This window comes from Rhinichthys klamathensis, unplaced genomic scaffold, assembly GCF_029890125.1.
Source record: "Rhinichthys klamathensis goyatoka isolate OS25496 unplaced genomic scaffold, OSU_Roscu_1.1 h1tg000011l_1, whole genome shotgun sequence".
Taxonomy (NCBI): domain Eukaryota; kingdom Metazoa; phylum Chordata; class Actinopteri; order Cypriniformes; family Leuciscidae; genus Rhinichthys; species Rhinichthys klamathensis.
This window is the reverse complement of record NW_026606564.1, coordinates 5937043-6052363: the sequence shown is the minus strand read 5'-3', so window position 1 is coordinate 6052363 and position 115321 is coordinate 5937043. Positions and strand designations below refer to the sequence as shown.

Here is a 115321-nt window from a genome sequence, read left to right as displayed (position 1 = left end):
GCCCTTAAATGATATAGAGCTAAAAGTTTTGTCTAAAAAAACTGCTCTTCTATTGGCTCTAGCTTCCTTCAAGAGGGTCGGGGATCTGCAGGCTTTTTCGGTCGACGAATTGTGCCTAGAGTTCGGACCGGGCCTTTCTCACATGGTTCTGAAACCCCGGTTTGGATATGTGCCCAAGGTTCCTACCACTCCATTTGTAGATCAGGTAGTGAACCTGCAAGCGCTGCCCGTGGAGGAGGCAGTCCCAGCCCTGGCTTTTCTCTGTCTTGTACGAGCACTACGTTGTTATGTGGACAGAACGCAAAGCTTCAGGACCTCAGAGCAGCTCTTCGTCTGTTACGGAGGCCAGCAGAAGGGGAAGGCTGTCTCCGTCACTTCCTCTTGGGCTTTGGCACAAGGTGCCCCACTGACAGATATCTGCAGAGCTGCGGGCTGGGTGACACCTAACACGTTTGCCAGGTTTTATAGCTTACGTGTTGAACCGGTTTCCTCCCGTTTACTCGCTACGGTCAGTGGCGCGAGGGAATAGGTTCTGTCGGCTTGCTGCGCCATTCCGCCTTATGAGCTGCATCCGTGCGCCCTTTTGCTCCTTGGTTCCCCAACAAACGGCTAACCTTCTGAGCTCCTCCATCACCCTCGGCATCAGGCGTGGCGGACCGCCTGACGCTAGGTCTATTACCCCTCTTAAGAAGTTGCTAGTAGTCTGGGTGACCTTCACGATGACTTCCTCGTGATCATTTTTCCACGTTCCTGCTACCCTACGGGCTAGCCTTCCCCTCAACAGACTCTCTCTCTCGTCCTTGCTGAGTATGCTCCCCACCCTACGGGCTGGGACTACCTCGAGGACTCCCATATGTTTTACTACCCTACGGGCTAGTTCATATGTGTATTCAGTGCCTCCCTTCGGGCTGGCCGGGGCTCCGCAACGTTCCCACATGGGCACGTTTCCCCAGTGTCATCCAAATCCACTGAGCGGGTCTTGCGGAACAGCAGTGTGATTTCCTCCTAGCTAGCTCCCGCCCGAAAGAAACTGAGAAACTGCTTGGCGGGCAGCTTAGCTGGGCGCTGGAAGGGGCCAGCATCATGGCGTTTTATTTGGGATCCCAATTCGTTGGAAACTCCTCCGACGAGACGTAGGAGTTCCCAGACGAAAGGGAGCGTCTCGGTTACGTATGGTAACCCTCGTTCCCTGAGTAGGGAACGGAGACGTCTCGTCCCCTCGCCATGCTTGCTGAACCTTCGCGAGGACTGGACACCGTCCGGCTCCTCAGCGTAAAGCAAAGGTGTGTGCGTTTGCTTCCGCTTTATACCCGCATTGGTAGGCGGGACGCGGATTGCAAATCCCGCATGCCAATATTTATTGGCTCGTTTTTATTCACTCGAAGGCAATTGGTCTCCCTAGCGTGATCCCAATTCGTTGGAAACTCCTCCGACGAGACGTCTCCGTTCCCTACTCAGGGAACGAGGGTTACCATATGTAACCGAGACGTTTTGTTTTCTTCCAGCTACGCTCCATTTTTCTGGTTGCTCTCTTAAGGGCCTGAGTGTGCTCGTTGTACCACGGCGTTGGACTATTTTCTTTAATCTTCTTTAAGGGCAATGGAGCAATTGTGTCTAAAGTGCTGGACAAGAGAGAGTTAAAAGTTTCTGTTGCAACATCAAGTTCTTCTAAGCTATCTGGGATGCTGACGACATGAAACTGATCAGGAAGATTATTTATAAAGCAATCTTTAGTGGCAGAAGTAATAGTTCTACCATATTTATAACACAGAGTTGGCTTTGCCGCTTTGGCTAAATTAAGTATACATGAGACTAGATGATGATCTGAAATGTCATCGCTCTGCTGCAGAATTTCAATGGCATCAAAATGTATTCCATGTGACAATATTAGATCTAGAGTATGATTACGACAATGAGTAGGTCCTGACACGTGTTGTCTAACTCCAATAGAGTTCAGAATGTCTTTAAATGCCAATCCCAATGCATCTTTTTCATTATCTACATGGATATTAAAATACCCAACAAGTAGGACTTTATCTACAGCCAGTACTAACTCTGATAAAAAATCAGCAAATTATAAAATCTGATAAAATCTGATAAAATCTGAATTGTGCCCTGGTGGCCTGTATACACTAGCCAGCACAAAAGTCGAACGGGATTTATCACTTACGCTACATAACGTTACAGAAAGCAAAGCACCATCACTTCAAATGAATTAACAGTTATATTTGAAACTAGATTTCTGAGTAATACTGAAGATATTGCTATAAATGACAGCAATACCTCCCCCTTTTCCTTTTAAACGAGCCTCATGTTTATAGTAGTAAGCTTGCGGGGTGGACTCATTTAAAGTAATGTAATCATCTGGTTTTACCCAAGTTTCTGTCAAACACAGCACATCTAGTGTCATGATTCTGCTTTAGTATCCTTGATTTTCCTAGTCGTGAGGCAGGATCATGACAGAATCATGTTTTGTGTACAAGCGCATGGCCAATTGTTTGGACCATGTGCTTGTGTTGTCTCATTACGTTACCCCGCCCCCTTGTTATCCTCGTCTCGTCATTATTGTCTAGTCAGTTTCACCTGTCCTTGTCATTAGTGTTCCCTTTATAATCCCCTTGTGTTTGCTGTCCTGTGTCGGTTCATTGTTTGATGTAAGTGACATACGTTGTGTGCATCTACCTGTGAGTAACTTGTTGGAAGTCTTGTTTAAGAGAAATCTTTGTTCCTGTCTTAGTTGTTAGTTTATTGTCTTAGTCTAGTGTATCCTGTCTTGTTTTCCCCCATCGAGGGTTTTGTTTTCTGTTTTTGTCATCAATAAACCCCTGTTTGTAGTATTTGCTGTCTGCAATTGGGTTCATCTGCTATCCTCATAACAGAATGAACCGACCAGAAAAGAACCCAGCAGACGTTCAGTCCTTCTCCGCTGATCTTCAGCCTTCTGACCCAGAACTGTGGTGGCGTGTGGCTATCTCTGACAGTTCCAATGGTAAGCTTCCTTTCCCTCCCCAGGGTGAGTTGACCCTGAAGAGGTATGCCCAGGTCGTTGAGGAGGTTCTTCCTGCCGGAGACCCTGGTCAACCACTACCTCGTCGCGGGTCTCAAAGTCCTCCCTCCCCTTGCTGAACGAGAGAGTTTGGTCCGCCGTCCGTTTCGCAACATGGTGGACTACTTGTCTCGGAAGGAGCAGCCAGGTCGACCTGGATCTTCACCTCCTGCCACACTTCCAGTCATCCCTGAGGGTCACATGTTAGCCGTTGTGACACTGGAGGACCAAGCGTCTTCCACCCTGACTCCCGATCCACCACCCGTGTCCGTCAGCTTCGTCTCCCTCTTCGCCCCCCTTACCGGTCTCAAGCCTGGCTACGGACTCAGCTCCGCGACCCAGAAGGAAGAAAAGGAGGAAGGGAGCCTCTTGTCCTCCGTCTCTGTCTCCCCCTGAGTCCGCGATCGCCGTCCCAGTGCCCGCTCCAGCAAGCGCCGTCCCAGTGCCCGCTCCAGCAAGCGCCGTCCCAGTGCCCGCTCCAGCAAGCGCCGTCCCAGTGCCCGCTCCAGCAAGCGCCGTCCCAGTGCCCGCTCCAGCAAGCGCCGTCCCAGTGCCCGCTCCAGCAAGCGCCGTCCAGCAAGCGCCGTCCCAGTGCCCGCTCCAGCAAGCGCCGTCCCAGTGCCCGCTCCAGCAAGCGCCGTCCCAGTGCCCGCTCCAGCAAGCGCCGTCCCAGTGCCTGCTCCAGCAAGCGCCGTCCCAGTGCCCGCTCCAGCAAGCGCCGTCCATGAGCCCGCTCCAGCAAGCGCCGTCCATGAGCCCGCTCCAGCAAGCGCCGTCCATGAGCCCGCTCCAGCAAGCGCCGTCCATGAGCCCGCTCCAGCAAGCGCCGTCCATGAGCCCGCTCCAGCAAGCGCCGTCCATGAGCCCGCTCCAGCAAGCGCCGTCCATGAGCCCGCTCCAGCAAGCGCCGTCCATGAGCCCGCTCCAGCAAGCGCCGTCCATGAGCCCGCTCCAGCAAGCGCCGTCCATGAGCCCGCTCCAGCAAGAGCCGTCCATGAGCCCGCTCCAGCAAGCGCCGTCCATGAGCCCGCTCCAGCAAGCGCCGTCCATGAGCCCGCTCCAGCAAGCGCCGTCCATGAGCCCGCTCCAGCAAGCGCCGTCCATGAGCCCGCTCCAGCAAGCGCCGTCCATGAGCCCGCTCCAGCAAGCGCCGTCCATGAGCCCGCTCCAGCAAGCGCCGTCCATGAGCCCGCTCCAGCAAGCGCCGTCCATGAGCCCGCTCCAGCAAGCGCCGTCCATGAGCCCGCTCCAGCAAGCGCCGTCCATGAGCCCGCTCCAGCAAGCGCCGTCCATGAGCCCGCTCCAGCAAGCGCCGTCCCAGAATCTGAGAGACTCGCGGCCGATCTAGCCGCAAAAGAGGTCCTGAAATCAGTTTCAGCTCGTCAGGAGATGCCCGTCATCATTGCGGACAAGACCCTTTCCGATTACCTGTCTTGTCACGATTCTTGAACCCCCTGTCTGTCCTGCCCTGTCCTCAGCTCCCGATCCTGTCCCTGTGAGCACTGCACCCGATCCGGTCCCTGAGAGCGCTGCACCTAGTCCTGCCCCTTCGCCTGCTATGTCCCCTGTCAGGAGTCCCGTTTCCTCACCCTCTGTGTCCTCTATGTCCGAATCTGTTGCTGCTACCACTGAAGCAGTATCCCAGTCTGTCACCACTAGTCCCCGGACTGTTTCCCCGTTTGTCCCTGTCACCACTAGTTCCCGGACTGTTTTCCCTGTCTCCACTAAGCCCCGGACTGTTTCCCCTAAGACCTCTCCTCGTGTGTCTCCGTCTAAACCTGCCCAGAGTCCTTGTCCTCAGCCCTCATCCCGTGGACCCAGTCCTCCCATCCACCCTGGACCTCCCCCCATGAACTCTGTGTTTCCTCCACCTCCTTTGCCTTGTATGTTGTATTTGATGTTTCACCCCAGCCCTGTTATTGTTTTTTCTTGTTTGCCATTATTAATGTTTTCCATGTTTTGTTGGTTCGTGTCTTTGTCACAGTCTGTCATGTCCCGTGTTTAATGTCCCCTTGAGGAGCGTCTGGTAGCCGCTCCTTAAGGTGGGGGTTCTGTCATGATTCTGCCTTAGTATCCTTGATTTTCCTAGTCGTGAGGCAGGATCATGACAGAATCATGTTTTGTGTACAAGCGCATGGCCAATTGTTTGGACCATGTGCTTGTGTTGTCTCGTTACGTTACCCCGCCCCCTTGTTATCCTCGTCTCGTCATTATTGTCTAGTCAGTTTCACCTGTCCTTGTCATTAGTGTTCCCTTTATAATCCCCTTGTGTTTGCTGTCCTGTGTCGGTTCATTGTTTGATGTAAGTGACATACGTTGTGTGCATCTACCTGTGAGTAACTTGTTGGAAATCTTGTTTAAGAGAAATCTTTGTTCCTGTCTTAGTTGTTAGTTTATTGTCTGAGTCTTAGTCTAGTGTATCCTGTCTTGTTTTCCCCCATCGAGGGTTTTGTTTTCTGTTTTTGTCATCAATAAACCCCTGTTTGTAGTATTTGCTTTCTGCAATTGGGTTCATCTGCTATCCTCATAACATCTAGGTTACTGTCTGTAATATCATTAACAAAAAGTACTTTTGAAGAAAGGGATCGAATATTCAGCAACCCGAGCTTTATCATTTGTTCATCTGCATTATATTTGTTTTTTATTTGTTGAACATAATTTTTACCCTTAAATGGGGTTGGGAGTTTTTTGTATTTCCTAATTCGGGGAACAGACAGTCTCTATATGATGATATCTAGGTGAAAGATGTGATGGGATTTATCTGACCTCAGTGACGTGAGACCGCTAGCAGACGTCCGGTTTAGCCATTCTGTCTGCTTCCTGACCTGAGCCCCATGTTTAAATGCTTTTGTAGGCTGTGTATATACAAATACCTATCAACAATCTATAGATCAATGTTAAAATGGGATTGTATTTCTTGTTGAATGCAATAAGGACATTATAAAATTAATTTATCATCAAGCTAAGGCTCATAAGTAATTGAAAACACATCATTACAGATCATATCAGTGACAAAGAGAGAAATGCCAGGTGAAATTTAGATCTTTAACCAATCATAAGTAATTAAATCACTAATGTTATTGTCAGGCGATTAAACTGTAAGCTGTACACGAGTAGATAGCTGTATGTGGACACAGACAGCAGATGAGAATGCAGCAGCATTCAGACTGTGGACTCTCAGTAAACATAAAGTTAGTCATTAACACACTTTAAACACCACATTCTCCATTCCTGTTCCATTCTTATTGTTCAAAATGTAAGTAAGCATTTATATATATATATAATTATTGAGGGTTAGTTAAATCTTGCAGTCATGACGTTTCAGTAGTGGATGATATTAATGAACTCGCAAATATAATTCCTATTAGGATTTATCTCAGCCACCATTATTTGTTCAGCGAAAGGTTTGTTGGAGTTCAGTTAACTAAAGGCTGTTTGTGCTGTGCTGTCCTGTTGGATTAGAGACAAAGCAGAATGACAGAATTGAGCAGAGACTAATTCAAGCTAAAACATTTCAAAGTTTTTGTTTAATGTGTTTTCCAATGTAGTTCTCATCTGAGGACAAATCTGGCCTCTAACTACCCTGCTCATATTTTGGAATACGGTAAGAATGATTTTTCTCTGTTATTGACAGTCACTCTTTTGAATGTGAGTAATCATCCACATATCTCTAGCCAAACTATCAGTTTAAATCTAGTTTAAAAATATTCAGGTATAGTTTGAGATTTCTGTCTTGCTTTATTTACAGGGTCTGTTGCCATGATGAGGAGCCTCTTCCTCTGTATCTCAGTGCTGGTTGTAATGTGGTCTGATAGGGCTCTCTGCAAGTCAGGTATGAGGTCAATATCCCTTATTGCAAAGCGTATGTATTATTCTTATGAATTTGTTAAAAGCTAGTGACCTTTTGAAAATTTAAACATTTAGGGGAATTTTCTAAATATTTGTGCCACATTAGAACATTAGAAATTGCCACATAGTAATTGCATACTCATCATGTTTGTGCCATTACCTGATTACGCATAACTTGTGCAAATAAATGGCGCTATCAGTGGGCACAATAAATTCTTAGTGAATTACCCCGTTAATAAAAATAAATAAATAAAACAATTCAATAAAATGATTTGTAGCACGCATTGGGCTTAAAAGCAATTTGGAAACCCACTCCGAGTGCTCTGTCTATTAACCCTGTGTCTATCTTGGTCAGTATTTTCTAACAGCCCAAAAGCACACATGCTCCTGCGGTCGAGAAGAGCCAACACTTGGATGGAGGAAGTAAAGGCCCCTTCATTGGAGCGGGAGTGTAGGGAGGAACTGTGCGATTTTGAAGAAGCGAGGGAAATCTTTAAGACGAGAGAGGCCACGGTTGGTAATGTCATCTTTTACCTGTATACATTTTCCCCCCTAAATTATGATCCACTGACTAATATTTTGTCTTGCAATTTTTTACCTCCTCGGAATGGTACGAATTGTCTTGCAGTTGGAATTCTGGACAGCGTATAAAGGTTGGTTATAGGTCTGTGTTGTGGAATAGCTTTCTAGGGCATCATAACTGGTGGCACTCATTAGGTGTTCTGTACCCTTAGATGGAAACCAGTGTGACTCGAATCCATGTGTTCATGGGCAGTGTGTGGATCTGTTACAGGATTACTCCTGCACCTGCAACTCTGGATTTGAAGGGAGACGGTGTGACCTACGTGAGGCTCTTGCTTTCTTAACCCTCTTGTGCTCTTCAGACCATTTTTTTGTTTTGAATGTTGTACCCTCGGAATGGTAAAATGCTCAAAAAGTGGTTATCAGGTAATAAATGGATTATAACTACAGCATAAATATAATTTAATACCATAAAATCCCCTGAAAATACAAAATATTAAATAAAATAGATTAAACTAAAATATAGTACATTCATTTCACTGGGAAAAAAAGTCAGTCATTTTTGACGACCACATGATACATTAAATAGTACATTTTACATGTTCAAAAGTCTGTCCATTTGTCAAAATGTTACAATTTAAATTTACATAATTTGATCAGTGACATATCTGTCACAGTTTGGTCCATGAAGAAGATAAGGAAGAAGTTTAGCATGCAAATATAAAAATAACAAAGAAAACAAAGGCAGTATTTCAAACTGAGTAGCAGCGTAACAGTGTGCAAACACCAGACAATGAACAGAAAGCACTGAAGAGCTTAAATACACAAGATGACAAACTGAATGCAATCAGGTGTAATCTAGTCAAGTCAAGTCAAGTCATCTTCATTTACATAGTGCTTTTAACCATGTAGATTGTTCCAAAGCTGATAATAGGAAATTAAAGTAACAGATTGTTTTGGCTTTATGACAGCTCTAGAATAAAGTTATTTACCAGCTAAAGTTAGTTTTAATTGATTCACTTCCGTCGCAACGATCATTAGTTATTAACTTAGGGGCTGCTAACACGACACCGTTTTAACAGAAAACTCTTAAGTTCTCTCTACGCAAACTTTAAAAACACGAACCTGTGAGAATGCTGATGGCGTGCACATGCGTATTAAGAGTTCATTCTATAGGTATGCGCGTTTGAATACAGTATATGTGCGCATACGCATGTCCTTCCCTAAAAAAACAACCCTCAACAAACTACTTGTCTGGCCTTAAAATTTATACTACAGAATTTTATCGCTTCGGCGTAGCCACGTGAACCGGAATTATCCCGACAACAATTATCCGTACAGAGGTAAAGGGAAGGAGGCCTTCACAGGGGAGGGACTAGTACACTTCAGGACTGTGTTGTCGTCACGTCCAGACGTAGGTCCTTAATCAGATCTGGATACGGCCTGGATTCGGAGGACTGCAGTAAACCTCGGGATAAACTAATATTAGCGTAGATGCCATTCTTCTTATGATGTAACGAGTACATCAGGATTTAAGGGAAGTGTTCCCGGTTCCGGCTGACCCAATTTATGCAGCCTAACATTGAATTATAGATGTCTATAATGTATTATGTGTATGCTAGGTCAAAGAGATCTGTTTTTAGTCTAGCTTTGAACTGACAGAGTGTGTCTGCTTCCCGGACAATGTTAGGGAGACTGTTCCAAAGTTTTGGTGCTAAATAGGAAAAGGATACCGCCTGCAGTCGATTTTGATATTCTATCTAATCTAATTAATCATATAATGAATAACCATGGGAACTAACTAGTGGTGGGAAAATGAGAACAAAGGAAAACTAACCAGAGAACTAAGGCTGGAAAAACAGGAACAGAACACAGTGAAAATGAGAGCAACTGAGCATAAGTGTTACAATAGCGCAGAATCTTTTTTCTCAATATTTCTCATTAATTTTGTCATCATGTTTCCTTGTTAGAATCTTAAACCTGTTTGAATAGGGTAAAAATTTTAAGTAAAGGATATTGTACATCCAGAAGGTTGTTATTGCAGAATAAACCGTGATAGGGTGATCAGGACCCCGGCGCGAAGCAGAGGTTTATTCTACGATAACAACCATCTGGAATATACACTATCCTGTACAATATCCTTATTACACGTTTACTTGCCACATAAGTAAATAATTAGACACGAAATATTGAATTGAGTTTAATTATTTGACTTCGGATACCCGGATGAGCCTGTGTTATCAGTTTTTACCAGTTAGAATAAAATAAAATGAGAATAAAATACAGGTAGATGGTGCGATTGACCAATCAGAATCAAGTATTCCACAGAGCCATGTAATAAATAATAGATATAACCATACTTCCCCAGTTGATTAATCACAATAAATTAAGACATTTGTTTTGTGTTACAAGTTTTCGGAAACGTTATGTTAAATATGCAAACGAGGCATTGTGTAATTAAATATGAACTTATTTGCACACATTTCCAGAAAAAAAATCTGAACATTGGACAAAGACAGGTTCAAAATGTCTTGGTTATGACTGTAACCTCTGTTATCTGAGAACAGGGAACGAGACACTGCGTCGATGACACTATATGGGGAATGCCCTTCACTTGAACCGGTGTCTGAAAAGCTGTCCAATCACGGCAATCGATATTGACCGGCAAAAGCCTATGACTTCACTACTAGTGCGACCCAGAAGTATAAAAGGGGCGCACAGAGAACATGTCATCCACTTATCGTCTGAAGGGACTGTTCAGCAGGCATCTCCGAGGCATGGCGAACGACGCAGTGTCTGGTTCCCTAATCTTAGGGAACAGAGGTTACAGTCGTAACCTAGACGTTCCCTTTCGAAAGCGAACTCGCACTGCGTTGATGAAGCTATGGGGAACGTATACAATCCCACCATGCTGAGGGGAGTGCATGCCAATAATGGCTTGTGACAGAAACGTCAGGAATGGCAGTTATTTTCACAGAAAATGCCAAGAATCACTCCCCCTTCGGGTCACATATATTATTCCCTATGGTCACTGCCCAAGCTATAAGCCTCAAAGTGGCCTCCGAACTAGGGAAGGCCTACCAATGCTGCTCAAAGGCTTGGAACCAACAGCTTCCATGGAAGGGATTAAACTTCAGGGCCAGGGGGTCCAAAAGGAGTCCCGTACAGTCACTTTCTGAGGGGAACATAAAGTCAACTCCACATGCCACCAGGGAGCCTGACCTGGTCAAATTACTGAGCTAGTCTTACTGAACAACGTGTCTGTTTCCTAAACAGAGTCTCTCACAAAATCCAATAGGGAAAAACTGCAATTAATGGCAGTAGTTCACTCACAAACCAGATCATAGAGACAGGCATCCTGGAGAGTAGAACTCAGCATAGCGCTTTATAACCCTTGCAAACAAGGGGAGTGACTCTATTCGATCCAGGATCTACACAGTGCTTCAAAGCCCTGTGGAGGCTGGGCACTCTAAAGGGACCCTAATAAGGGGGGCGCCTCCAGCTCTTGGGCTGATCTAGGGAGGCCTCGTGAGAGTTCTTCGACCTTCCGACCAGACTTAGGGATTTAAGTATTCAAACAGAGCCATCCACAGATAGATTCTGGAACATATGCTCAAACCTGAGAAGTACTGACCAGTCTCTGGGCTAAAATCAGGGAGGCTCCATGGGGCCTGCAACATGATACTTAATGCCTCTGCAATGCTAAGCATCCAACTCGCCTTCAAGAAGGCCTGTTAAGGCCTAACTACGGATAGCGAGGATGTATGCAGAGCCATCAGAAGCCTAGGGGCTCTCACAGACATTTCTGTGGGCCTGGTTATACCTATTTACCACTGCCAACAAGCAGTGTACTCAGCAGAAGTGCTATTGATCCTTTAAAGAAAGGAGAGTATAATCTTACGCTACCGGAGTATCGAGGAGGCCTACTGTAAGGCCTACAGCTTCAAATCTCACAGGCTTTAGCACGGTCAGTGCTTTGGCTCTAAGGGAGCATACTCAACCACCCCAAGTGGGAGGGAGTAACTAATCTGTCTCTACCTGAGCCTGGGTGGTGAAAGGTGATAACATACAAGCTATGGGTAGCAAAGTAATCTAATTAATGATCCTAACAAGGGGAGCACTATCAGCATGACACTGAAGGATGTATCAGGGTCTAGGCCTATAATCTTGTAATATTACAAGACAGATTTTATATTCTCTACTAAACCCAGGGGAATGGAGGCCTTAGTAAGTGGCCAACGACATTCGACCTTATGACATGAATTCTTATATTCAAGGGGCTCAGAAGAAAAATCCTTTTTAACTTAAGGCCTTGCTGCCAGCTACTACACTCTATGCTGTAAAGGGCGGACGCCTGAGGCTGCCCTTTCTCTTCTTACTCTCTAGAGAGAAAGACCTGACAACGTCCATAGATATCTGCATGGGAGGCTTTTCGAAGGTAGCCTGTAACCTATGCTGCTATCTACCCTGTTACACCACTAGCATTTACACCTTATGCAAAAGGCGGCCTTGGCCAGACGATTCTGGAGCAAGAGGAGGCTAGTACTAGGAAAAACTAGATATACAGGAATAAAATCTCTTATTGGTCTAAGGAACCTACCCTCAGATACTGAGAGGCTCGAGGCGAGAATGCTTAGCAGACCACCACCAAAAATCCTAGATACTAAGCCTAAGCCAGATATCGAGGCGGCCCATGAATATTATATGTATGAAGTTCAGAGCTATAATCTCAAAACGGCTCTCAAAAGTGAGAGGAGAACTACTGCTCTAGTATAAGCTGGCCTGACGTGGCCAACGCTTGATTTTGTAGTTTTATCTGGAGCTTGACAGAGCGGAGGCCTCAGTAGAAAAACTCCCGACAGGGAGGAAGCCATCTCACACAGAAATGTCTGTTTGGTGCTCGGATAAACGGTGGTCTGACTAGAAATTTTTCAAGACCAAACTGTTCACTGCCACAGATTGGCACTACCCACTATACAATCCTTTACCATTTACCATATAAAAACCCTACCTAACAGGTCTACTGTTCAACCTTACTAGAAAACTCTCGTAAAGGGAGGAGACCTACAGAGCTCAACCTGCTGCCCGTAGAGCGATGGCCTAAACGACATTCTCAAAATGGAGGCCTATCACCATAAAGAGCTCGAAAGAGCGCACTTACTACCAAACCCGACGCCAGAGCTACAAAAGGGTTCCAAATTGAAGGAATCACTCATCACAGGTCTAGCCTAAGGGCTAATGCAAGAAGCGCCTGGGGTGAGGAAGTGTGCAGATTCGGACCGCAGTGTTATGCAAGATTTAATGCAACCGAGCGTTGCTTCATCTCTCTGAACTTTTCTCGACGTGCCGAAAAGTTCAGAAGGCGATATTGATGCATCGAGAAGAAAAGCTTTCTCTCTCCCCAATGTCATCCAAGTTCAACCACAGATGCCTATCCCTGGCCACCATCGCCGCGGAGAGCTAATCTGTAGTGCGGCGCAGCTCGTTTTCACTGCGTCAGGGGAAAGACCCCGACCTTGGTCCAAATCTTTCAGCAAATCAGCCTGGTATGCTTGCAGCACAGCCATGTGTGCAAGGCATCACCAGCCAGACCCGCCATCACGTATGCCCTGCCATTTAAGCACGATTGTAATGAGGTTAGATGTTGTGGGAAGAAGGAGGTGGGAACCGGCGAACGTTAACACACATTAATACCAAAAATAAAACAAATACAAAACGAAAGTAAAAGACAGCAGCCCCCCTCACAGACGACTGCTGTCACATATAATAAAACATAAAACACAACATAAGTCCAGGCCTGTTCCTCTCTCGATCTTCACTGTCGTCATTCCTCCTATATGCTTCCGCTCCTCTGTGAGAGATACAAGACCGGTGCATAGTGCAGGTATCGCTCATCAGTAATCACACCACCGGCCTCGCGCTGCTCTCTCACGGCCCTCGACCTCGTTCTGCTCGCCACAAATCCCCATCGCCTCTCGCAGGCCGGGGGGGACACCCGAGACTGTGTCTAGTCCCCCCCCCCCCCCCTCTCTCCGGAGGGGCCGGTCACAGTGGCCGCGGCACCAGGGGGTATGGATAGACGAGGCGAGAGAAAAAGAGACGGAAGCATGAGGAGCGACAGATGTGAGAGAGGGGAGAGAAGAAAAAAAACAAATCTTGGTCCGGTTCCCACAACGCACTGCCATCTGGTCCTACACCAGCTGGGTGATCTTCTCCGCGATGCCTGGCGCTGGATAGCCCTCGGTGGACAGCTCAACACTCCTCAGCTGCTTGGTGGATGGCGACGGCTCCTCCGGATACAGGCAGTCGGCAGGAGTCAAACGTTCTATGCTCCTCCCCATCATGGCGGACGACAGCAGGCTCAGGCAAACCCAGGCGGCCGGCAGCGAGCTCATCCGTCCCCCTGGCAACTCACTCCACCGCACCGCCTCGAGCGTCCATGGCGACGGACTCTGCTCACCAATGCTCGATGGCACCGCGGGTTCCCCACAACGGCAAAGACTCTTTGACAGCACGTTCCTCCTTCTTCCCGGGTTTCGGCACCAGTGTAACGAGGTTAGATGTTGTGGGAAGAAGGAGGCGGGAACCGGCGAACATTCAACAGACTTTAATACAATAAATAAAATAAATTCAAAATGAAAGTAAAAGATAGCAGCCCCCCACGGACGACTGCTGTCACATTTAACGAAATAAAACACAACACAAATCTAGGCCTGGCCTCTCTCATTCCTCACTGTCGCGCTCCTCTTTTTATGCTTCCGCTCCTCCGTGAGGGATACGAGACCGGTGCGCCGCGCAGGTGTCACGCATTATTAGTCACGTCACCGGCCTCGCGCTGCTCTCTCACGGCCCTAAAGATATATAAATAAATAAATCACCATGTTTTTAGGAATAAAATGTTATAAAAATCAGGTGAATGAAAAAAACATTCTGTAAAAACTTTCTGAATATAGATATGAATACAAGTTTTGGTGTATGTAGACAAAGGGCTCTATCTTGCACCCGGCGCAAATGACTTTGTACACTGACGCATGTATCATTCCTATTTTGCACCCGCGCAAAGCGGACTTTTCCCTCCACAGACACACGTCGGTTAACTAAGAAATACACTTGCGCTCCCCGGGGCGGTTCAGCGCAAAGAGGAGGCGTGTTTCCGGCGCAAACTTTCCCTCATGCTATTTTGCTGTTCTATAAAACAATTGCGCCACTGACCAGAAAAAAACCTAGTCTAAAGTCAGTGGCGTGTTGCGCGTTGTTCATAATGCTATTTTAAGCGCGCATGCTTGGCCATAATGTAGCGGGTGCACAACGCGCATACACTTTGATTCTCTCATCAACACAAATGCAGCAGTTTTTATTTTTGCAAATCATACATTATAACAAGGAAAAATATTAACACATGAGGGAAATCGTTGTGGTGTCCATGAAGATGTAAAAATTTTAGTTTTTTTCCTCCCACGCCTGTTTAACCGACGCTGATTTGGGTGGGTTTCTCCCATCCCCATACAACGTCACTTCTCTGTCTTTCACGGTCCTGACAAGAACGTCGGTCTCCTCGGCTGTGAACCGCTCCTGGCGCGCGCCTGGTAAATCCGCCGTTATAAGCCCCGTTCACACTACACGCGACTTTGTCGCTGCAAGTCGCCAGGCGCTGGCGATGAGGTCGCTAGTGGGCGTTCCCACTACTGGTTGACTAGTATGACATCCAAAAGACAGCGAATCAGCTTTCTTGCCATCCATCACTGCAGGCCCAGGGGCTGAGGAGAAGGATCACGTGCGGTCCACTCCTATTGGTTGTCGCTCGCGAAAATCGCTCTTCATTTGCATAAAGTTACAAATTTCTCAACTTTGTCGCGTCGCTAGACACGCCCCATCTAGTCGCCAACGGTCGCTGTCGCGTGTGTCGCCGGAATTCGCCCGCTCACCATTGAAATGAATGGTATCGCGTCGCTTGGTCGCGTGTAGTGTGAACCGCCAGATAATAGCAATCCGCCATGCAACATGCACACCTGCTCTTAAAGGGAATGTGAGATGACGCTCTGATTGGTTTATTTCACGTTACGCCCAAACCACACCTATGAATAATGAAGCTACTTCAGACCAACCCCTTTTAGATTTGCGCCAGGCGCAAGAGGCATTTATCCCGCCGGGAAAATAGCAACAGCGCCGGGATCCGCCCACAAAGTTACTTGCGCTTTGTGCTTTGACACTTGCGTTTCAGATCGTTCAAATAGGGCCCTAAGTGTTATACTGCAGTAGAGATTTCTGACCCTCTGCATGAGGAAAAAAAATAATTTTGAGAAAGATATGCACTGTATCTACAGTACAGGCAGAAATAGATGGATAAATAAATAGATAAATAATGATTAATAAAATGAACTCTTAAATGTGTATTTTCTTTCTGCTAGTCTGAAGACGTTATGGAAGCAAAATAACTCAAAATTCTCAAAATTAATCAGTGCATGAAAAAAAAAAGGTTTTGCATGCAGTGTCTACAATTAAATTTGATTTGTAATTCCAGATTTTCAATCTTTTAAAACGCATTGTATCTTTAAATACAGGTTGCAGCATATAACTAATGATCATTTATTTGATTTGATATTTGAGTTATACTGTAGTCAACCACAATTGACAGCTGCAAATGAATCCCTTTGGCCTTACTGCACTTTTGTCTGCTTGGTCAGTGTTTTTTGATATGCTGTGTCACAGCTGATTTGGGGCATTTAATAGTGGACATCTTGAGTTAAAGAGCAGGTGTGTGTTGAGGTCAGGGTGAAAAATGTCCTGACAGCAGTTGTGTGGTTTTGTCCTCAGAAAGGACAGCCTCTAACTGCTCTGTGAACAATGGGGATTGTGATCATGAATGCCATGAGAGAGAGGATGGTCTTGCTCGCACGTGCAGTTGTATTGAAGGATACCAACTCCAAGACAACTCTAGAAAATGTACTCCCAAAAGTAAGTTACCTCAACAAAATGCACAAATACAAACTATACAGACACTGGTGATTTTGTATCCACAATGCACATTTGCATTTGTACTCAAGATTGTGCTTTATACCCACTAATGTATAATACTGGGAAGTACTCAGACCAAGATAAATCTGAAGAAAAATCTCATCTTGAGAAAAAAGTTTATCTCATCTTGAGAAAAATTATTAGCTTCTAAAGCCATTTGACAAAATGAATTATGATCTATGTGCATTTTTTCATATACAGATGACGCTTCATGTGGCCAGATTCGGATTGTAAAGTCATTCTATAAAAATAAGCCTATAGTAGGTTTACAGCCATGGGTCATAGGAGGTACAGTTGGCAAAAAGGGAGAGAGTCCCTGGCAGGTATTTGTGATTTATGTAATACCTGTGTAATCATATGTAATAGAGCCAAATGTTTTATTAGAGCTGACAGATGTCATATATTATACCAATACTCAGCCAGAACACGTTTTGTGCTTCACTGTATAAACAATAATGTGTGTATTTTGCAGGCTCTTATACTAAATAATCAAGGCAAGTTTCACTGTGGTGGAGTTCTGATTGACGAAAACTGGGTTCTCACAGCTGCTCACTGCCTAGAGACAAGTACAAGGTTCAGTGTCAGATTGGGTATGTGATGCATTTTTAAGTATTTTTTATCCTCCCTTACATTTACATTTTTAGAAGATGCATTACAATAGCAATTTGCCAAAAACGTGCATGCGACATGACAGTTCCTTGGACAGGAGGTGAGTGATGTTGTTTATTAAGCTTAGGCCTCAGGCCCCATCCACACTACTGCGTTTTAGTTTAGAAACGGAGAATTAAAACGAATACGATCTCCGTCCACACCAGCGTTTTAGCTGCGTATTAGAATTGATATCCGTCCACATTAAAAAGGAAACAGGAAACAGATGGACTATTCCTCAGATTTGACGAAGAAGAAAGTAGCTAAGTTACCTCTGCAAAGAGCGACGCTCCATGTACGTTCGATACCGCCGCTGGACACGGGAATTGTCACAGATCGCTCGAATAATAGCTTGCCTCCGGCGCATGTACGCAGTTATAGCATTGAAAAATGCCGAATTTACTTTCACAACAGCTGCTAGCAAAGACATCAAAGTCAGAAACGCTTGCCATGACTGATGACACCCAACCAGAGAGCCGAGCGTGAGCCTCCGCGTCATTGTTTCTAAAGTCCTCCGTTTTGACCCGTCTTCACTGAGGTGCAAACGTAGCAAAAGGTCTCCGTTTCTAATCTAAAACGTAGTAGTGTGGATGGGGCCTCAGAAGTGAAAAGAAATGCCAAAGTACAAGAAATTTGCCATTACATTTTACAGAGGCTATACAATGTTATTGTATAGTTCACCCAAAAATGAAAATTCTGTGATCATTTACTCACCCTCAATTTGTTCCAAACCAGTATGATTTTTTTTCTTCTGCCAATCAACTGTTTGCGTAATTTTAAAATGATGACAGGATTTAAAATTTTTGGGTGAACTATCCCTTTAATTCCACACATAAAATGTCCCAACTACTTGACAGATAGCACTGAAATAAGTGTCCTGAGAAATCCCACTTTGTTTCTGTTACAGTCCTAGTCTCTGTAAAAAAACAAAAGCAACAGCAAGCACCCTGTCCTTTTTAACCAGTCAGAAAAAGTGGCCATCCATAAACACCCTCAACTTTGAATAATAATTGTATACCTTCAGGTTCCCGGATATCTTTGGAGAACGTGTGATTGGAAATATGGGTGAGAGGTGGTCTATTTCAGTGGCTAAGTCGGGAGAAAATGAGCTAATTTTAATCCTTTTAAAAGGAGCCCCTAAAGCAGGGGTGTCCACTGTCCTGCAGAGTTTAGCTCCAACCTCAATTAAACACCTGAATCAGATAAACAAGGGCTGTGTTTGAAATCCCCCCTCATTCACTATTCCCTACATTACTCCATTAATATAGTCCACTTGAAGGAATGAATGAAAACGAGTGAGTGAATTCGGACATTGAGTGCGCTGTTGAACGGCTGCCGCTTTTGCATAGTTTGTGCTTGCCTTTTAAAAATCATTTGACACTTAGCAAACTGACAGCTCCAGTCTTAATGAAAAGATTTATCATGAGCTCTGTCATGGAAACGAGCATGTATAAACATGCCATCTTCTGGCGAGACACAGGAATTCATTTGGTGCGACCGTCACAGTGGGTATTCTATAGCCGTTCAGCATACATCAGTTGAATGCTCGTTATTGCGGTGCATTATGGGATTGAATGAGTGCACTCGATAACATCCACTATGGTTTCGGACACCACTACAAATGGCTGTCCCCTCAAATAGTGCCATATTTAAGGGTATAGGGGGAGAAACTTCCAGACAGGTGTTAAAAAAATTGCAACAAAATTATTTCAAGGCTTTTGCATTCTCTCACAAAAAAAAAAGTTGTCTAAATAATCCTTTAACCAAGTGGGATGGCCGTCTCTGCAGGTGACTATGACCGGTTCAGGATGGAAAAAACTGAGATGACCCTTCCTGTCAAACAACCTATCACCCACCCTGAATACAACCCTTATACAGTGGACAATGACATAGCTCTGTTGCGCTTGGCTACACCAGCCAAATTTTCCACATACATACTCCCAGCATGCCTCCCCAGTCAGGACCTGGCAGAACGAATGCTGCATCGCAACGGTACCATAACGGTCGTCACTGGCTGGGGAAAGGACAACGAGACTGCTCATCGTTTCAGTTCAACTCTCAACTTCATTGAAATTCCAATTATGGACAAAAACGAGTGTTCCAGGCATATGATGAACAACCTCACTCAGAACATGCTATGTGGGGGAGTGCTGGGACAGATCAAAGATGCTTGTGAGGGGGACAGCGGGGGTCCAATGATGACACTCTTTCACGACACATGGTTCCTCGTAGGTCTGGTGTCCTGGGGAGAAGGCTGTGGGCAAAGAGACAAGCTTGGCATCTACACCAAAGTGTCCGGCTATTTGGATTGGATAAACAGTGTTCGTCAGGGGTGGGATAAAGTCTAGACCCCTTATTTTCTACCCTGTTCTGCCTATCATAGAAAATATAAATATGAATCGGAAAAAAATCAATGTACTCACTATGGTTTTTCCGATATAGAGATTGGCAGTTAATAAACACATAAATGCAAGATGCTCTTATTTCCCTGTTATCTGCATGTTTAAGGAAATCAAGCTGTCAGTCAAATGAGGAGTTCAACTAAACAAATGTTACATATTATGTGTTTTAATGAGGATATAAAAGGAGCACACACTTGTAAAGTCTCGTTATTTGATTCCTTTATTGGGTAAAAGATAAATGTATTATACGAGAGGGATTAAAGGGATAGTTCACCCAAAAATGAAAATTCTGTCAGTATTTACTCACCCTCATGTTGTTCCAACCCCGTAAGACCTTCGTTCATCTTCGGAACACGAATTAAAATATTTTTGATGAAATCTGAGAGCTGGATCACTCCTCCATAGGCTTCTTCAGGGATTGAACTTGCCGGCCTCGAAAAGTTATTAAAGACATCGTTAAAATAGTCCAAGTGACTACAGTGGCTCAATCTTAAGTTTATCAAACGACGAGAACACTTTTTGTGCGCAAAACCCCCCAAAAATAACAACTTTATTTCAACTATTCATTTCCTTCTCTGTGGGCCTCGAGTCAGTTCACTAGTGTAACAGCGTACGCTTCTGTTGTTGTACGTCACACACATCACGCACATGACCAGCGTCGGCCAATAGTGAGCCTACGTGTGACGTTGCTCCACGTTGCTCTACGCAATTACACTAGTTTAACTGACTAGAGGCTCAAAGAGAAGGAAATGAATAGTTGAAATAAAGTCGTTATTTATGTTTGTTTTTGCGCACAAAAAGTATTCTCGTCGCATGATATACTTTAGATTGAGCCACTGTCGTCACTTGGACTATTTTAACGATGTCTTTAATAACTTTTCGAGGCCGCCAAGTTTCACTCCCTGAAGAAGCCTATGGACTAGTATGAAGGAGTGATCCAGCTCTCAGATTACATCAAAAATATCTTAATTCGTGTTCCGAAGATGAACGAAGGTCTTAGGGGTTGGAACAACATGAGGGTGATTAAATACTGACAGAATTTTCATTTTTGGGTGAACTATCCCTTTAATATATTATTTGAGACATTCTAAAATACAGTACTACAGTAGATTTGTTTATGATTTAAGAAATTGTAAAGGACGACAATGAATATGAATTTATATTTAGTTTTTAACTTGACATCAGTGAAAGAGCACAGTATACAATCACCCCAGAAAACAACGTGCACTGGAGACATTCCTGAGTATGGACAGTTACAGATATATGGGCCCGTTTACACGACACCGTTTTCAACTAAACCGGAAACTTTTATGCGTTTTGGCCGTTTATTTACATGGCAACTGCGTTTTGGGAGCCTGAAAACGCTAATCTGCTGACGTCATGCGCATACATATTACGTGTTCAGTCTATAGTTGTGTAGTGACATTGCCAACTACTGGCCTGGCATGAATTCAGCGTTTTTAATCCTTTTCGTGGATCCGTTGAAAGGGGATCGTTTTGACAAAGTTGTTGTCTGTACTCGTAACTTTTCAAAAGTGCAAAGGATAAACTTTTCGGTTTTTAGTACATCGTTGTCGTGTAAACAAACCCTAACATAATTCCTATTCAAAACAAAATCATAGCGGGTAAAGGGATATTGCATAGAAAAAGGAAGCTGAGAAAATAAAGACAAACATCCTTTTTAAATGAACAGACCTCTAAGTAACTGTCCCTGAGGGGTGTTTTTTGGTTGTTTTGGTCTGAAAGCACACACAATTACAAAAAACATTATTTAAATATTTCTCTTTAATTGCATCTATGCAAAATAAATAAAATCATACTGAGATAACAGTTAGCAGGAGAAATTTGCAGGTTTTCTATGTTTATTAAAGGGCAGAAAAGTCTAGAAAAAGACCCTCCAAAGAGCCTTAATCCAGCTAAAATAACATTACTTTCTTCAAACAATCATCCTGTTGGACAAAATGTAGGCTATGATGATTATATTTCTTCATATATTATATTATTTCATAAATTACATAATCTATAATTTATAAACAGAGACGATAGCCTACTCATACTGCAAGCAAGGGATATGAAGCTGAGGATTTTTATGTAATTCAAAAGAATAATATTACATTTAAAATTAAAAAATGCAAATAAATTTCAAAACCTGAGCAGAATAATTTAAGGCACATATCCCTTATTTAAAGAGATTCATAATTTTCAGCAAGCTTTAACAGTGAAGTGTCTAAGGCCTTAACTATATTCAAGCATTATATTAACAGGTCTAATATTAACAATGACAAAAAAAAAAAGGTTGAGAACGTAGTGTCAGAAAATGTTGGTATGAAGTTAAAAAGGAGAAGGGTTGGATGACCTCCTGATCTTCAGCTCCTGTTCATATCGCTCCAGCTGAGTCCAAAATCCCGGGTTAGGCTCAACAACAGATCGGGCATTTTTTACTACCTGATAGAACAAATAAGAATTACAGAAGAGTTAAACAACACTATATTCTGGCACAAAAATCTGGAATGTTGTGGTTTTCCATTATCAATTAGGCCACTATTAACAATGATTATGATGATGAGTGATGAATATTTTTGATGTCCTGTGGATGGATGCCTTTATTTTGTTGGAGCAAATTATACTTTTATATTATAAAAAAACAATAAAATATCAATAACAATCATTGCATGGAAAAATCAAGGATGAAATACCTATTTAAAAAAATCCTTAATATAAAAAACATACTGCACATATCCTGACTAGAACTAGACATAAACACTATTCATACCTGGAGGGCATCTGTTAGGCTGAGACCCTGGTGCTTCATTAAAAAGGCCACACAGACAGTAGCTGAACGACTGCGTCCATTCTTACAGTACACAACGGTCCGGCCTCCCCTTTCTGCCTCGCTTGCTATGGCATCAGCACAGCGATCAAAATACTTGTACAGGTCTTCATTAGGGTCATCATAGACGGGTACACGCAAAGTGCTGACCCGGATTGTGGGAAAGGGTTGCTGCTTTGACACATTGATACAGAAAGTGACCGCCTCCTTCTGGATGAGATCATTGTTGCAAGCTGACTGGGCATTACTGATTAGCAAACAGTCTGTAACTAGACTCAATTGCAGCATTTCTTGCTATATGGTGCCTGCATATATGTGATGATGTGACTATATGTTTGTGTATCTTGAAGAAACGTCAAAGTTATAAATGACTATCATCAACTAACATTGTTTTATATACTAAGTTCAGTAAAGACTAGTGTTATTATAACAGAGGTAGATGCATATGTCAGATATTAGAGTATTATATATAGCTAATGCATCAGCAAGGAGAAAGGTCAGATGTTTCACCCTAATGCCATTACACTGACAAGTCTGGTGAGCTGTTGATTCAAACAGAGAGGAGAGAGAACAATATCTGTTTAGAACAAACACATGCAAAGGTAAAATAATAAATGGAACAACAATTTTGTAAAGCAACCTAAATGTACAGTAATCATTTAAAATGTTAACTGGGCATGCTCGAACACCATGTTTAATAGCAGGTATATGCTCAGCCTTCCACCCTCTTTCAAAACATGACATTAACATTTAAATCAGATTAAGAAAGCATTCTGACCTGCAGATTGATCGTAGGGATGATCCTCGAAGCGGATGTGTCGATCAGGAGCTCATCATCCTCCATCACAAAAGTCCCTATGGCAGGGAAAACGACAACGTGCATTGAGCTCACATGCAGCTGACTGACCCCGCCCATTTAACTGTCAATCATCGCTGTCCTCTCGCTCAATGACCACTGTAGGGTTAAAAATAGATCACTTACTTGAAATCTAAGCTTGCCAGACAACCAACTGAACCAGATTATGCCTGGTCTGCTGACGTTTTGTCGCTGAAAACAGTCCAAAAAAAAAAAAATCAATATTCAAATAATTAATTTTTATCCGCAGTTGTAGCCTACCTCAGATTTGTTTGTAGGCTACTGAGATAAAAAAAAAATAATAATAAAGGGGTCTTCTGTTTATTTATAGTAATCTGATCTGATCATAGCGCCACCCAATGGACTGTGTGCATCACGAATTTAAAGGAATAGTTTCCCTTCATTGCCATTATGTAAAACCTTCTCATTGTTCCTCTTTTTTTTTTTTTTTTTACTGAATAAATGCGTTTAGAACGACCTGAGAGCGAGTAGATGATGACAGAATTAAATTTTTTGGGTTAACTAACCCACATAAACAATCAAAGAAATAACTAAATAAATAGGCAAAAATAGGTAGAAGTAGAAATAGAGGTAGCTACTTATTATAAATAATGCGTAGTGTGTGTGTGTGTGTGTGTGTATATGTGTGTGTGTGTGTGTGTGTTTGTATATTATATAAATATATACATAATACACACACACACACATATATATATATATATATATATATATATATATATATATATATATATACATACACACACTCTACGCGTTATTTATAATGCGTTCATAAATAACGCGTTTAGTATTTAGTAAGCGGTTTAATTCGCGTTTAGTAATACTCTGGTGTATTTTATTATGCGTAAACAACGCATTGTTCTCCACCGCGTTTGACTGACGGCTAAATAAACTTCTTTTTATTGTCTATGATAAACATGCTGTGACGCAGTTCTCCCGCCGATACGTCTGACGTCATGACGTCGTTTCAGAGTTCAAAGCGACGAGAATGAGAGGAAGCCTCGAGATGGAGGCAGGGGGGGTAATTTAATGCAAAAAATATCAAATTGACGCGTAATTTGAAGACAGTTGACATTTCATTTTCAGAAAGAGAGACTACAACAGTCTCCACAAGGAAGAGTCGTGTGTTAAATTTAGATATATAGACTCAGTCAGCACTGGATATTTTGGGTGAGTTTCTCAAGTATTGACCGGGCGCCATTTAAACACGCTTTGCGGGAGACAGGGAAGAAATAACCGCTCTCAGCCAGCACACAATTATCTGCTTCAGTGGACACATTCTGCTCTAAAATAAACGCTTATTTTTTAAAAGGATATTCTATTCTCATTTTGGTAGACGGCGGAAATGTGCCGTGTTTGTGAGGGCCCGTGGTAGCGCCAGGTATTGTGTGTTAGCTGGCTAACGGCTAACAGCTAACAGTCCTCGAACTGAAGAGACATTTACGACCTCAAACAAGAGATTACAGGTATAAATTACGCATCAACCGCCAATTTACGTTTTCTTTTAGTGTCTGCATTTAAGAGATACATGTCTTTAATACTTGACTCAAGATTTGTTGGTTTTTAAATTTGTTTGTAATTGAGTTCTGCGTTATTACATCAATGCGGGATGTAACGCCACCTAAAGAAAACACATGAAACTAACTCTACAAATGTTTTACTGGTATTCACAAACACGTCAATGTTACCCACATAACTGAAGATTTCTTAACATTTACGTTGCTCTAAGTCGACTCGGAATATATTTGCGAAAAGGCCATTGGATGGACAAAATGTTTTGTCTCTTAAATTCGTTCCTTCTACTGCTAAAGTGTACTCTTAATAACTATTTGAGTATATATTTATATATATATAATCAATCACACATACATACAGCATCTATATTGTCATATATCAAAATACACGTTTAGTCACAGACAATGTTCTCACTTTTATTCTGTTAAAGTACTTTTTTCATTTAAGTTTTTGGTAATGTTAATGATTACTTTTAAGAACTGGGTTTTGATTGTATGTGTAGTGCCTTTTATGTGTATAATAATCCACTGGATGATGCACAATACGCTGTATGAATTTCTTGGTCTCTGTGAGGGTGAAATAAAATGTATGTTTTTCAAAAATTAATCATTTGCACAGGCTTTAAGTTGGTTATGGTACTCCGGGACAGTGCTTTGCCAATGCTATTGGTTCAGGATGCAGATTTTACATTAGATATCAAGTGGTGACACAACACACTGGGAACTTTTATTTTTATTTTCAAAACTAAAAATGTGCTTTTTGGCAACCTCAACCAGCATAATTTCACTAGTATCTACCAAATGACAGATTAATTTGCCCTGAAAGGATACAGAACTGATTTCAAATTTTAGGGAGATGTGACCCACCAGTTGAGAATCACTGCCATAGACAAAGAAGGGGTCCAGAATGGGATTGGACTTAAGCCATCCTGACCACGGCACAATTTTATTGAAACAAAATTATATTCTTCTGAGTTAAATAATGTTTTATCCTTTAATATTTGTTCAGATTATTTTTTCTCAGAAGCCTGTTTCTTGACATCAGCAGTATTATTCACTCTTTAAACAGAGCAGTTTTAACAGTCCAGTTGACTTGCAGTAGCTACTTGACCTCGGTCAGCTCTGATGGCATCTAAACAGGTTACCAAAGTTGTTTGTATTGATAAAAGTAATCCATTTTGTATCTCTTTATTGTGTAAGTGAGTTACATCAAGAAACTGACCTCATTTACAAATGTGGCATTAGGAACTCAAAACATAAAAGTTTTAGAATGCAATGTTTATCCGCATTTTTGGAGTTAGTTTTAAGAATAATTACTTGCCAAAATTGGTACACAGCTTATTGCAGTCACACTATGTATTTATTACATGCTAATTACAACTGAAGAATTTACAAAAAAAAAAAGAGTATCATATCTGGTGCCATTAGGATAACTAACTATAATAAGTAATTTAGTTTATTTTTTACAATGAAATATCCTATCTGGGAGTCGAGCCTCTTAGCTGCCTTTGATTCCATAAAAACACTGATCTAATGCCATCTTTGTGTGTGCACTCACTGTTGTTTATTATTATTATTATTATTATTATTATTATTGAAAATTCAATGGAATAGGCACTACTACTATTTAGACCTTTTCATTGATCACAATGGTTTTAACTGGAGGATCTTTTTAATCATTGTGCATTTTCAATAGTTGAAAGAAGGTTAACTGTATTAATACTGTGATCATCTAGGATTTTTCTCTTTGTGCTGCTTTCTTAAAAGTTGTACAGGGTAAATGTCCGTTTTCGTCTGTGTTTCAAGTTATGCATTACTATGTTTTAGATGCTGCCCTATTTTATTCATGGTTCAGTTCATTTTGAGCATGGAGTGTGTTTCCAGATACTCAACACCAACAAACATTGATGTTAGTTCTCTGACATGTAAAATAAGTAGAATTATCCTTGCCCTGGAAAAGGTTTCTAAAATCAACTTGGGGTTGCTTTGATATCACTTGCACCATGCCATAGCTTGCTTTTTTATGGAAGCCAATTTATAATTATGATAATTTCTTTGTATTGATTACAAAGTATTTACCCTATTTTGTGTACTATTGTCTATCTTCACTTAATTACTCTGTTTATTCTTTCCGAATACTCTTTTCACATCCGGAAGAACCATATTGATTGATTGCAGTATCTATTTTATGTTGTTGTTGTTGCTTAAGTTATGACATGCAGTTCACAGTGTCCTTGTGCTGTAGAATGAGATATTTCTTATTCACCAGTTGATGGACTTATGGCGCAGATGTAATTTATGATGTTAATATCTTTTCTGTCTCTCTGTATGTTACATTTTCCATTGACCTGTGCAATTGGTTAAGTTTTGTTCATTTAAAGTGAGCCGATGTAATAAACCTTAAACTCGTGGTAAATGTCCTTCCCTTCACATCTTCAGGTGTCAAACATGGCGACCGACATTGGCTCCCCTCCCCGGTTCTTCCACATGCCCCGGTTCCAGCACCAGGCTCCCCGGCAGCTGTTCTACAAGAGGCCAGACTTTGCCCAGCAGCAGGCCATGCAGCAGCTCACTTTTGATGGCAAGCGTATGAGGAAAGCTGTCAACCGCAAGACCATTGACTATAATCCATCTGTCATCAGATATCTTGAGGTATAATCCTGAAAAACAATTAACTAACAGAAACAGAGCCTCCCTCCTCTAGCAATCTTAATATTTGGCTATTTGCTGTATTTCAGAATCGATTGTGGCAGAGAGATCATCGAGATTTCCGTGCCATTCAACCAGATGCAGGCTGCTACAATGATGTATGTTTTACTACTACTACTTTGCTCAGTTCTTGTATGTTTTTCCTTCAAGTTCATATATCTAATAAAATACTTACTTTTCTTGCAGCTTGTTCCTCCAGTTGGTATGCTTAGTAACTCTATGAATGCTGTTACAACAAAGTTTGTCAGAACCTCCACCAACAAAGTCAAATGCCCTGTTTTTGTTGTGCGGGTAAGTGTTAGGCTTGTATTTTAAAAAGTATGTTATGCTAGTTGAAATATGTAATTTTGCTGTATAATCCGCATAAAACCAAGTCCTTTGGTTGTTCTAAATATTTCCGTATCCTTTACTTCCCTTCTTGTAGTGGACTCCTGAAGGCAGGCGACTTGTAACGGGTGCCTCCAGCGGGGAGTTTACTTTGTGGAATGGGCTCACGTTTAACTTTGAGACAATTCTGCAGGTAACCAGAGACCATGTTTTTGATTTGAGGCACATGACCTTGCCTCAACCTCATAAGCTTGCTAAAAGGCCCTTGCTTATTTATCAAATTTTCTTCTCTTCGTTCTCATAGGCTCATGATAGCCCTGTCAGGGCAATGACCTGGTCTCACAATGACATGTGGATGTTGACTGCCGACCATGGAGGTTACGTGAAGTACTGGCAGTCCAACATGAATAACGTCAAGATGTTCCAGGCTCACAAGGAGGCGATTAGAGAGGCCAGGTCTATACACAATCTACCATTTTCTGTAGTTAACCCGAGCCTGTTACTGCCCCTGCAGTGGCAGGGCTCTGCCTGTAGGGGGCTCTCCTCAGTGCTGTCAGTTCTGATATACTCTTCCCTGTGCTGCTCAATGTTCATGTCCTTTATTATTGACACGTGTGTGTGTTGTTACCTGTGGCTTATGAGTTATGTATCCTCATCTTTTATATACATAATTACTTTGTACAGAAAAGGTGTATTTCTCACACTTTTAAATAAAGTATTTCCAATTATTTATATTCTAAGGTGATGACACATGCAGTCTAGAATAATAAATAAAAAACACGTCCGTTAAAAAGACCCTCAGGGACTAACGTGTTTGTTGGAAGGGTTTATGGAGCCTCCGTATTGGAGGTGCTGGACTCTTGTCTTGTCCTTGCGCTGGTGTAATTGTAGGAACCCTACACAATTTTAAGTTTCAGTTCACAATGGTTTAACAATGAGACGGGAGCTGTGCTGTCCCGACTGGCCATCAGAGTCTGTGCCACACTTTCAGTCAGTCCCATAAAACAAGTCTTCCCTAATAAAAATACTGCCTCTAAATAAAGATTTTTTTTTTAAGAATAAATAATTCAGAAATTCACTTCGATGCACCTCTACGGGTATTAATGCACATGGCAACATTTTCATTCACAGTGAAATCCAGGTTCTTTTGATTCACTGGCACTCCTTTTCATTCTGTTAACTCAGACACAATGCAGGGCATGTAACGTTCTTTCTGATGCAATAAAATGCAATTTCACCTACAATATTTAAAAACAAAAAAGGAAGCCACAAATTTAAAGCCAGTGTAATCAATTTATACAAATGCCTCATGGGTTGAAGTAAAACCTGCTGAAAAAGAGGCTTTTGCTTACTTCAGTGGTTCATTTCTATCATTTGAGCACTGGTACTTCATGGTGTTAGGTGGTGTGATAATTCTGCTTCATTTGTCTGTAGAAATAGTAAAGTAATGGTGTGTTTTTGGAGGTCAAAGAGTGAGTTGGTAAACTGAGGCAGGCTCAGTTTTGCCAAATGCTTGAACCAGCTTGTGTGCCCTCTGGAAGGAAAGAGCGGTCTGTGTAGAGATGATTGTGTTCGAAACCTACATGGTTGTGTTCACTGATCGAACTAAAGTAAATATTTTTAACATTTTTCAATCTCATTCCTATTTCTGATGTTGTACGACAGGGCTCAGAATACAGGGAAATGTGTGGCCAGTTTTAACTATTGCAATCCTTTTAGCTTGTGTGCTGTCTATGAGCAGCCCACATAGTTTTAGCATCTGATTGTTTTTTAATTTTTTTTAAATTAGAGATGTGAAAAAAAATAAGCGAGAGTATAATAGGACTGTTCTGTAGCATGAGCTGTCTGCTAAGGAGATGGATGGTTCCTTGTCAGATCAACTCAAAGCGCCCCTGTAAGATGTCCAGCCCACAGAGAACTGCTATGTTATCCTTCATTGTTGATTCTCTCCCTGCTGTGTCTTCAGTTTCTCTCCTACGGATAATAAATTTGCCACTTGCTCTGATGATGGAACTGTACGCATCTGGGACTTTCTGCGCTGTCACGAGGAAAGAATTCTGAGAGGTATGTCATATAAGATGTGGAGATATTCACAAACGCTTTCCTTTGAGCAAAATTACACTGTCATCTGGGTTCACAAACACAAGTCTTCATGTTGTCTTTCACACAAATCTGCACACTTTACCATGGGCTGTCGGTATCAGTTATGTTCTTGCATTGGTTTGGCAGTTTTCATGGGTCTGCGATTTAAATATTTATTAGACCTTGTGTTTGAGATTATAACTAATATTTTACTGATAAATTCTAGTGTTTTGTACACCATTTTTTTAGGAATTTATTTATTTTCTTGTGGAAATTTAATCCACATGAACATGGGGGAAATAAATAGCTGTGTGAGCATTTTATTGCTTGTATATGCAAACTATTGCGTCTAATAACCCTGTGTTTTGGGTATTATAGTCTTGTGTAAAAAAAAAACATTTATAATGTGGTGCACTATTGCCGTACTACTGCCAAAAAATATATATTTTGTAGTAGAAAGGTTTAGATATTGTTTAAATATTTTTGTTTCTTAATCTTTTTTTCAAACAGATGATCAAATCTAGTGATGATCAGTTATCTTAAAAAAATCGAACCTTTTTTCCTATGACGTAATATTCTTATAGCTAAACAGAATAAGCATTGAACCATCTCTCATCATGTGTTGGTATTAAAAGTCACACTGTAGTACAGAATCAAATTTAAACTTATCGATTTAGGTTAGCATATACAGTGCTTGCAGAATTATGAGTCACGTTGATTTTCTGATCATATTTTTTTTTCCAGGCACATTTTACCAATTCTAAACCACATTAATCTTAACTGCTATTAATATTGTATGTATATTGTGTTTACACCTTATATTCAGGTGTGGATAATTATTAGGCATGTTTTCTTTTACAGATAAAATAAGCCAAAAAAGACATTTAACTCGGACTGAAAAGTAAAAAAAAATACTAAATGCCCATGAGAACGATGCAATACTATAAATTGCAGTTAAGGCATGACTATTGGACAGTGAAATGCTCATTGGGTCAGACAAAAACAGGTGGAGAAGAAAAGACATGTTCACTGCAAAATAATTAAGTGTGGAACCACCAGGAACCCTTTAGTCTCCAGCGCCACCATTTTTTTCCAGAACTGCAACCTCCCTGGAGTCTCCAGAAGTGCAAGGTGTCAGGATCTCAGAGACGTAGGTTAGGTAAAGAATAAAAAAAAAAGACCCCACTTAATAAGAATCACAAGCTGAACTGTAGTAAAATACATGGAGACTGTTTTTTATAGGCTTTATAGACGGACAGATTGAGAGTGACTCTTGAAGGACCAGCAACACATCCTCTTGTACCACTGAAGAATTCATCCTCCAGAATCTGGCAGTAAGTTTTTTCATTCGAGTTCATTTTTAGTCCATCTCTGTAAAACAGACTTCAGGGCAGGAGGGAGGTTGCAGTTCTGGGAAATGGTGGTGCTGGAGACTTAAGGGTTCCTCATGGTTTCACACATAATTCTTCACCTTAATTCTTTTGCAGTGAACATGTCTTTTCTTCTCCACCTGTTTTTGTCAGACTCAATGATCATTTCACTGTCTAATGGTCATGCCTTAACTGCAATTTATAGTATTGCATTAGTATTGCATCGTTCTCATGGGCATTTAATAATTTTTTACTTTTCAGTCCGAGTTAAATCTTTTTTGGCTTATTTTATCTGTAAAAGAAACCGTGCCTAATAATTATGCACACCTGAATATAAGGCGTTTTTCATTTCCAGCCTTCATGAACAATTATATATCACTTATAAATGATTAAATACAAAAGTAATAGTAGTTATTAAGATTAATGTGGTTTGGAATTAGTCAAATGTGCCTGGAAAAAAATATATGATCAGAAAATCAACGTGCCTAATAATTCTGCAAGCACTGTAGCATTTCTAAACCGCCACTTGCCTGTATCACTCATTACAATGTATTTTCTGTTTCAGTACTTTAAGAAAAATTGACTTTTAGTTTAAAAAGAGTTGATCCTTCTGGCATTATTAGAAATATTTGTGTTTATTTCAATGTAGTGAAGATGAGGCATTTGTCTCTTTTAATACCAACAGCATACTAATTTACGTATGCAAGACATGCATAACCTGACCTGTCATCATTTTCGAAAAAGATAATCCACCTTAAATGCACAGACATCATCACATGGCAATGGGCTTCTTGTTTGAAAAACAATAAAACTGAAGAACATGTAATACCTTAAACTACTTTAAATACAAAAACTGAAGAAAAAAAAGCCATTAGTTGACACATGATGACTATTGTGGGACTTATGGATTTAAGTCTATTATTATTGTTGTTGTTTAATATTCAGTTCAATAACAGTACCAGTCCTTTTCATCTCAGAGGGTTTTCTTGTGTATATGTGTGTCCTGTGTTATGGGGGCAAAATGTCCCCACAAAGATGGCATTATCCAAAATCCTTGTTCTTATGGGGACATTTTTTTATCCACAAGAGGGAAACAGCTTATAAATCATACTAAGTGATTTTTTTTTTTGAAAATGTAAAAATGCAGAAAGTTTTCTGTGATGGGTAGGGTTAGTGTAAGGGGATAGAATATACAGTTTGTATATAAACAGTATATAAACCACTACGTCTATAGAAAGTCATAAAACATGAAAACTCAATGTGAGTAATGCAAAAAAAATAATAATGTGAGTGACTGGGTATGGAAGCTTTGTGATAAAATAAAACATAAAAAATTATGCTTGTGCTTAATGTTAGGGTTTTTTGTTTTGTTTTTGAATGCTTTATTAACAGACATACCGAAAGCAAATTTTGCTGTTTTGTTGATTTAGGGGTTATTGTCTGTAGGTTTAAAAATTTTAACCTTTGTCCTGTAACAACTCAAGTCGAGTATTTTGTGTACTTTTGAGAGGTCAAATATTTGAACCTCACAAGATGCATATACTTTTTTAATGCTAGTTTGCTTTAAGGTAGTTTTGAGATTTGCATCTATGTGCACTTCAGTAGTGTACCAGTTAAGACAAAGTGGCCTGAAATTTAAGCAGAGAAAATAATACTTTCACCCAATTTATGACCCACTGGATCTATGATTGAAATATTAATGAATTAAAGAAGGCACAATATTGTCAATTTGGAAGTAAAATGTTCAGACTTGGGACTGTAAACAAATAAACAAAGTATTTCATGAAAAATGTGATTAGCATAGGTTTCATACATTGTAAGACCTTTCACATTATATTAAATTTATCTCCACATTTTTTTGTTGTTTTTTGTTTTCCCGAATGCTACGTGTCTTTAAGATATAGCACTGTCCCTGTTACAGGGATCTAGAATGGGCCTGATTTTTATCATTAATAAAAATAGGACTCATGCTTTTTTCACTTTTTTAAGTTACTTTAAATAGATCTCACTGATTTGCATAAAAACAGAACTTGCATTCTTTTACAACAGGGATTTTCACTCAATTTAACTATAGGCTTTCTTTCTTTTCCTCATGTTTGCAAACACACACAAGTGTTCATTCATCTGTCAACTAAAAATACAGCTAAGGATTCATGCAGCTTCACCCAGACATTAATATAAATTAATTAGCAAGCTCATGCTAACTTGATTATTCTGAGCAATGTTTTTGTGACTATCAAATAATGGCATTATTTAAAAGGGCACATAATGTGATTGTAAAAGTGTCCCATTTGTCTATGAATTTTGTGAGATTTATTATTTTGCTAATTCAGTGGCATGTGACTTGATTAAGAGTTTAATCCAATAAAATGTGTTTTGTTCTGGCTGTTACTTAGGATGGCTTTGCTTATTATAGAGAAGTAAAATATGGCATTTGATACATATAACGTAATGCTTAATTTGTGATCAAAATCAATAAAAGTGTTACTCTTGAGTAACAATGTTTTTCTGAAATATTAAAGAAAAATATATGCAAATACACAATATGTTTCTCTTTTCATGTCACAAACTCATTTGAAACCTACATATGTTTCCAGGACATGGAGCAGACGTGAAGTGTGTTGATTGGCATCCCACAAAGGGTTTGGTGGTGTCCGGCAGCAAAGACAGCCAGCAACCTATCAAATTTTGGGACCCAAAGACTGGACAAAGTTTGGCAACACTGTAAGTTAGCGTGGTGGCAGAAGTCAATCTTTGTCTCTGTAGAAACTTCTCGAGTCAGGAGTTCAAGGTGTCAAAAGAATACACTTCGTTTCAATTAACAAAGTAGAGATGTCAGCTGATTATCTAACAATTTTACTCAAAACTCATTCTTATACAGTCTCTTCCAACCTGTTTACACTTTGCTCAACAAATGGTCTTTCGTTGGGTTATCTTCGATTGTGTTAGTCCTTCCTGTTCTTAAAGCAGAGGAAAATAACAGGTGCACATCTTGATCTTTCTTGCATGAATCCTCCAACACTTACACATCTCAACAACAAAAGCATCTCCTTATCATTGTTGCATTTGGTGCTCAGACTGGCCTGCTCAATTATGGCAAAAATCATAATCAAGAATATTTAACACGATTATTGATATGATCAAAGTCTTATTTCACGATACGAGTAATTTTAAATATCAGGGAAATTTCACAGTTATCAATACTTCAAAAAAGAATACAATTATAAAATAATGTAAGAAAAGGGTCCTCAAAACAATTACATAATTACCGGTAAACTGTCAGCAATACAATAAGAACAAAAACTAATTACAAACAAAACTGACAAATAAATACAAGAGGATGAAAATACAAATTAAATAAACAGTGTTTTCTCAGGAAGATGCACTAACTGTGTTATTCAGATACAGTATGTAATAGCCTATAAAAAAGATTGAATAATCAAATGTAAAATAACACTGCGTAGTCTTACTGTACATATTGAATATAGATTAATTCTTATTAAAGCTACTTAGGAAAATCACTCACTGATCTTGACTGAATACCTTTTGTCATTTGTTGTTTGATTATCCTTAATGACAGAATGCAGCAGGTATATTAGGCTGCTGTCACTTTAAGAGCTAATGCACAGATCCAACATACTGTTACACATGTGTTTTCTTTCTCAACTGCGTACATTAACCCACGGTGTTTACGTGAATACTCTCCAAAAAGGCATTTTGGCATTTTTGTGTACATGTTAGGTGCGTATCTGAAGCCCATTTGCTTATCCGCACTTGGCTCAATCTCGAACCGCCACCTGGGGAACAGTGTCTCTTTTGTGGCTTTTAATGCTTTTAATAACACTGTTTAATATCAAACAGTAAGCAGTAATAGCAACAGTAGACTGCATTTTACAACGCTCACTTATTTGGCTGATTTGGATGTTACGCTTGGGCTTTTAGGGAGCAAAGAAAGCCTACCGCTGTGAAGGAAATAAAGGTGCGTTGGACGGAATGTGGCAGTGGCACAATAATCATTTTACCTTGACTATCTTTTTTTCATAATCGTTGGAAGCCAGAATAAAAAATTACTTACGATTAATTGCACAGTCCTAGCTCAGAGCTACTAAAAGGGAGACCGTGACTTCACTTGAGGCCTTCTGAGTGTTACACTGTAGACTGAGAAATGAAACCATTCCTATATGTTTAATAAAAATACACTTTTAAGAAATATGCTTAATTATCAGACCGCAAATGGTTTGATAAGAGCTACTTCGATGTATTACGCCATTTAACAATATAAATGGTTGTAGCTGCATTGAAATTCTTTTTATGCTAAAGTGTTGGAGTACTTAATCAACTAAAACAGATTAAGTGTGGCTATTAATCTTTCGGTTGTGTTTTGTCCTCAGACATGCGCATAAAAACACTGTCATGGAGGTGAAGTGGAACCTCAATGGCAACTGGCTGTTGACAGCGTCACGTGACCATTTATGCAAACTGTTTGACATCCGCAACCTCAAAGAGGAGCTACAGGTTTTTAGAGGACACAAGAAAGAAGCCACAGGTATTATAATCCTAATGAAAATGTGTATGAGTGGCTCTTGTGGTGGTGAAGCAGTGTCTTCTATACTCATGTTTTCGACTTTTGGTTGCAGCTGTTGCCTGGCACCCGGTTCATGAAGGCATGTTTGCCAGTGGAGGCTCTGATGGATCACTGCTGTTTTGGAATGCAGGGTAAGCTCCGTTCAGATCCTTTCTGTATCCATATATGGTAGCTTTAGTCAAAATTTAAAGTGTAATTTAGTCAAATTTTTTACTTTTTCGCATGTTATTTGACTGCTAATGTGGTTGAAATATTTTGCTAGTGTGGAGAAAGAAGTGGGAGGAATGGAGATGGCTCATGAAGGAATGATCTGGAGTTTGGCCTGGCATCCACTGGGCCACATCTTGTGTTCTGGGTCTAACGACCACACCAGGTGAGTGAGTGTAACCAAACTTTCATGTGGTTGACATACGGTTATTTGTTACATTTACCAAAATTTCGGTTGCCAATACCAATAACAGTGAAATTTCCCAATTCTCGATAACATTTCTTGTTGCCGCAAACAATATGCTATTTATTTATCACACTCCTTTATTTAGATTAAAATTTTAATACATTGATCAATTAAATAAAGTCCATACAGTTAAGTGAACAGTCAGAAACAAAGAAATTAAAATTGTAAACCTAAAATGCATAGATTTTAGCTCATTGCTCTGCGATCACTTCCTCAGCAAATTTTGGACAAGGAATCGACCAGGGGACAAGATGCGGGACAGATACAATCTGAACTTGTTGCCTGGAATGTCAGAAGATGGGATGGAATATGGTTAGTGTTCCTTGACCTCTTGCAATTTGGAAGCCCTATAGAGAGGTACATGTACATATGAATTCATAATGCTTTATCCTGGGGTAATTCTAGATGACATGGAGACCAATAATGTTGCCGCCATTCCGGGCATGGGGATCCCAGAAACGCTGAAGGCTGCCATGGAACAAGAACAAACTGGTTAGCACACACATACATGATCACAGTCAATATTTATTGACGTTCAATGTATTCATGTATAGGTAGTTGGTTGGTTATTGATAAATTGTGATAAATTGTGATTGTGTGCTTAGGAAAAGATATGGTAGCAGAGCCTGAGATGAGCATCCCTGGGTTGGACTGGGGAATGGAAGAGGTTATGCTGAAGGACCAAAAAAAGCCCCCGACTAAAAAAGTTCCTTATGCAAAACCTATTCCAGCTCAGTTTCAACAGGTCAGTATGATGGACTTATACATGTGTTTTAGTTGCACTGCCAGACATACTGTGGTGGTTTGGATCTTGTGGATACAAATTTGGCTAGTTGTCTGTCCTTCACTTTTTATCTCATTCAATAGGCCTGGGCAGAGAATAAGGTTCCAGCAATGGCTCCTGGAGAGGTTCCAAAAGAAAGGAAGGATGAGAAGAAAGTAGATGGCAAGAAGAAGACGCAAGCAGAGATTGAGCAGGAAATGGCTGCCCTGCAGTATACAAACCCAATGTTGCTCGAGGTCAGCTAATATGCTTACATGTACAGCTTTAGCTTTGTGCTGTAAACATGTGAATCATCACTGTTATGCATCAACACTGGTTAATTAATTTTTGTTAAAAAATATATTTTTGTCTGTAGCAACTGAAGATGGATCGAATGGCACAATTACAAGAGCAGGGAATGCCTCCCCCTGCTGGACAGTCAGGCCCAGTGCCTCCCTTTCCAGGGCAGGGTGGCCCGATGCCCCCTCCAACACAAGGCTTCCCTCAATCTATGCCTCCACAACAAATGCCGCACAACATGCCTCCAGTGGGACCAGGTGGAATACCTGGTCCATTCATATCTTCAGGCCAAATGGGTCCACCAGGGCCTATGCACCAGGGTCCTCCTCCACAGGGCATGATGGGACCTCCAGACATGCATGGACCTCCACGTCATCCTGGCCCTCACAGGAACATGGGACCCCAGGGTCCTCCTGGCATGTCTGGCCCCAGAGGTATGCAAGGACCCCCCCCTGGAGGAATGCCCCCTGGTTCTGGTGGACCTCCAGGCGGTATGATGGGACCACCACCGCGAGGACAGGGGCCTCCACAGGGAGGGATGATGCATCAGGACATGAGGGGGCCCGTGCCTCATGGAAACATGATGGGCCATCAGGGGCCCATGCAAGGGGGTATGATGGGGCCTCCACCCAGGACTCATGGCAATATGCAGGGCATGGGAAATATGCATGGAATGGGGCCTCCTCCAGGGGGTATGCATGGACCACCAAACAACATGCAGGGGCCACCAGGAAACATGCAAGGACCTCCAGGCAATATGCAGGGCCCTCCACCATACATGCAAGGCAAACCACCACACATGGGTGATGGAAACCGAGGACAGTTCAACCAGGTGAAGAAACCGTTGGAATGAACACATCTGTGAATGTTTAGGACAAAGAGATGTAACTGAATAAATGTCAGAGTAGGTTCTGTTGCTAAAATTTTGTGCATGTCTTTCAGGGACAGAATCCTGGGCCTCAGTCAATGATGCATGGAATGGGACAACAGGGTCCTAATGGGAAAGGTAATGCTCAGCCTCTTGAGGGAAGAAAAGTTACTCATATTAGGGCTTCACTATTCTGGATAAATTGAGAATCACGTTTTTTGGTTTCGAACAGAGATCATGATTCCAAACAGACAACTAAACAAAATAACGTGATTGACTAGAGGTTCTGATAAAATATTAATTGCTGCAGTCTATTTAAAATGTTTAACTAATCTGAATTATTTTAAAAACTTGGTTTGAAAGAATGATTCAATGGCTCACTCATAAATAATTAACTTGTTTCATTACTGGATTAATCTGTTTTTGAACAAATCTTTTGAATGAATGATTCAATGACATTTTTATCAGTCACTTGTCGCCGCCTGGTGGTGTAACAATGTAATCTATACAATCGTTATTTATAGCACCAAGTTACTTTCAAAAGGTGATTTTGCTCTATTTTGATTGCTTCTGTAGACATCAGTGTTTTTATCCAAACTATACATTTTTATCCTGGTACTTCTGAATATTTGTAGCAGAAATAATACTGTGTGATTGAAAAGACTATTTGTGAAGCTGTTTGCTAGTACCTACACATGATAAATGCTTTCTCTGGGTCAACGCCAACGCAGATTTGAATGTTGAATGTGATTTTGTCTAAGGTTTAATAGACACATAGTTGTCATTTCGGAATGGAGACTGTGTGGGTGTTTGAATTGAGATCGTGATCTTTTAACGATTAATCCTGCAGCTCTAACTCATATGCAAGATGGTTTAATCAAAACTAGTGTGTGAAAGTTAATAGTGACTTGTTTGTGCTCTCATTGTCTGTTTTTATCAGGAGAAGCTCCTCGAGGACCTAACCATCACATGGGACCCCCATCGGAGCGACAAGGCCCAGGAGGAGCTGGTCAGGGCTCTGATGGAGGCCAGTACTGGGGTGATGATGGGGGTTATCAAGAGGGCTGGAGAAGAGGCCCTGGGGGTTCGGGACAGGAATACTCTGGAGGTCACAGAGGAAGCTCTGGAAGCCAATGGGAGGGCCAGGAAAGGTTTTCTTCACATGATGGAGAGTACATGGGACATGACAGGTATGCTTTATTCAGCACAACATGAATATATATTCTGATTTTCTTAAATGTCTTGAGTCATATGGATTAGAATGTGAAATGTGTGTCTGGTGACATATTTACAGGTATGATGGGTATGAGGGTTCTGGTGAGGAGTTTGACCAGAGGCAGAGACGGCCACCGCGCGGAGATGATTCGTAAGTGTTGCGTGCAACCTCAGATTTAGCCAAGAATTAGCTTTACTTAGTTCTGGCAGAAAGAAAGAAAGAAATACATATTATTCAAAATGATTCTTAAGACTGAAACATGACACTAAAGTCTGAGGTATGCTTCCTTTTCTGCCAGTCGATCGTTCAACCGTTTAAAAGTATACTCTTTAAAGCATGAGCCTGTACAGACATTTTCTGATCTTTGCCCAGGATTGTCCACTGATTGATAAATAGTTTATTTTTATTGTCTGTCTATGAATGTACAGATACAGGAGAGGTGGCCCAAGTGGGCGTGGTGGAATGGGCGGCTTCCAAGAAGAGTATGGCGAAGATGAGAGCTTTGATTCCCAAGAAGACATGGGCCAAGGATGGGGAGGAAGAGGAAGACCACGTGGTGGACCACCAAGAGGAGGTAGATCCTATTCCATTCACCAGTCCTTGAGCTCACGTTGCGTCCATTAAAACTGAGGTGTCAGGTTTGAACATGACATCTTTCTTAGGTGGTGTAGGAAGAAAGGGGCTTCTCCCAACTCCTGATGATTATCCCTCTCACTATGAAGGAGGAAGAAACCAGGAGGGCTGGGAGGGAGGGCGAGATTCAGGTAGAAGTGCATGAAGGGGATGCCAATAAATGTTCTTGTTGTTGCTGCAGTGCAGTAAGACATGCTTGAGCAAATTCCCATTTTTTAACTGAGGCCATAAAGCTGAGTGTACACTAAATGATTTTAGCCCACATTTTCCAATCACAGACATTTTTTTTTTTCTTTTGCAACAACAATAAAGTCAGATCAAAGCCAAATTGGATGACGGGCCAGTTAGGTGTGAGGATTCCAACATAGTCTGTAACTTGCCTCAGAAACAAGGACATCTTTTAGTGCAAGCAATGTAGTGAGAGCAGTGACATGAAATGACCAATGAGGAGATGACAGGATGTGGTCTGTTTAAAACCTTAAGTATTAGGCTAGGTGACAACAGACGTCAACAATCTATACCGATTGTGGGCATCCCGTAACCTTACTTATAATTCTTTATGAAGAACGGAAAGCCCTTGGTGCCCATCTCTGTCTTAATTATTGTCTTGCTCCATTTTCATTTCTTTTGTTGTTTAGATTCATTTTCCAGAACAAAGTAAAAATCAAAACACACATGGAGCCTAAAACTGCTATTGTGTCGGCCACTTTAATTTTTTTTTAAAAACTTGTTTGGATGTTTTCATGAGAAAAATTATTAATTTCAACGCTCTATTCAGGTGGATCTTCTTGAAACGTCGTCTACACTTGATATAGTGTGTCCACATGTGCTTCAAGAAAACAGATGTTGCATAATATTAACAGTAAAGCAGTTTGGGGATTTTTTTTTTCTTAGTCCCGTAGTGAACTTTTAACTTAAGCTTTATGTAAAGGCATAGTTCAAGCTTAACATTATGTAAAGGCATAGTTCAAGCTTAACATCAAAGATCCAATCAAATTCATGTTGGTGTGTATGTGTGTTCAGGTCATGAGAGTTATCGGGATGGTCAGCGGCCAGACCACAATATACATGACAGTCCGTCTCCAGCCAGTAGAGAGCGTTCCTCCTCTCTACAGGGCATGGATATGGCCTCGCTGCCCCCACGCAAACGCCCATGGCATGACGGACCAGGCACTGGTGACATGGACTCCCCTGGTGCAGTGCCTGATGACAGAGCAGGTGAGTGATGGATACGTGACGACGATTTGTTTTAAAGGGGTCATGAACTGGCTTTTTATAATTTCTGATACTGTTGTCTGAGGTCAACTAATGACTTTCGTGTGGTTTTTACATTCAAAAACATCATAATGAATAAGTAATAGGCTATTTTCTACCGTTTTTGCGCCTAGCTCCTGAAACGCTCGGTTTTTATGGGCTTGGAAGTAAACACCCACTGCTATGATTGGATAACAGTTTTTCATATTAAAATGAGCTTCGACTCCCCATCAGTTCACGTGGGGAATTGTTTTGAAAACTTCCAATGTGGAAAAATGGCAACCGGAATGATTCGCCCATACATGTTCGACCCAGAGTCTGATCACGAATCGCAGGATCAGTAGATATCAAACGATCTGTAACAATGTAATACTAGCACATATAAAAAACATTTTTTACTCAAATAAGTGTGTTGCACCATTCCTGTCGGATCCAATATACAGCATATATATACAGCAATGCACAGCATTGTTTTCAAATCTCATTCTGTCTGCAAATCCAGCCTTGACCTGTGTCTTGTTTACAAAAGAACCTGCGGTGAAATGAAGCGATCATATGCACAATGTCTTACCCACGCGAGCTGGAACTTCGTTAAGAATAAAGTTCAACCACGCATTCCTAAAATTGGAATCCGAAGGAAGCTTATGCAGTGACTGTGTGTTTCCACAACCAGGCACTGCACAATATTTTGTAATTTTCAGCGGCATTTTATTGCTTGGTAGCTCGATCCGGTTTAGCGCCACGTAGGCCTGTGTATTTACCTATTACAAATCACGCGTGAATTGGTGGGCAGGGCCACAGAATTACGCGATGGTTTTCTTCTGTTGAGGCGGTGTTTCGCTGCTCTCTGACGTCACAGGTAGGCCAATTCGCAGATCCCTTGTATTACGATAAACGTTCAAAAGCTCAAGGAAAAATGTATTTCTCAAGTCATGACCCCTTTAAAGTAAAATGCATAATACGGCATTCTGCATACTAATATTATCCAACTCCCCATAGGTCGGCCATCACCAAGAGAGGAAGGCGGGTATGGGCCTCCATCACGGGGAGGAAGAGGTGGATGGGGCCGTGGTGGGCCGCCTAACCCAGGGGGTCCTGGTCCCAATGTGGGTCCAAATGTCAGACGAGGGGCTCCACGCGGTGTTATGAGGGGCGGTCGCGGGCGGTAGTAGTGGTCACGCCTGCTTCTCTGGGAACACGGAGGCAAAACCACAATGAGGACAGGGGACAACAAAGAACCACACATCGCTACAAAATCAGCTTCCTTGAGGGTCTGGACAGTTTTGCAGGCTTGGACAGGTGTCTGGAAGCACTTCAGTATAAATCAGCGTGGAACCCTTAATTGGTGGCTAAGGCTTAGCTTTTTCTCTATGATGTATCAGGCGGAAGGTGGTGGGTACCGGTTATCCAGGGCCAAATGTGTTGGCTTATGATGCCTCTTGCCACCTGATTGGTGTACTTGTGACACGTGGGATTTGTTCTAACCTTACGTCAATTGTGAGAATAATAACTGGGGACACATCATGGTGTGACAAGAACCATCTCTTGTAATGGACTTGTGTTTGTGGTCCAGGAAACTGTATTTGTGATGCATGGTACAACTCTCTGTAGATGCTTAAGAGAAATCCCTTCCCTGCACTGAGCAGCTGACCTGCTTGGTGATTCACTTGGACAATGGCAACTGAATTTGTACCAGCACCCGAGCCCCCTGTGTCTTTTCTTCTTCTTTTTGACCTCAATGATTCTGATGTATCAAACACAAAACATATTGTGTACCATTGAATTCCTCAGTCAGATTCTGTCAGCCAGCAAATGCAACTCAATCTAGGTAAAGGCCTCTAGGCATCGTCTTGAGGACTGTCTATTACTAGAGAAAAAATGGTCTTTTGAATGTTTCGTTCCCCCAGTGACTGAGCAATGTTTATTTAATTTCATTTTTATGTAAAATAATGGAGATAATATTTCTGTAACATTACCAGGCTACTCTGAGAGACGAAGCTGCAGACTTTGTTCCTATGTGTACAGTTTGTCACAAAATTGTCATATTGTTTTGTCCTTTTTTTGTATGAAACCATAATAGAATGTGCAAAATTTATGTAAACTCTCTCTGCTCTTGTCGTTACTTTGATTTCACCCACTCTTTTGTGTTTTTATTACACTGATATGACCTCGTGAAGGTGGGAGTGTCAGTGCTGCTTCTGGAGATCCATGTTCCCTACAGAAGCGTAGTCACACAAGACTGAGATCCTCTATAAGTCACGTCTTCTCGTTGTGAATGTGCAAGTCAGTTCACAAACTTGATTTTTTTTTTTTTACTTTTTATTTTCATGAGCTTGCATTTCTAGTCTCCCTTCCAATCATACCCATGCAATTGTGGAAGTCAGTGGAGCGAAAAGTCTAGCATGACTGTTCATTCATTTCAACCCACCTCTACATGCACGTATTTTTTTAATTACTTCCAAAGCCTTGATTGGTTCAGGTGTGTTTAGAGTTCATCTAAACTTGGCAGGAAGGTGGATCGCCAGGAGAACAGAGCAGCCCAGCTTTGACCCTGTCCTAACCAGATTTGACAAAATGATAATAAATCTCTCAAGCTCTCTCTTCCATAGTTTTTGTCCTAATTAACCACAGAGAACAGCTCACATTTTGGGTTTTAGCTCTGCCCACACACAAACTCTTTTTCATGAAAAAAACTATTAAAATCAGTTTATCTAGCGAAGCATTGGAAGTTATAAATAGAAGGTATGTGTTTTACGTTACATGTGTTGCAAGTGTGGGAGAATGCGCAAAGAAGGAAAACCGTTTTGATTGGCTGTTTTGTTACCCCAAGTTTTTGTCATAGCCCATCCATCTTTGTATTCGGTGTGAACAGACAAATGTCTTGCAGCTGGAATCTTTTTGTTTGGGGCCTGGTTACGACATGGTGCAACACTACACTTTTTCCAGTCGATAATTCAATTTTGGTTCTATATCTGCAGCATCACGCCTGGTAGCACTGCTCACATTGATATCTGACTTGACCAGAGAACTGCTACTCATGAATATTAATAATCAAATAGAACGAGTAAGGAAGAAATATTGGATATTACACATCTCTGAAGTTTCACAAGGTAAACCATTACGATGATTGCTGTCTGGAGAGCCATCATGGAAGTGAGAGCATGCAAAGATCTCAACCACACTGTTCTGAATATCTGTGATTTGTTATATGTCCCACAGCTTTTTTTGCCTTCAGTGTTGACTTGCACATTACTTGACAAAAAAATGTCCATTGTCAATAGTGTGGCGATAAATGAGAAACTTTTCAATTTCAACACAATTAGCTTTGTTGGTCAACTTTAACACAAGTGAAATCTGCACCCCTGCAACTTTTATCGCCCTCAAGCGAAACTCCAGAGTGTGTGAATTACTATTGAGATGACTGGATTTCACAGAGCAATTATAAATGTGCCCGCCCCACTTAAAGCTTTTTTAAAAGCTTCTTTCCTAAATAGAGAGAATTTATTTTAGTGGATCTTAAGATGCAGCCACATTTACAATTGCCCAGTGAAATTTCACAAGCAAAATCCAGTCATCTCAATAGAAATTCAAGCAATCGAGAGTTTTGCGTGAGGGTGGAAAGGAAACGTTCCCAATGTAGGTTTCGCTAGTGTTCAAGTTGTTCACACAAATCAAATTTTGGATGCCTTCCTTATTTCAAACACCTTATTCAACTCATCAGCTCATTAGTAAAAGCTCCAGAACCTATACCAGGGTTCCTCAAATCCAGCGCTGGAGGGCCACAGTCCTGCAGTTTACTGGATAATATTCTGATTGTTCCAATCCAATCTGACCTGTAATGTTGCCTGAATCATAATCATACACTTCGTTCGTTGGCCAGAACTGAGACCTGATCAAACATGCCTATGTGCAATTGTCTAGGCTGAATCCGAAATCGCCCCCTAAACCCTCATTCACTATTCCCTAGGTAAGTCTACTTATACTGTTCACTTGAAGGAGTGAATGGAAACGAGTGAGCGAATTCGGGCAGCCGTTGAGTGTACATTGGTTGTACACTCGTTATATGTGGGATTGAATGAGTGCACTCAATAACATCCACTATGGTTTCAGACACTACTACTACAAATGGCTGTCCCTTCAAATAGGGCGTTATTTGAGAGGACAGCCATTTGTAGTGGTGTCTGAAACCATAGTAGACGTTATTAGTTATTAGGGGGTGATTTCGGATTCATCCCTAGTAAGTGAAGACCTTGATTGGCTTGTTCAGGTGTTTTATTACGGATTGGAACTAAAAGGCCAGTGGCCCTCTAGGACTGGATTTGAGGAACCCTGACAATACTGTGTGTCATGGGAAACATCTGTGCTCAAAGACCAAAATAGAGAACCACCACTACTATACATGTTTGACCATCGTATGTGATACAAAAGTGATCTGTCATGAAATAAATGGCTTATCTTATTTTTGACCAAAGGGCATGATGTAGAGAACACAGAACAAGATACATTCAGTAAGTTTATTTATAAAGCTCAGTTTCAAAAGCAGTTCAGAAATGTCAAGTCAAGTAGTAATTGATGTCTTGGTCATATGGTCCTTGTGGTGAAAATTACAAAATGCATATATCCCCATCCAGAGAGTGCAGCTCACATTGTATTCCTATGCCAGAGCCAACCAGAGTTTCACAATCTGTACCAGACCAGTCACTCTCCAAAAAAAAAGTTTCCATGGTAAAATGTGTGTTGTTCAGTCCGTGGTCATATAGGCATTGTCTTTCCAGTTATAGTCCTTTTAATAGCAGACGCTGCCATGCCACCCACAAACCTCATCCCTGCACTCCCACCCGGCAACAAAGCCACAATATAACCCACGATAGCGGCGATCTGAAGGCCGGCCCCGAGCGCGGTGAACAGGGTGCTGTGAAGACTGAGTGCCGCGTACAGGGTGCCCACCAGAGCACACAGGTACACCGCGCCGCCTGGGGTCGGGGTGGCGATGAGTTTACTGGGTCCGCGGAGGATCGCCGCGCCGAGCAGCGCGAACACGGAGCCGAGCGACCAGAGCAACGCGAACTTGCGCGCCTTCAGCAGGAGCAACGGGGCGTACAGCGCCGACAGCCCGAAGCACAGAGCCGAGAAGAAGATACACGTCCCGAACGCGACCAGCCGCTGGGATCGACTCAGGCCCGGTAAACACGGGTCCGGTTCCGATGACCAGGGCCACGAGAAGCCGCTGCTCGAGCCCGGGCCCGATGACGACGTTCCGCGGGTGCTGGCTCTGGAGAACGGACTCGACCACCGGCCGAACCAGCTCTCGGGCACCGACTCCGGCTCATTAAAGTCTATGGTTGTGCTGGAACTGGACTGGGATATCGTCTTCGCGCCGCTTTTAGACTGAGCCAGATATTCCTGGAGATCTCGGTTTAATTCTGCCATTATTCAGAAGGATTTATGGAACGAAAACAGGAAGTTATTGTGGCATTGTGATGACGTCTCACAGTGACGTTTCTGTACGTCTTCTTCTTTTCTTTTTAATGGCGGTTGACAAACCCACGCAAACCCACCCACTGGACTGGAGGGAACAAAAATTTATTAAGTTTATTTATTAAACCTATTTCTTTCAAATATTTATAATTGTAAAATAAACATATATATATACATTTATATACGTAAACATTTATATTATATATAGACTTATATAATATACTGTGCTGAAGCATTCGTTAGTATTGTCTTAAGTGTTGCATTTGTATATATTCAAATAACGTAATAGCCTAACTACATTAGAAATATACTTACATTGTTTATCCTCCAGCTCATTTTTTTTGTGTTTGGAGATTTGCATTGGCGCAAAGATGGTCGAATAGTGGATAAATTATACATTAATAACAAAGTAAAAGAAGCCTCTTTTAAAATAATGAATATGGGGGAAGATACCGCCCTTAAGAACAATGTGGATTCAGCCTACTTTTAAATTGTAACATATTTATAAATAAGTTTAGCACACGTGTGCAGGATGATGATGCATCAGCCAATGTGTTATATAGGAAATAAATAAAAAACATTTGCAAATTTGCTTGTTATAGCACAAAATGTAAAATATTAAAAGAGGGGTAAGTTGGCCCGCTACCAGGGATAATATTCATTGATGTTCAACATAATACAATGTCATATATGAGTATTTTCCAGAGACACCACATTAGATCAAAACTGTTGCGGCTGACAAATTTTAATATTCAGATGAAATGACAAAATTAAAAACAGCTTAGCCAATAGCCAGTCATCAAAAGTGCCGAGATGAGATTTGTGCCATCAGGAGAAAAAACACCCTAAAATGTGTTGGAAAACCAAATATTGATTACTCTTGCAATATCTGTAAAGGTGAAAGGGAAACCTCTTTTTTATTTATTTATTTTCCCATTTTTTTTATTGATATGTACGTTTAATTAAGAATAAATTGAGCATTGCTGTTCAGCTGAGTATATTCGACATATTAATGTTAATTTTAATCTGAAAGTTTCACATAATTGTCTGACTCCAAACCAAATTTTTCTCACTTTCAAAATGATTTCAAGATTTATTGTATTGATGTATGCAATTGTAAAGGTCAAAAGACAATTAGACCCCATAACATGGTAAGCGGTATGATGAAAATTGCATAAAGTGGCACCCTTTCCCTGTTATTTAGTATTTATATTTTGTTATTGTATTGTTCCCTGGCACTGTTTTATTATATTTTATTATTTATTTGTTTAACTTTTGGATGAATATTTCTCATTGTATTGTTCGTGTTCTGTAGCATGAATAAAAAATAGTTAAATATTTAATTTATTAGGCCTATAATAAACAAATACAAACATTTAGTATATTGATATGTTCTTTTTAATTGTCTTAATTTTGTTATGGTTCTTATTGTTGTCAATAGTTTAAAAGAAAGTGCTACAAATAAGAAAAATGTTTTCATTTTTGATTTATTTTTGATTTTGCTGATGTGTTCAGCGTTTGATCTGTCTATCTATCTAATAAAGGACTGAATTGCATTCAAGTTAATATTTAAGTATACACAAGTCTTCTTGTTCTACATTTCCAAACCTTGACATCAGTTAATAAAAGTCCAAGTTTGAATTGTTTGTTTGGTTTCATAAACAGACAAGGCTGTCTGTCACGAAGATGCAGAGGGAGTTTAAAATTAATCTCTCTACTCATTGGCCAGTTGTCGTCAAAGCCTTTTTAGGGTTTGAGCGTGTCTACGGGATCTCCCTGCACACTGTCCAGCACAAGTGTGAGAGAGAGACACACACACACACCAGGGACCAGGTCAGTTTAGCCTTAAAACACTGTACACAATAAATAAACACATGATACTATTTTAAATATAGTTGAATAGTATAAGTAGAAATGTCAACAAATGTAGTGTCCTGTCAGTGTATTCATAGACTGCATGTGACATGTGCATGTTCCACATTGTAGTGTAAAGTTCATATGAAACACTCGTCTGTATTTAGCTCATTGCACATGACTGTTGTTTTGTAGCCAGCAACTGGTAGGAAAATGCCTTTTTTTTTGCGTTGTCTTGTATGTCTCATATTTAAAACAGAACTATTGTCATTTCTAGCAATATCTCTGCAGTTTGGGCTTTTGCTGATTTGTGGGGTTTTGTTTTTGACATATTCCTCTGCAGTTTACCGTTTTTGCTGCTATGAATATGTATCCTGTCGACTCTTCGTTTACAGACTCATTCTAACACGTGTACAGGTCAATTTATTTAGAAAATACATTAAATATGCAGTTCATACACACTGACTTTAAAAGCCAACTCATCTGATAAGCATCTTTGACTATACATAAAGGTATTTGACATTGATTTGACATTTTTATTTTGATATTGTTGCCTGTAGTTTTGTGCCTGATGAAGCACAAATCTCTGTTGGATTGAAACACTGCTGTTTATAAGTTTTTTCCTTGAAATTTCGGTAATACTTTACAATAAGGTTGATTATTTAACATTAGTTAATGTATTAACATGAACTAAACATCTCTAATAATAATAATAATCTCTGTTAATGTTAGTTAATAAAAATACAGCTGTTCATTGTTTGTTCGTGTTAGTTCACAGTGCATTAATTAATGTTAAAAAGATTTTAATAATGTATTAGTAGAAAGTATTAGTTGAAATGAACATTTACAAAGATTAATAAATGCTGCATGTATACGTGCATACGTTCATTATTAGTTCATGTTAAGTAATGAACCTTATTGTAAAGTGTTACCGAAATTTCCTTGAACGTTTTACAAAACCATATACTGTACATGCATACATTTCTAAGAACTTGGCACATGTGTTTTAAACTTTGTAAAGTTTGTACTTTCCTTTATCTCATATGTTCATTGACCTGTATATATTTGTGATTTTTCGAGAACAATTGAAGCTGCTGTCAACTATTTATGAGAGGGCTACTCAAATCGGCTCTCAAGGTCCACTTTCCTGCAGAGTTCAGCTCCAACCTTGATTTCACTCACTGTCTGAAACTTCGAGAATCGCCCCCTATACCCTCATTCACTATTCCCTACATTACTCCACTAATATAGTCCAAGTGAGTGAATTCGGACATTGAGTGCGCTGTTGAACCGCTGCCGCTTTTGCATAGTTTGTGCTTGCTGATTAATAATCATTTGACACTCCAGTATTAATGAAAAGATTTATCTTGAACTCTGTCATGGAAACTAGCATGTATAAACCTTAATTAAACAATTTAATAATCAATTGAAAAGTATGATATTACGCTGTACCCACATTGGACCCAAGGGGGTAATCCATCGACCGAAAGTTGAAGCCGGCCGGGTGCCGCCATCTTGTAGCAGAACTTCACTTGCGTTAGCATTTCCATTGACTCCCATTCATTTTGGCGTCACTTTGACAGCGAATAACTTTACATCTGAGGCGTTTAAAGACTCCATTTGTCCATTATTTATTTCTAAAGAAACACGACAATGTATAAAGTGCTCCATTACCTTCTATGTTACATTATGGCCCCGTAGAAACAGTTTTTGTAAAAATAGGCTAACGATTGCGTCATAACCACTCAACTCTCTGTCGCGCTGTACAGAAATTACCGTACAGACAGGAGGAGAAGCTCGCAGGCAATCGGGGGGACGTCCCGTCAAGGGAGAAGCCCATAGATAATGAGTCCATAAACGCAACGGAATACTTACTCCTGCTCACTCACGCCAAAGAACTCTTTGCTCAAGTTCCCCGTCTCTGCAAGATTAACGTTGGCAATTTTCACGCACAGCTACTAGAAGATTAACGTCTGTCAGACAGGTTGCCCACGTCATCAAGCTTAGTTTGAGTCGGTTTGAGTCTGCGCGTCAGGAACGGAAGTGCTCAAAAATCGCTAAAAATGGGCTTCAACTGTCTCAACTGAGTTCCAATGAGATGGCGCTGTCCACTTCTTATACTGTCTATGATTGGACCAGCGGTTTGGAAAATGAGCGGATGGATGATTCAGCTGCGGGCGCCATCTTCTGGCGAGACTCAGGAATTAATTTGGCACAACTCTCACAGTGCATTATGGGTATTCTTTAGCTGTTGAGTTGAGTGTCCCAAATGGCACACTTACGGTCTTGAGAACTTACAATGGCTGTGCACGTGCGCCACGTGTCAGTTAAGTCCATAGCCGCTTTTCCACCATAACATTCACTATGGTTTCGGACACCACTACAAATGGCTGTTCCCTCAAATAGTGCCCTAAGGGGCGATTTCTGACACAGCCCTTGATTAGCTTGTCTAGGTGTGTTTGATTAGGGTTGGAGCTAAAGGCGCGTTCATGCCATGTCGTAATTAGCATAATTACGAGATTCCAACTTGTGAAATGCATTCACATCTTCATAGAGCTCATAATTACAACTTGGTAAGAACGTCACGTGGTGATTACGGCATGGTGTTGTAAGGCCGGCCCAATCGGTCCAACCACAGTTTCCTATGAGCGGGTGAAGGTTTGCTGCGGGTTACTGTCTTTTCCGCGTGGCAAAGTAATTTAATTCCAATTAAGCTTTTATCTGACTCCATTTTATCACAACCTCGAATTTAGGTTGGAATGCCAATTAGTTATTGGTCATTTATATACTATTTCAGCAGCAATTTGATTATTCTATTGAACTCTTTACTCCTATTATCCTCGTTCATTTGGGTGCCAAAGTCGCACAGGGTCCTCACACCGGCCGTTCATTATGTGGGCCCACGATCACAAACTCGTCAGTTTTGGGTCACTAAACAGAGGTAATTGGCAAAGATTTCTAAGACGGTCGCATTAGACTGAATATTTTGTATAGCCCCCTTGGTTGTATACTTGAATTAAAGTAACGTTTTCTTTTGACAGAGGTCATGACCACTACTACAGATATAAGCCGACCAATATTACTTTTCTGGTAGTAGCTTTGGTTTGGTCATGCCATGGTTTCCCACGTACACTTATCTAAAATAGCATTACATTAAGCAAAGGTAAGACAGTCCATTTGCCTAGAAGACCCACCCTCCTCTGTAAGCAAGATATCTCTAAACTCTTAAAACCCTTATTAACTTTTGTTTTACTTCTTTGGGGACGAGACCTTTGTACCAGTCGCACTGAGACATTTCAAATGATACCAGACATGTATAGTGTTGTATGATAATTATTCACATTTAAGAGATTTTTGGGTAAATTTCAGGTGATCTCAGCATGAGAGAGAGACGGGATGGGAGGAAAAGGAGTGAGTTGAAAGAAATGTAAATGAATACAATGAGGTGATTGACTCGCATAACAAGAATAGCTTAATGCCCAAACTGTTTCTAAACTGTCTTGTTGGTTGTTTTGTTTTTTATTATTATTATTTAAAAAACTAATATTCTTTTTCTCCATGCAGCCAGTATCATGTCAGTATCGCAGATAACGCCGACCCTCTTCCTGAGCGGGGCCGATGCTCCTATGAATCAGGCACTAATGACCCGCAAAGGCATTACACTCATTGTGAACGTGACCCTGTCCCACACCTGCCCCATCTACCCCGGTGTGGAGTGCATACGTGTTGCAGTGTCCGACCTCCCAAATGCCCGTCTGGGGGATCATTTTGAGCACGTTTCAGCTCGCATCCACAATAACAGAGCTGGAGGAACGCTAGTGCACTGCGCCGCGGGCATGAGTCGCTCGCCGGCTCTAATAATGGCCTACCTCATGAGGTACAGAGGAGTGACTCTGAGACAGGCACACAACTGGGTTAAAGACAGCAGACCCTACATCCGCCTTAACACGGGATTCTGGACCCAACTTCTGAACTATGAGAAGAAACTCTACGGGAAGAATACTGTGAAAGTAGCAGAACCGCTGGATCCAGTCCCAATGCCCCAAACACCAAAACTACCTTCCAGGAACAACACGAGACATTGTCCTCCATCACCGAGGCTGAGACGGCTTAGAAGATTCACCTCTTTGGCACTTTAATCAACAATAGCAAACTGATCTTTTTGCCAAATGTGGACATTAAATGTCCCATTTTCATAATGTAAGGGCAGTAAATATCACTTTGGATGGACAGGACCTTATGCAGTGAAACAGACCATATCAGTACTTCAGCTTGACTGGTTTGTTTTTCTGCCAGCATTTGATTTGTTTGTTTTTGATGTGGCCTGGCTGGAATTCCGGGAATAAATGTTGAAATGTTGTAGTATGTTGCATTATTTAACCAACAGAGGACACTGTTGGAGCATCACACTCACACGGGCTCAGGGCTGATGAATGCGAGGTCTGCTCTGAACATCTTTATCTCAGTTCGTCTAAAGCTAAGTTTGCTTGGATTTCTACAGTATGATGTGCATGATGTTAAGACTTAAAACCTTTTTAAAACTTTCAAACAAGACTTTGTCAAGCAAATTTTACAATTACATTTTCAGTTCATTTTAATTGCACTTTTAACTTCAAACTCAAATTGCAGTTCTTCGTCCTGTTTGCTTTCAGATGTGCATTTCAACTCTCAATTGTAAAAACCGATGGAATGCCAAAGCTGCCGAAATGAGAAAAAAATAAACAAACAAATAAAAATATAAAAGAAATGTAATATATACACTCACCTAAAGGATTATTAGGAACACCATACTAATACTGTGTTTGACCCCCTTTCGCCTTCAGAACTGCCTTAATTGAACTGCCTACGTGGCATTGATTCAACAAGGTGCTGAAAGCATTCTTTAGAAATGTTGGCCCATATTGATAGGATAGCATCTTGCAGTTGATGGAGATTTGTGGGATGCACATCCAGGGCACGAAGCTCCCGTTCCACCACATCCCAAAGATGCTCTATTGGGTTGAGATTTGGTGACTGTGGGGGCCATTTTAGTACAGTGAACTCATTGTCATGTTCAAGAAACCAATTTGAAATGATTCGAGCTTTGTGACATGTTGCATTATCCTGCTGGAAGTAGCCATCAGAGGATGGGTACATGGTGGCCATAAAGGGATGGACATGGTCAGAAACAATGCTCAGGTAGGCCGTGGCATTTAAACGATGCCCAATTGGCACTAAGGGGCCTAAAGTGTGCCAAGAAAACATCCCCCACACCATTACACCACCACCACCAGCCTGCACAGTGGTAACAAGGCATGATGGATCCATGTTCTCATTCTGTTTACGCCAAATTCTGACTCCATCAATGTCTCTGAATGTCTCAACAGAAATCGAGACTCATCAGACATTTTTCCAGTCTTCAACTGTCCAATTTTGGTGGGCTCTTGCAAATTGTAGCCTCTTTTTCCTATTTGTAGTGGAGATGAGTGGTACCCGGTGGGGTCTTCTGCTGTTGTAGCCCATCCGCCTCAAGGTTGTGCGTGTTGTGGCTTCACAAATGCTTTGCTGCATACCTCGGTTGTAACGAGTGGTTATTTCAGTCAAAGTTGCTCTTCTATCAGCTTGACTCAGTCAGCCCATTCTCCTCTGACCTCTAGCATTAACAAGGCATTTTCGCCCACAGGACTGCCGCAGACTGGATGTTTTTCCCTTTTCACACCATTCTTTGTAAACCCTAGAAATGGTTGTGCGTGAAAATCCCAGTAACTGAGCAGATTGTGAAATACTCAGACCGGCCCGTCTAGCACCAACAACCATGCCACGCTCAAAATTGCTTAAATCACCTTTCTTTCCCATTCTGACATTCAGTTTGGAGTTCAGGAGATTGTCTTGACCAGGACCACACCCCTAAATGCATTGAAGCAACTGCCATGTGATTGGTTGATTAGATAATTGCATTAATGAGAAATGGTGTTCCTAATAATCCTTTAGGTGAGTGTATATATACATACAGAACTGCAATTTGAGTTTGAAGTTAAAAGTGCAATTAAAATGAACTGAAAATGTAATTGTAATATTTGAAGACATAATAGTTTTAAAGACATTTTGATCCATTTCAAATGTTGACGACTATATATATATATATACAGTGGTCAACATTTGAAGTGGATCAAAACCTTTCATTAAAGTTATACATGAATTTTGAACAATACCCGTTCATGTCTTGGGACAACTTTGATTTTGACTTTTTTGATCCACTTCAAATGTTGACTACTATATATATAGTAGTCAACATTTGAAGTGGATCAAAAAAGTCAAAATCAAAGTTCAAAGTATACACACACACATACATATATAAATATATAAATAAATAAATGAAAGCCTCAAAGCCGTCCCCTCTCCACCCTGAGCTCGGTTGTTCTGTCTGAAGTAAAACTCGCCTCCCTCATTACCATATGGACAAAGAAATGTATAAATAAATAAATGAATGAACAAATGAATGAATAAATAAAATAAATAGATTTGGAAATAAATAAATGTAGACATAAATACATGCATTTATAAATAAATGTGGAAATAAATAATACAATTATACTAGCCAGGGAAAACCCAGACAACTTCCGGCAAATTTAGATTTGCTCTGAAAGTTAGTCTGGCAAAGAGCTCATTCAAGCCCATTTCCAATCCGCCGAAATCGAGGCACCAATCAGAAACGTTGGGGCGGGCTTTACACGATCATGACAGCGCTGGGATTTTGTAGCCTACATTACAAAGATGGATGCCGCCGTCGAACATCACTCGTTCGAATTAGCTATCGCGTCTGTTTTAAGCGATTTGAACGTTTCCTTTTTATTAAAAACCGAGCAAAGAACAACACTCGGAGATGTTTCTCCGCCGCTCTGCAAAAGGCATCTCCTTCATCGCTCTGATTGGTTTTAGGTCTATCCGCGACGTCCGTTGGTGACGCCCCTCTGGAAATGATTGGTCTATGACGCTTTGCCAGACCATAACTCAGTTACAACTGAGAATGGTCTGGTTTTAACCAGGCTACAATTATACATAAATAAGGGAACAAAAGTATAAATGCACATTTATGTTTGTTTTTTTCAGTACTTTGTAAATGTATTTATTTATGCATTTATTTATTATTTCACCAGCTTTGGCATTCCATAAAACGTACTCGGTTACTAACGTAACCTCGGTTCTCTCTAGAGAGGGAACGAGTACTGCGTAATAGCTTACACTAGGGGAAAAACTCTTTTCCACGAGATATTGAAGCCAAAAATTATCCTTAATTTTTTATTAATGTAAAACGCTTTGCAGCAGCAAGCAAACATAGGCGAAACAGCTCGCGCGCCTATTGGTTGCTCTGCAGCAAATGCAGCAGCCTATCGAGAGAGACTCTGCGTGACGTAATGACCAATGGGGGCCATTCGCGCCCATATCGTCACGTCCCGCCAGAAGGGGCGTGGTCTCACCCTATAAATATGCTCGTTAGGCTGGTACAAGCTGGTTTTTATCGCTGAAGCGAACCAGAGCGTATTCCAAGCACGGCAAGATACGCAGTACTCGTTCCCTCTCTAGAGAGAACCGAGGTTAGTAACCGAGTACGTTCTCTTACGAGACTATCTCTCGTACTGCGTAATAGCTTACGCTAGGGGAACACAATGCAACACGCCGTGCGTACAGGGATCCAACACCAAAGTCCCGAGGGCCGAAGCCCAGGGCTCATGTAGTGCATAATCACCATAAACTCACATAGAGTGGAGGAAGAGAGGCTGGAAGCGTCATTCCCTATAAAAAAGCACCCAGCGGGGCTATCATATGACAATAAAACGCGCAGCCAGGGTGAAAGCTTTCAGCCTGATCTGGGTGGCCATACGTGTGTCAACACTCATGGGGCTGCAGTAAACTCAGCATCTGGGCCGCACAGCGGGGCAGATAGCACTGAATTTTAGATCGCCAAAAGCTTAGCTTGTAAGGCGGGTACCTCCAGGTTATAGTATTTTATAAATGTAGACGGCGAGGCCCAGCCCGCTGCCGTACAGATATCTTGCAGGGAAACCCCGCTCGACCAAGCCCACGAAGAGGCCAAGCCTCTCGTGGAGTGCGCCCTGACACCCAAGGGGCACTGTAGGCCCTTTGCAGAGTAAGCGAGCGCAATGGCATCCACTATCCATCTGGATAGGCTCTGTTTTGAGGCGGCGAGTCCCTTGGAACGCCCGCCAAACAAAACAAAAAGCTGCTCCGTCTGTCTGAAAACAGACGAGCGTGACACATAAGCTCTCAATGCCCTGACGGGGCAAAGGAGACTCGCATCCTCCTCCTCACTGAGAACCGGAAGGGCGGACAGGGAAATTACCTGGGCCCTGAACGGTGTATTGAGGGATTTCGGGACATACCCGTGCTTAGGTTTGAGAATGACCTTCGAGTCATTAGGCCCAAACTCCATACACGACGCGCTTACTGAAAGCGCCTGCAAGTCCCCTATGCGCTTCACTGAAGTGAGAGCCATGAGAAACACTGTTTTGAACGACAGGTGTTTCATGTCCACCAGCTGGATTGGCTCGAACGGGGCGCCTTTCATGGCCTCCAGGACCGTGGAAAGGTCCCACGTCGGGACTGAAGGGGGCCTTGGAGGGTTCAGCCTCCGAGCTCCCCTAAGGAAACGCACGACTAAGTCGTTTTTCCCCAGCGGCTGGCCAGACACCGGTTTTGCAAACGTTGCTATGGCCGCCACATATACTTTGAGCGTGGATGGGGTCCTGCCCTTATCCAGTAGCTCTTGAAGGAAGGAAAGCACTTCCGTAACCCCGCATTCCACAGGTGAAAAGCTCCGGGCTTGACACCATGCAGAGAAAACAGACCATTTCGAGGAGTAGAGCCGCCTGGTAGACGGAGCTCTAGCCTGCGCGATCGTGTTTAACACTCCCTCCGGGAGGCTAGCGGGTACCCGTTGATAGCCCATGCGTGCAGGGACCACAACTCCGGGCGAGGGTGCCAAATCGAGCCCTCCGCCTGAGAGAGGAGATCTCTCCTCAATGGTACAGGCCTGGGGCAGTGCTGGTCAGCTGCATCAGGGCAGGGAACCACGTCTGGTTTGTCCAGAGCGGAGCTACGAGCAGCACTGGGCATCCGTTCTCCCTGATTCGTTCCAAGACCTGAGGCAGGAGCGAGACAGGAGGAAAAGCATACAGGGGGCAGCGGGGCCAAACATGAGCCAGCGCGTCCTTGCTTTTCGAGAAAAACTCCGGGCAATGAGCGTTTTCGTGGGACGCGAACAGGTCCACCCGTGCTCTGCCGAACGTTTTCCACAGCAGCTGGACCGTCTGCGGGTGCAGCGACCATTCCCCTGCTGGAACATTGTTCCTGGACAGTCTGTCTGGTCCCACATTCAGGTGACCAGGCACGTGCGCTGCTCAGTGAGAGCAGGTTGTGCTGAGCCCAAACCAAGAGGCGTTCCGTCAGCCTGTGAAGGTTTCGTGACCTGACGCCGCCCTGGCGATTTATGTACGCCACCACTGACATGTTGTCCGACCGGACCAAGACGTGGTGGCCTGTTAACTGGGGAGAAAAACGCCGTACCGCTTTGTCGACTGCTATCATCTCCAAGCAGTTTATGTGAAGGAGCTTTTCCCGTTCTGACCACAGGCCAGCTAGCGGTCTGCCCTCGAGCAGTGCTCCCCACCCCGAGGTGGAGGCGTCCGTAGACACCACCTTCACACTCGAAGCGGTCCCCAGACTCACACCTGACTGGTACCAGTCTGTTATTTTCCAAGGTTCCAGAGCTGAAACACACTGAAGGTCGACCCTGAGGCGAAACAGACCCGCTGTCCATGCCCTGGGTGGAACCCGCGCTTTCAGCCACATCTGCAGTGGGCGCATGCGGAGCAAGCCCAACTGGAGTACAGAGGCTGCTGAGGCCATCAGCCCCAGCATCTTCTGAAACCTTTTGAGCGGAACTATCGCGCCGTGGCGGAAGGATTTCGCGACGCGCTGAATATTTAGCCCTCGCTCTGGTGACAGGCGTGCTGTCATGGACAGCGAGTCCAACACGGTTCCCAGAAAGGAGATTTTCTGACTGGGAGACAGTGAGCTCTTCGCCCAATTGACTGTGAGGCCCAGCTCCTCGAGGTGCTCGAGTAATGCAGCCCTGTGTTCTATGAGCTCCGATCGTGATCGAGCTAGAATCAGCCAATCGTCCGAGTAGTTCAGGACTCGCATGCCCTGAAGTCTCAGGGGTGCGAGCGCCGCGTCCATGCACTTCGTAAATGTACGAGGTGCTAGGGCTGGCTCACTGCGAAATACACTGGGACAGTCGCGATATTTGGAACTGACCGAGCGAGAAGTTTTGGTGGAAATCCGGCCGCAGCGGGATCTGAACACCGTCGCTTTCCTAGAATGGCTAGGAAGATTTTGAGGCCTCGGGCTTGATCTCAATCCTCGGCCGGGGCCCGCGCTGAGGGGGGCGGCGTCCAGCAGAGCGAGAGCGCGGTCTTTGGTCTCGGGCGTGGCGGCGCTGCGAAGCGGCGGCGGCGGGCGGTGCAGGCTGCGGCTGAGAACTGCGAGCAGACGGCTGTTTTGAGCGGCCTGCAGCGGAGCTCGAGCGCTTCGGAAGGAAGTGCTTCATGGCCTGCGAAGTATTTTGCACCTCCATGAATCTGTCCGCGAAATCTTTGACGGCAGATCCGAAAAGGCCCGCTGGTGAAATGGGCGCGTCGAGGAACACAGAGCGCTCGGCTTCCGTCATCTCGGACAGCGTCAACCATAAGTGTCTCTCAGCCACGGTGAGAGAGGCCATGTTTCGTCCTATGGCCTGCGCAGCGGCTTTAGCAGCGCGAAGAGCGAGGTCTGTAGCGCTTCTCAGGTCCGCCACGCAGATCGCTCCGGGTCCTTCCTCGTCCAATTTAAGGAGAAGGTCGGCCTGGAAGATCTGCAGGATAGCCATAGTGTGCAGCGCTGAAACTGCTTGCCCGGCGGCGGTGTAAGCGCGTCCGTGCATGGCTGACGTCACTCGGTAGGCTTTAGATGGTAGCGTCGTGTGAGCGCGCCGTCCAGCGGAGGGCGGGCAGAGATGAGACGCTACAGCTGGTTCCACAGGAGGAACGGAAAGGTATCCTCTGTCCTTCGCGCCGTCCACCGAGGAGAAAGCAGCAGAGGCAGAGGTACGCAGCCTGGCGGAGAAGGGGGCGTTCCACGATTTGGTCACTTCCTCGTGAAGTTCCGGGAGGAAGGGCGCGGGCCTTGACTTTGACGGAGCCTCGTCATTTCCGAGAAAGCGTCCGTCCAGTCTGTTGCGCGGCGGCTGCGCGGGCGCCTCCCAATCGAGGCCGATGCTTTCCACGGCCTGAGAGAGCAGACGCATCAGCTCAGTCTCAATGCCGGCTCTCTTACCAGTGGTCTGGCGGGAAACGCTAGCGGAGGGGAGGTCCACGGAGCTCGCCCAATCCTCGCTATCGGATGCCAGAAGAGAACACGCCTCGGTGGGTTCGTCAAACTCGTAGATGGACGCGGCGGCAGGCGGCGGCCGTTGTCCGTCAGTGAGCGACTCGAGCGAAGCCGGCGAAGCTGGCGGGCGAACCGGCGAGCTTTGGCGGGCTGGAGAAAGCTCGGGAGCGCGCTGGGCGCGGCGCTTCTTGCGGCGCGGCACCACGGCGGGCTGCGGTGAAGGCTCGGAGAATGATGCCAGGCGAGTCCTCAGAGTCACCATAGGCAAAAGCTCGCAATGAGGGCATCCGCCGTCAGCGAGCGCGAGAGCCGCGTGATCCTCACCCAGGCAGGAAACACAGATGACGTGCCGGTCTCCATCGCTGAGCGGGGCGCGGCACGAGCCACAGGAAGGCATCTTTAAAAAGACGCAGCTCTTTTGTGAGAGGAGTGTGAGTCGCGTCAAGTAAGCGAGCAAACACTCTCAGCAGAGTAAAGATACACAGAGTATAAAAGGATATAGAACGCCGGAAAGCGCAGCAGGTACGGCAGTTGAAGGCGGCGAGGCCAGCGACTCCAGAGCTCGTCCCGCTGAAAGGCTTGCTTCGACGGCGCGGCTTCTCACTCCGGATCCAGCGATGCGTGTGCGTCGCTGAAGAGATAAAAATCAGCTTGTACCAGCCTAACGAGCATATTTATAGGGTGAGACCACGCCCCTTCTGGCGGGACGTGACGATATGGGCGCGAATGGCCCCCATTGGTCATTACGTCACGCAGAGTCTCTCTCGATAGGCTGCTGCATTTGCTGCAGAGCAACCAATAGGCGCGCGAGCTGTTTCGCCTATGTTTGCTTGCTGCTGCAAAGCGTTTTACATTAATAAAAAATTAAGGATAATTTTTGGCTTCAATATCTCGTGGAAAAGAGTTTTTCCCCTAGCGTAAGCTATTACGCAGTACGAGAGATACTCTCGTAAGAGAACCCCTGATAGATATGTATACATTTATTATTATTATTTTAGCTTGAATTGGCCTTGTGACACGAGGTGAGCATTTCAATGAGACAAAAAAAAAGTCTCAGGTTATCATTCGTCACCTTTATAATACAGGTTGATCCCTCGCAATCTCTCTTTTAATCATGTGTGTTTAGTGCTTTTGGCAATGCTTTGTTGGTGCTGAATGAGGGGAGAGAAGGCATTGGGGGGGGGGGGGGGGGGGGGGGGGTGAATGTGTTGAAAGCTGAGAAAGACAGCTTGGAGAGGGGGAGAGTCGAAATGTCTTGGATAAAAAAAGGCACTTATTTATCCTGAAAAATAAGTGTAATTTAGTTTTGGCTAAAAGCCTGCCATCTTGTGCAATTAACAGGAAACAAGTTGGCCAACTATGTTTTGGGAAAAAGTGAAGTGTTTGTGTGAACTGGCCCATGAGTTTCTTTGTCTCTTTGTTAATGAAGACACTGCTTTCAGTGAACCCATCATGGGATAAATAAGCATGTCATTACCACACACTCATTTATCTTTCGGCACATTATTTGACAGCAATCCGTCCTTGTAAGGTATTGCAGTCTGACCACAAATGATATGTTAGATGTTTCCCTGGAAGGTATAGCAGAACATTCATTTGGATGGTGTGTGTGTGTGTGTGAGTGTGTAGTAGAGAGAGAGAGAGAGAGAGAGAGAGAGGGCACAGTGCCAAACACCAGGCGCCACTCTTCCAATATGATGACCTCATCCCCATCCACTACTGGAACATATCGTCTACATTCATCATCGCTGAATGTAGTGTTTGTGTCTTTGTTTATGCACAATGAAATTCACCAACATTACCAAATAATACTAAGAGTTAATTATGTTAATTGTGTAATAAATGTAGCTTTATTTTTATTGATAGAATGCTGTGGAAACGAGACCTAAATAAATTGCTGCTGGTTTTAGGGTTTTCTCCTACGAAGTCCACCCTATTTATCCTGCAAAAGTGCAGTAGTTGCTTTATAAGTGGCAATTATACACACAAGGTTTAAGACGTTTGGCTTGCTTAGTTAGGGAAATGTATTATTCATCAATATTATTGATTTGACTGCACTGACACTGTTTTCCTCAGAGCTGCTTTATATTGAAGTCATTGAACAGAACTGAATCAACATTGAACTGACTTCAGCTGAACAATAACAATATTCATACGAAAATGTTTCTGTTTTCCAAAAAGTTCAGTCATAAATCGCAAAACATGAAAATGGTTTATTCAGCTTAAAATAATAATATTAATAATAATTCATTACATTTATATAGCGCTTTTCTAGGCACTCAAAATGCATGTTGAAAGACTTTTTCTCAGGAACAAGGACTCTTTGATTTATTTAAATTACCATAAAAATCCCAGAGACGGTTTAAGCAGTTATAGAAGTATTTATTGCAAATATACACAAATATCAATATTGTTTCAAAAAGCAAATGCAAATAAATAAAACTTCAACCCTATTAAGAATGGAATGCATAAACATACCACATGAAAAAAATACATACACCTCTATGAACAGTTTAGAGTTGCTATTATTTTGGAAAGAAATGCAGCAGTGCAACCCTGCTGCTATTTCCAACAATGGTAAAGATCCTTATACACAGAGTATCTTTTAGATGCTCATTATGTAATTATTATTATTATAATATGTCCTGAATACCTCATCTAATGAAGATGTGTATTTTGTCAGCACAGTGAAACCTGTTTTTTATTGGTTTGTGCTTCGTTGGTGTCCTCATATTCCAAAAAGGATGCCAGAAAACAGACTGTCTTGGAGAATTGTGAGGGCTGAGCCTGTCCCATTGTCAATGAGAATAGACACATACTCTCCAGCCTGTAAAAAAGAAATGATATACATTAATTATGCTTTTTGTTTATTTTATGGTCCATGATGAAGAAGAAAAGTTATTAGATATGTGCTCTTTAGCTATGGTTGGTGTATTGGTTCACCATTTTCAAGAAGAGTGTATATGTAATGACACTTGTCATGTGATTAAACCGTCAAGTCTAAAGATATTAAATGTATTTTTCAAGGTATGAATTCATAAATCATTAGGTTTTGGGTCGTTGTGCCACATGACATTTCACAAGCTGAACTAACTTTGCCTAACATTGTCATAAAAACTTCAAATTAAGATATTTTGAAAAGTCTTATTGACCTGGACTCACAGACATGAAGGTCTGCAGGGATCCTTCCTATGATTTTTTCTTCTTCGGCATGCTAACTGCACTACATGACTAAATCTAATAATAATAAAAGATTCCAAACTACTTAAAATTGTATTCTTTACTAATGCCTTTTTCTTCATTATGATATCAGGACAGTTGCACGACTCTGACTTTAAACATCAAGAAATATTCAAAGAAATTACAACCATGCTCATTGTAGAAAAAGTGTATTCAAATCACTGTATGTCTAAATTGCATTTATAATGTGTGTTTGAATAAACTGAATAAAATAGCCAAAAAGTGAGCATCACATCACAGAAAGAGGGCAATAATGTATATGCATAATACATGGGTTTTGACAGGGATTAATCATATTGTCAAGGTCCCTGCAGCAGAAGATGCCTCTGTGACAGATCAAATTAAAAAAAGATGCCCTAAATATAGACATTTTCCCAGGCCTTTGATTTCTTTTAGCATTATTGGCACAAAGGATTCCAGTAATCTGTATAATTCTTGTTCAGTTAAATTTGCTTTTTATGATTTGTGTTAAGCTTGTCAGTCAGTCGTACCTGTAGGTAAAGAGTACCGGTCAAGAGAATACTGAATACTCCTCCTGTGGCGCTCACTCCAGTCACAGTCTCGAGAGACCTGCATCATTATAAACACATTAATCATGGTTTGGGACTCATTTGCTTGACTGAATGTGTGGTGTTATAATAACAGTTCAAACAGTCAGTGCTATTCGTGATCATGGGTCATTACTACTCACACATTACTCTGACAAAGAGACTCTATGCATATGGAGGTCTTGACACTGTCTCTCTGCCTGGCATTAGGCTTCTTCTGAGACTCATTGGATTCTAAGAAAACACAAACACAGATGCATGATGCAAAGTTAAAGGGATTGTGACAGGCAAACTCAATTTTCAGTAGTACAAGCACCCCACCCCTGTTCCACTGAGCTTTATCTAAGGGACAGACTGTTGGAAGGGCCACATTTACCACACACTCTCTGAGAGACAGCATGATGCAATTAGGAATAAGGCATTGCATGTGCTTCAGCTTGCAGAATTATGCTATGAAGCTTATCATTTATATCTGTCTAAATGGCAGGGGCGTAGAATTTAATAGGGACCCCAAGGACGTGTCCCTAGCAATATCCAGTGACCACTGATTGTGATTTGTCCCTAGCAATAATTTCTATCAAAGATTTATACATATACATTTTATTTATATATAACCACTGTTGTCAGATTGTGTCATGTTGTTTTTATGTATTACTTATTTCATTTAACCTTTATTTAACCCGGAAATGTCTCAATGTGATTAAAAATCTCTTACAAGAGCGTTCTGTGAAAAATGTGCTGGTACACAAGCAGTAAATAGATCTGATTCCCGCCTCCCGAACCCACATCTCTAATCCGATTGGCTTTGTTTTTTCTTTCTAACTTGTGAGAGGCCGTAGCTAACATTTGGTTGTGCGAAGCGGCAAAGCTCTTCCGAAACCTAGGTGCGGTAATTGAGGGAGAAATCAACAGTTCTGTGCACGAAAATAAGGGGCAAATCGTGTCACATATTGATTCAGGGACAGTGCATTTTTTTTTTCAATATGACAACTGCAGGATAAGTGGCAAACCTAAACGCTAGTGTGTGTACACACTTCTTTTTGAGGGGCACTTATAGTGAAAGATTGTGACAACCGGCTATTTTATGTGTGCTTACAAGTTAAAAAGGCTTATAAATCTGCCAAATCATGTTTCTATTTAAATCTAGTGTTTTGCACAGGTTTCTGTGAGGGTAATGTTCAGGGGTGGGGCTTGGTCTGTTGAAGGCTTGGTCTTGTCCCGTTTGATCAAGTTGAAACCCTTGTCAGGCTGCTTTTAGTCATCCTAGTCTCATCAGCTGAGGCTGAAAGAAGTTTCAGTGCTCTTAGGAGACTGAAAACATGGCCCAGAACAAGAATGGCACAAGTGAGACTTAACAGTATTGCTGTGTGCCATGTCCACCAGGACAAACTGGACAATATTGATGTGAAACAAATATGCCAACAGTTCATTTCTGTTAATGACAGATGTAGACATGTGTTTAGCTTCTTCAAATAGCAAGTAACAAGACAGAAACATTGGCATTGACTACTGCATTGCACTATGAACAGAGTAAAAGTAAGTCTCGGTTAAACTGCCTCCTTGTCATTATTAGTTACCGGTGACATTACAGAATTCATTAATTAACATACTGTTAAGGTCAATCTAGACTAAAATCCTGAATTGTCTTATTAATATCCTGAATCCTCAGCTTCCAGGGATGTTGTCACAGTATGTGGCTGATAATGACCATGGTGACAAACAGGTAGGGAAAGGAAGATGAACTGAGGCGGCTTAGGTGGGACAGAAAGCCTTCTGGGTGTTACTGGCAATAAAGGAAGCAAGGGAGGTGCCGGTAGTTCAGGAAGCCAGGGAGGATCGGCCTCCATGGCCTTGCCTGGCCTAGCCAACACTGGACTCTTGGTCAGGGACTGGAGCCATCACTGGACTCTGGTCAGGGGCTGGAGTCATCACTGGACTCTGGTCAGGGGCTGAAGCCATCACTGGACTCTGGTCAGGGGCTGGAGCCATCACTTGACTCTGGTCAGGGGCTGGAGCCATCACTGGACTCTGGTCAGGGGCTGGAGTCATCACTGGACTCTGGTCAGGGGCTGGAGCCATCACTGGACTCTGGTCAGGGGCTGGAGCAATCACTGGACTCAGGTCAGGGGCTGGAGCCATCATTGGACTCTGGTCAGGGGCTGGAGCCATCATTGGACTCTGGTCAGGGGCTGGAGCAATCACTGGACTCAGGTCAGGGGCTGGAGCCATCACTGGACTCAGGTCAGGGGCTGGAGCCATCATTGGACTCTGGTCAGGGGCTGGAGCAATCACTGGACTCTGGTCAGGGGCTGGAGCAATCACTGGACTCTGGTCAGGGGCTGGAGTCATCACTGGACTCTGGTCAGGGACTGGAGCCATCACTGGACTCTGGTCAGGGGCTGGAGCCATCACTGGACACTTGGTCGGGGCTGGAGCCATCACTGGACCCAACACACATAACACCAGCAACATAAATGGAAAGGACCACCTCTTCGATCCCACCAGGGCAGACAGGAAGGGCAGGCTCTGGAATTTCACTCACTGGAACAGACTCGGGAATTTCACACACTGGAACAGGCTTGGGATCTTCTCTCACTGGAAAGGACTCTGGAATTTGTTTCACTGGGACGGATTTGGGAATTTCTCTCACTGGACCGGATTCGGGAATTTCACACACTGGAACAGGCTTGGGAATTTCACAATTCCACAATTTCACTGGTATGGACTCAGGACACGAGATCCACAGGTGGCCAGCACCCACTCCATGAAGTCTGCAAAGCTCCCCCGAGGACCATCAATGGGCAGGCATGCTCTCATCTGCTCAGTAAGGCTGGCGTGGTAAAATACCTTTAATAAGCAGTCGGGAAACGACGTCAGGCATGCCAGTTGTAAAAAATTCCTTGTGTTGTCCTTGAGGGTTATTCCTTGCTGTTCAAGACAGAAGGAAGTTCTAGTTGGACTGTTGGCAAGTCCATACCTCAGTCTTTGTCTGGGTCTTGTGTTCTGTCACGGTATGTGGCTGATAATAAAGCGCACAACGAGGAATTAAACAACATAGTCTTTTAATTGAATGATAAACAGGAGAAGACCAAGGAGAAACACAACCACATTACTCAAAGGATCTAACAAGGAACTAACTGAAACAGAGGGCTTAAATACAGAGCAAACAGAGGGAGAAACTAACTAGACACACCCGAACTGAGGAACCTAATCAATTAGTGACCATGGTGAGAAACATTTGATTTCAAAATATACGCCCTTGGTAAATGGAACAAATAAATTACTTGCCAATGCATATTGTTTAGCTTACAGTTACATCCATTCCTTGCATACTGCTACATATGCAACAAAACAATGTGTCAAAGGAGTTGGGTGCCTAAAAACACAATATATTCATGATTTAATAAAGATCCACTTTCCTGCAGAGTTTAGCTCAAACCCTAATCAAACACAAGCTAATCAAGGTCATCAGATTCAAAAAGAACTGCGAGCCAATGTTCAAGGTTGGGAATCATACTTTTAGGGGTACAACAGCTTGTCACTGGGGCAGTTCCCTCAAAAGTACACCTACTGCACCTCCCCTACACCTTAAATCTGCACTATGAAGCTTTGTTTGGCTATAAATTAGGGAATTTCCATTATGCCTAAAGGATAGATGCTGGGATAGTCTCCATTGTCCCTGTGATCCAACATGGACAATCAGTTTGTTTGAAGAATGGATGGATAGATAGATAGAAAGAAATTCAATTTTGAGCTGTCGAGTCAGATTTCACAGAAAATTCCAGGCTTATGTTATTCATTCTTGCGTGTTAGCGTCATGTCAGTAAACGAAAAAGAAGGTCCAGCTACTATATTAGCCGCTTTCCGACCAAGTAGTTACAGGAACTTAGTTATAGGAACTGTCCACTTCTAAACAGTTCTAAGAACTACTCTCCCCCAAACTCGGTTTTGCTTTTTGCGTTCGCACTGGCCAAGTGGCCATAGGAACTGGTAGGAGGGGTAAGGGAGTGACGCAAGCACGGCGGCAGCGGCGCCACATACAACAACAACAAACCAGCGTGGAGGAGGCTATCGGAATGTTCCTGTTCTGCCTTGCCGGGACCTTAATAACGGAGTACGAACGGCGGCGTTTAAAGATCTTGAGTTCTGTACAGAGAAACACAGAAGACGAAGGCTCCAGCGTAATATGATCTTAAGTAATATGATGGAAGAAGATAGAAGAGCAGAGCGCAGGAGGCAAACAAAACGACGGGTAAGTTTAGCAAGCATTAGCAATTAGCTGGTTGAATGCGTTATGTTTGTCTTAAGTTATGAGTTTGCATAGCCTACATAGGCGAATTGCAACAGACAGTGAAGAAAATGTGTTGACAGTGGGCTTGACTTATAAGTTGAACCAATCAACGTAGACCTAGGGAAAGGGAACTAAAAAAGTCCTCGCTCTAGACTAAGTACTGAAAGAGTTATAGGAACTACGGTCTGAGGAACTAAAAAATCCCCAACTTAGTCTGGCCGGAACACGCGAAAAAAAGGGTTATAGGAACGTTAGGTTCTAGGAACTGCAAAAGTCCCTCCGGTCGGAAAGCGGCTATGGTCTGTGCTGAAGAGTAGTTGTAGCTTGTTTCTGCAATAAATAGTATTGTTGTGTAGAAAAGAACCAGTCAGCTAGCTAACATGTAATATGGACAAAACAGCAACACTCACTGACCTCTGGGGAATCACCATTTGTCAAAACAAAGAAATCTCAAACTGTCAACAATTTGCATTCAAAAAGGGAAAGCACCAGATCCTGTACCAAAACAAGATCCATACCACAATGGTAGATATGATACTTGCTCATATGACTTTTTTTTCTGATATACGTTTTTTTGGAAATTCTTCTTACTGTATTGGTGCAGCAACAGATCCTATCTGATATGGTGATCAGCCATAACCATGTGGTTTCCTTAAACCATCAGATTCATCTGCACAGAAGTGCAGTGCTGAACCACAACTTACTTTAAAGAACTATTCTGCAAGTAACACACAATTTTATGTTTCAACCACAGATGGCAATAGAGAGACTAAAGTGCATAGGGGAGCTTTGAGGTATTAATATATACCCTTTAGGGCAGGGATGGACAACTCTGAACTGGGAGGGCAATGTTCAGCTCCATGCCAAATCAAACACACCTGCCTGTAATTTTCAAGTAATCCTTGAAGACTTTGGTTAGATTTTTCAGGTGTGTTAGACTAGAGATGGAGCTAAACTCTGCAGGACAGTGGCCCTCCAGGACCAGAGGTTGCCCATCTCTGTTAGATAGGGTACAAATATATTTCATGTAAATAAGTACAGTGGGAGTCCTTTTGGAGGTTTGAAGAAACTGCCCATGAAAAGCTAGTTTTAAGGTATTTTTTTCAGAATCTGACAATATAAAGAAGGCACTTAGTATACAGAAATTTAGATGAAATCTCTGTTTTAGGACTTTAAGTTTTAGAGCTGGTGATGTCGATTTTCTCTCAAAAGCACAATGTACCGGGCACAATGTTTTAAGGCTGTTACCATATTTTCAAGTTCTGGAGCATGAAGTTTAACAATATTGGTTGATAACAAGTCTGAATATTGGGGAGATTTTTGAACTACGTACCGAGTAGCAGACTAGCTGTGAGCTGATAGAACCCAGACACTGGAGCCGTGTAGCGGCCACTGCTGGCGTTAAAGCCCTGTCCTCTCTGATGGAACTGCTCTGTGTTTGAGGGCTGTTTGAGGAAAACACACAGAAATGGAATTATTGAATATGCCTTTGCCGATCTCTTCCTTCGCCAGCCCTTCTCCACTGCTTTGCCAGTCTGTTTCACCATCAGCCAACGCTAACATTGCTGCTAAACCAATATATCTAGAAGTTATGGCTACTTCAGGCAAAGGAAAGCCTAAATTTAATTTCTCAACTCTGGGGATGCTATATCATGGTTAATAAATGGAGTAAATTGTTTCTAGTTTGAAAGGGATTTTATCCACTCACAGTGTTGAAGGGCTGGAGCTCCTGCAGACTGCGACGGTGGACCAGCAGGTTGTGGTGCAGTCGGCAACGGAAAGCCGTGGCCACACGAGGAGGTTGATCGCAGAGCAAACAGTGAGTTCCTACCATCTCTGAGTTGAAAGATAATAGCAGGATTGTAATGTTCCTTTGTCAAAAGCACAATTAATTCCCATCTAACTGCATTGTTTAACACGGGACAAGGTATAACCCAGTAGACTAGACTTTCTCAGACACAGAAACACTGAAATACAGCCAGTGGAAAATGGTTGAGAGATTGTCTTTGATCGACACTTGGCTGCAAATAAAGTCATTAAACAATCTCACGGTGAATAGAAGATGTAAATATTTGGAGTGTTTGAGTGTGTGTATGAGCAGACAGAGTGGATGGAAGTGTGAGGGAATGAGAATGCTAGAATGTATAAGCGTGCGGCGCCACTGCACTTTTCTGTGTGAATAAGAGCCTTTATGTTTTATATTGCTGTCAGAACAGCCTGCAGCTCACTGCACCAGAGCACAAACAGACCTGTGTCTGCTTTCCTGGCAATGCTCCAACACTCATTCCACACACACACAAAATCTGGAATCCGTGGAATTCTTTGGCCAGGCCAAGTCAAATCCACGTCCTGGAAAATTACACCTATTAAGAGATCAGGCCAGCCCACAAACAGACTTGCAGCCGCCCCAACAAATGAGCATGACAACACACATCCCAAACATCAAGCAAAGCTGAAAGTGATCTAGCCGAAACAAAAACACACACAGCTGTTAGACCACTAAAACCGACATATTCCAATGTTTAACAAACTCTTTAAAAGGTGTTGATGTCAAAACTTAATACTTAATAGTATAACTAATTTGTGCACCTGCATCTGGAGTCTGTGTAGTTTGAATCCATCACTCTGAAAAAACTATTCCACAAGTGCACTGAATCTTTAGATGGTGCATGGTATAGACCAAAGGGCAACCGACAACCCTACAAAGTCACAATAGTGTTTATGAACACTAAGAACAGTGGTTGTCAATCCTGGTCCTGGAGCCCCACCTCTCTGTACAATTTTCATGTCTCTCTTATCTGACACTTTTTTCAAACAAGCTGGTGATCTGAATCCACTTATCAAATGTAATCTTAACAAGTTTTAGATCTTGCTCAGGTCTGCTAGATGGATGTATAATGAGATTTCTTTTCTGTTTTGTATGGTACAATTGGTGTGTGAATGGGCTTATGTCCAAAAATCCCAGTATACCTTTCAGTTTGACTTGGAAGTCCTGTATCAACTCTGCATGATGAGGCAGTAGGGGGCCTGGAGGACCAGGAGGCCCCTGGGGACCAGGAGGGCCTGGTGGACCTGGAAGGCCATGCTAGACATGGAGAAAGTTTTCAAGTTACATGGCATAATTAGAGAAATCCATTTGAAGAGGTGAAGGATTAGACACTTTCTCATAGTAGACATGTTGTTACATAGGCCTCGTTAGGTTTATTTGTGCGTGCTGTGCTAAATCTGTGTTCATACAGATGCACTCGACTTTATAAAGCCTTTGTTCAATATATCAATGCACTTATCGTATGTATTAATAATATTCACTTTTAACATGGTGTGTAAGTAGCAGAGATTACCTTGGAGAGTTTTTTATTTCCTTTTGGTTTCTTATTTCCACCCTTGTTGGAGTTGTCCCTAAAGACTTTCCATGTCCTGTGGGGGCTCACGATGGTTATGTCAGAGGATACAGTCTCCTGTAAAAGTTAAGCATCTCATGGCTTTAAACTATGTAAGCAAACTTTCACTACAGCAAATATGCAAATTCTTCCTGCAGAAAGGATCAGGTTTTGTATGATCATTATACATATATCCTATCATTATATATATACTTTTCATTTCATTTTGTATGTGCATATATATATATAGCAGCTAAAAAGAAACATCCCTTTTTCAGGATACTGTATTTTGTAAAAACCAAGTGAGCTTTATTGGAAAGGGTTTTTCATGCTTGTTCAGTGAACCACAAACAATTATTGAACATGCACCTGTGGAACAGTCCTTAAGACATTAACAGTTTACAGGTGGTAGACAATTAAGGTCACAGTTACAATAACTTAGGACACTAAAGAGACTCTGAAAAGCACCAGGAGAAAGATGGCCAGAGTTCCTGATCACCTGTGTGAACATGCCAGTAGTCAGGAGGCATGAGGACTGCAGATGTGAGCAGAGCAACAAACTGCAATGTCCGTACTTTAAGAGGCCTAAGAGGCCAGTGTTAATGGGAGACAGGAAGGTTAGCTGATCTGAACGTCTTTGCAGTGCCAAACCACATGTAACCATATGCAAGAACTGGTGCAAATTTGGTGCAGTCCATGAGGATGAGATGCACTGTAGTATTAAAGCAGCTGGGGACTGCTACATTTTTCAAGCTCATTTAACTGTGAAATTTGTTCAGTTTATAACTCAGTTATTGAATCTTTTTATGATCGTACAAATATTTACACGTGTTCAGAAATTTGATGGAAAAAAAAGTTAAAAGTGAGAGGCATTCCCTTTTTTTTTGCTGAGTTTGTTAACACAAGTTCACATTGAGTTTGTATAAAGTTTTTTAAAAATAAATATTCCCTCATGTCTAGTGGTTTTCACACCCACACAACTCAAAGATTTGATTCACGAGATTTCACAGTGTCACCGTGTAAGCCTTGACAGGTGTACATCAGGTGTGTGTATGGCATTTGACTTACAGGGCTCTCAGTGCTGACTGTGTTGTCCACCTCCTGGAGCTCCAGACTCTCCTCACTCTCTTGTGTGGTGCAGGCGGTCAGCAGTAAACTCAGCAGCAAGGCCAGCAGTGCCCCTCTCGCCCCACGCCTGAGCTTCATCCTGCAGTGTCAGTAGGTAAACGTCTAACTCACTCAACCCCTTCTTAATATCTCAATGCACAATTTCCATTCCAAACCAGAGATGTGACCAGAAGTCCTGAGGGTATAACGCAATGGAATCGGTCCTTAGAAAACAAGGATATCCAGAAAGTGTGAACAGAGTCCTTTAGCTGATAGTGGAACTTGATGATTTGGTCTGTGATCTACCAATGTTCTACTTTCATTTCCGGGGTGGTTTTTGAGATGGAGAAGAAAATCCGTCCTCAGATTAGTTCATGTTTTGATTGTCCTCAGCACGGAGAAGTCAGAGAGCCATGAGCGTTGTCCATAGGGCCTCACTACTCTTCTACCCATTCACAGTCAGTCTGTCCTCTGACAGCCAAGATTCTCTGTGCCTCCTGATTATAGTCTAAACTGTCTGAGCTTGAGTTATGGATGTTCAGCGTATGTGTTATAGTCACCCACTGTGTGTAGGTGTGTATTCCATAAATACATGTGTGTGGTTGTGTGAATGTATTTGTTGATTGTTAGTGTCTGTTGCTGAGTTGCGGTGTGATTACCTGTGATAAACCCTGTGTGTGTGGTATACTCAGTCTCTCTCTGTGGGTGGTATCTCCACTTCTTCTCTCTGTTTTAATAGTGTTTGATTGTCTTCTGCTTTTCCCTGGTGCCTCTGCACAGTTCTGTCTGTTTATATTTTCAGTAATTCCTTCAGTGATGATATTTTTTTTTATTTTTTGCCAGTCGAGGTCCCCTTTGCCAGGCTCCAGGTTATTCCACATCTGTCAGTGGCCCTCTCAGAAAGGATTTTTCTGTTTTGAAGGGCTCCTTTTCGCGCTCCTCTCTTTTTAGCTTCCTCTCAGACCAGACTCCTCCTCCTCCTTTTCTAGTTTGTCCACTCCTCCTGATATCTGCCGCTGAATCTTGACCTGTCACTTTGTCTCTCTTCAGCCTCCATGCTATTTATCTGAACTCTCAATTTATCTGATCTCTCTCTCTGTCTCCTACACTGAGTTCCTTGGTCCCTTCTTTCGTTTGTCTTGTGTTTAGCTCATTCGTTTGTCTCTGCCAGCCCTTTCTCTCTCCGTCATCCTCATCTTCAGGGTCCTAGTGCCTCTTTTATGGGTTTATACAGTGGTCAGAGATGCTCTGAGATGATTTCCAGTGATGGAAATCAAAATAAAACGTTAAATGTCAGAAATATTACAAAGATAGTGTTAATTTAGTCTCTATCCTAAATTTGCAAGCAGTGAGAGACCTTTGGGTGTGGCAGAAATGTGCATTGCAGATATGCAAAAATGATGACAGTTGAGATGAAAATTGCACACTTTCTTGTAGCAAACCACCACACCTCTCCTTTTATCAGTCTTCTACTCTTGCTTTTTCCTGGCTGAGAGTACAGCATCTGTGTGGTTTTTAGACTAGACCACAATTGGGCATGAAACTAATGAAGCTTTAAAAATGCTGGAGTCTGTGAGCCTAATTAAATGTAATTATTTTCAAAATTCATACAAGGGATTATTGGCACAGTCTTTTGGCAAATTTGTTTAAAATTAAGTTTGATCTCTTTTCAAAGACGACACTTGGCAGATTATTGCTGAAGCGAAAAACGTTTTAAAAAGTGAACTTAAAAAAAAAGAGTTACAGAATTTTACGTTTATTGTTATGAAAAATGTTTCAAAAACATGTTTTACTCGAAAACGGTGAGAAAAATCAAACCCATAAATCTAAACAAGTTGTGTTCAAAATTTGAGCCTGATATCTCAAAAAATGAGCTTTCAAGATTTTGTTTGGCTGCAGTACCAAAAGTCTCCAATAGGTGAAATTTGTCTCATTCATTTCCAATGCGCTTATTTTTGACCGTGAGGAGCACTAGTGTGACTAGAATTTTTTTTCAGGACCATTTAACCTGTTCGAATCACGTCCATGATTATTATTTAATTTTTTGTTCACATAGGCAAGTGCCAAAACCTTTTCCAAGTTTCGTACCATTCCGATGAAGAAAAAAAATTCGTAAAAAAACAAATGTAAAATTCTTCGGTCGGAAATGACTAGAGCGATCAGGACAATCAGCACAGTATTTTTCATCCAGGATTAATGTGTTTTTAGTAAAGTATAGAAGAGGCCATTTTAAATGATTAAATTAGAACCACTGCTGCAAATCCCTTTAACGTATGCACTGAAAAAAAAAAAAAAACATACACTTACTTCATCAAACAACATAGACAATGCTATCTAAATGATTTAGGAAATAGACGTTTGTTGTTAGAGAAAGGTGAGTGGAAGCTGTCTGCATAATTAAGTCCTGGATAAGAGGATTTGAGGTCACTAGTCCTGTTCTGTAAAGACTTTCTCAGTATTACCAAATCTCATCAGACAATCTCAATATCCTGTACACAGAAAGACTTCTCCGATGGCTAAAGGAAAAGATGTTTCGGAAAAGGTTTCACGTCCCTGTTAATGAATATGCTCTATGACCTCATTTGAGAAACGGCACCACTTGAACTAGAACTGCTGTAATTCCGTTGTCAGAGCGGGTGAGTAGGCTACTAAAGCCTCAATATATAGGCTTACTAGCACTACGCTTATATAACATTATGTCACCATGTTTTTAGTCATCTGAACTGTGAATTATACTCACTGTACTTTCAGTGTTAAACATGGAGCAGGACGATGTTTCGCCGCTGCAGCACTTTGTGGTGGCAAAGAGGACTATCAGTGCTATGTTTCAACAGATGTTGGAGTATGTTAGAGAGGGATCAGATTTTGTAGAGGGTAAGATTAACTATTGCATTTGTGATTGATACATATTTTGTTATTTTATTGTTTAAATTACATATATTTAGTAATTGGTCTATTTAATTTACAAAAAGGTACCTTTTTTTACATTTGAGAAGTGAACATGCTTCAGTTTGGGCTTTTTATCATTTAATGTTTTCTTTATTACAAATGAAAGGACCAGCATAACATTTTAAGTAAAATGTTTATTGTTACAAAGGACATCTTATGCTTTAGTGGGAACAAGGACAAAGAGTTTATTTGATGCGATAACGTTCCATTGTTTAAACTTTCCAAAATCGTTAAACTTAATTTTTTAACTTTAACTTAATTACTTCCATTAGGTTAGATTTAAAATCCCAGCATTTTAACGTGAAGACCATTGTATACTTTTGACAATATCTACTTAGACTCATAGATAATATGGTTGTAACACCATTGTTGTAAGTATGGTTGTAATTGTAGCGGTCACCAGCTGGAGTGCCCTTGAGAGCCATCAGAGGGCGCTCCACATCAGACTATTGCCATTCTCTCACAAACTACATCTCCCATAACTCCCTGGCCGGACTCTTCATCCGTTATCACATTCACCTGTGTCTCATTATCTTGTTTAGCTCACCCCATATAAGCCTGGTTTTCTCACTCATGATCTGCGAAGTCTTGTTTAGTGTTACAGTGCAATAGGCTTTATGCACAGCTTCACTACTTCCTGAACTTCAGCCAGCCCTTTGTTTCCTGTCTGTCATTATTGGACAAACTGATTAATCCAGGTGTGCCTGATTATTGTTACTGAGGCCAGGCACACCTGGTTTAATCAGTTTGTCCAATAATGACAGACAGGAAACAAAGGGCTGGCTGAAGTTCAGGAAGTAGTGCAGCTGTGGCATAAGGCCAATTCCAGGCATTCTCCCTGGTTTCATGTCTCTTGGTTTTGGATTTCTTGCCTGTTCGGTGGATTACTCTTTTGCCCGTGTTCCCTGCCTTGTGTTTGTTTGTATGGATTGCCTGCCTGTGTTTGACCCTGCCTGTACCTATTTTGGATTACCCTGTTCAATAAATACTGCATTTGGATCCACAATTGTTGTGTCTCAGAGCAGTTAGTGACATAAATAGTAAATACTATGGTTTCTTAGTATGGAAATGATTTAGTACCATGATATGTATGAAAGCACCATGGTATTTATGCTAAGCCTTATGCTAAAATGCTTTAAATTATTTTTTTCACATCAAAACACTGTAGTCCATAGTGTCACGGGTCAGCGTGTGTCCAAGAGATATGCGTGACACAGAATGAACGATAATATAAGACTTTAATGAACACAGAGATGAACATAACACCAATAACATAACTTTAACAAGAGACAATGGACAGAGATGAACTGAAGGCTTAAAGGCCCACTGAAGTGCCTTGAAATGTGCAGCATTATCAATGTGTTGACGTAATTTCCACTGAAACAGGAAGACAGGGTGGGACATATCGAACAGCTCCTCCCCTTTTAAAAAAATAGCCATTTTTTTGCACTTTAATGCGTTTTAATGCGTTTACCACAGCTTGGCCAGAGCCGTTGAGCTCGGTAAAGCTGCAGTTTCCTCCTAATCTCCTCCATATTGTTTTAAAATATATCATCCTGTGCAGAATTCAAATGGGTCTGATACGTTTTCTGGTCCGCCCTGTACTATCGTGTCTCTGGACCATAGCAGACCATGTGCCGTGTTGATGGTTCGTGAAACCAGACTTCAATTGCCGCAATGAAAATCATATTTACACAGTCTGAATCGTTCCCTTTCCCCGATATAGTGCACTACGCCCCATTCACCATACAGAAAAATAGTAAATGTGTGTACAATTGACTGGTTTCAGCCACAGCTTCAGTGTCTATTTATAGTGTAAGGGGCGGAGCTTCAGATTTTAGAGAGCATTTGATTGGACAGAAAATCTGATGAGAAACTGAAGTGCAGAATGATGTCACCCAAATCATTGAATGCTTATATCTTCTACATGCGAATTTTGTCATTGTTTTGGAGCACATTAGCTTAGCATATTTATACTAAAAGCCAAAACACTTAAATTTATACTTCATGGGGACTTTAAATACACAAAGGATGATAATCAATGAAACAAGAAACAGGTGTGTAACTAACAATAAACCATGACAACTAATGAATGACTTAAACTAAGGTAAACGGTGGCAATGAAAACGAAGACTGAACACTAAACAAGACAGAAACTAAACATGTCCGTGACACATACCCAATATAATAACAAAGCAAAAAAAACATAAGCATTATAACATGAGCATTCAGACCCTTTGCCATGACACTTGAAATTTTAGCTCAGTTGCATACTAATTTTCTAAATAATCTTTGAGATGTTTGTCCACATGTGGCAAATTCAATTGAGAACCCATTGGCCTCTGCAATTTATATTGGACGTTTGGAACAACCAGGGCTTTTACTAGAGCTGGACCTCAGTCCAAACTGAGCAGTTGGGGGAGAAGGGCCTTGGTGACAGAGAACCTGGTGGTCATTATGGTTGCGGTCCAGAAATCGTGTGGGAGAAGCTTTCAGAAGGACAAACATCACTGCAACCCTCCATTAATCTTGGAAACTACATTTCAAATAACTTATTAATTTGCAACTACATGTCAACTTGTTCTCATTGAAGTTAAAATTGGGGTTCGGGTTAGTAGAATTAGAGGAAATACTTCCAAAGTAACTTATAGTCAGTGGAATGTCTGTTCCGGGACCATCAAAATAAAGAATCGGCAAATATTAAGGAGACAGTCAGTTACTAATACTCTAAAGACTGCTAGCTAGATGACATGTAGTTACTTACAGTTACTAGAATGTCAAAAGTGGACTATCAAAATAAAGTGTAAACAAAAGCATCTTAAGGACTTTCAGACTCTGAGAAACAAGACTCTCTGGTCTGATTAATTGCAGTTCCAAGCATCATGTCTGGAGAAAACCAGGCGCTGCTCATCCCCTGTACAATACCATCCCAATGGTGGTGCTTTTAGACTGAGGGAATGGAGGAAAGATGAATGTAACAGAAAACTATCCGATTAGTACTGAGTTAAGGGCCTGCAATGTGATATTTCAGGATTAAACAATAAATAATATGCAAAGCTATCACAAATCTGGGTTTAGCTTTGTCCTCATGGGGCATGGAGAGTAGATTGATGGACTGTCACACAGGCCTATCTCTTTATCAGCTAGGTTTGGTCCTGCGCTTTACTGTGATGGTATTTGATATGAGTGTGTGTGTGGTGCCCAGAGACGAGGAAGAGTGAGGATCTGGAGCATGTAGCTGAGGAAGAACAGTGTCTGCAGATCCAGGCCTGCTCCAGGAAACTAACGGTCATCAATGATGTGCTGGCCCGCAGACACATGAAGGTGGCCTTCTTCGGCAGGTAAAGCAACAGCGGTCGTATGTAAAGCAAACGATGACAACAGGCCAGCCAGAATGAAATTAGCAATGCATACAGCTGAAGAACTAAAGCATTATTGTTATGTTTATGTTTTAGCTCTTCAGCTGTATGCATTGCTAATTTATACAAATAAGCAAGATGTCAAAAACTGTGTATTTGTGTACAGGGATCGCTCCCCCCCCCCTCCCCCCTCCCCCCTCCCCCTCCCCCTCCCTCTCCCCCCTCCCCCTCCCTCTCCCTCTCCCCCCTCCCCCTCCCTCTCCCTCTCCCTCCCCTCCTCATTAATTTGTGTTTGAGCTTCTCTTGAATCAGAGTGTAAATAGACAGTTTTGTTACTGGATGCTTTATGTTGTTTCTCAGGACCAGTAATGGAAAGAGTACAGTAATTAACGCCATGCTAAGGGAGCGGGTTCTGCCCAGTGGAATCGGCCACACCACAAACTGTTTCCTGAGCGTGGAGGGCACAGATGGGGAACACGCCTACCTTACCACTGAGGACTCTGAAGAGAGGAAGAGCATTGAAGTATGACGCAAATATTACGCAGTTCTTTATGTTTGTAAACTGGGTTTCATTTGGGATAATTACTTCACAATTTCGTAGAGGCTGCAATAGTCAAATCAAGTCACATTCATTTATATAGCGCTTTTTACAATATAGATTGTTTCAAAGCAGCTTTACAGTGATAACAGGAAATGAATGCAACAAAGACTGTTTTGGCTGTACAGCAGCTGAAGAGGAAAATCATTGTCTAGCTTAAGTAAGTTTTATATTGATTCATTTGAGTTGTAAAAATCATTAGGGGCTGCTTACACAACACCGTTTTCAACTGAAAACAGAAAACTTTTAATACATTCTGACTGTTCATTTACATGACAACAGCGCTTTGGTGATGGCATATGCACATGCGTATTACGTGTTAAATCAATAGACATGCGCGTTTGAATGCTTATGTGCACGGGCGCGTAGTCTTTTTTTTACAAAGTGACTGCCAATGACTTGTCTGGCATGCAGAATACAGCGGTTTTTAATCGTTTCCGCAGAATTATTTTGATAACATTTTCATCTGTACAGAGGATATAGTGCTAGCTTTGAAAGCATTAGATCCCCCCAAAGCGTCTCCGAAGCCAAGCCTCCTCCAAAACACATGAACGCGTACAGCCAGAGCGGAGTCTCCAAAGTGTCACGAGAGACGTCATTAAATTACCATTAAAACATACCACGGCAATAATAATAAACGTAAACAACTTAAAAGCTCTGACTTGTACCATCTGACCGCAGAAGATACATTTTTCAGTTGATAGAGTGGCAATAGAAACGCATAAATCCGAGTCTGAGGACGTGAATTACAGTAATTACGTAATTAATGAGGGTAACGCATTACAAGTAATGCAAGTTACGTGATCAAATGAAGAGATACATTCAAGAGTATCATCTCTAGTGAAGTTTAATGTAGAATTTGTTGTTTTCTAAACTGAGATGGCATGTCAAGTTATGCATGTTTTATCTCAATTATATTAAGAAACTAGCTTTATTTTTTACACAATGCAACGTTTCAACAAGATCCACAGGAAAGCTCATTTTAAAAAGAGAAATAACAGGTGTTTCCATATTGTGGTGTGATATGAATATAGTGTGATCTTACATCTTGAAGCTTAAAGTTTGGCTTTACCTTACAGACAGTCAATCATCTGGCCCACGCTCTGCATATGGACAGGAACCAAGACTCAGGCTGTCTTGTCCGAGTGTTTTGGCCCAAAACTAAGTGTGCGGTGCTGAGAGATGATCTGGTTCTGATGGATAGGTATGGACCCGTCCACACAGGCTACAGGGTTGCCAGAGCTAAATGTAGTTTCTGCAGGGCAGTTTGGCACATGAACAACAGACCTGGGCTGCGTTTCTCAAAAGCTTCGGGAGCCTACAGAGATCATAAAACCATTGGCACCAACGATCAACTTAGCTCACAATCATTTTGGGAAACGCAACCCTGGAGAATCGCTGCAGATACATGGACTTCGACAAGGTTTGATGTGTTGTGAAGGGGTGGCAAGTAAAAGGACTAATGGTTTTGGAAGTGCTGCTCTAGAGATATCATGTGTGGTAACAGCTGACACAAAAAAACAGACACCAAATTGCCTGATCTCAGATTAGCAATAAAGAATAGAACATTTTGTGTGGTTTGGTGTAATGTTAATGTCCTCACACTCCTCAGTCCAGGCACAGACGTCACATCAGAGCTGGACAGTTGGATTGACAAGTTCTGTTTAGATGCTGATGTCTTTGTGCTTGTGGCCAACTCTGAGTCCACCATAATGAACACTGTGAGTAGAAACTTATCACTTTCAGAACTCCATTTAAAAAATAAATCTGTTATATCTGTTATCAGTCAATATTAGAGGTTTCGATTTTCATTTATTGGTATCGGTTGGATATTTAATCCTTCAAACTTCCAATATTTCCTATATTTAGATGCTTCGTGCTCATTTAGACTACCTTTGCAGTCAACTTAAGTTTAAAAGCACTAATAATGAAATAATACTGTTGTTAAATGTAATTTTTAGCCAATCTTAAAATGAAGATCCATTTTTTCATAGTTCACATTGCAATGCTGTGATACTTTAACTAACTTGTAGCATTTAAAATAATTTATTGTGGCAAAACATTGTCAGATATTATTGTAAAGATAACTATCAAAGTATTGACCAAATTGTAGTATCGCTCCATCCCTATAAGGTTTACTTTTATTATTGACCAAACTTTTTTCTGCAGCTTTTGATTATTTTCCCTTTTGTTCATTTCAATATTTCACTCTTCTTTGTAAGGAGAAGCACTTTTTCCACAAAGTGAATGAGCGCATATCAAAGCCCAACATTTTCATCCTAAACAATCGCTGGGACGCATCTGTCTTAGAGCCAGAGTATCTGGAAGATGTAAGTTTTATTGCATATGACTCATTACCATTAGTCTCAAGTGATTCACCATATAAAACCACCACAGAGATTTGTGAGATTTTTGTAACATTCATCATTCCTCCGTCATCCATTTCAGGCTTATAGGTTCAATGAAATGAGATTAACAACACTTAATAAGTTTCATTAATATGTCATTCACAAACATAATGCAGTGCTTAACAGTTGAGAAGTTCATGTAGATTAAAGGGATAGTTCACCCAAAAATGAAAAAGATACTTTGAAGAATGTCGGTAACCAAACAGTTGATGGGCCCCATTGAATTCTATAGTTTTCTGAATTCTAAAGTCAATGGGGCCCATCAACTGTTTGGTTACCCATATTCTTCAAAACATATTTAGTGTTCAGCAGAAGAAAGACATTCATACAGGTTTGGAACACCTTGAGGGTGAATAAATGATGACAGAATTTTCATTTTTGGGTGGACTATCCCTTTAAGAGATGAATAGATATAAAATTGTATTGAATATGTTTATGAACTATAAGTTGATTAATGAAAGCTTAGTTAATATTGTGTTCATTTGTTTGTACTTCACTGACCTTTTAGGTGCGGAAACAGCACATGGATCGCTGTGTCAGTTTCTTAGTGGAGGAGCTGAAGGTAGTGGACCTTCACAAGGCACCTGACCGCATCTTCTTTGTCTCTGCCAAGGAGGTGTTGAGTGCCAGGATCCACCGCGCTCAGGGAATGCCAGAGACTGGTAGGCTCCAGCACAGTGGGTCACACAGTGCCGAGTCTACTGCTTTTGACACGGTTCTGGAGGGAGACCAGGAAAAACGAGGCTTAGCCAAGTTAAAAACGAGAGTAACAACCATATAAAACACTCAGAGGCAGATGCTATTAAATCTTGAAGTGGCCCAATGATTTTGAGAGTGATACTTGAGGAGTGACTTGAAGTCTGCAAAAATATGTAAAAATGATGCAAAATGCATCATTTGATATTTCATTTGTTGGCTGGTAGGGATCAAATGGGGCATATGCTTTTTATTTAAAGGCGGGGCTTTGGCTGAAGGATTCCAAGAGCGACTGATGGAGTTCCAGAGTTTTGAAAGAACATTTGAGGTGAGAATGCTCTCAAACTGTAGTCACTGGCTCCAGGATAATCGTTGTCTGACAACGAGGCTGAAAACAATGAAGATTAAGAGGAGCTTGATGGAAACTGAGTCTTAGCCATGTCTGTACGCTGTTTAGACTAGATGAGAATTTATGACAGCTTGACGTGGTGACGGTCTCCTTAAGCAAGCTGTTTTTTGCGTTGATTCAGGCCATCTGCTGCTGGCTCCCAAACGTGTGAGATACTTGGTGTTCCTCATAGATTCCAGGCAGCCGTTTACCGTAGTGGCCAAGTTAGCGTATTTGAGTAGGTGAGCGTACCTCACATTCTTGGGAACCAGGGATGAAAATTCACAGTAATCTACGATGGCATTAATAGACGGGTCTGTTGTGATTCAGCCATGCAAGCAACCGATGGCGAGAGTGAAAAGCATGTTGATGGGTACAGATAAAAATCGACCCGTTGGCATCTTGTTTTAATCATGACGTGATCCCTGATAATTGTGGCACAATGACGGCTCAAGAACGCGCTTCATGGATTCCACAGGAATTTATATCCCAGTCTGCCGTGAAGACCAAGTTTGAGCAGCACACAATCAGAGCCTGGCAGATCATTGAGTCGGTCAAGGCTATCATGGATGCCATCAATATTTCTTCAGCAGAAAAGAAGTGAGTTCCAAAACCTTGTCTGCTCTGTAATGGAGGGTCTCTGTCCAAGCTCCAAAAGACTATAATTGGTCCCGCTATTGAACCGAGACCTCAGATTCTCTCAGTCAGAGTGAAAACATTTGTTTTTAGTATGGTATTCTTCATAAAAGTCATTGTTGTGTTGAAACGATACTGTTGTAACCATCATAATGTTCTGTAAATCTGTAGAGTGTTCTCACTGGAAGAGCGTGAGGCTCTAATGGACCGGCTAGAGTTTGTGCGAAATCAGCTTAACTTCCTGACCGAGGACATCAAAGACAAGATAAAGGCCATCGCTGATGAAGTGGCTGCCAAGGTGACTTGCATCATCATCCCTTACAAAATGTATCATGGCAACCCTAGCGTCCGCAGAAAACCCCCCAATGTAATCTGATTATGTAATCAGATTCCAAAAATTAAGTACTTGTAATTAGATATTACATTTTTCTATTAATTAAATGATTACATGTTATTCTCACAATGGCAGTCAATTATTCATAATTCATTGATTTTCCTTCTTTATGTTTTAAATGTTCCTTTCTAAAAAAAGTCTACTGCTTATATATACGTTAAGAAGGTTTTCCAGGTTTGTGGAATTGCACACAAAGACCAGCCACTAGTCATGAGCCGATCACTGAAAACTGAGACCCACAAAGCTTTTATTTAGGTTTTATTTTAAAGTTATTTAAAATTTGATTTAATTACATAGCTTTTCATTAAACTCACAAACACAGGGTCTAAGAAACCCTGGCATAATATAATATTTAATACACTTCATGTTGTTGTTAAAGAATGGAATATATTTTCTTTCTCTTTGTAGTTTTATATCAATATGGTAAAAGATTATCCTATTCAAATCAACTTGATACATGTGTCGGGTCAAAAGTAATCTAAAAGTAGTCAAAATACATTACCTAAAATGAGTAATCAAGATTACATTACTAACTACAATTACATAACTGACTACAATTTGTAAGTAATCTACCCAGCACTGTATGTATGTATGTATATCATGTACATCAGGGGTCTATATATATAAATATATATATATATACAGTCAGGTCCATAAATCGACACAATTCTAATCTTTTTGGCTCTATACACCACCACAATGGATTTGAAATGAAACGAACAAGATGTGCTTTAACTGCAGACTTTCAGTTTTAATTTGAGGGTATTTTACATCCAAATCAAGTGAACGGTGTAGGAATTACAACAGTTTGTATATGTGCCTACCACTTTTTAAGGGACCAAAAGTAATGGGACAGATTAACAATCATAAATCAAACTTTCACTTTTTAATACTTGGTTGCAAATCCTTTGCAGTCAATTACAGCCTGAAATCTGGAACGCATAGACATCACCAGACGCTGGGTTTCATCCCTGGTGATGCTCTGCCAGGCCTCTACTGCAACTGTCTTCAGTTCCTGCTTGTTCTTGGGGCATTTTCCCTTCAGTTTTGTCTTCAGCAAGTGAAATGCATGCTCAATCGGATTCAGGTCAGGTGATTGACTTGGCCATTACATAGCATTCCACTTCTTTCCCTTAAAAACTCTTTGGTTGCTTTCGAAGTATGCTTCGGGTCATTGTCCATCTGCACTGTGAAGCGCCGTCCAATGAGTTCTGAAGCACTTGGCTGAATATGAGCAGATAATATTGCCCGAAACACTTCAGAATTCATCCTGCTGCTTTTGTCAGCAGTCACATCATCAATAAATACAAGAGAACCATTGGCAGCCATACATGCCCACGCCATGACACCACCATGCTTGACTGATGAGGTGGTATGCTTTGGATCATGAGCAGTTCCTTTCCTTCTCCATACTCCATACCATAATTCAAAAATCGCTATAAAGCCTAAACAATCTCTGTTACCGTAAATTGTATGTTTATCTCTGTAAAGCTGCTTTGAAACAATCTCCATTGTTAAAAGCGCTATATAAATGAAGATGACTTGACTTGACTACTCTTCTCTTCCCATCACTCTGGTACAAGTTGATCTTTGTCTCATCTGTCCATAGGATGTTGTTCCAGAACTGAGAAGGCTTTTTTAGATGTTGTTTGGCAAACTCTAATCTGGCCTTCCTGTTTTTGAGGCGCACCAATGGTTTACATCTTGTGGTGAACCCTCTGTATTCACTCTGGTGAAGTCTTCTCTTGATTGTTGACTTTGACACACATACACCTACCTCCTGGAGAGTGTTCTTGATCTGGCCAACTGTTGTGAAGGGTGTTTTCTTCACCAGGGAAAGAATTCTTCGGTCATCCACCACAGTTGTTTTCCGTGGTCTTCTGGTGTTGCTGAGCTCACCGGTGCGTTCTTTCTTTTTAAGAATGTTCCAAACAGTTGATTTGGCCACACCTAATGTTTTTGCTCTCTCTCTGATGGGTTTGTTATGTTTTTTCAGCCTAACGATGGCTTGCTTCACTGATAGTGACAGCTCTTTGGATCTCATATTGAGAGTTGACAGCAACATATTCTAAATGCAAATAGCACACTTGAAATGAACTCTGGAGCTTTTATCTGCTCCTTGTAAATGGGATAATGAGGGAATAACACACACCTGGCCATGGTACAGCTGAGCAGCCAATTGTCCCATTACTTTTGGTCCCTTAAAGGGATACTCCACCCAAAAATGAAAATTCTGTCATCATTTACTCACCCTCAAGTTGTTGCAAACCTGTATGATTTTCTTTTGTTCTGCTGAACACAAAGGAAGATATTTTGAAGAACGATTGGAACCAAACAGTAAATTTGGCACCATTGACTTCCATAGTAGAAAAAAATATATACTATGGGAGTCAATGGTGCCAAAGTGCCAATCGTTCTTCAAAATATCTTCCTTTGTGTTCAGCAGAAGAAAGAAACTCATTCAGGTTTGCAACAACTTGAGGGTGAGTAAATGATGACAGCATTTTCATTTTTGGGTGGACTATCCCTTTAAAAAGTAGTAGGCACATATACAAACTGTTGTAATTTCTACACCGTTCACTTGATTTGGATGTAAAATACCCTCAAATTAAAGCTGAAAGTCTGCAGTTAAAGCACATCTTGTTCGTTTCATTTCAAATCCATTGTGGTGGTGTGTATAGAGCCAAAAAGATTAGAATTGTGTTGATGTCCCAATATTTATGGACCTGATATCGCATTATTTTATCCCTTAAGGTAGCACCCTGATGTACATAATGTACAGGTTAAAAAAATCTTTATTGATTCACTTTAAACCTCATCAGCCTCTTTCATGAGGATGGTTTTAAACACCTAATAACCATGGATATAATTATACAATATTCCATTTAAAAGCTAAAACTGAAATGTTGGTTAAAATACAAAATTTCGGTTCAAAATGACTTTTTCCTCCATTTTTAAGGGACTAATTTTATAATTTGTAAAACTGATGGTACATATTCCTCCAAATTACAGTAGTGCTAGCCAGTAAAAAGTTGACAGTCTCAGCTAATATTTGAACATTATATTTTCTACGGTGTTAAAAAGGTGAATTCTCCCTGCTGTTCTTCCAGGTGTCCAGTGCCATGGCAGAAGAGATCTGTTTCCTGTCTGTTCTTGTGGATGAATTCTGTGCTGATTTTAACCCTGCCCCAAATGCCTTAGCCCTATACAAAACTGTGAGTTTTGTTAAACCCCTCTCAAAAGTTAAGTTATTTTATTTCAAGTCCGATTAGAAAGAATCATGGAGAGTTAACTTTTCAAGCCTGAAACATGTACCACTGATACCCAAATACATGAGCTTGGTTAAGCGGTCTGTTCACCGTTCATAACCTCCTGTCTAGAGAGTTACCTGAGTGACAGCTTGTCTGTGTGATCAGCGTAACAGGATTGAGGAGCTGGTGTCTTAACGTCCTGCTGCGCACAGAGAAAGGTTACTTAAGACTAGACACATTGTTCTTTCATCATGAGACAGGTCTTTACAGTTGTGTGACATCTTCAAATTCTGCTAAAAGACACATAAAAGCCATATTAAAATGTGAAGAGTTTATTATTTTACAAATATTATAACAATAACTCCTGTGTAAATTTATTTCAATCATGACAACTCTCAAAATTGTTTTGGTATGTTAATGAATATGTCAATGTTAGTGTATTTGGTCAGATCCACTCGTTGACGTTCACGCGCTGACCTGATTGGTTACAAGGTAGTTTGTGATGTCAGAAACACCAGCGATTTCAAACAGTGTTTTTTTTTAGACTGTCTCTGGTTCACTGCAGTTTTAAAGAGAAAATACTCAGCAGTGTTGACTTATGACTGCACATGGTTCGTCTTAAAGCATATTAAAATCACCACATAGACATAAACAACATTAAAAACTTGATTTTCACCACAGGGGGACATGAGGAGACGTTATAGAGGAAGTCGTGTTTCGTGGTCAACATTTCAAAAGTTCCGTTACTTCCGTCTCCTTGTAGACTTGTTTCTCATTGGCTATAGACCTTATTCGCAAACACCGGAAGTAGCTAACCGCGGCCATATTGTTGACATGACATCTGTCCTGCTGCCCCTAACCGCGCGCAGATTTGAGTTGAGGGGAGCAGTAGCCTGGCTTCATCTCGTCGGTATCAAGAGAAGATAATGCTATTATTTGATGTGGGTCCACACCAATCAAGCTTAAGTAAAGATCCGTCCTTATTGCCACTTTGCCAGCCGTAACTTATCCGGATATTTATAACGATCTCGTTCATACAGTATCCGTATACAAACTACAATGCACCTCAACACAAGGCAACATAATGAACGACACTCGTCTCATTCGTGGAGGTGGAAAAACAAGTTCTTTGTGACATGCAAGATTTGTTGTATTAAAATGTAAATGCAAAAGAAAAGGCATGAGAGTCGGTTGTTTTTGTCAATTTTAAGTTTTCATTTAAAAATGTTTGTGCGTTCCATGTAAATGTTTAACATGGTTACATATTTGACCAATTGCTTGAACAACTTAATATATAGAAGTAATGCATGGAATAATTGGCTTACGTTGTTGAAATAGTGAGTATGTGTTAAAATAAAAATAGTGAGTACCGGGGTGTTTGTGGTAACGTTACAGCCGCGGATCAGTTAGCTATACGCACTGCAAACGCAGCATATAGCACTAAAGCACTGTAGCGCGTCCTGCTTCTGTACCGTATACGCAACGCACCGCACACGCATTGCACACGGATTATGTGTGAAACCTGTGGTAAAAGGATGGGAACAGACTTTTCTGTGGTGAGTTGGCTGAAAGTTTAGCCTATTTATCCTAGCTAGCCTCTCCTGCGCTGGCTCAACTCTTGTCTCCTTCCCTTCACGTTTTCTGACAGTCGGTAACTTATCGAAATCATAAAAACTAACTCCGGGGTTCTTATTGCTGTTGTTAGAACAGACGTGTATTACACAACACACCATCACGCTGTTTTAAAAAAAAAATACAGTGATAATACCATGGATAATACCGACACTGCCTCGCCTGTCAATTGACAGACTGACAGTTGCCGTGATTTCTATGTCAACAATATGGCCGCCGCAAACATTGATGACGCAGATCGAATAACATCTATTGTGGAAGTACTGACATAATCATAGTCGTAATCATCCCTATTTAAAATCCTAAATATAAAAATGTTGACATTGTCAGGGCGGCCCTGATGTGTCCCGCGAGCAGATCGGGAAGTTTCAGATTTTACCTGTAAACGTCTCGCATTACCAGCCTGCGCCCTCTAGAGTTTCACGACTGAACTAGATATTTAATGCTATATTTGTGAAGCACAATAAAGCCCCTTTCATGACACTTAGGTTCAGATTGGGTTGATTTATGAGCGTAAATATTTCTGATAAATTATATCATTTGAAAGCTTTCTGACATAAATTAAATAAAAGTTATATTCTGAGCCATAAACACATTGCAAAAAAAAAAAAACACCATAAAGCCTGCAAACTGAGGTCGCAGTCTTGCTAATGACCCATATTTATCTTGTTTTAAGAATATTTAGAAGATATTAAAACGTTTTTTTTCAGTATCTAATAGGCAAAAAGGCTATGATCATGTTTGTGTGCATTTTCCAGAAGCTTATGGCCTACGCGGAGGAGAGAATGGCCAAGAATCTGGACCTGCGCTGTTCCAGCACTATAAACGGCTGTGTGTTGTCGTCTCAGAGAGACATCATGGGTACACACTCATGCACAGTTCTCACTTCAGACATAAAGTCTCCAGTAAACAAGCTTTCCCTGGCAAAAGATACTTTAGCATTGACCGCCCTCCCGTTGTTCCTCTCACACTAGACACCCTGCGTCCTCTGCTGCCCCCTGCTGCCCGAGGGCACCTACACCTCCCCCACAGGAGGTTCACCATGACCTATGACCTGAACTTCTCAAGCCTCTGTGAAAACTTTGCGGAGGACATCGACTTTCACTTCTCACTGGGTCTTACATCCTTGGTGAATCGTTTCCTAGGGCCAGCTAAAGCCAAACAAGCTTTGAGTCTGCTGAACCAGAACTTGAAAGTAACTTGATTTAATGATCTCTACTGACAAACGTATGAAGTGTGAACAGGCCTAAAGTGACGTGATATGCTTTGTGCACAGGTCACCTCTTCCTCTGCTCAGACCCAGGACGAGCTGGCTATCTCCATGGCAACAGGACTGGTCTCGTTCACATCCAGAGCATCGGTGGGCGTGTTGGTCACTGCTGGAGTGGTAAGAAATACTTGATTCAAAGCTTTACATATCAGTAAGCACATCTAAAAACATTCTAGAGTAAATACAATTGAGTATTGTGATGGCATTTTTGGACAGGTGTGGCGTTCTGTGGGATGGAGGGTTATTGTACTCTCTGTGAGTCTCTATGGTTTGCTCTACCTGTATGAAAGGGTCACCTGGACCAACAGCTCCAAAGAAAGGGCCCTGAAGCAGCAGTTTGTGGATTACGCCACTCAAAGACTGCAGGCCATCTCACACATCCTCAGCAGTGACTGTGGACAGCAGGTGCAACAGTGAGTGACGGGCTGAACAAATCCTTTACTCACCTATAACACAAAAGATGTTGTTTAACAGAATGTTCTGGTTCTTTCCTTTCAAAATACAGTAAATAGGGAAGCCTCAAAAGGCATCCAAATCAAATGCAAAGTGGTCCATGTTATAAAGTGTTCTGAAGTCAAGGAACGGAATGATATTGTGTGAGGAAAAGAACACTGAAGTATTGAAAGTGAACTATTCCTTTAGTTTTATAAACCACACCTGGAGGATTGCAGGCAAGTGTATAATTCACAGACTAAAGTGAGAAGAGAAGCAGTAGCTTGCAAAAGTCTGCCTTTTTTCTCTAATTTTTGTCCTCATCTTTAGTGAGTTTCTATGGAAGCACACAAGCCACAGTAGTCAATCATTGTATCCCTTAAAACTCATCTTTGATCACCAAAATGACATATATAAGCGTTTTTCCATGAAAAACAAATTATTCATGCCTTAAAATGGCTTGAATGTGACTCTACACCCTTGCCTCGTTTAGTTTAAGCGGTTCTATGAATTTGTAAATTAGCCCCGCCTCCACTCACTCAGATCCACTCATGACCTGATTGGTTACAAGGTAGTTTGTGACGTCAGAAACACCAGCCGTGTTTTTGAGACTGTCTTTGGTTCACTGCAGTTTTAAGGAGAAAATACTCAGCAATGGTGTTGACTTAAATATGAATTTGCACATGGTTTGTCTTGAATCATATTAAAAACATCACATAGACATAAACAACATTAAAAGCTTGATTTTCACCACAGGGGAACATTAAGTCCTTGTGAATTTTAAATGGGATATTCTGGGCTTTGTAAAATATTATTCCTAAAGTACGGATACATGGGAGAAATTTCAGGGGGAAAAAGGTCGATTCATGTCTCTTGCCAATATGCTTGAAGTCACTTTCAAAATCTGCGTAGGGTCATTTTTTTTTAGCCTCACTCGAAATTGCCAATCTCATAGGTTCCCATTGGAATGATTAGGAGTCATCTGAATCAAATCAACGTGTGTGCGGTTTCATAAGCAAGCAAAAAAATCCATTGTCTATTGTGAATAGCGCAACGATAATTGAAAGACAGTTCACACAGAAGTCACTTTCAAGCTGTCAAACTCATGTGGGCCGACTTGAACCAAACCTGAAGGGGAAATCTTTAGCTCTCTTGTGAAATTCCAGATCGCGTGAACCCGTATTGAAACGACTGGCTTTTGCTCGTGACCGCACATTTATTACGCCACAAACACTATATGAAAGCATAGCAGAAGCCTAGAGCTGAATCTACTCTTTGAATTCCCACTTAAAGCCAAATTAATTCAAAACCAGATACCGTACCATTAAGAACTTACACATTCTTACACAAACGCAAGGCTTCGCTTCAGAAGGCCTTTATTAACCCCCCGGAGCCGTGTGGAGCACTTTTATGATAGATAGATGCACTTTAATGAACAAAAACAGCAATGCACTGCCATTATAAAGCTTGGAAGAGCCAGGACATTTTTATATTTAACTCCGATTGTATTCGTCTGAAAGAAGATTCATTTTTAAGTGAGCCATCCCTTAAAATTCAAATCTGTCCTTGTCAACTTTGCACACTGAAGGACATGGGCTTAATAAAAGGTAAATAATAGACATCACCTGGCTTTCGCAGCACTTAATCATGGCAGTGATTTTAAGTGAATATTTCATCTACAAGCCGATGACAGCTGAAACGAAGACAACTGCGGACCTGCATAGTTTGAAATATTGCTTTATATGATCTTGTAGGATGGATGAGGGTGTGCGGGTGATGTGTGAAGGATATGCTTATCTGCGTTCTTGCAGGGAGATGGTGTCCGTCTTCGCCCGCATGTGCCAACAGGTTGACAAGAGCGAGATGGAGCTTGAAACCGAGATCCGCAGACTGAGCGCCAGGAGCCAGCGCCTGGAGAGTGTCCAGAGACGCTCCAAAACCCTCAGGTAGAAGAGTCATGGTGTGCGTGAGAGAGAACGACAGCTCGCTGTAGATAATTACCCTTAATTGGAAGAAAATCCTTCTCAATTGGTAATTCTGTAAGCACAGGAAAGGTGCGGCAGCATCATGTAACAACATTGCATGTTCGCTTGCTTTTTTATTTTCTACAACACTAGAAATTTAAACTGTATTTTATGACTTAAAGATAATATTTATTAAATACTTAAAATAGTATTCGTCCAGCTTAACATACAAAGACAAAGTAAGTAATTTGGAGATTGGAGACATGACAAAAACTTGCACTTCCCCACGTCATCCAAGATACGTGTCGAGCCCTTTGAAGCTGCACTGAAACTGCAATTTGGACCTTTAACCCGTTGGTTCCCGTTGAAGTCCACTATATGGAGAAAAATCCCGGAATGTTTTCCTCAAAAACCTTAATTTCTTTTCGACTGAAGAAAGACAAGACATGAATATCTTGGATGTGGGTGTGTAAATTATCAGGAAGTTTTAATTCTGAAGTGAACTAATCCTTTAAGTATTTGTAAACCTCAATACATTCTCACATGCTTCAAAAATAATAAAGTCAGTTTTATTTGGTAACGGGTACCCTTGTTCTCAGTATAACCTGCGAAGAACATTTTAGAATGCGGCTTAAAAATCCTGCAAACACAATACTGTAAATAAACTATAAATGTGATTGTTTAATTAAAAAAAATATCAGTAAAAGTAAATGGTTAAAATGCTGCTTATTAACATTAAAGTGGGCAGGGCTTTATTACATCCGAGATCTGTCACTGTGAACATACTGAATGAATCAGCTGTGAGCACAATCTCATACCCAGAACAAAACTTTCCCAACCAGTTTAGTGTTAGTCAACATGACAATAAATGCCTGTAAAGTGTAAACACTTTTCTTGCCCTTTAAACCTTTTTTTTTTTGTGAGATGGCTCTCCCAACCACTCCAACACAGTAACACTGGCTCAACCATTAATATAAGAGCTTTACAGATTGAGGGAATCTCATCTGGAAAAAGAAACTGGTGACACTATTGTTAAAAAATTACACACTTCTGTTTTAAGTGGTCTTAACCGATAATACTGGTCTCGTTTTATTCTCAGGCACAAAGCCACTGATCTGGAGTCACAACTGGAGTCTTTTTCAGCACAGTATCTGCAGATTCAACATTAACCAGAGCAGCAAGAAAGGAGTAAGACTGTCCTCCAGTGTTCAGTGCTGGAACAACCCAAAATCTGCTGAATCAAGTCACAGAGTCTATATAGTCTATATTTATTTCATATCAGTATTTCATACAAGCCTCAGGAAGCCAGATTTCTCACTGACAAAACTCTTACAGCAAGTTAATAATATGCAGACGACCTCCTTGATGAAAAGCCTTTATTGGTTATGAGAACAAATAGTATCAGGTGTCACTGCCACTGCACAAATACAAATAAATTCTGGGTGTTAAATTTTTTTTAAAATAACAACAATAATAAAAAATAAAGATTCCACAGCAAGTGATCATTGTTTTCTGAACCAACATAAAATAATACAAATCGGTTTTCAATAAAGAAGTTAAAGTGAATTAAGAGGAATGTGTGTTAGAATCAAAAAGGCAGTTAAGTCTGCTGGTTTTGTCCATGAAATACACACACAGTGAGGGACAGAATCGCAGAACTCAGAATTACTAAAGAAGTGAATTAAAAACTAAATCATTTTGGTCTTTAATCAGATAGTTACGACGTATGCAGGACCATCCAGGATCATTTATTTTGCACAATGAACAGAATATCCACAAGTGGATCTATCGCTATATAAAATATATCAAAACCACTATGAATCACGCGCGCTTGCTTTTTGGTAAGCCACAATTTGTTTTAAGGGTTGGTGACAGTCTGTCGTTACTGTGCTTGAAAGATTGCACTTGGGTTATCGGTGTCCTGTGCTAAAAAAAAAAAAAAAAAAAAAAAAAAAAGGTTCCTCCTATGTCTGAAATGTAGCAAGTGAAAAAGCCATCACACGACAAACTGTTTTTTAAAGCTGGTGCACTGCTTTAAATGTGCCAACCGACGTTAACACCTTTGAATACAGCAAACATTGCATTCCCTCTGATACGCTTTCGTTTTTAGAGTTGAAGGCAGGGCTTTCCTGTGTAGTTTTGTGATCATGTGATTGATGTGAACCGCTGCAATAAGGAAATCAGCCTTAGGGTTTCAGTGCAGTAATTTCGACGTTTGGCAGCGTAACCACCTCAGCAAAAACAACCGTGGCCTAGTTCCGATTCAGAAAAATGCAGCTCTTGCTCACTTCCTCTAACGACAAGGCCAGCACACTTGGAAAACCAATGTTGTGAGGGAAACCGTTTTCAGAAAATATAAATATTCAAGGCTCACGTCATAAGTAATGCACCGAGTGCGTATCGTATCGCAGAAGCCGCGTCATTTAAATATGATAGCTTTAAAATGATTTTCACAGTTGGTAACGGCTCAAAATGATTCAGTTCTCAAGTTTTAACTTAGCAAAGCTTTGCATGAGCGCAGGTGAATCAGAAGCCGTTCAGGTGTTGTTTGTGAACTGTTGAAGGAGCAAGCTGATTTCTTCAGGGTCAGCGGACTGTGGTGTCGCTAGCACGGTGTTTGATCTTATCCATAGGATAAGGCTCAGTAAGCTAGCTGAAATATCCATAGGATAGTATGTAGCTTGCTCCTTATGGTCATGCTCATGTATGGACTAACTGGGAACTTCAGGTTGAACTTTTAAATAATCTGAAATGAATGTTCCAGGTTCAATGCAAGTTAAGGTCGAGGCATTATAGTCTTCACACACACACACACACAAAATCATGGTGAAAGGCACTTGCAACGAAATTAAATGGAGCAGTGATATATCTACACTAAAATACAACTTCAAAAGTATAACAACAACACTTAAATGTAGTCTCATGGTAACAGCGTTTTTAAGCTGCCTTTCCAAATTTAACCAATATCAACTCCTGTCATGATTATGTAAAGTCCTCAATGAAGAGGACTTTTATAGAAAAAAAGAAAGAAAACAACAACAACCACAGGAATGATGATTTAGACAACTTATTTTCATTTTCCTTATTTTCATTGCAAGTGCCCTATTTTTCCCAGAAAAAAAGGCATGAGCCAAAATTACTTGACTAGCATTGTTGGTATTCCTTAACTTGTATTGAGACTGGAACATTTCTTCAATTCAATTAAAGGACTAAATGGCTATAAGCCTATATTTTGACGAGACTTGGATTTCATATGAATTATGTTGGTTTTAATAAATCATTTTAGGTTAATACACTTTTTGCCTTCATTGTACAATGCAACGTTCTTCATGGACCTTAATTCAACGGTCTAAATGTTGTAAACACTCAAAAAAAAAAAAAAAACTGAGGAACATCACTTCAACATTTGTTGGATATCCTTGCATATCATAACTAACTGGATGATTCAACTGAAATCTCAAAATAATTGCTTTAAAAAAGTTTACCTGATGAACAGTAATGTCATAAATCGAAGGTGAAAAAAGAAACAAATCTATTCAGAATACTGAATGCAATCTGGTATTGTAAATGGATTAATTTTGCCTGTATTTTTAATGTATCAGAAAAAAAAAAGACAAAGGCCAAAACTAAACATCCATAAGGAAAATAAAAACATATACCATTTTTTTATGTTCACTAAGCCAGTCTGTAGATTCATTCATACTGATTGGCACAAAATTAAGGTGATTACTGACTGTAAGGTTTTGTTTTTTCTTTGTTTTACACAAACCAGTAGAGGGCTCTATACCTTCAATTCTCACATTTGTGAAAAACACACAGTGTAGCTCGTGGTCCACGACAGCTTTTCAGCTTTCTTGTCATAGAATCTAAGCACATTAATTCAAATACATGCAGAAACACCAATGTGTGCTGTTTTGCGTGACTATTTTCTAGTGCAAAAGCATACGGTCCTAGCTAGTTCCTCATCTAAGAAGGGCAGATGCTCATAGTGTGTGTAGGAAGGCAGACAATGTCAGAGTGGCAGTGACCAAGGCCTCTTGTTAGGTATTAGGTTGCACTTCCAGCCTGCTAACCAATGGCAAAGTGTCACAAAGCATCAAGGCCATGCTTGGTGTTTGAATTCAAACAAATGACTAAACCAAACCTTCCAGAAAAAGTTCAGCTAAAAATGCGTCGTCATTTACTCACCCTCAAACCGTGTCAAACCCAAATAATTATATTTTTTTGTGCTTACACGCATTTAAAAGCACCATGAACGAGGCCCAAAGGAATTGTGCACCAAACTCCATGTCTTCTTAAGCTGCACAAGCCGACAAACCGTTATTCACTGGTAATCGCAAATGCACTAGGTCTTCCTGGAACGGTCATGAATTGCTTTGTGCCGATTCAGTTCTTGAGTTCAACTTTCAACCCACTTGAACTGGATGCAGAGGTTAAATGTAGATTACCAAATTAAATTTCAGTTCGTTTCTTACTCAGTCTCTTGTACGTCTTCAGAAGACTTAGAATGTAGAGCACAAGTCGTCTGTATCCTGTTTTTGAAGCATAAATGCATCAGTCCCCATTTACTGCGATCGCTTGGAAAACAAAGAACAGCACAGTCTTCTTCAGAGTTGTTCTAATTTCGACAGAAGAAACAAAGTCATAGACAGAACAACATGATGGTGAGTAAATGACGTCAATTTTCACTTGTGGGTAACTATCCCTTTAACCATAAATGCATCACACATGTCCAGCTGGATCAGTATGGAAAGCAGCACATCTCAGAGTATATCTAGTGATAGTAAAGACAGAAGGGACAGACAGGCTGATGGTAAGTCCTTCTGTGCAGTCAGTAATACAGTCTAATACCATGAAACATGCCAAACATTTCTGTCAGGCTTAGAGGATGGCAAACACAAGCTCAGTGACATCAGTGTTTCTCACACAACTACACTCTACCAACCTGAGCCTGATCCATTTATGACAGAACAGGCCAACACTGACGATACTAGCCAAAGCAAACTAAACTTAAGGTCAAAGACTGATGGCCTACAACACTGTGGCAGCATCATCCTTCGGTGTGTGGCAAATAGCACTGTGATTGGGGACAAAGAAAACTAAATATTTTACGCAGGAAAAGAAAACAGGCACAGCTAAGACACCCATCACGAGTATCCACACACCAGAACATCCAAACACTGTCAGAAGTGCATATGTTATACATACAAGCATAAAGAATGGCGGATATATACAACACAGTCTGTTCCGCACCTCTCGAGTCGAGATGTGAAGCCCGAGAGACAGAGAGAGCCAGCGGAGGCTCTTCACTGCTGGTCCTCACCTCTTTGACTGACTGTAGGATAGTGGGATAGTGCGGAGAGAAGAAAACCAGGTCATCTGTAAGGAGGGGAAGGAGAGGGAGGGGTCCTGTGTGGCAGTGGTGCACTACAGTGACTCTGTGATCAGAAAGAGTGGCTCCCCGAAGTCCCGTCCAGTGAGGTCAGTTCCATATCCTGAGGAAGCTGTCCCAAGAACCGGTGGCCACAGCCATGCCGTCACTGGTCACCCCCAAACAGCTGACCCTGTTGTCATGCCCAGCCAGAACGCCTTCAAAACACAACAGCGACAAAACAGCAGGCATGAATAACAGAAGCATTTCACAGACTTAACCCTGGGTTATCTTTCATTCTAAACTCTGCATTTAACCCTGGGTTGAGGAACGTGTCACACTTGTAATTTCGAAGCGGGGTTACCACTGCTTTTTACCCAGGGTTATGAAACCCTGCTTAGGAGTGATTAACCCTGCATTGCAGTGCCAAACATGCACAGTGTGAAACAATGCGGTGTTAGACGGTTAGATGCTTAGCAACAGACCCCCAAACGCATGGGACGCAAACCAATGAAGGTCCAACGAACAGGCTCATAAGAAAGGTCAATTCTTTGTGCTCTATGTTTAAAGCATGGGGGATTATGCCATAAATATTTGTTATTCATACTTAAATGTTTTAGCTGTATGTAGAGTTTTTGATTACACTTTGTTGTAAAAGTAGTTATATTTCAAGTCTCCATCAGAGTGATTAGTTTTCTCTTCAGTGAACTTTGATTTCAACGAGTATGTACACATTGTGTTTTGGTGTAACTGTTACAACCTCTTGAAATGCAAAAAAATAAAACTTAAAAATGCAAGTTTATTGAACTTCCACAAGTAAAAACCATTTGAGTTTAGAGAAATTATATAATGTTGATGAAAAACTATTACAAATTCGAACAGTCGATTAAACAATACTGCTGCTGCTATTCGAACCAATAGGAAATTCATTCCAACATTCTTGGAAATAATAGTTGTATATTGTCCCAATAAGGCGGCATCCATTTAATAATTTTAATAAATATAATAATTTACACTGTTATATTGCATCTTGTTAATCTACAATACTGAGGTGTAAATAGTATTGGCCACTAATATTTATGAGTATACATAGAATCTAACAACTACTTTTATATAGTGTAAATAGAATGTATTGATATTGTCACTTGTGTCTACAGATATAAACTATTTAAATTTAAGACTTTAAGACCTTTTTAATGCCACTTTGAATGAAATTTAAGACCAAACCTGTGATGGAAATACACATTATATTACAAACGTATATGTAATATTTAATGCTTAACCTAAGTAATTGAAGTAATTTAATATTAACTACTTGTTTATTGAACTAAAATCAATGTCACATTTGCAATCGTGAGAATATTCAGCAAAATAGCTCCCGTCATGTTATGTTACTAAACTATATCATGTTATAAATAAATAAAAACTCAACATTTTGAATTTTTACCTCAGTATGTTTCTCATGTGAGTTTTTTTATGTGTGCTGCTCATTTGTTTTGATTTCTCACTATAAAATCTCTCACAGAGTATCAACAGCGCTACCAGAAAAACATTATCATTATCAATCTCTGTTTATGTAATAAAATCAAGATCATTCTTACGATTCACTAGTTATTTGACGGACATTGAGAAATTTTAGCGGTAATGTGACCAGAAATATTTAAGACCCATCTGAATTTACGACATTTTAATACTTTTTAAGGCCTTTTATTAGGAAAACTTTATTTAAGACATTTCAAGACTTTAAGGACCCGCGGCCACCCTGTATTTACACAGTGCAAATAGCCGCTGCTTTTTATTTTTTGCTTGTTCGTTTACAGTAAATCTGCATATATTTCTCACTTTGTGGGAAATAATCCCTTTCTTGCAACAAACAAACTTTCCTCACCACGGTTACGTAACCATTGTAGAACAAAAAGTGTCATGAAAACTGCATGCATATGTATGTAACAGTAAAAGCGGTGAAAAAAAAAAAAATGTACACAGTTAACTAAAGTAAATATTTTCTAGATAATATCTTCATAATTTCTTTGCATTTTAATACAATGACAATATGCCTGAAGAAGTTCGCAAGACCGAAAGCTTGCAATAAATTGATCTTGCACAGTGTTTTGAGTGTGCGGCTGCTGCATTTGAAAGCTGGTCTCTATAATTGAGGTTTTATACATTAGCAGCAGATAAATATTCTAGGAAGGTCCCTCGTATGAGGATCATCATAATGCAAGCATCTAGTTTATTAGGGCCCGAGCACAGATGGTGCGAGCTCAAGTTTTCTGCTTCCGCATCAAGGTATTAAGTCATCTCCTGAAATATCTGAGCGCAAACAAAGACAGTTTCTCCTCTAATATCAGTAGAACGCCTCATTCTCATAAGAGATTCTTTAACACAACATTTGTGAAAACACCGAGGTTTGTTACTAAAGTAAAACCATGACAAATGGCCATAATGGTGCTTTTGTTTGTGTCGACGTGTTTTCGAAAGTCAGGACTGTCTGAGATTAGACCACTTTTTTTCTACTGTGCTTTAAAGCAGAATAGCGTCAGTAGAACTCAAACAGGTCGCACAGATTTTGTGATCTGGAACAACTGTCAATGAGTTCCCCCCCCCCCCCCCCCCCCCCCCCCCCCGTGTGGTCAAAGGGTTGTGTGAAGTACTGACCTGCACGCTCTCCTTTAAGCGTGTCCCACACATTGCAGTTGAAGTCATCGTAGCCAGCGAGCAGCAGACGGCCACTCTTGGAGAAGGCCACGGAGGTGATGCCGCAGATAATGTTGTCATGCGAGTACATCATGAGTTCCTGGTCCGCACGAAGGTCAAACAAACGACAAGTCGCGTCGTCCGAGCCCGTGGTGAACGCATTGCCGTTTGGAAAGAACTGAAAAAAAACGAGCACTATTAAAACGGGATGATGTGAACATTTGCACAATTTTGAACAAGTATTATGAAAGCGTTGCAGAGGCTCAATAAGAAGTAAACCAGCATCAGACACTGCTGAGGACTTTTCCTTTTTGACACTCACACAGACAGCATTTATATCAGACACGTGTCCGGTGAAAGACTGTCTGCACATCCCGTCTCGGATGTCCCACAGTTTGGAGGACGCGTCGCAGGCACCAGACACAAAGGTCTTCGAGTCAGGGCTGAGGGACAGGCTCATCACGTCTCCACTGTGCCCTGTGAACGTGGTGGTCTGCTGACCGGTCTCAATGTCCCAGAGAGCACTGCAAAGAGGGAGGACAGCTGGTTCACATTCAGTACAAGATCAAACAGACCTTGAGAAAAGGGTTTTCAACTCTTTATCTTAGCAGTATCAACTCTTTTATCAGAGCTCAACAATCAGGATGGCACAGGGTAGGGCTGGGCACTTTGGACAAATCTTTCATATATTTTTAGGCTTAATGACGATATATGTTATACATCTGGGTACTTCTACGAAGAGGGCGAAATGCTCAGTTTTTTGGGGGGTAAATGAAGCCCTTTGTTTCAGGGCAGAAGACTGATGAAGGTGCTGTGAAGGTTTCGTGGCTGGGGTTGCAGCAGCAGCAATGCAAAGTTTAACTCTCTTCGTACTGCAGTTTATGGTGCTGTCGCAAATGCTGGGGTTTGAAGTACGTCTGCTTTTGGATGCAACGTGCTTATGACATTCTCTACAGATGAAATGGTATTGCTGCTCAGAAGACCTTTTAAATCGGAATAATCTCCAAGTAATTCAATTAGGGCTACAACTAATGATTATTTTCAGAATTGATTAATCAATTTCTTTTATATATATATATATATATATATATAAAAAACATTTTATTTTCTGTATTACTTAAAAAAAAGAAAAGAAAAAAAAAAAGGTTCCACCACCACATACTGCACAATGTTTTCCTCCAAACAATGTGCAAATTGAAGGCTATGAAAACAAATAGAGTGAATGTATCCATGTAGGCTATGCTATACATTCATGTTAGAGATACGCGGATGGGCTATTATTTCATCCGCAACCGCATCACAAAACTCATCATCCGTCTGCCATCCAACGTTTTTTGACCAATTTTCAAAGCTAATTTTTTGTTTTAACAGTGCGTCTCCACTACAGCGGCAAAACTCTGCTCAGTGCCGCTGGCAACGCTATAATGTCTCCGCTTTGGGGTGTGTGTTGCGACTTGCGAGTGCGTTTAATCTGTGTTTTTTTCAACACACACAGTATAATCATCAGAGATGCACGCGATTACATTCAGAAATAGACAAATAGCTTTCCAAATGCCCAGCAAAGATATCCTGTAAATTTTCGGTTTCTGTTTAAAGGTCGGTTTCTTCAAGCATCTTGGAGACGTTGCTGCAGTTCTTCTGGATTTAGTCTTTCTCAGTTTGTTCCGTTTCTTCATGTACAGTATTCCCAGACAGACTCGATGATGGTGAGATCAGATCTCTGTGTGAAGCACCGGCTGATGTCAGACTCCTTACAAAAATCTCACAGGATTATTACAATTAATGGAAAAATGAATGTTTGGAAATGTAAACTAATATTCCCTACTGACACACTACAGCAATATATATATATATAAATATATATAAAAAACTTTTGCACAGTACTGTATGTATATATACACACACATACATATATATACACACACAAGTCTCTATATATATATATATATATATATATATATATATATATATATATATATATATATATAATACAATAGCTACATACCGGTACACACAACAGCTATTCATATATCTGAACTATTTTAACAGTACTACTAAACGTTGAGAAACCCATTAAATCTAAGATAATTTACAACAGTTCCAGCCCTTAGCCCACATAAATTTGTTTCAGTTGACTTAGAAATCGGCATCATTCAAACAATTATCACACAATGTCATGAAATGCCCATCTGTGAAATTCTTCAATTATTTCTCATTGCCTCTAGCTCAGCGATGCATCGTGTGATAAATGCAATCCATTCATGAAAGAATTAAAAATGTTGTTGAGGGTAAATAATCTATTAAAATGGTCATTCAAAGCTGTGATGGACTCACCATGTAGTATCTCCAGAACTGGTGACAATCTGACTATCGTCCAAAAAGCGACAACATGACAAATAACCTGGTTTGGGGGAAAAAAAGTGCAAAAAAAAACACGAGCTTCATCCCACTGCATGATGGATATAGCGATTAATGATGCGAATCTTGCTGTTGACAAGGTTTACCTGTGTGTCCAGGCAGTTCTCTGGTGACTCTGACGTTGCCCTCACGGGTTTTAAGGCTGTAGATTGAGCAGATGTTGTCCAGGCCTCCGCAGGCAACATAATTCCCTGAGGGAGCGTAGGCGCAAGTCATCACCCATGATGACCTTAATGGAATGGCATGCATCTGGAAAGAAACACACAAAAAAGTTGCTATTACCTTTTGTAATACAGAATGAGACCAATGCAGAATCTGGAACAGCATACCAAGCAAACAACTCTTGTTATTTCTGCCGTGTAACATCGAGTCTGTTTATATATATATATATATATATATATATATATATATATATATATATATATATATATATATATATATATATATATAAAATCGTAAAAATAGTAATGATAGTCGATGATTTTGAATTCAGCACAAGGGTAGCATGTTCCACAACTCCACCTACAGGTTTCAAGCAGCAAGAGGCCAAGTTGGATATATAGCACATCCTATTTTACCTGCGTACATACAGTATGCACGTGTAAAGATACATATACTGTATAGCAAAACTGGGCTGCATGATTGTTTATATCATTGAAAAAACAACTTGTTTAAATCGCACAGCTCATGCATACAGAACAGTATAAAGCGATTTATACAGTATATTAGCAAATTTCAACAGCCTGATTTTTTTTTTATTTCATCCCAAAATGTAAACCGTATCATCACCCAGCTCTAATCTGCGAAATGCATTTTCTATAAAGCTGCTATGAAACAATGTGCATTGTGAAAAGCGCAATATTTGACTTGAATAGTATATGATTTTTGTGCAGACTACCCCATCCACTTTGATGGCTTTTATAGTTAATGATATTTGCATTTTAGTTAAAAAAAAGGTAACCGATTTGAACTTTAAAACTGACTTCATAGTTTATTATCCTTTAAAAACAAAGGATCAATTACAAAGGAAGATCTCATTCGTACATCCTTTAACAACTGTGCTTTTTATATCTATATTCACTAGTTGGGCTGGACAAACCTTGTTTGTGGTGTAGCTGTCCCAAATGATGAGTTTGCCATCTTGTGAGGCACTAACTAGTAACCTTAATGTAAAAAACACAAACACAAACACAAAAAAAGGGTTAAAGAGTAAACCGCAGTTGATAATACAAAATGTCACAGATTAAAAATTCAACAAGGTGAACATGTGGGAAATGATTGCAGCTTATAACATTAATACACATCATGGAATTTAAATGCTTAAGTGATAATATTCTTTAAATGACAAACACATGGCAGGGAACTATGGATACAAACTCCGACCAACTAACAATTGCGTCTCCTCCCTAAAGCACTAGAGCGGATGGAGAAAAGGTGAACGACAGAGGGAGGAAAAGGGAGACAGGAGCAGAAGGCAGCCTACATAATCCCAGAACACCCCTGGGTTGAGAGAGGCCTGCTGTATTATTCATTGAGTGTACACTGACAGAGCTGCAGGGTTCCTCTGAGAGGGCCCATCCTCCAGCCCCCTCAATCTCTCTCTCTGTCAACTGACCTGGAATCAGTGGCCCAGTGCATGGCATAGATTTTGGCTAAATGGCCTCGGAGGGTCCGCCTTGTTCTCATCTGGATCCTTCCGACTGAATCCAGACCAGCTGTAATCTAAACGCACAAAAGAAATCCTCATTTACAGTGATGCCACAAAGCAAGCAGACGACATTTCAGAGTTATAGTGATCATCTAAAATTAACAGCACGGACTGAAGTGAAGACAAGCAGAAATTATGACATCATAAGTCACAAAAATTGCCCGGGCATGGGTTGCACGTTTAAATTTTGATGGAGGGCTTGGCGTGTAAGAGGATGTTTAATATTTCAGTGCACTTATGAGCGTGTTCAGCGTGTACGTCAGTGGCTATTTTGCATGTCTGTGCTGGGCTCAGAGAACAGGAGAGCGGGAACCTCCATAGATGAGCTGGGTTACACCAGTGCCTCTCTCGTGATGGAGGGGGGACCCAGCAGAGCTGCTTACCTGGGACAGGCTGGAGTCGCTGCATGCTTTCCTGGCATCCTGCAATGAGAACAGCAGCATGTCAGAGAGAGCAGTCTTTCTACTGAACAGGGCTGAGGAAGTGCATATAGAAGAACATCTGTTGGCTGGCACTCGGGTCCACACGAAGCTCGTATTCCACGTTTGAAAAATAACCAAAATCCCAGTAACCAAAGCTGATACTGTGCAAAGCAGGGCAACCAATATAAGAGAGGGGCGCAGATGTATACATAATTTAACAAAATACTTCCTTCAACAATGAGGAAACAGGACATTAATATTAATCATCTTTTATAGTATATTTTTAAAGAGGTTAAGCTATTTTTTTATAGACGTAGGCAACACCTAGCTATAAATAAAATATGTCTCATGCTTGAAATCAGTCAATAAAACTACAATTACTACTAAACAGTACCATATTTAAATGTGTGGTTATTCTTAAGAATGTATTTTGGCAGTTATGCAATTATGTATTATAGATCCTACAGCTGTAAGAGTTTTAGAATATAAAAAAAAAAAAAATGGTTCACAGCCCAAAAGAGGTTGAGAACCCTTGATTTAGATGGTTTCTCTAAAGGTAGTTGAATCTGGCACAAGGGAGAACTTCCACTTGAGTACATCAGCTGTACGGGCACCATTATTAATGGCCATTGCAGATCAACTCATTAATCTAAAAATAATTAATCAGCACTCCCGCCTTACCGTTCTGAAGTTTGCGGTTGGTAAAAAATGTGTGTTTTTGGGGAAAAAAAGTCTCTTCTGCTCACCAAGGCTGCCTTTATTTGGTCAAAAACGCAGTAAAAACAATAATACTGTTAAAAATGATTACAATTTAAAATGTTTTCCATTTTATTATATTTGAAAATGTAATTTATTCCTGTGAAGCAAAGCTGAATTCTCAGCATCATTACTCCAGTCTTCAGTGTCTTATGATCCTTCAGAAATCATTCTAATATGCTTTTATTCTAATATGTAGAATTATCTAAGATGTAGTTTATTTTTGTGGAAACTGTGATACATTTTTGTTCAAGATTCTTTAATGAATAGAAAGTTTAAGAGAACAGCATTTATTTGAAATGTAATTCTTTGTAACCATGTAAAAGTTGTTGCCAACTATAATCAATTTAATGGATCCTTGCTGAATAAAAAAAAAAAAGAAAAAAAAAGGTTGCCCCAAACTCTCGAAAGGCAGTGTATGTACTAATATGTATTAGTGCTGCCGCGATTAGTCGACTTAGTCGACGTAATCGACCATGCAAATTAGTCGACGGCAATTTTTTTAGTCGATGTGTCGTTTTACTATTGACCGCTATTTATTTTTGGTCTCCCGTCACAAACGGCTCACTGTAATTCACCTCCACACACCAGTGTGTGCGCTGTGCGCGCCCTGCTGGTTTATCTGCTATCAATTTCCTTCACGTTCCCGCCCGCCTTCACTGCTTTGATATGAAAAATTGCGGAGGCAGGTGACGGAGCTTCAACAGTGGGCTCGTTTGCTGCGGTCCGAGCCCGAGCGCGATTGTTTCCGGCGCCCTCCACAGCGTTGGTCTGGTTTCACACTCAATTCGATCGAACCCTGTTGAGTTTGCGTCCATCTTATGCCATCGCAAACGTGCACGGCGCATGATAGAAAACAGAACGCGGGTCAATATATTGTGTCTTTCAAACTGACTCTTTTGAGGAGACAGTGGATTTCCAAATGTGTTGCCCTGATTGCACGCGCAATGCTCGAATACACTGCAGGCTCAACTCTCGCGTATCCAAGGTAAATCATCAACACTATCATCCCTTACATGTGTTTTATTTAACTAAATGCATCATAATCTGCTAAAACGCATGGGCAGGTTACTTATGTTCCTGAACAAGCGGGTACCCGAGTCCGTGTTGCTTTCACATTCACGCGAACCGCGGCACGGGCCCGCCATGCACGCAAGTGTAAACGCGAGCTACATAACTGCGTGCCTGCCTGCTTTCAGCGCGACTCATTATTAGGCAGAGCTAAGAGTAGTGGGCTAGTCCAGACTCTTTCAATTCAATTCCAATTTATTTGTATAGCGCTTTTCACAATATCGTTTTCAAAGCAGCTTTACAGAAAATGCATTGCATCTACTTTACTATTCAGAGTGATGTTATCAGTTATGCTTTTCAGAAATGTACATAAATTAATACATTATTAGCTTACTGTACATTTTTTAAGGCAGAACAAAGAGCTAATTTAAGTAATACATACATGTTTGTTATTAGAGGATTAGATTAGGACTCTGACTAATGGTATAGCCTAATGGAAATGCAGATACTTAATGTTTAGATTGTTAATACATAATGTTTTTGAACAGGTGACATTTTATGTTTTGGCCCTTCAGTTGAGTTCAAAATAAAATGGACACAACGAAATAAACACTTGATTTTTTTTTTAATTAGTCGTTTAGATTAGTCGACTAATCGAAAAATTAGTCGAAAGATTAGTCGTTACAAAATTAGTTGTTAGTGGCAGCACTAATATGTATGTTGTTGTGTAAAGAAGTGTCGATTAGGGATGGGCGTATCGATACTGATGTGAGTATCAAAAGTACCGATACTCAAATAAAAAAAATATCGCAGCCCAAACCAATGCTTATCAGAGGACAGAAACATCTTTGAGGTATTTCACAATAATCAAATTAAAATTTAAGCCGACATAGTTTGTGCAATTACATTTATTTAAATTGAATGTTAAAAGTTTCATATTGATCATGTTCTATCCTGTAACTAATGTAAATATAAATCATACACTGTCAGATTAAAAAGGTTGCATTTTATGGGTTTTACTACAGTGGCCATAGTTCAACTATAGTATTTGTAGATTTTCATGGTTACCACAACAGTAAACATTTTAACCATATATGTAAACAAAAATATAATCGAATAAATTGCAATTAAGGCGTATTGAATGTTAAAATGACTTTCAAATATATTTATATATATCATGTTAAGTGGGTATCATAAACCATTTTACTCCTAGTAATTTAATAAACGTAATAATTTAAAGTTCAGTAGAGGCATCGTTTTCGACGATACTGGCCTTTTAAAGTATCGGTATCGAAAAACAAAATAAGTGGTATCGCCCATCCCTAATGTCGACATGACCCCAGGAGCCATCCTTTGATCTGATTGGCTGAGCAGAAAAGTTACAGGATCTTACTCTGATCTGATTGGCTGAGCAGAAAAGTTACGGGATCTTACTCTGATCTGATTGGCTGAGCAGAAAAGTTACGGGATCTTACTCTGATCTGATAGGCTAAGCAGAAAAGTTACGGGATCTTACTCTGATCTGATTGCTGAGCAGAAAAGTTACGGGATCTTACTCTGATCTGATTGCTGAGCAGAAAAGTTACGGGATCTTACTCTGATCTGATTGGCTGAGCAGAAAAGTTACGGGATCTTACTCTGATCTGATTGGCTGAGCAGAAAAGTTACGATATCTTACTCTGATCTGATTGGCTGAGCAGAAAAGTTACGGGATCTTACTCTGATCTGATTGGCGAGCAGAAAAGTTACGGGATCTTACTCTGATCTGATTGGCTGAGCAGAAAAGTTACGGGATCTTACTCTGATCTGATTGGCTGAGCAGAAAAGTTACGATATCTTACTCTGATCTGATTGGCTGAGCAGAAAAGTTACGGGATCTTACTCTGATCTGATTGCTGAGCAGAAAAGTTACGGGATCTTACTCTGATCTGATTGGCTGAGCAGAAAAGTTACGGGATCTTACTCTGATCTGATTGGCTGAGCAGAAAAGTTACGGGATCTTACTCTGATCTGATTGCTGAGCAGAAAAGTTACGGGATCTTACTCTGATCTGATTGGCTGAGCAGAAAAGTTACGGGATCTTACTCTGATCTGATTGCGCAGCTGCTCGGCCTCTTGCCGCAACTGCTCCAGCTCACTCATGGTCCTCCAGGTGTTTCACTCCCTTCCCAGCGTTGATAATACTGAACACACACAAACACAAAGTCACATTAAGTAGTCAATCAAGGAAGTAAAACAGAGCACTCATGCTGGATCAATAATGCAAGCCACTTACACAAACAATATTCATTAGAAGGTCATGTCAGATCACACAAGACAGTAAGATGGAGCCTTTAGATAAAATATGTGGTGAACACAGAAAGTGGTCCACCAATGTTTTCACTATTCTGAATAGAACTAGCGGCTGTATCATATAATTCAGCGAAGGGGCCAAACCCTCCTGCTATAGCACTGAAGAGCTGGGCACGCTGCGCTCCTTTGTTTAATGAGGGGCAACACTGCTTGGCACTGCCTACTAGTTCATTTCCCTAAAGAAGATATAGCTAACATCAGCTCAAAAAAAGACAGCTAATCAAATTCTTTTAAACATTAAGAGGTTATATACAGTGTGATACTTAACAGCCAGGGAAACAAAACAACACTCATTCAAAGGCATGTAAATGTAAAGATACAAATGTAAATGTATAAAAAAAAAAATATTATTTTTTTCATCTTGAAAAAAGTCAATCCAGCTAGTTCGGGCATATGAAATCCATTTTAATCCAAAATTTAATATATACATCCGGGCGACGTTTATAATCCTTAATCCAGATGTGCTAATCTCCCATTTAACCTGTGACACGATAAACTCGAAAAACGCAAGTTAAAAAAACGTAAATTAAAAATCCACACAGGGATGAAAATTTAACTGTTAAATTTGTATTGGTCACCAGGTTTAACGCGATAAAACGTAGTGTGTAACACTGATCGTTCACGCACATTCCACATTATTTGAAGTTAGTCAACTGTTTTGACAACAAATAGTAGGAATATTACAAATGATTAAAAAAAAATACTATTAGAATAAATATTTAACACCCAAACTCAATTCTTTCTAGCCAGATTATTTTAGAGCTGAGCATAACTTCTATTTTCGACACTTTGCCTTTTAAGGTTTGGAAATTATAATATTAAAATGTTATCTACAGCTTAGTCTTATTGCAGCCTAACAGCAAATGCTGAGTAGCTAACTGAATATGACTTTGAATATGGTTTGACACCATATGGGAACACACCTAGAGATTGTTCAGGACTACCCTGACCTCGGTGAAATTTCTACATTTCAACATAAGTTTTTTTTTTTTTTAGGGAAGCACAGTAGCATGATTGCAAGCAATGTTGCTAAAAACAGGAAGACTACTTGTCCCAACCCTAGCAGCCAAATTACAGGAAAAGCAATGACCAGTATGCATTTTAAACAACAAGCTTTCCATCATAAAATACTGTAACGTTACATTAACTGACAACATTATAATATGAAATATTAATAACACACAACAAGCGCAGGTTGATTTAAATAATGGAGCATCTTCTCAAGAGAGGTTGGGGAAGTCAATCCAGCTAGTTCGGGCATATGAAATCCATTTTAATCCTAAATTTAATATGTACATCCGGGGGTTTTTAATCCTTAATCCAGATGTGCTAATCTCCCATTTAACGTTAACCTGTGACACTCAAAGCTTGTTAAAGCTTGTCGCGATAAACTCGAAAAACGCAGTTGTAAATAAAATATATCCACACAGGAACGAACATTTAACTGTTAAATTTGTATTGGTCACCGGGTTTGATGCGATAAAACGTAACGTTAGTGTATAATAATGATGTTTACCCAACAGTTAACGTAAGATACATTTCATATTAATCGAAGCTAGCCAACTGTTTTGACAACAAATTCAATACCACATGTTGCACGAGGCAGATACCTCTATATAATCCAGTATTTGTGCGACAAAAGGTATAAAAGACCCTTTCTCTGCGGACTTTTCATCCGCACAGTTAAGCAGAGAGTTATCATGATTTGGTTAGTTTGGTTAGCACGGTGGCTAGCGAGCGGTGGCTGTATCATGTCAGTTACTCCAGACCACCACACAAACACTGACACATTACCTGATGTAAAAACACTACAAAATCCTCCTGCCGCGTGTAAGGGTTAGCAGACTTGTTTTCTTTTTCAAAATGTTAACGCGGTCATTTCGTTAATATCCAAAACAAGGCATCGGGCGCCAAATTTACTAGATTCAAGGCAATTCACACAACGATTACCACACCCATACTGATATCGAGAGCATGGCAACAATTGGATGGAGGGGGTGGGGGGAAGAAACAGTTGAGAGTTTTTAACAGAAGATATTCAGTGTACCTGCGTAGAAATGAGTAAAATGTGTCTCTAGTTGCTTTATATAGTATATTATTATGAAGCTAATTTATTTTTATCAAAAGAGTTTGACATTTGTCTACGCCTACCTAATCAAGTCACCCGCGCTTGAAATGGTTCTGGCTATCAGCTTCCTCAATTATAAAAATGACTGAAGTAGTTTGATATATTTGGATGCAGTCACAGATTTGTAATAATTCGCATGCATTAATTAGACTCGTAAAATATCCATGAGAATAGCGTGCTCTGCCATTTTAAAAGGCACATATTATAATAAATAAATAAATGTGTTTACAATTAGCTACTTTCCATAAATATGAACAATTAATGTCTATGATATTAGTTACTATTAGCAAAGTTTTTTTTTTTTTTTTTTTTTGTAAGTGAACCTCGTCACAGAGTAAGATTCCCACCTATTTAAAGCCACAGGATACACAGGGTGGTTGCCAGTTTGCCACTTCGAGAGACAATCAATTTCAGAGCCAATTTATTTTAAAACTATTTGGCTAATGTGAGTTATTTGGAATTTAATTTTAAAGTGAATTATCATGTGATATTTTGGAGCAATATACGAATAAGCATTAGGCAATAATGGCAAGAATGAAATCATCTGTGGCAATCCATGGGTTAAGAAATGCAAACCACACACTCACTGCTTCATCATCTCACACTTGCTGATCTATAAACCCAGTCAAATGAAATATAATTAAGTTACAAAAACAGTATTAAGTGACATTTAGTCTTACCTAGTTTATGTTGAAGTCCACCAGTGAAAGGTTGGTCAGTGGAAGCGCACGGCTCCCTCTGTAGTGTGTGTGGGTGTGCGCCTGTGCTGATGGGAGCACTGGCACCGGGATAGGCAGTGGGGACTTTAGTTAATGGCCAGCACATCTACACTGAGAGCTGCTGGTGGTGACAAGGTGGGGCTGGATGGGGGAGGCTGAATACTGAAAGTGGGAAGATGAGGTCTTAAAGAGACAGCAGTTGTCACTGTCTGTTCATTTGGTCAGTGTCGCAACCGAGTAGGCCTACGTGTTAAAAAAACAAACAAGGACTGCCCTGTGCATTTAATTATTGACCATTTGTTTACATTATCTGGGCACATACACAAAAAACCAGGAATGATTACTGAATGTAGGATATGTAATGAAGGGCTGTCAATAATTTATTAAAATGGAAAGCTTTTCTATGTAGTCCATTGTCAACATTGTCATTTCAAGTGCTTCATTGAATCGCTCACTGTTTATTATGTTCATGTTTACCGACGGATTTCTGTTGAATTTGCTGATCAAAACATGCCTACTATAGCTTGATTTCACACATTGCTCCACTGGATGAACATCATATCTGCATTTATTTATCGGATTTCAATGAAAACTGTTCGTTCAAAACTGCTTACATAAGAAAGACAACCTTGACAGTCAAAAGTCAAATTTGGGGCTGAGAGTTTCCTTGCATGAGTCCATCCAAAGGTTCTGACATCAATAAAGTGATTCCGGTTACAAAGGAAGTATTTTGAGTCACTATATATCTGAGGATGATACGAAAGGTCATGAAACATGACCCTGCTAAGACATCCACCTCACATCCTCACTGTTACCTAAAATCATAAAGAAATCCATAAGCTAATTTAAGACAGTCTCCTTTTCAACCACATGGCTTTATTTTCAGAACCTTGTAAGGTGTCTAACATTTCAAGTCATGGTGAAAAGACTTGAAATATCTAATCTGCTTATACAGTACAGGTGAAACTCGAAAAATTTGAATATCGTGCAAAAGTTCATTTATTTCAGAAATTCAACTTAAAAGGTGAAACTAATATATTATATAGACTCATTACATGCAAAGTGAGTTATTGTACTATTTTTATATTACTTTATTTGTTATCATTTTGATGATTATGGCTTACAGCTTATAAAAACCCCAAATTCAAAATGAGAATATTGTGAAAAGGTTTAGCTATAAGCCATAATCATCAAAATTATAATAAATAAAGGCTTGAAATATCTATATACACATACATAATTTAATATAATATAATATAAAGGCAGTTTTGGGGTAACATTACAAGTAATCCAACTTAAAAAAGTAATCTGATTACATAAGTAACAAGTAAAGTAATGCATTACTTTTAAATGTAACAACATCTCTTTGACCTAGCATACACATAACATAACTGTAAACTTCTATAATTCAATGTTAGGCTGCATAGATTAGGTCAGCCGGAACCGGGAACACTTCCCATAAATCCTGATGTATTTGTTACATCATAAGAAGGATGGCGTCTACGCTAATATTAGTCTCTCTGTTTATCCCGAGGTTTACCACAGTCCGCCGGATCCAGGCCGTATCCGGATCTGATGTATAGGACCTGCGCCTGGACACGACGACAACGCAGTCCTGAAATGTCACTAGTCTCTCCCTGTGAAGGCTACCCGGAAGCGATAAATAAATCTGTATTATACATTTTTAAGGCCAGACAAGTAGTTTGTTGAGCGTTGGTTTATAAAGAAGGACTACACGCCAATAGACTAAACACTAAGCCGTCTGCGTTTTCGCGTTTTTGAGGTTAGGGCAGAGATAACCTTTTTTTTTTTTAAGGCTTGTACCTTGGAACCTGTTTCAAGGTTTGCGTTCTTGAGCCGCCAGGCACTGTTGTTGTGCGGATGAACAGGCCGGTGCGCGTTAAGGGTTTTCTGTTAGAACGGTGTCGTGTAAGTTAATAACAAATGATCTTTGCAACGGAAGTGAATCAATCAAAACTAACTTTAGCTGGACAATAACTTTATTCTAGAGCTGCTGTAAAGCCAAAACAATCTCTGTTCCTTTAATGTCCTATTATCGCTGTAAAGCTGCTTTGAAACAATCTATATTGTTAAAAGCGCTATATAAATGAAGGCGACTTGACTTAAATGTACAACTGTCACAATTTAGTCCAAGGATGAAGAAGATAAACGAAGTATATCAAAATAAAGGTGTTGTTTATTAAACGAAGCAGCCTCAGGTAATCCAACAAGAGGTAACATCAACGAACAGATCGCATAGCACAAACACCAACAATACCGGACACAGACAAGAGAAATGAGGAACTTAAATACTCAATGATAACAAACTCAATAATGATCAGCTGTGATAATTAAATGAAAATCCATGAAAGTGAAATTAACTGAATATCCAAGTTATTTTTTCAAGTTACTTTTTTTCCCCAAGTTACTTTGTTTTCCCATTTGTTGACTGACATCTCTCCTGTCTCCATATTGAGAGAAATCGTAAGTGTGTGCGCTGTGCAATCATGATGGCTATTCGTTCTAGACTAAATGTGAGCATTTACTCATCTCACTTCATTAAACGAATAAAAACATTGAAACGCAAATCCAAAATATGACGCACACCTGCAATAATTAGCCTAAATATGTTAAATAGCACAAATATACTTTATGTATTTAATCTCACTTTAAGCAATTTCTTTAATTAAGCAATTTGCTACTGACCTTTGATGATCCATTTCAAAAAGCAAAAATTATTTTAGATAAACATCATATTGTATTCCCTTTTTTGTTTTTATTTCTGAAGTAAGGCCCTGTCCCAAACGGCACCCTAAACACTCGCGTTCTTCCTACGAGTCCGCACTTTCGTGACGTCACGCCGCTTTGACCGTCGGGAAGAATCTCGCTTCAGCGCGGGCTCGGCAAAAGTGCGCATCGAGGGCACATATCACCGCAAAGGGGGCGCTAACGAGCACCCTTTTGAGACCTAAAATGACAAGGGACACCCCACGGTCTCCTTGACTTGACGGATCAGCCATTGTAAGTACACAAGACCGAAAGTGCATATGAAGTGTGCCATTTGAGACAGGGCCTAAGAGTATTGAACTTTCTTCTCCAGCGTCCTGTTCTTCTGGTATATTTGAGCTGCGCCTTCTACTGTACAGATGTGAATTTGCTTATTCATTTCACTTTTG

At 40.9% G+C, this 115321-nt stretch overlaps 8 protein-coding genes and 1 long non-coding RNA gene across 15 annotated transcripts; 4 read left to right on the top strand and 5 right to left on the bottom strand.

Annotated features, from left to right (window-relative positions):
• The first annotated feature begins 6207 nt into the window (after nucleotides 1–6207).
• On the top strand, nucleotides 6208–19683 carry proca (protein C (inactivator of coagulation factors Va and VIIIa), a). 2 transcript variants are annotated; one of them, XM_056264768.1, is made up of 10 exons: nucleotides 6208–6302; nucleotides 6595–6650; nucleotides 6795–6878; nucleotides 7251–7408; nucleotides 7524–7548; nucleotides 7630–7740; nucleotides 16232–16372; nucleotides 16634–16755; nucleotides 16905–17022; nucleotides 18869–19683. In XM_056264768.1, the coding sequence occupies exons 3-10, from the start codon at nucleotides 6806–6808 to the stop codon at nucleotides 19426–19428; spliced, it is 1308 nt and encodes a 435-aa protein (XP_056120743.1). In that variant the 5' UTR covers nucleotides 6208–6302; nucleotides 6595–6650; nucleotides 6795–6805; the 3' UTR covers nucleotides 19429–19683. The 2 variants fall into 2 exon arrangements, with proteins under 2 accessions (XP_056120743.1, XP_056120742.1); XM_056264767.1 differs by lacking the exon at nucleotides 6208–6302 and having other exon boundaries at nucleotides 6470–6650.
• A 1562-nt stretch (nucleotides 19684–21245) lies between these two features.
• On the bottom strand, nucleotides 21246–23237 carry dusp28 (dual specificity phosphatase 28). The gene is made up of 3 exons (XM_056264769.1): nucleotides 23091–23237; nucleotides 22256–22854; nucleotides 21246–21927 (listed from the first exon to the last, which is right to left on the bottom strand). Exons 2-3 carry the CDS (start codon nucleotides 22598–22600, stop codon nucleotides 21814–21816), a joined length of 459 nt encoding a protein of 152 aa, XP_056120744.1. The 5' UTR covers nucleotides 22601–22854; nucleotides 23091–23237; the 3' UTR covers nucleotides 21246–21813.
• Nucleotides 23238–24145: 908 nt separating this feature from the next.
• Nucleotides 24146–43362, top strand: wdr33 (WD repeat domain 33). Of its 3 annotated transcripts, XM_056264766.1 has the most exons (23): nucleotides 24146–24652; nucleotides 27140–27352; nucleotides 27439–27507; nucleotides 27596–27700; nucleotides 27834–27929; nucleotides 28041–28192; nucleotides 29703–29800; nucleotides 33786–33912; nucleotides 35580–35734; nucleotides 35826–35904; nucleotides 36036–36146; nucleotides 36445–36539; nucleotides 36633–36719; nucleotides 36833–36972; nucleotides 37095–37247; nucleotides 37367–38122; nucleotides 38233–38296; nucleotides 39099–39348; nucleotides 39453–39524; nucleotides 39803–39948; nucleotides 40046–40144; nucleotides 41031–41225; nucleotides 42261–43362. In XM_056264766.1, exons 2-23 carry the CDS (start codon nucleotides 27149–27151, stop codon nucleotides 42428–42430), a joined length of 3423 nt encoding a protein of 1140 aa, XP_056120741.1. In that variant the 5' UTR covers nucleotides 24146–24652; nucleotides 27140–27148; the 3' UTR covers nucleotides 42431–43362. The 3 variants fall into 3 exon arrangements, with proteins under 3 accessions (XP_056120741.1, XP_056120740.1, XP_056120739.1); XM_056264765.1 differs by lacking the exon at nucleotides 40046–40144 and having other exon boundaries at nucleotides 24146–24356; XM_056264764.1 differs by lacking the exon at nucleotides 40046–40144.
• A 2399-nt stretch (nucleotides 43363–45761) lies between these two features.
• On the bottom strand, nucleotides 45762–46761 carry sft2d3 (SFT2 domain containing 3). Its single transcript, XM_056264762.1, has one exon. The coding sequence runs from the start codon at nucleotides 46689–46691 to the stop codon at nucleotides 46014–46016; it is 678 nt and encodes a 225-aa protein (XP_056120737.1). The 5' UTR covers nucleotides 46692–46761; the 3' UTR covers nucleotides 45762–46013.
• Nucleotides 46762–49756: 2995 nt separating this feature from the next.
• On the top strand, nucleotides 49757–52952 carry si:ch1073-184j22.2 (dual specificity protein phosphatase 18). The gene is made up of 2 exons (XM_056264763.1): nucleotides 49757–49849; nucleotides 52158–52952. The coding sequence occupies exon 2, from the start codon at nucleotides 52166–52168 to the stop codon at nucleotides 52730–52732; it is 567 nt and encodes a 188-aa protein (XP_056120738.1). The 5' UTR covers nucleotides 49757–49849; nucleotides 52158–52165; the 3' UTR covers nucleotides 52733–52952.
• Nucleotides 52953–62381: 9429 nt separating this feature from the next.
• On the bottom strand, nucleotides 62382–72834 carry si:ch1073-184j22.1 (erythroferrone). Its single transcript, XM_056264761.1, has 8 exons — nucleotides 72548–72834; nucleotides 71441–71557; nucleotides 71070–71184; nucleotides 69808–69935; nucleotides 69433–69544; nucleotides 63952–64042; nucleotides 63752–63830; nucleotides 62382–62847 (listed from the first exon to the last, which is right to left on the bottom strand). Exons 1-8 carry the CDS (start codon nucleotides 72683–72685, stop codon nucleotides 62749–62751), a joined length of 879 nt encoding a protein of 292 aa, XP_056120736.1. The 5' UTR covers nucleotides 72686–72834; the 3' UTR covers nucleotides 62382–62748.
• Nucleotides 72835–72838: 4 nt separating this feature from the next.
• On the bottom strand, nucleotides 72839–92322 carry LOC130098431 (uncharacterized). 2 transcript variants are annotated; one of them, XR_008808354.1, is made up of 6 exons: nucleotides 92225–92322; nucleotides 90447–90559; nucleotides 90179–90276; nucleotides 87403–87464; nucleotides 82402–82618; nucleotides 72839–73834 (listed from the first exon to the last, which is right to left on the bottom strand). It is a non-coding gene; the product is annotated as an uncharacterized LOC130098431 (long non-coding RNA). The 2 variants fall into 2 exon arrangements; XR_008808353.1 differs by lacking the exon at nucleotides 92225–92322 and having other exon boundaries at nucleotides 87403–87467.
• On the top strand, nucleotides 75320–93802 carry mfn1a (mitofusin 1a). 2 transcript variants are annotated; one of them, XM_056264759.1, is made up of 17 exons: nucleotides 75320–75460; nucleotides 78741–78876; nucleotides 79255–79417; nucleotides 80572–80696; nucleotides 81105–81213; nucleotides 81715–81822; nucleotides 82409–82562; nucleotides 82857–82924; nucleotides 83463–83584; nucleotides 83792–83918; nucleotides 87125–87229; nucleotides 89656–89758; nucleotides 89872–90092; nucleotides 90174–90281; nucleotides 90360–90580; nucleotides 92411–92545; nucleotides 93663–93802. In XM_056264759.1, exons 1-17 carry the CDS (start codon nucleotides 75346–75348, stop codon nucleotides 93730–93732), a joined length of 2190 nt encoding a protein of 729 aa, XP_056120734.1. In that variant the 5' UTR covers nucleotides 75320–75345; the 3' UTR covers nucleotides 93733–93802. The 2 variants fall into 2 exon arrangements, with proteins under 2 accessions (XP_056120734.1, XP_056120735.1); XM_056264760.1 differs by having other exon boundaries at nucleotides 90174–90284; nucleotides 90384–90580.
• A 3844-nt stretch (nucleotides 93803–97646) lies between these two features.
• gnb4a (guanine nucleotide binding protein (G protein), beta polypeptide 4a) lies at nucleotides 97647–111268 on the bottom strand. Of its 2 annotated transcripts, XM_056264755.1 has the most exons (10): nucleotides 111093–111268; nucleotides 109032–109129; nucleotides 105141–105179; nucleotides 104665–104771; nucleotides 104149–104212; nucleotides 103136–103298; nucleotides 102966–103032; nucleotides 100954–101155; nucleotides 100593–100809; nucleotides 97647–98152 (listed from the first exon to the last, which is right to left on the bottom strand). In XM_056264755.1, exons 2-10 carry the CDS (start codon nucleotides 109086–109088, stop codon nucleotides 98046–98048), a joined length of 1023 nt encoding a protein of 340 aa, XP_056120730.1. In that variant the 5' UTR covers nucleotides 109089–109129; nucleotides 111093–111268; the 3' UTR covers nucleotides 97647–98045. The 2 variants fall into 2 exon arrangements, with proteins under 2 accessions (XP_056120730.1, XP_056120731.1); XM_056264756.1 differs by lacking the exons at nucleotides 109032–109129; nucleotides 111093–111268 and adding an exon at nucleotides 108340–108364.
• Between the last annotated feature and the right edge of the window lie 4053 nt (nucleotides 111269–115321).

What these genes read in the sequence shown, in the direction of transcription:
- wdr33 (XM_056264766.1), top strand. Translation starts at nt 27,149, where the DNA reads ATGGCGACCGACATTGGCTCCCCTCCCCGGTTCTTCCACATGCCCCGG. An exon ending in ACTTTGAGACAATTCTGCAG is followed by an intron (nt 27,930 to 28,040) that starts GTAACCAGAGAC and finishes TCGTTCTCATAG; the next exon opens with GCTCATGATAGCCCTGTCAG. An exon ending in CCACCGCGCGGAGATGATTC is followed by an intron (nt 39,525 to 39,802) that starts GTAAGTGTTGCG and finishes ATGAATGTACAG; the next exon opens with ATACAGGAGAGGTGGCCCAA.
- gnb4a (XM_056264755.1), bottom strand. Translation starts at nt 109,088, where the DNA reads ATGAGTGAGCTGGAGCAGTTGCGGCAAGAGGCCGAGCAGCTGCGCAAT. An exon ending in GCGACTCCAGCCTGTCCCAG is followed by an intron (nt 104,772 to 105,140) that starts GTAAGCAGCTCT and finishes TTGTGCGTTTAG; the next exon opens with ATTACAGCTGGTCTGGATTC. An exon ending in GCTTAAAGGAGAGCGTGCAG is followed by an intron (nt 98,153 to 100,592) that starts GTCAGTACTTCA and finishes TGTGTTTTGAAG; the next exon opens with GCGTTCTGGCTGGGCATGAC.
- sft2d3 (XM_056264762.1), bottom strand. Translation starts at nt 46,691, where the DNA reads ATGGCAGAATTAAACCGAGATCTCCAGGAATATCTGGCTCAGTCTAAA.
- mfn1a (XM_056264759.1), top strand. Translation starts at nt 75,346, where the DNA reads ATGGAGCAGGACGATGTTTCGCCGCTGCAGCACTTTGTGGTGGCAAAG. An exon ending in ATTTCTTCAGCAGAAAAGAA is followed by an intron (nt 83,585 to 83,791) that starts GTGAGTTCCAAA and finishes GTAAATCTGTAG; the next exon opens with AGTGTTCTCACTGGAAGAGC. An exon ending in TGCTGAACCAGAACTTGAAA is followed by an intron (nt 90,093 to 90,173) that starts GTAACTTGATTT and finishes CTTTGTGCACAG; the next exon opens with GTCACCTCTTCCTCTGCTCA.
- si:ch1073-184j22.1 (XM_056264761.1), bottom strand. Translation starts at nt 72,685, where the DNA reads ATGAAGCTCAGGCGTGGGGCGAGAGGGGCACTGCTGGCCTTGCTGCTG. An exon ending in AGCTCCAGCCCTTCAACACT is followed by an intron (nt 69,545 to 69,807) that starts GTGAGTGGATAA and finishes TTCCTCAAACAG; the next exon opens with CCCTCAAACACAGAGCAGTT. An exon ending in CCGGTACTCTTTACCTACAG is followed by an intron (nt 62,848 to 63,751) that starts GTACGACTGACT and finishes TCTTTTTTACAG; the next exon opens with GCTGGAGAGTATGTGTCTAT.
- dusp28 (XM_056264769.1), bottom strand. Translation starts at nt 22,600, where the DNA reads ATGCTGCAATTGAGTCTAGTTACAGACTGTTTGCTAATCAGTAATGCC. An exon ending in GCCTAACAGATGCCCTCCAG is followed by an intron (nt 21,928 to 22,255) that starts GTATGAATAGTG and finishes TTGTTCTATCAG; the next exon opens with GTAGTAAAAAATGCCCGATC.
- proca (XM_056264768.1), top strand. Translation starts at nt 6,806, where the DNA reads ATGATGAGGAGCCTCTTCCTCTGTATCTCAGTGCTGGTTGTAATGTGG. An exon ending in TAGGGCTCTCTGCAAGTCAG is followed by an intron (nt 6,879 to 7,250) that starts GTATGAGGTCAA and finishes TATCTTGGTCAG; the next exon opens with TATTTTCTAACAGCCCAAAA. An exon ending in TTAAGACGAGAGAGGCCACG is followed by an intron (nt 7,409 to 7,523) that starts GTTGGTAATGTC and finishes ATTGTCTTGCAG; the next exon opens with TTGGAATTCTGGACAGCGTA.
- si:ch1073-184j22.2 (XM_056264763.1), top strand. Translation starts at nt 52,166, where the DNA reads ATGTCAGTATCGCAGATAACGCCGACCCTCTTCCTGAGCGGGGCCGAT.